At 36.2% G+C, this 137225-nt stretch overlaps 3 protein-coding genes across 5 annotated transcripts; 1 reads left to right on the top strand and 2 right to left on the bottom strand.

The window, feature by feature from the left end:
* Nucleotides 1-6478: 6478 nt before the first annotated feature.
* LOC100373877 (hydroxysteroid 11-beta-dehydrogenase 1-like protein) lies at nucleotides 6479-10516 on the bottom strand. The gene is made up of 4 exons (XM_002738336.3): nucleotides 10429-10516; nucleotides 9034-9164; nucleotides 8088-8382; nucleotides 6479-6977 (listed from the first exon to the last, which is right to left on the bottom strand). Exons 1-4 carry the CDS (start codon nucleotides 10514-10516, stop codon nucleotides 6607-6609), a joined length of 885 nt encoding a protein of 294 aa, XP_002738382.1. The 3' UTR covers nucleotides 6479-6606.
* A 5958-nt stretch (nucleotides 10517-16474) lies between these two features.
* LOC100373730 (serine--tRNA ligase, cytoplasmic) lies at nucleotides 16475-39309 on the top strand. 3 transcript variants are annotated; one of them, XM_085496839.1, is made up of 11 exons: nucleotides 16475-16575; nucleotides 28267-28337; nucleotides 32194-32280; nucleotides 32865-33023; nucleotides 33229-33369; nucleotides 33961-34116; nucleotides 34354-34575; nucleotides 35096-35225; nucleotides 36322-36479; nucleotides 37262-37391; nucleotides 37613-39309. In XM_085496839.1, the coding sequence occupies exons 2-11, from the start codon at nucleotides 28317-28319 to the stop codon at nucleotides 37777-37779; spliced, it is 1371 nt and encodes a 456-aa protein (XP_085352965.1). In that variant the 5' UTR covers nucleotides 16475-16575; nucleotides 28267-28316; the 3' UTR covers nucleotides 37780-39309. The 3 variants fall into 3 exon arrangements, with proteins under 3 accessions (XP_085352965.1, XP_006820952.2, XP_077868432.1); XM_006820889.3 differs by lacking the exon at nucleotides 16475-16575 and adding an exon at nucleotides 21661-21885; XM_078012306.2 differs by lacking the exon at nucleotides 16475-16575 and adding an exon at nucleotides 23757-23907.
* A 7109-nt stretch (nucleotides 39310-46418) lies between these two features.
* LOC144359138 (uncharacterized) lies at nucleotides 46419-110069 on the bottom strand. The gene is made up of 19 exons (XM_078012322.2): nucleotides 109821-110069; nucleotides 83896-84165; nucleotides 72170-72268; nucleotides 71822-71918; nucleotides 71111-71265; nucleotides 68551-68717; nucleotides 67100-67154; nucleotides 66776-66831; nucleotides 65817-65941; nucleotides 57303-57350; nucleotides 54974-55041; nucleotides 54004-54122; nucleotides 52013-52101; nucleotides 51538-51727; nucleotides 50286-50431; nucleotides 49963-50021; nucleotides 49552-49632; nucleotides 49112-49253; nucleotides 46419-48618 (listed from the first exon to the last, which is right to left on the bottom strand). The coding sequence occupies exons 1-19, from the start codon at nucleotides 109869-109871 to the stop codon at nucleotides 47189-47191; spliced, it is 3447 nt and encodes a 1148-aa protein (XP_077868448.2). The 5' UTR covers nucleotides 109872-110069; the 3' UTR covers nucleotides 46419-47188.
* Between the last annotated feature and the right edge of the window lie 27156 nt (nucleotides 110070-137225).

Raw genomic sequence — 137225 nt, 5'->3', positions numbered from 1 at the left:
ATTATATTCCGCTGAATTAAATTCAATTGAACATGCGAAATAACAAGTGAATTCGTTGTTTCCCTGGACAATTGTTGACCTTGAAACCCAGCGAATGTTCAAAATATCCAAATAGTAAAACTAAATTAATGTGAAAATAAATACAGTATTATGGAGTTATTCCTAGCAACAAGCACTATGATCTTTGTCATTCTTGTAAAGCTTACATGCAATTACTGCAAAACAGCTGTATTTTTAATAATGTTATTGACAGAACACTGGATTAGGATTTATTAAGATATTTTTGCGGCACACAAAATAGTATTCCTTTGATGAAAAATGGAAAACACCAACGCGTATGTGCACTAACTAATATTGTATATGTCAAAACAAGCAGTGCACATATGTAGCGAAAAATGTCATTTTTTTTTTCAGTTCAAAATAAATCACAATTCACGTTAATTATGAACTTGCCATGTCAAACAACAATATATCGACAAATATACAAGATATTTTTACTTGGCATCTCCAATGCTCCCATACTTAAAATTTGCTCGTTTCATTCACAAATATAAAGTAGGTAGATATAAATGGTTAGTTTCATGGAAATTGAAAACAATCGACTTACCTGCACCCGATGATACTACAACAATGCTACCATTAGACTTAGACAGCATGGGTAGTGCTTTGGTTGCTAGATTCACATAGGAAACAAAGTTGATATTCATTAGTGCCTGAAGTCTCTCGATATCGCCATCCCATAATTCCCAGTAGTAGAGGGCGTGGTTTAAAACGAGATAATCCAGTCCACCAAGTGTCTTCTCAGCTTCAGTTATCAATTTACCGGTCTCGTTAATGACTTGCATGTCCAAAGAAATGTAATGTGCGGATTGAGCACCCAAGTCTAAACATTTCTTTACAACCTGCATTTAAAATAAACCAAACCCGTCAGACAAGGCAGCTCTTCTGTCATTATTTTACGGGGAGCGGATAGAGAAGTCACTGCTCTGGAAGGAGAATTGTGGTGTAATTGTAGTGCATTTATTAACCTACATTAGGTAAAGTTAGGTTAGGTTAGGTTAGCGGAGGTTGGGTTAGGTTAGCGGAGGTTGGGTTAGATTAGTGGAGATGGGATTAGGATACTGGTTAGCAAACACACCAAATTACAAAATGATGAGTGTTAAATATCTTTGATGTGACTGTGTGTGGATGTATTGACACTATGTACCGGGGCATAGAAAGGTACATATGCAGGTGAACATGAACAGGTGTGTAGGTTTTTGTCAAAATTAAAAAAAAATCTACCCACCCCCAATTAAAAACGAAACTAATTAATCTTATTTCTGGGTATTATGCATTTAGTCAGATTGATATTTTCACGTAAAAACCACACCAAAATTCTTCATAAGCATTGCATTTTCTTGAAATCAGTTTGTGTCTGATAGTCAAATGTCATAAAATTATGTATCTATAGAGGGCGCTATTAAAAATTTACTCGGAACATTTTTATGCTGTATCTTAAAATCAGCTGATAACATGTTGAAACAAATGTATTCTTAACAATGGAGATGGTGTATAATAATGATAACACTCACCTGTTTGAGTAGGGTCTCTCTCCGAGCAGTGATTAATATATTGGCTCCCAGTTTTGCATATTGGTAGGCAACTTGTTCACCAATACCGGTACTTGCACCAGTCACAATCACTCGCTTCCCACGTATGCTTTCTGCAATAACAAATTTACTTCCAAGGCTTAACATATAAATGTCATGAAGCAGACGTTGTCAACAATTTTTTTTATTTGTTTGTCGTCTTTCCGTATATTGTAATGTACATTGCAGTTTGACCCCTAGACTTTGACATGGCCTTGACACAACCATCAAGCGTGGTGCTGGAGCATATCGAGAAAACCAATTTGTTGCTGTAGGAATAACAGGTTGTGTAAAACAAGGACAATAAGTCCAAAACTATATTTGTAGTCTTGCAGATTTGAATAAAGTAGTTGATGGAAACCAATGTCTTAGCGACCCATACCCTCCACGTGTTTAAATGGATAATCCCTTATAATCATTGCACATACAGTAAACGCACATATTCTATTTTAAATTAAACTACCTATAGCCTGGCAGGTCGGAAGAGGTGGGCACTCGGTTCAGCAGCCCCTAAAATTGTCAATCCCATGAAAGGGACGTCGTGGCCCAACCACGCACATAACAACTGACTAAAGTCATGATCATGCGCCGGCCATTGAGACATAATGTATGCACAGTCACTGAATAAAGTCGTGCCACTAGATCGCCATCAAACTGTAGCGTCCACATAATAGTGTTATCTCACCTGGATCAAATGTGTCTTTCGATGTGTATGCAATGTACATTGCAATGAACACGATTATCAGTCCTACTATCTTCCAAAACTTTGCCATGTTAATGTGTGTCCGCAGGGAAAAGGTCTGACTGGACGCAATGATCCCGGGACCCGCCGTAGGCGGCAGTATTTTCATGCGAGGTCAATTTTGGATAACCAGGTCATTCCTAAACGCGTAATTAGGACTGAGACGAGAATCAATTTTGGGTGCCAGAAATCAACCAAAGACGCTTATTTTGGTATAATTTGGGCTGTCAAGACAAAGTTCAGGTTAATAAAATAAGATTGACGACGTTTTCCCACACAGGGGCCTGACGATCTATTCGTCTCAATGCATGGACGTCTATGGGACCGAGCGACTATGACCCGGTACAGGACCTTGTCCTTGCTCAAAATAATAGAAATGATAGAATTAAAACAGTTTAGTAATGTAAAGCAAGCATATGTTATTAAATTTAATCATCACGCTCCGAAACCACGAAAATCACTAATACTTGTTTCCGGCCCATCAGCTTGCACTATATATAAGACAAGGGAGGAAACAAAATGTGCACACATTTTTCTAGCAGCCGAAAATCACACCTCAAAATACAAAATACCTTGTCCAAACCAGTTACGAGTGCTCATGAGACACTGAACTATCGCAAAATGTTGTCCGATGACATATAAATCATTTATTTTTCCAGATTTTACGCATTTATGACGAAATTTGACAATTTCTATTCTCTGTGATACCAGTCTTCAGGTTGTGTCAATCTGCGCATGAGTGCACGCCCTCAAACGCTAGGACTGCATTTCTTTTCTTTGCTGCCAGAGTTATCAACTATTCATAATCATTCGAGATAAATCTGAAGCATCCTGTTTGATATTTCAACTAAATTGAAATATCAGGTAAATTGAAATATCAGGTAAGACAATATAGAATTGTGTATACAGGACAATATAGAATTGTGTATATAAATGATTATGCATAGTTGAGAATTTCCAACTCTGGCATTTTACTCCTTATAGCATGTGTGTGGGCTGTCTTATGCAAACCAACAATGCTGTCTTTGCACATGGTAAATTTACTTCGATTATATGTCAGATGGCACATTGCCATTGCCATGCGATAAATTCATTATTTTTACGCACGGTAGTTCTTACTTTATTCTTACTCGAATGTTTTTTGTAAACTTGTTGTTTATTGTTATTTAAAATAAAAAATAAAAACTTTATTATTTCCTTGTTCATTACAGACGATTATTTTATTCACACTATTTTTACCTGGTTGTCTTCCAACTAGTCTGCTAGTGATGTCTAATAGCAACTGGCCAAATTACAATCAAGTGGTGGGTGGGTTACAGTCAAGTACAAATAAGCCATTCACTGCCAAAGAACAAATATAATCATTCTTTCCGATCAAGTACTTTAACCTCCCCCTCTTGATCCAAATGACATAACCAAAAGACTTAAAACATCACCTACTTCGTATAACACACAACACCATATTAACATAATTGTTCATACATGTATACATTGTCACAGCAAAATCAATTCCATAAATTTACCAATGGCTCAAGCAAATCATATGCCCATATTAACTATAGCCTCTTCTGTAAGCCATCTAATACTTGTGGCTTGTGTTTCAATTACATAACGTTAGTCCAAAAATGTCAGCTTCTACTATTTGAACACTCTGGAAAAACACAATCCCATTATCAAGGTCACGTTTATATTGCGCTGGTCCGGCTAACTCTGGTTTTCTCAGTGTTTGAACAATACACTCCACTATATCTAATCACACTCGACTATAAATGGGCCATGGTCACTTTTATTACAAAGGGTATAGACTGATCACGCCAATTGACCTTTCATCATAGCCTGACCCATGCAATCAATTAAGTCACGACGTACACCAACGTCGTACCATCCCAGCCCCTTTGCGGCACCAAAGTACGACAAGAAAGCCTGGGGTGTGGCGGCGAAAAACAGCCCCTATAATGTCTGCGTAATGTCTGCGTAAAACCTCTACAAACTATGTTTATTCATGAAGCTAAAAAAAGCCAGAACTCCCGTACTACGGTCAGGTGTGCATTACTATTAAAAGTTAAAGTTATAAATTCCGTATTTCATTTTGTGATATTCAGATTTGGAGACCAAATCACGCCCTCAATGGTCTTCTTCAAGTAACCTCTCATTGCGGAGAAAACAGCGTTCGTAATTTCACGCGATTTCTGGCCTGACGAAGAGTTAAGCACCCTAATATATATTTGGCAGAGTAATGAAATACTGCGATAGATTGATAACTCAAGGGGAAACAGAAAAATTGGCGTACGAAATTATGCAACAAAAACTTGAAAGAACGACTGAACAGATCCAATGAAAATTGAAGAAATTTTTTAAAGACACCGAAGTAAAAATCGTATAAGCGGTCACGATACGGTGACATGTTCCTAGTATGTTTGGATTGACAACTGTTACACATATCACAACAGATGGACAATTACAAAATGGTAATTTTGCATGAATAGGCTGCAACACATTTTAGCTGCCGTGTTTCCTATTTATTCAAGATACTGTAAAATGACTAATTTTCACTGGGTTTAAATTTCACTGATTTATCATTTCAGGCATATTCAGTGGGTTTTAAATTCACTGTTTTATCATTTAGATAATGTGTTCTATGCTCAATTTTACATATTCGCTGGGTTTTAGTAATTTAACGCATTTTCCAGTCAGCGAAATAAGCTAAATTAAAACCCAGTGAATAATTAACCCTTTACAGTACTTGTACCTCAGGCTAAATCGTAACACCAGTGCATTCTCTTTTCTACAACTCCATGCTCAGACTCGTGACAATTTCTTTTTTTTCACACACCTCAACAGCATCGTGCCAAGTAATGAAACACCAAAATCGTGTTCATCCATGTTTTGTTTTCATACTAATTATTTGAGGGCACGGTTCCGTTCGGCTCTAATCGAACTGAATAGAACCCTGGCAGATCTCGGCTTTCGTTCGGCCCGACAGTCTAAACGCATTGGAGATAATCTCCTGTTAATCAGTAGGAGGAGCAGTAGTGTTCAAATGTTGTTTTAGGTATATCATATATATTTCAGAAATTCTCACAAGTAGGAATGCAACTTTAAACGCAATTTTGTTCGACTTCTTCGTCCAAGACCTCCGTTCGGATGAAATATTGTTCCATACACCGGTACAGTACAATATTTTACTCCTTGCTGGTATGAGAGTTGAACTACTTTGCCTATCACGTCTATTTCCACAAGTGTAATAGATTAACGTATATTAAAGAAATTGCTTCAAAAGACAAGTGCAAATAATATTAGGATATTAGTAAAAAAGTAACATCATTGCTCAAATCTTCACGTATATACCGTACATTTACTTCGAGATTTGTAAATGTATAAATACTAAATAGATTGTCAATACATTATGTATAGACGAAATCATGGACTATACCAATATTAACTATTCAGTTTTAGGTTATGTTTTAACTGAAGTCCGTTTCGCCGGTATCGATATTTCATTAAAGAAAACACTTCTTGAAAACCGCTACTCAGATTGCTTTCTTGCTAATCTTTGCACGATTCTTACTGCATGCATGTAGAGTTGAAATTAATTATGCACGTGACGACAGTTCAATATGAACAGCGTTTGTTTTATTTCGTTATTTACAGAAACAATGATGTAAGCCTGTCAAGTGTAAAGCCGGTATAATATTGTATCAATAATGATCAGTAGTCAAACTGGTGACACATGTTTAACAACACCAGGCGATGACTACTGTGGCTTCATGCATTTGTGCACAGTAGAGTGACTGTGATTGGTGGTAATCCACGTAAACCATGTTTGCAATACTCGTCTGCTACATCGTTTTGAGTCAGTGTGTGTTATGTCGAGATACTACTTTATGTTGGCTCATCAAACCAGTGTCACTATCCGATTGTTGAACTGCGCTAATTTCCGCTGCAATGTATGAGAATAATCTTGTCCCTGTCATTTTCTTTTGACATTATTCTATGGACATGCACCTTTCTTATTGATTTGTTTAATGATAGAGGAAAACGGGTTGTTATATCCTATACGCTGTCCTTAATCATTGCTACAAACAATTTCAAAATTTCACAAACATTTATATTATAGTTAAACCATTTAATAACAATTCTGAAATCGTAAAAACAAGCACATGAGTTGTTATAATCTGAATAGTTCGACAGTGTCTTTGGAAATATGGCCAAGTGATATTTTATCTTTCAAAACTACATCTTCCGCCTTCGCAGAGCTGGAAACATCCATCTTGACATCATGAAATCACTCAGATCACGTGACATAGTATGTATTATTTCAGGTATCCTGACAATTGCCCAGGGGTAGTAAGCAACTGTCCTTTTAGAACTTGCCGCCTTCATGATGAATGAGGCAGCCTCAGCTGGCTCACCGAACTGTGCTAAGGTTTCACGACGTTGTACAATGTCAATCATGTGATCCGTGGACACCCCACCAATTAAAAGTAGCGTTATTGCTACATCAATTCCCATATACTCGAGTTCAAGTCTTAGTCCTTCAATGAATCCATTCAATGCGTGTTTTGAGGCAGAATATGGAATAACAGCAGGTACACTGACTAAACCTATAGAAAGAAAAACAATGTAATGATTATAATTAAATATAAGCATGCTGGTTAGGGTTGCGTTTATGTAGGGTCACATTTTCTGGACACTTCTGACATACAAGGCGTAAAATGCGTTGCTGCTGGGATCCACATGGTAATTATGAATCAAGAGTAAATCAATTAAGCTTCAATTGACATACCCGAGATAAATAATCATATGAAAAACTCGAATTGGTTATTTATAAAAAATATAATTGTTGTTTTATCACATCGAGAACATTATGTTTTAGTTTTAGTTGGTTATATATACTACTTGTTTGTAGTGTAATTGCTAAGGTTTTGTTATGTTGAGGATTGTTTTGTCAAATGTTGTCAGTAGTTTGCTTTGTGTTCTAAACTTGTAAATATTCATATAAATTTGCTCATCAGCAGCGCCTGTAATAAATGTAGCTGACGCAATCAATCAAATAAATGTAACAAAAAAATACTCAAATTCGATGCCCGTCCAACTTTTAGCACATCACTCCTACTATAGGAAATCATATTTATTAAAAGTTAGTGTTCATACATGTGTCGCTAAACACATTACATAGTTTGTAATTTCATTCAGCTTCGTTCAGTCATAATTCAAGACAAATAACAAGCAAAAATATAGAGAATATAGCAAATTTCTTTTTTTCGGTAGTATTCTTGTGTAATCGATAATTATTTATGGGTACATAGGGAATATATTTCGTTTTGAATTATTCTTGGTATAATTTTTTGAATTATCTTGTCAAAATCATTGTTATTAAAACATTTTCTCCCAAAAAACGAAAGAATTCATAATGTTGAAAACTGAAATTCTTTTTCGCAGTGTTGTGTGTACTTAGTAGGTTCTTGTCGGAATATCGAAGAGAACTGGTCGGTCTGATATAGCTTGGGTTTAGATTATTATAGAATGATTTTATATTTAATCCTGTAATGAACTGATAACTGTAGGAATGTCTTTATGACAGCAGTTTGGACAAGGCCCACAGTAATAGCGGGCACAAGTGTTTAAAATTCCCAATTGACTTTCAACCTAAATTCTTTTCATATATAAAAATACTTTATGTAGATAGATGTTTCCATAAAAAAAACATATACCTGAACTAGATGAGACCACAGCGATGCTACCATTAGACTTAGACAGCATGGGTAGTGCTTTGGTTGCTAGATTCACATAGGAAACAAAGTTGATATTCATTAGTGCCTGAAGTCTTTCTATATCGCCATCCCATAATTCCCAGTAGTAGAGGGCGTGGTTTAAAACGAGATAATCCAATCCACCGAGTGTCTTCTCAGCTTCAGTTATCAATTTACCAGTCTCGTTAATGACTTGCATGTCCAGAGAAATGTAATGTGCGGATTGAGCACCCAAGTCTAAACATTTCTTTACTACCTGCATTGAAAATAAACAAAATAAAGAAATTATCTTTTTCAGAAAATGTCATAGTATACATGTATATTTCTACCACTCATGGTTTTGAGAGACGAATATTCAGTTTGTACCTTTAAAATTACACTTGTCTCCTTGTCTCTATTTTATTGAAACTATTGTTGTATTCATATGGGGTATGTCACAGTATACAGTTTCATCCATCTTGAAATCTCACGGTGAATGTTCCGGCGAAGCACGAATGCTCGAACGGAGCAACACCGTGCAGGCGGACGATGAGTTTCATCCATATGAAGACTGCAATGTATTTGTAGTAAACCACTAAGGCTGTAACTCGCTATTGCTGGCAGTTGAGGATTTTGATGGGCAGAGGGGGCGAGCGCCCCTTCTCGGACCATGATGGTTATTAGTACAAACATGCTCCCTAATGTAATGTGGTCATGACGTCTATGTCAATGATATGTATGTAAATAACCAGCACGAGTTAGGCCAGTAGTGGTGTAGTGGAAACAAAAGTAGGCCTCGACTGAAGCGTGTATTACCCACTACACGGTGCGATAAACTGAACTACGCCACAGTATCAAACATCAAGGGAAATCATATACATGTTCGACGAATTACAGAACACTTGAATATGCTAATAATATCACTCGCCTCTTTTAGTCGGTTTTCTCTCCGTGCGGTGATTAATATATTGGCTCCCAGCTTTGCATATTGGTAGGCGACTTGTTCACCAATACCGGTACTTGCACCGGTCACAATCACTCGCTTTCCATGTATGCTTTCTGTAATAACAAATTATCACTTTATTTAAAGGCCACGAAACATAAGTTGTTTAATTTGTGTGCGGACTATGACTATGTCGCTGTTCTTTAGCTATATAAGTAGAGGACGTTGTTCAACCACATAAATAGAGGGCGCTGTTTGGCAACAACTTATTTTCGACTATTAAACGCTTTTCATCGGACTGTTCACCAACTCCTGAAATAGAGAACAATGTTCATCAATTACTTAAGTTGAGGGGGTGCTCCATCGATATCATCAATTTGCTAATTATTAACCTCAGTCTTGCCGATTTTCTAATCCAAAATAAGTAGGGTTTAGCACATTAAAGCGATTGGTCATAAAAATAAGCCTTTTCATTTGATTTTTATTTATTCCACGGAACTTTTTTCACTCAGCATAAACTTTATTCAATTTAGCCACGTCCAGTCTCCATATACTTCTTGGATAGAGGGCGCTGTCCCATAAAAGCCTATTGTGTATCCTCGCACTGTTTTACTATTCAGTAAAGGACTATATAAAGGAAACATTTGAAAACATTTGTTTGATATTTAAGATAACTAACTATGAATACAGTACACGTATTGCAACCTTGAAACTTTTGAAACGACTGGTGAAAATAATATCAATCATAACACTGATAATATTAAAGTGGACATTTTATGATGAACAAATAAAAGTAATAAATCGATAATTTTTTCCATGAAATAAACTGAATAGCATTAGTTTTGAAGAAACCAGGTGGCATGGCGAAGTCGATAATATCAACGTAGGCTGCAAAATGACGGAAACGGTCTGAAACACGGGCAAACAGACAGCCTTGATGTTGTTGCAGTAATACGGTACGTGCTACTGTGCTCTCGCTCACGCCCCTTGACAATGTCACCGTGCAAACACAGCTGGTATTACACTGCAACAACCTCACGAGCATATACTCAGTAGTTGTGTACTCTTAGCTGGACATCGGACTTTGACCTTAACAATTGTGCACAAATAAATGTACTCCGCGGCCGCGTTTCACCTTTAATTTTCTGACGCACATCAAATATGGCATGCAACGCGTTCAACTAACTCATGTCAGTTGAGTTGAAGCATCACCGGCCATTGGTACTACAATGGAACTAGAAACCGTGATACACAGCTCCGTAGTACAGACAAGTTGTGCAAAACTACTAAATGCACAGTGAAATGGTGTCACTGTATTGCGATCAAAATTTCGAGTCAAAGTAATAGTGCGGTTGTTTGTGGCGTCTTGTTTTACCTCACCTGGATCAAACGTGTCTCTCAGTGTGTATGCAATGTACATTGCAATAAAGACCGTGAGCACCGCTGCAATCTTCCAAATCTTTCCCATGTTGATGTGTGTCGGCGGAGAGGAGGTCTGATTTTACGCTGGTCGGTGTTCAAACACAATGACGCTTCACGATATCTAGAAACGCTTGAATGCAGTCAGGTCATTGTCACTTTATTACAAATGACAAAGAGAAAAACACCAACGCGTACCATATGCGTTGACATAGCTTGTGTGAAATAAGTAAAGAATTTAAAAAAATCGTTTTACGCATTCTATTTCTTTTGCGTTAGAAACCCAACGCTCAGGAACAACCATTGTATTGTATGCTCTGGCTAGGCTTTGTTTTCCCGATGTAACTGTCATAATGAATTAGATTTCGCGTATATGTTGTCCGACTTATTTAGTTGATTACTTGGTATTTGCAGTTATTAATATAGTGAACGATTAATCAAAAGATATGACGTGTCCAGTACTTAGTTTGATTGGCTATGTGCATGTGTGAAGGTTACGCCCGAGAGAGATTCTTTGTCAGTCCTGGGCAGAGTCTCCCACGAGGCAATTTGCCTGGGGGCGATCTCGATGTGGCTAAAGACCGGCTATTGATATGTATTTCGTTGTGTGCGTCTATTTTACTGTAAAGCTTAAGTGACTTTCTCGGTCCGGTACCTCAAGCAGACGAGATATAGAGACAGACGAACATCCCCTCTGACACGTGAAGGAGAACTTGAAACGCGGGCGGAAGAGAATTTCCCCCTGACATGCACAACCGAATAAAGATCAACAATTCATGTCACCCTACGTCCATATTCTTAATTTCACTGATTTTTGATGAGTTGAATGTAACATATAGGAAAAATGTATATTCGCTGGATTTTATTTGCACTGAATAATCCCTTCAGCGAAAATAGCGAAAATCAATTACAAACGAAAATTGAGTATTTTACAGTAACTTAAGGTAGCGGAATAGTTTTTTGGGCACTTTTCACATTTTTTTTTGAAAATCACAAGCATAGCTCCATAAGGCATGCCACATACATTAGTGTATTTATTTTATTGAAAAAATAATATCTTGTACAAGTAAACTGGTTTTTTCCTTGTGTGCAAACAAATACCCAAGTTTTTTGTTTATCCAGTGTACACCCCATGAGTGCTTCTCATTAATATTCATGGTTAACAAACATAACTGAACTGGGGCTAAGCTATTTACAAACAACTGATAAGATATCTGTTTGTAGTTTACACACAGCTGATAAGATGTGTGCACTGCTTGTTTCAAGAGGAGGAAGCTGTACAGCAAAAACAAAAAACACTTTCGAAACACAACAAATTTTGTATAAACAAAATAGTACATGAGTGTATCACATGTTACCGGATTTTGCCATAAATTCGCCCGGGCCGTTTAACGGCAGTTTGGTATTTTTTAAGATTTTTTTAAAAATATTTTGGGAAGACCAATTTATGTTCTAAATGTTATTTTAATAAATCTGTTGTCAAAATAAAAGTACAATGTCACAGTGAAATGACGTAGACGAGGGCGCAACAACTAACACCGTCCATGTCTGTGTAATATCCAGCATCATGATAATACCCCGAATAAACAAACAAAGAAGCCATTCAATTCTTAACCTTTCGATCAGTCTCGGAGCTCCATAGACATAATAGGAAATGCTTTCTCTTTCAGACTGCCTGTTCTTGGAACCAACCTCAAAACTACAAAAGGCTCATTAAAACCACCACAGATACCTACAAATACATTCAAACTATAACTTTTTGTATTGAAATACTTTATCAGAATTGTGAATACAGGACTAGGTTATACGTACTTTGTACGTAGAAATGTATGTAGAAGGATGAATGGGATATGATTTTAAAATGGCTAAGTCACTAAAATATTTTTGAATTTTATCCGATTAATTGTTTGTAAAAGTCCATTAACATATTAAATATTGCTTTTAATAGTTTATTTAACTGAAGATTATTATAAAAAGAGTCATTTTTGTTTTACTGCCGCGTTGAAATTGTAAATATGTTCATAACCCAATGTTGTAATTTTGTAAACATTGGACACTAAACGTGATCGAGTTCGTGGTCGAATCACGTGCTCTACTGATTTTACACACTAGTGTTTCCATAGAGACAGTACATACGCGTGTTTTAACACGATGTTATGAAATTATGTATGGTCTGGCCAACAACCTACTTATTTTACGGTGCATTAGCGGATAAAAAGAAATCTAAGACTTGTGTGGTTCGAGTTGGCAGTCTGGCAATATTGCTGTAGACTGGTCTACCGTGTGAGCATAACCTGCCGAGCGAATCGGGTGCACACACTTTTACGACTTACTTTTGGAACGCTAGAATGGTAGTAGCAATGAACTATATATATGCTGCAATAAAATACGTGCCACTTCATTCTAATTTCGCTGTAGAAACAGCGTTATTTTACGATTAAAAAATGTTTAACTCATAAGTAAACAAACTTATCAAACACCGGCCATGAATTTCTGATTGGTGAACGCTGGAAATCCTTATATACGCAGTGCATTCAAGTTGTCATTTGTCAACTACCATGTATTATACTAGCGCCACCACAGTCGGAATCACTGAAATTCAGAGAGAAACACATCTGAGCTGTAGTAACAATTGACATGTGTTACGTGATTCTCGGTTTTCCCATGCATCAAAGATAAGTTGTTGTTTATTTTTGTGTTTATAATAGTTTCCTACTACAAATGAACCAGTAACTGGTGTCGTATTTTGAATGCTTCTGTTCGCGCATATTAGTGAAGTTACCAGGCGTCTTTGACTCAGACTCTATATTTCACTTGACATTTGAGTTTACACTGGCGTGGAAACAATAAACTAATTGCAATTAGGGTAATGCCATATCATATCAGAAATAATATTGAAATGTTGATTTCTGTCAGTCGATAAATACTGTCTATTATCATCGATGCCTATTAACTTAAACGAGTTGTATTATATGTATTATTATATATTAAATACGCGCAAAAACGATCTGCCGGAAAAAAAAACGCTCACTGTGCACTTTCAATTTTCACAGATCGTGTTTGTTATAGGGAATTTCATCAAGGCGTGACGTTTTCTATAAACATATACCTTGAAATATATACGCTTTCGTTGGACATAGAAGTCATTTGATACACATGATTCTATGCGAGTTTTCTTCAATAATTTGCCCACCCGTTCATTGCCACACATTTGTTATCGCGTTGTGATTGGTTAAGTTGTGTTTATTCACCATTTGTAATTTATAAAGTATTTATAAAAAAATTATACAGAACCCCATTCAGAATACAAGCATTCGGGTAGCAATTAGCGATTTACGCTCAAACAGATACGCTTAGTGATCGTATACAATGGTTATTGTGGTCTAAATGCCACAATGCAGGTGAACTACAGCTTGCTTATCCAGGATGGGATTGGTTTATGTGAGTCATAATTCGGAACGGGTCAACTGAGCAAATATCTTGCATACTCGAAACGTGTTAGCCTTACACTGGGAGAGGGTGTCGCCGACATAACCGTGCCAGGTACAGAGGCGGTGGCACGAATTTTTGCATGACCAACCTTGCTCCGAAGGCGCAACCTTACTAGGGGGTCCGGGGCATGCTCCACCTTAAATGTTTGAAATCTATACCTTCTGAAACGCTATTTCCTGCATTTTGAGGGGCTAATTTTGCTGACACAAAGGTTTGATTTGGAGGAGCGACGCCCCCTCAACATTTTTTTCGGCGAGAGGCGACCTCAACACCCCCTGTGTCACCGGTTCCGTCACTGAGTTACCATTCACGGTCGCAATTATTGGTCGCCGTCCGTCTATCTATGAAATGACTGCTTGTATCTCGCATGTTCTGCAAGGCACCTTTTATAGCAGACACGGCCACTATTTGGGGTATACATAAAACGATAGTAAGTGTGGCGTGGAACAATAATGATAGACATCGCAAGGTCAAGTTGCTTAATTATACCTGTAACGGAGTAATAAATGTAGGTGTTCTTTTGTTAGGTATCTCTGAACTTGCTACAACAAGAATAACGTACAAGTTAACACCTGAGACGCCGTCGTGACTACTAGTACTTTATTTACCTTTACACATTGACAATCGTGTCATTGTTATAATGCATTGAATTAACGTATTTTAGCGGGTATTTTGAAATTGAATGGTTGAAAAAAGGAAAAAAGCGTATACCGGGCTTATTGTACAACACCTGAATCAATCATTGTGGGCATTCACCGCGACCAACAGTCGGCTCGATTCAGGTCACTGCGGCCTACAGGTAATTCTGTCGAGTTTTAAATATTAACGGATTTTGTTTTTGTTGTAAAACTTCAAACGAATTTTCATAACAAACACACCTTATTCCGCCTAGTACAGCGGTGGATCATTTTTAGCATGTATGAACTTGAACCTGACATATTGAAAATCAGTACATGTACGATATGAGAGTTTAACTGACTGTCAAAGTGCGCAGCACTGGTTCAAGAAATTCTGTAGTGCGGAACCATTGTTCGTCGCCAAATAAAGTAATTTACATTAGACCATGCGAAATGTACACCATTACAAGTAAACAAACAACACGTGTACAATATAGAATACAGCGTATATCACAGAGTTTTAATAATCATTACGCAATACTTATACACAACAATACATATACAAAAACAGACGATGTAGAAGTGTGTAAAACAGCAAAGTTTTTTTTTCTTCTATGATGGTAACAACAGAATACACAGCATTTGACTGGCTGACTGTTTGATTGACCGAGTATAAAATAAAACGAGAAAAGTTATCTACAAATTAGTAGTAAATACAAGAAGTAAACTAGACGGAATGTCTGTATAACTCATATGGCAGGCAACCACGGACGTCTCCGGGAAGTAATTTACGGGTCCATTTCTTCGTCTAACAAGTCTAACAAGGCGTCAAAGAAACGACTGTCTCGTAGCAGGTCTCTACCAGAAGCATACACTCGCACTGGTCCTACCGAACAGGTGGTGGCTTCGGCTTCAGGGTGAGTCGACGTACATGTCAGGTAGGCTCCGTTATCGCTGGCTTCTAACGCCCGGGTTACAGTGTTCGTAGTTTTCTTCGTTTTCGTGTTGGTCGTCGACTGTGAGTCTGGGCTGACGATTGTTCCGTCGTCTTTCGTCCATACGAGTGACGGCGGCGGACTCGCTCCTTTGGATTCGCACATCAGGGTCACTTCGTCTCCGACATCGTTTTTATTATGTGAATTGTCAGTCCACAGTCCGGCGGTCCAACACTTCGGGTATCCCTGTCGAGGTGCCTTCGACGATACCTCATGTGTGGATAGCACTGCCAGGCAAGCCAGCATCAACCATAGTGCATATGTAGCCATTACAACACGTTAAATCGTTATACCTGTCGGAGCTGCGCCACCTGTGTGCTTTCTTCTCTGAGATGTGAATGTTATATGAATCTCTGGCATCGCTACACCTTTAAATACCGCCCATTACAAGTTGGCGGTTAGTAATGCTTTCATTAACTGTCAAACTATTATGTTAATCAGCTACCCTTCAAGAACAACTAAATCCCCTTGGATCGTTTCATTCCAGTTTGCTGGGCCCTGGGCGGATGCTCCGCCCATTTACATTTGTCGTCGTATTCATAATCGCCATTTTCAAAAACAAAACAAAACAAGGCATACACAGTTTTAAAACTTCGTTAGCGTACATTATTTTCGTTTCACGTACTGTTATCGTGTATCACATTTCTAATGTGTTTATTGAGACAACATCTCGACTGTGAATCTATTTGTTGGTACATACAGTTGATCTTCCAACTATACAATGCGTCTTTTCAGTGACATACCATGGCCACATACCATGAACTTGCATATTTGATTGTATTCTGTCAGTAAAGATTACATAGGTCAGAATATGAACTTAAAACGGTTCGTTTGTTGATAGGCCCTGCTGCATGGCGCGATCACTGCGCAATACATTTCAAAACGAGAAAGGAAGTTTCCACAACATTAAAACGATGTGTTCATATGATTAACGAAATTAGGGAGGGGTAGCTTGTAACTGCTTGAAGTGAGGATGGCAGACAGTGCTTGACATGTCGTAACCGGTTAGTACTATTTACTTTCTCACGGTGAATAATGCGACGTTTGTTGTACCAAACCACAGTCCCTCTATCCTCGATAGAGGGATTGTGACTAAACACACAATATTTTACAGTTTTGACAGCAATGCAAAATTGCCATTCGTTCTAATTTCCAATCACCAACTGTGCGTATTTATTTATGGCGCAATCTCTGTAGAGTTAACTGAGAGTAAACTAAATGGAAAGCACCAGCCTAGTGTATTATAGTGTTTCACACGTGCTTCAAAACGAGGTGGGAAAGAGTGAATTGTAATAGTAGCTCGAGTTGTGTGTTGGTGCTTGCTCGTATGGCTTCACCTCTTATTACATTGGTGGTATAAACAAATTTGCGTCGTATTTGGTTGTGAAGAAAGCAATGAATGATTTCATATACTCCTCGTCGTGATTGCACAACTACGTTTCCCTCCGGAATTCACTGTTGTGACCTGTCATGAACGGTACACGCACAGTACTGAATGCTTTCAATGAGCCTCTACTACTGGCGATTAAATCAATATGTATATGACGTGCAGTGAAAGAGCGGTACTTCAGTACTGGTGTCCCGTTGAATCTTGTTTCTTAGCGTTCCCGGTGAATTCTAATCACGAACTCAGCTATTGCCAAAGATCATAACTAGACCACGATGGCGCACACAAAGGCTATGCATCACAACCATCATACAGACAATGTTTGTATGAAATGACGATTTGATTCTAATTTCTTGGAATGAGATTGAATTAATATTTTTTTTCTCTTATGGTGTAATTTTCTTCTCAAACTGAATAATTAGAATGAAATAAAACTGTAGTTTTTATACATGTACGATGTTATAAAGAATATTTTAAACATATTTTTTTTGCTGAATCACTATGTTTGAAATCGCCACATTTTTCAAAAACGTTAGTTTCAATAACCTCGATCATCCAGATAAGAACAACAAACGCGGTCGACTGATAATATCGTCTCCATCCAGCCATATACTTATACTGCTGTGCGAGCAACGAATTTGGAAGAAATGATAAAGTATATTTAATATTAGACGGCTACCATTTCTATGTATCTCTCTTCGATGTATATACGTACAAAAATGAAAGCGGTTTGTCCAAGGTATTGTTTCATATCACGCTGCGATTTGGAGGCTTCAATTATAAAAATAATTATAAAAACCAACAGATGATACAATCTGCCATTTCAACAAGACTTGCTAGGCAATATATAAAAGGGATTAAATGGAAAATATAATTGCAATGACTGTTTAACCAATTACATAAAAAACTGTTGATACCAGCTGTCAACAAGAACTGCCAGGCAATATGAAAAAGGAATTAGTACGCTACTTTCATATTCAAATGAATGACGTAATTCTAACGAGAAGTGTAGACCGGTAACGGTCATGCAATTGACATGTGTTATTCCCAGGGACCCATTTTAATGATTGTCACGTTATTTAAATAATCCAGAAACTGTAGAGGCTACAGTAACAAAAAGACTGACGGATTTTCATTGAATTGGGATCGTTCAGTAATGATCATCTAGTAAGACCCCATGTAGTCCACTGTTTCAAATTGGGTGTTTTTATTTAGTGGTAAATCCATTACTGTCGATGAGCGACGATCTCATGTGAAGACCTTCATTATTTTGATCGTTCAATACATTCGGGGTCAGAGATACCGTCTAGTTTTCAGATCAACACCCCGCGCTACACACTACTGGTATTACCAGTTGTAAGATGCACTACTCGTATTGTTGATTGACGAAGTCTGCAACCCCTTTTATTGACGACGGACAAACACACAAGAACACAGAGTTCATACCTACATTTGAAACAAACTATCGTCGAGGTGGGGTAATAGAACAAAGACTCGTACAATTAAAGAATTTCGAGCAGTCTATTGACTAAATTGAAATACTGTTATATTTGATGTGGCATAGATGTTTGCAAAATCATTGTACGTTGTTGCTAGAGGGCGCTCTAGCGTTGGAGCGTATCGTGGACCCGTAACGAGTGCAACCATGCAAGCTGATGTCATTGTAATCATCTAACTAACGTGAATGTTTCACGCAGCGTTTATATTGTGATTAGACAACCAGGAGAATTATACACTCGGAATTAATGTATTCGACGTAAACTGCCAATCATCATGACTGGCACCGTAATGAATTATCAAAAAAGTGCGGACACAACAATTGTAATTGTACAAAATATTTGGAACTATTTTTAATCATAACAGACACTGAGTACGCTGCGTTGTCCATGGGTGGTGTCTGCAACGAAGCCGGCACACAATGCGGTCATACGGTTATGAACATTATATCTGAATGGAACGCGCATATAATCAGCGCCTACTTTGATGTACATAACATAAAAAACTGAGATAGTGATACCAGCTTAAATAAATAGTACACGTACAGAACAGAATATAATAAAATTAGAATTCAAAAATTAAAATAAATATGGGTAAATAATATTTCATCAATAAGTAACTGAGAAAACACGGGGTGATGCATGTTCAAATGTAAATGATTGTGCAGTGAGATCTTCGGAGATAATCTGATATATATTCAATTCTAGGGGTATGTGCTACAATCATTTAACACGTGGAGTCTGTCACCCAATTAAAACAGGCTTTAGTTATAGCGATGGATGCTCAATACCTGTTAAGCCAAACAGTTTATGGCATTCCAATATGTTTATAACATATTTTATCAATCCGTATACCAAAGCAAGCAGCACATGACGGGCTCTGCTGAATAACACCGTACACATGGTGTCACTGGGCACAATCTTAATCGAGTAAATTGCGCTGCGTAGTCAGCGTCGTCAGTGCTGGATAATAGTTTCACAAATAACTCGTCTTTCAGAATAGTTCATAAATAAAGTAGCGAAAAAAAAAAAAAAAAAAAACTGTTCCTATTTCTGAAATAGCATTTTGGTCACAGTGAAAGTAGTTATGCACTTCATACCTGTTTATGCAACAGGTCGTCGTAATTGTATTGCGACACAAATACCTCAATGTTTTATAAGAAGCGTTCCATGGAGAATATTTTTACAATAATAAAACGAAAAGGAGAAATATTTTTACAATAATAAAACAAAAAAGAGAAAGCATCTTACTTGTTACGATATATATAGTTGTAGTGATAATGGTATGTAATAACAATTATGGGCCTACAAAAAAACGGGTACCGTCATTTATGTGTCAGTTTATTGGTGCATTTTACGATATTATTCTGAGGACGTTATTTTCTCGAGACACACTGCTGCACCATGATCCAGTAAATAATAATTCAGTTTAATCCGTCGCCACGTCACATCAAGAAACGATGCGACGATCGTAGATACAGCAACAACAATTCACAGGTAGACCTTTCTCATAAGTACAAATTTCACCGTGACTTTCAAGTGTCATAACAAATTAATGATGTTTCATAAGTACATGTAATGTTATGTGGTTGCACGAAGAAATTAAATCATACTTTTTTGTGATGACGATCTTTGTATTTGTGAATATCATCATTATTTGTAAGCGCCTCGCAAACTACAAAAGGTGAACAGAAACTCAAACAAAAAGTTCACATGTCGTTTACTATTTGTGCAATTGACTTCACTGGGTATGAAAACACGTCTAATGACACTGGCGGCAGGAGTACTAGATCGCCGTGGATATGTACATATCCTAATAAAACCTGCTATATTACATGTTAACGCCCACTGACGTGTGCAATAAAACATACTACAAGCTAACACATGTTCTGGATAGATTATGCGCCTTTTTCTTTTCGGTAATGTACGTATTTTGAAATTGCAGTGGCTATGATTAATTGGATAAGTGGAGTAATTGTTAGTGGGATGAAAGAAGAGAATAGAATAGCCGAGTGTCTACGACAGCTAACAGACGGATTGTCAAGTTTAATTCCAATCGGAATATAATCTGATATTTTACTCGCCCTAAGTGCTCCATTGCCTTAGAACAAAAGTTTCCAGACACTAGATAATATCCATCAATTAATTCAGTTTCTAACCCGAAGCTGTAACGCTTGGCAATTGAGTGAATGGGTCTCAGGCTGTTAAAGTTAAACCTTGAACGAGTTGCGTTTAATACGTCATGTGGTGATGCGGATCACGATAAAAACAAAAAAATCACCCACATACGCCCTAAGTCTTTTTTTTTTGCCTGTTTTGTTAATTTAAGTCTATGACTTTTGTCACGTGACCTTTCGTGGGTTAGCATGATGGCCTGCTTCTCAGTACTATGATAATATTCATGTTATCGGAGAAACCATACGACGAGTTACCTCCAGCTTCCCTCGTCTGTTTCTCCGCTTCGCTGACGGAGGAAGCAGTAATACAGTTTTTGTTAGAGGGCGCTATAACTTGTAGACCAAGAAGCGGCCGGTACGGGCGGCGCATCGCGCTTACTGACCTGACACCAGCCCCATTAGTACCCTGGATTTTTTCTTACTGAATATAAAAGCATTTTTCGAATTTCTTCCGTCTTTTTTCTAGCCTATAATTACTCATGCTAAAAGTAAAAATATCCGTATCGACTTTCCTTGTTTCTGTTTTTTTTTGCAGTCAGTCTTGAGAAGCAATCAATATACTGTATGCCGCGCAAAACGTTGTTTTCAGCTCTTGTTTGCTTTTGAATAAAATGAAAACACATTAAATTAAAGTACACATTCAAGTTGTCTAAATAGTTGTCTCTGCAATCAGTTCGTACCAATTTGTAACAGCATCTCTTTGTCAGTTCATTGTCACTGCATTGTATGTGCTCATGCATTGTATGTGTGTAACACAGCAGAAAGCGTAATTTTTTTCTCTCCATCGGTTGGATATTGTCTCGGAATACACCGATGTAATTGAAGTAACTGACTTGTAGTCTGATATATAGTAGATAATATTGTTGACCTGAGTAACTATTCAAAATATCTAGACGTTTCGAGCTATAACTCTTTATCGATGGCATAGAAGAAAGGGTATAGGTAGAACATAAGGACGTGACGACAGTTAGCTTTAGTCTGATGCAATCAGCTATCAATATGTATATACATATGCAAATTTTGTGGAATCACTCCTGCGCATGCTCTGTCTGTGTGTCGTATACAGCAGAACGCGTGAATTATATTTTATTGCCATACCGGTTGGATATTATCCCAAAATGGTGCTCGATTTGGAATTGTTCCGATCCGACAAGGGAGGAGACCCTGCAAAGATCAAGGAGAATCAAGCCAAACGCTACAAAGACGTTACGTTAGTGGACAGAGTCGTGGAAGCTGACACAGCATGGCGAAAGTGTAGGTAATCTAAACGTGCAGATGATTTGCACCATGTTTAGTCTATGTGTCTGTCTGTCATATAATGATATCGCCGAAATATCCCGTTGAATATAGATACACAGAGAGTGTTTTACTATCTATAAGTCAGCTCGGTCGCTACAAGGCTATCGATCATTACCCGACATTTGACACGTTGTATCATCCAGTTGAATGGGGTCATAGTTCAATGAAAAACATACACATGCTATCGCGTACGGTTGTACAGCAACATGTCCATATTGTCGTGTTTGATTTAGGACATAAACCTTCATTAACCTATACACGTAGGCATTAGTAAATATTCTACCTTCGTTGTTTGTCCATACCATCGTGGGGTTATTTTTTAATAATGCAGTCAAACTCAGTCAGATTCAAACTCTGCCAGGTCTTAACAGTCGAACTCGGCCAAATGTAATTATACCGTGGTGTAAAGTGGTGGAGAGTACATACTATTTGTAGATCTCGTACTACAACTAAATTAAATCCAATAATAGATGAGATCATTTACAGATGTAAAAAAAATCCCCCAAAAGAAAATGATTCAACTACACTGGTAATGGCTATATAAATGTTGACCCATCAGACTACTCACTCGAAATGTACATGCATTAGTCCGCCATTTCAAAATAATTTTTTGTGCTAAAATTCTACTCAATTAATCTTAGTCTTGTCTTTTTCTGCTATGATAAAACAGTTTGAAATACAATCAAGCCATCCATGGCATCCTATATGACTCTGTGCCTTGGTACATGTACATGTACATGTACAAATTATAATTGTGGTGTGAGACCTGTAACTAATTAACATTTTGTGTTATTAATCCCTGTTCAGACACAGTCTGAAAACGAGCATGCGTTCGTGTGTCCGTGCATGCGTCCAGACCTATAGCTTAGACATGCCTGGGCTGATTACATTCAAACATCAAACATACATCATACATGTACATAATATTATACATATGCACATTAATTCAATTCACGGTGTGATTCAAGATGTTCGAATGGCGGCCATTTTTGTGCTGAAAATCATCAAAATCAAACATTTATGGATGTACATAAAACATTATGGGTCCTGATGTACGTCATTTTATTTTTCAAATCGGATTCAAAATGGCTGACTGGTGGCCATTTTGTTTTAATGAGTGTGGTTCTTGAGTCGTATCTCTGACATGATTTGACTGATTATGTTTAAATTTTGTATATTCATTATACATCATGTTATAAATATACAGATGTATTTAAAATGGCCGACCTGTGGCCATTTTGTTTCAATTAATGTACTCTTGAAAATCAGATACAAGATGACTGAATGTCATATTACTATAAACAAATGTATCTTAAGTTTGATAACAAATGAGGACTGTGCCATGCATGGCTTTTACTTTATTGTGGGTTACACTTTAAAGTTAATAAAGTATAGGAGTGGTCTGATGCAATCAGCTCTCAAGATATAGAATTCTTTTGGCATTGGACCAACACATCCCTGATGTGTTGTATATAGCAGGACATGAAAATAAATTTCACCATACTCGTTTGGAAATTATCTCAGAATATACAAACAGAATAAGATGCAATATTCATGCCAAATTGAAACACTGATTTCAAATAATTCGTGTTAAAATGGCAGACTGTTGTTTACGGCTTTGTATTTCCACTCCATTTTTTTTGTTAATTGACTGAGACTATAGTTGTATGTTGCTGTCGTTAAATATTTTCTGTTGTTTACTTCAACTGGCACTGAAGGTAAATATAGTTTGAGTGGTGTGATGCAATCAGTTGTCATGATATGCAAATTTCGTGGCGTTATGACCTATAAAATTCAGCAGGACATGAGAATTGTATTCATTTTTGTTTGAGACACCCAGAATGGTGCTTGATTTGCAACTGTTTAGATCTGACGCGGGAGGAGATCCTGCTAAGATCACCGAGAATCAAGTCAAACGCTATAAAGATGTTACGTTGGTGGACAGAGTCGTGGAAGCTGACACAGCATGGCGAAATTGTAGGTAAACTAAGGTACTCTTGCATCAGTCAACTCTATATTGTTGACATACACAAGTTGGACCACTGCAAAACTATTTTAACATGTTTTGTTCAAACGATATACTAGTGATAATGTCATAATGGCATTCCTGTATATAATTCTCTATATTTTGGTGAATATTTTTGTCATCTCATGAGCTGGGATATTTTCAACATCTTGAAAACAAACAACTGGATTAGTTTGATTCGTAGGTACAGTACCTCTAATTTAAGTGGCTATTTTTAGTCGCTGTTGGACAAAGTCTATAACAGGGACTTATGTTTTTGATTCTATCCATACATGCATGCATGCATGTGTGTGTGCACGCATGTCCGTCTTGTCATTTCAATTTTGTTCAAAGTTGGTGCAAAGACAAGTCATAATGCATGTGTGTTTCAATCTGTTTTTTATTTGGGCGACTGTTGACCAACTGGCGGCGATTTTTCTCCCAAAATACCAAAAATCAGCATCAACTGGTTCACAAGCATGCTTTGACCGATTTTATTCAAACTGGTTAATGGTTAACTGGCGACCATGTTGGTTTAATTTCCAGGTGTCCTTAACCATTTCTCAGACATACTTTCACTGATTTTGTTTTGAACAACACACATGATATTTTGTTTTGTTATTTGATTCTTAATGTCAAACTGGTTTATGTTTGGATTATACAATTTTAAGGATAAGATATATGAATGATCCAATTCCTGCTAAAAAGTGCTGTTTAACATGATGAATACCCCTCCTCACCAACATTAGCACAATTCATGAAGATTTAGCTAAAAATTTTGTGTAACTAGAATTACTGGGGAATTAATAAATTAAGAACAATGTATCTACTGTTTGTCTCGTACAAATTTTATCACCAACTCAATGTAATTGTAAATCAATTGTAAACGTCTTAGTGGTCTATGCAATATAGTTGTCGAGTGCATGAGACTTTGGAATTTGGTTTTTGCTTAAAAATAATATGTTTACTTAAACATGCAGACTGATAAAAAGGATTTGAAGTAGAGAAAATCCAAATGATAACAATACCGTATTTGTTCTATTAGTATTGCATACACTTAATAGTTGTGTTCACGTTACACGAAGTACCGGCTATGATTTAGGCTGATTTAGGCTTATCTAGCATATTTGCATTTCGGCTAGATCCAATTGCGTCCACGCACAGGGAGGGCCAATCGTTAGCACGGGCTAAGGGGCGCCATCAGTTGATGACCTTTGGCAAGCCGCTATTTACGAATGAAAAATGGATGACACGCGTGAGGTTCTATTTCTGCTGCTGACATGTTTCGCTCTAATTTTGAAGCGACGTGCACAGGAACGTGAGAGAAGATGGACCCAACTTATTTGGATGCACAGAAACAGTATACAACGGCCTTACAGAATACAGAGTTTTATTAATGCATGTCGTAGACAGCGAACCAAATTTATTTTGTCTACGATTGGAGCTGCTGTACGCTCTACTACAGCGACCCGATTAGTGTGGAAGCGTGTACACTGAGCTCGGTTGCCTTTTTGGGAATGAAAAAGTTGGATATATTTGATCACACGTGCATAATGTTCACACCCAAAGGTCGCTGCAGAAGGCGCTTAGCCCTGGGCTAAGCGTTCGCGCACACTTTGTTAGCCCGTGCTAAGGGTCTAGACCGCTTCTTAAATTCGGATCAGATTTAACCCGTACTTAGCATTCCTTAGCCCGTGCTAAGCGTTCACGCACATTTGCTTAGCACACGGGCTAAGGAATTTGACCTCTTAGCCCATGCTAAGGAGCTGTGCGTGAACGCAACTAATAAGAGGTGTTTCTATGATCCAACTATTAAGTCATATTTTGATGAAATTCTTGGTGTGCTTCTACTGGTAATAGAGCAAATATAATACATGTATGAACATGTACTTGAAGACATGTACCCCTAAATATACTGTGTGAAAGTGTAGGTTATTGTGTTATTAGCTACATGTATAGTACTTCCATTACCAATTATTTGTGTTTTAGTGTTTCCACTAAATATGGTTTTTTACTCAATTTCTTGCGGCCTGTTTATATTGAAATTCTCAGATACATATGCATAACTAACATATAAACAGAAGGAAATGACCTTGGTTAGTTAAAAAGAAATTGTATTTCTTTCGCAAGACACGTTTTATCACCACTTCAATTAATTGGAACATATATTGAATTTATGTGTATACAATGTATATTGTAATTTGGATGATAGCCAGACTAGCTCTTAACAAACTCAGGTATTTGTACTTTGTATTTTTGATGTATATATTTTAATATTAGTTTTCTGTCATTGAAAATCACAGAATTAAGAGGATGTGTATCATGCTTATGTCTCGGTGATTGTCAATCAACAATTCTATTTGGTTGCTCTGTGTTGACAATGCAGTTGAAAAAAATGCCACAGACATACTTAAGATTGGCATACCCGGATACAGGAACTGGAACCGGAACCGGAACCGGAACTTGTATTTTGGCTTCATTTTGCTGTTGTTAAGACTCCTTATCACATGCATAAATTACTTATCACCACATTGTGATGAAGGACATGGCAGATCATTACCCCTATCACTGCAGTGTTATATTACTTACTAATGAACTTTTTTCATTGTATACGCTGCTTGAACATTGTTCGGAGCTTTCAGTCCAGTAACTACAGATTTTTGTAACGATGGTTAATTTTGACAAGCTGATGTGTGTATTTTCAGAATTGTATTCATTCCCACACAAAAATTGGTTGATATTTCCAAAAAAAATTCTAATGAATTTGAGCAAATAATCATGTAGAATCTCTATACAGTGTAGGCGTTCACGTGAAATAGAATACCCCCTGTGTTATTTCAGTAATAGTTCCACTGTCAACACATGTTATTTCACTATGTCATACTGTGGACATATGCAGATGATAAATACCGGTATATAATCCTATGATATTTTCGTCAGCATACACTTGAGATCATCGCCTGAAGCTCGAATTGATACAAAACTCTGGCTGTAATCACTCATGTCTGTTGACCTAAGATAAAATATAATTACCATTTTGTTGTTGTACACCTTTCAACCAATTTTACTCAAACTTGACACCAATATTTTGCCAATGGACACTTCGACACTAATTTGTTTTGGGTTTGAATGAAATTTTAATGGGTGCCTTCAAACATTTATCTTATTTGCCTGTGAATTTTATTGGTTTTGTGGTTTGATGCAGTATGACTGACTAATAACTGTCCTTTTCTATGGAATATCTAAATTCCCAACAGTAAATCATGAAACATTTTATTATATGCATTTGTATAACAGGGATTGAAATTAAGGCCTGTCAAAGACGGGCAGATTCCAGCTAGGAAAGGTGGATGTACAAATTGCCTGCACCTGTTGACAGATGACAAATTGGGGGTACTGGTAGTCAAAGTTGCTAATGTCCAGAAAGACTTCAAGATGATAAGCCGAAAATTAAAATTTTATTTTAAATAATGTGTTAATTTATCATGCTAAAAACAGATACATCATCAATTGTGACAGACACTTGTTCTCCAATCTATTCAATGGACAAGCAAGAGTTATTTTTAATTTCAATCTATATAATCTCAACAATATTTGGTTGATGTCAGCAGAGATGAGTCATATACATGTACCACCAAGTTTTGTATCAATCCAAGCTGTAGGTGAGGGATTGATGTTACTGTGGCGGTAGTCAAATGTTCCAAATTATGTTTAGTGTTCTCTGTAATATGTTTTCTATACATGCATTCAAGGTTGTTTCCTATTACAATTTTTTTTTGATCAAAGATATTGTTGTGAACTTACTAGTAAAGCTACATCTCTGTGTATTCATAATATAAACTACACTATCAATATTGTGGCCATAGTCTTCAACTATGACCTGTCTGATAGTAATTTTGGCCCCAAGGAATCCATAGAATGCTCCATTTTAACTTAGAATTATCAAAACCTCCACACCCTGGTAGGGAGAACCCTATCCCACTTGGTGGCGCCGCTGAATTGCAGTGCTCCCTCTAGCAGTTTTTTTTTTAGAAAAACTCCTGACATAGAAGTGTTATTTCTCTGTTTTCAATGACAGCTTTCTCGTGTTTTGTCAAAACTGCGGTTGTTTATACTTTAAATGCGCTTGTGGAATACTACCAAATTGAAATTTTCTGCGTTATCACTTTTTCTATACTGTGCATCTGATTGCTACAGCCTACCCATATCAAACAGCAGAGCTAGCCTGGGATTTAAGTTTTTGATTTCAAGACACTGCATTTCTTTCATTTGTTGTAACACTCTCTCCTTGTGTTTTAAATAATGCAGAATTTTTATTTATTCATTTCTAGTGAGGTACCAAGCTGACAATTTCAACAAATTAAAGAATGACTGTAGCAAGATGATTGGTGAAAAAATGAAAGTAAGTTTTTATCTGACAGCTAGACTGACACATACAAGGTGTCCAAACACTCTATACGTGTAAATTAAGGAAGAACATCAACTAATCTGTAAATATTATACATGTACTGTGGAATACTTTATTTTCGCTGGAATTAATTTTCGCTGAAAAGGCTTTTCGGGCATTTTGTATGGAATTTATTTTCACTGATTTTTGATGAGTTTAATGTAAAATATAGGAAAAAAAGTATATTCGCTGAATTTTATTTTCACGGAATCATCCCTTCAGCGAAAATAGCGAAAATAAATTCCAAGCGAAAATAAAGTATTCTACAGTACATAGAAGAATGATTACTATATGGGCATTATGGTTTCTGTATAATTTTAAAAATTAAATTCGAAACCTTTAACTAAAGCAACAATAGCTGTGATTTTGAACATTCTTTTGTCTAAATATACCCACATAAAAATGACCAAATCTCACCGAAATATTGTTTTAAAAACAATTTCTAAAGTGACCCTACACAAGGCTAATGTCACATAAATGGCGATTTGAAAACTAAGAATCGATTAGTTGCCATTTCATTTAAATAGGTGATGTTGTGGGGGACAATAACAAATTATGACACACAGCGCACACTATTGTGAGAAATGACACATAAAATCATCAGTGAGTGGCCCTCAGGGAGAGGCAGTCAGAGGTGGCTCAAGATGACAACGTTAAGTTGTCATCCTGTAATGTAATCCCTACGGCTCACTTGACACAACTTGATTTCAATAGATGGTGTCCTCTAGAGTCCTCGCCTCCACCCCTCGACCATCTTTTTTCACTTGCAAGTGATTTAATGCACAACATAAGTATATAGCTTACATGTACATGTACAGTCAAACCTCATTATAACGAAAAGCATTGGACCAACGTAAACAGTTCGTTATAACCGTAGTTCGTTATAACCAGTTAGCCTCTAGGGGGCGCTTTTAAAACAAACAAGATGGCTGCCGAACCCCCCCCCCCTCCCGATTTCAAAACGAAGTCAGCATAAAATAAATGCACATTAGACACATACTTTAACATAAGAATACAGTTTTATTACCATTGTATGTTCATTATTCTTCATGAAATACATAAAAATATGTTCCTTTGCCATATATGTAAATAATCAAAGTGTCAAAATTGAGGCTGACAATAAGTGTTCACATGCTTGTACAAGGTGGATTCACATTCATTTAAAACAGTTACACATGGATTACACAGAACGTGAAGTTCGAATAAAATTGAGCACGGCAGAACAAATTCTCACTGGTAACAAGAATTTTTCAGACAAGCTTGAAAAAGTCTGTGATTTTCGCCTGACGGTGGTTACACATTGTAGAAAACAACATGTCCTCAACGGCTGAAAGCTTACTAAACATTTCAATGTCAACGTTATCACGGGACTGGAGATAGTTTCTGAGCTTGAAAGGCAAGTTAGTGCTTGTGATGAAGTCGACACATCGTCTAAAACAGAAGCGGTATCGATGTTTTCGACATTTACTTCATCTTCATCCAACGGTTCCGCTATCACCGATGCAACAATGTCATCGTCTGTGGGAATTTCACAAACATCAATCTCTTCGTCGACAGCAACAAAATCAGAAAAAGAAAGCTGGTCTGGTAGATCTACCTGCTGTGAAAGATTTTCCCAAAGTGTGGATAGATTGTCGTCAACGTGTTCGCGATTGTCGTCAGCTGTTTCGATGTCACCACTTTCACCGTGGACAAACTCCACCTTACGGAAACAGTTTGCAATGGAAGTTGACTTGACTTTGATCCAAGACGAGTGTATCATGTCGATGGCATCTTTAATGTTGATAATCGGCAGATTTTCACCGGCATCAAGGGATACAAGCATTCTCTCGACTACCCGTCTTCTGTAATGACTTTTGAAATTTCTTATAACGCCCATATCCATCGGCTGCAATTTTGACGCTGTGTTTGGCGGCAAAAACACAAGTTTGATTGATGTCAGATTACTTACGACAGGATGGGCGGGACAGTTGTCGACAAACATCAACACTTTTTGTTTTTCAAAAGTGAATTTTCTGTCTTGTTTATGAAGCCAGTCTCGAAATAAATCACTGTTCATCCAGGCTTTTCTGTTTGCTGCGTAATCGACAGGAAGGGCATCCAAGTTCACATTTTTAAAACACCTAGGTTTCTTTGATTTACCAAGAACGAGCGGTTTCAACTTTTCTGAGCCATCCATGTTAGCGCATAACATCACTGTTATTCGCCCTCGAGTGTTCGACATGGTGAAGTCAAAACTGAGAGTGACTGCCTCTGTAAAGTCAAGCTTTATTTATCCCTCTCCAAACCCCCAATTTTCACACTGTCTGTCTACTCAGACTTTCCCGTGATTTGCGTGATTTCCGTCCGTCTCGTTGTTTACGTCAACCATTCTCAACCACATGAACGTGATATTTCAACACTTTGCGACTTTGTGTTCATTCATAAAAAATCACACCCATAATCTTGTGTGATTTTATAGTCAGACAAGCATTGTTTGAGATGTTAAAATTGACTGGACAGGTTAATTGTACGCAAACAGTCTTGTATGCATTGTTTATTATGCACCACACCGGATCTTGGCCACATGTTATGATTATAATTATCGAAGCCACTCGGGCATTTGTTCGTTATAAATGTAAACAACCCATTGTTCTCAGACGAAAAACAAGTCGCTGTAACCGGGTTTTCGTAATAAGCATTGTCGTTATAAACGATGCCCATTGCATAGGAAAGTAAGCATTTCAAACGGGACTTTTGTTGTTCGTTCGTTGTAACCGGTTTTTCGTTGTAACCGAGTTTGTACTAATGAGGTTTGACTGTATATGCTATGCTTTCAGTGTCCACATTTTGGCGACGGCTATTACTAATTGACACTTATTAAAAGTTGGTATACATGTAAAAGATTTATAGCTATTGCCACATTAATATCATTGCAGTGTCAAGTCCGCTAAAATCAAACCTTTCTACCATACTATATTGTACAATGTGCTATTTCATTTAATAGTATATATTTCTGCATTCACACTCAAGTATTGAGTATTGGTATAATTTCATCTTTTCGTTTTGAGTCCATTTTCTGAACTTCATTTGTCTGAATTTTTTCTGCCATGTATATGCTAAATTACAAAAAATGATTTCCTATATATTAACTAACCCAGTAGAAGTACACGTTTCTTTGCCTTAATTGCATCAACTCAAAGCAGTGGTTTAGTTGACGCAATACAGACATTCAAGTGAGTTGATGTCTTACCTGAACTCTGAATGAACCCCAAAGAGATAATAAAATAATCACTTTACTCTGAAGTGTGTTGTGATAACACCAGATGCAATGGTCAATTTGGTGCTATTTTCAGAAAAATCACTCTCTAGGAAAAAAGCAATACAATCACATCCATATCTGATCACAGGTTTGATAACTAATTCTACTTTTTAATTTGTTTTCAGAAGTAAGTGATTTTCAATTATCTGCTCTCTAGAAGGAAAAAAATTGGTTTAAAATGATGTATCTAATTTTCAGTAAATAATTAGGATTACCGAGGCAACACTGTATTAAGCATATTTATAAATTATTAGAAAATCAGTTCTGATAATAACTTTAATAACTTTTAATGCATTTAATATTCGGTTCACAACTATTGTCACATTATATCTCTCTGAAATATCCCTCTTACAATGTACCAAATTATGTTGTGCAAATTATGAAGTACATGTAGTTGTGTATAATTTTGAGCTTGACAAAATGTACATTTTGATACATACATACATACATGCATGTGACGAAATGTACCATAGACTCAAATTGAGGTACATGTATGTGTTTGGGTTGTAGAAAAAAGAACCTGTTGGAGATGCTGATGAAGCAGTACCAGAAGATGTTGTTGCCAAAATGGAAGCACTTACTGAAGATCTTTTAAAGGTAACAAATATTATAATATCTGCATTGGAATATGGAATACCAGCAGGCAACTAATGTTATTATGAATTGAATTATGTTGACCACTGTTGTGTTGAGCTTTCACAGTTTAGAAATAAGTGTCTAAATAACGTTTAATTAATTGACAAGTTTATGCATCAGAATCAGAATCAGGATGTGGTGCGTTATAAAACATATTAACTGGTTTATTGGTGCATTAGCATACTCCCATTTCTGATCAGCAAAATCAGTCTTTATTTTATTATTTTTGGAATTTCTCGGGGAGGACATGTATGCATGTTATTATTGAGTCAATATGTGTTCAGCATGCTACATTACTACCTGGAGATCAAAGTTATCTTTGGAATGCTCAACCAATACTGTTATTCATTGTCTTTATTTATGGTACAAATCATTGATGTTTTTTTTTCATATCTCGCTATCTTCTCCTCAGTTTCTCACATCTTCTTTTCCTAATATTCAAAATCATCACTGTTTATGTAATTTTGTAAGTACCTAGATTAGAAACTGTAATGTAATGTTTTATCAATAGATGCAAGTCTTTCTTTTTTGTTTTTCCACCACAGAATTTAACCGTGAATCAAATCAAGAAAATCCGAGTTTTAATTGACGAATGCATAGCGAAATGTAACAGTGAAAGGCTGGAATTTGAGAAAGTTCGTAATGAAAACTTGAAAGAAATCGGAAACATGCTTCATGAGTCTGTGCCTATTAGCAATGATGAAGTGAGTACTATATGCATCTTTGAACATATAATTGTATTAAACATTTCTGAATGCATTGACTGGCAATGATATCGTATGATATCGTACGTCTACATGTGCAGAGTTTTTTATATCACAACATACATTTTGTATCTCGGAAAGTGGGCTGGTTATCATGCATACATTTTAAAACATTAATTTAAAAAGTCATGTTCATCTGTTTTAGGATGAAAATGAAATTGTACGCACATTTGGCGAGTTGGATGTTCGTAAAAAATATTCTCATGTTGACTTGATACACATGATAGATGGTATGGAAGGAGAAAGAGGTGCTGTGGTATCTGGCAGTCGAGGATACTTTCTCAAGGTAAGGATTTTAAGGATTTCACTACTACTTGTACCAGACTGTATAAAATGGTGGCCACCTATAATTTTGCATAATGCAGTGTACTACTGCTATAAAAAAAGGTGGCATTGCAGGTCAGTTGATTTGCCTAGTGATCTGGGAAAGTGGCCACTTGGGGGCACTTAGTTCCTGTTTTCAGATGCAGGTCAGACCGATTCATCAAACCTAATTGGCAACTCATACAATCTACATATAGAAAATGATATACCATAGCTACATTTATGAACTATACTTAATTTTACATATTCACTGAGTTTTAATTTAGTGCATTTTTAGTGCAAACCCAGTGAATATTTTTACAGTACTATGAATTGTTATTAGACAAGACTTCTCATGCAATATTGGTCAACATACACAGCAGCAATAATTAGTTGCAAAATAAACTATAAAAAAAGTTATTTTTATTCTTGATCAAAATTATGTGGAGTTACTTTGTGAAATGTGAAACAAAGCTGCCTTTGGTGTTGATGGAGATGGTCAGGGAAAAATGGATGGTTGAGATTTATGTTTTTTTAAAATAATTCACACTGATCTTCATATTGCCTGTATTAGGGGGCTGTTATATTCTTAGAACAAGCATTGATTCAGCACGGGTTGCGAATACTGGCCGAGAAAGATTTCATTCCACTGTACACACCGTTTTTCATGAAAAAAGAAGTTATGCAGGAAGTGGCACAGCTGAGTCAGTTTGATGACGAACTTTACAAGGTGCGAGAAAAATATGTACATTTCACACATTAATAGTACTGATATTAATCATACTTTGTTGTATTCTCGTGATTACATTATTATTATGCTTCTTTCCTTGTTTGTAGTTATAATGCTTGTACTTGTAATAGTGTACAATAGCGAAAGTGTTCGAAAAGGTGAAAAACCTGGCAAATTGTGTAACTTGTAATGATTATTTTGAGAAATAAATTTGTTGCTATCACTCCATCTCTCTAGGTCATCGGTAAGGGTAGCGAGAAATCTGAAGACTCTGGCTATGAAGAAAAATATTTAATAGCAACCTCTGAACAGCCAATAGCGGCATATCATCGAGACGAGTGGATACCCACTGCAGACCTACCTATAAAGTATGCTGGGTATTCTACCTGCTTCAGACAAGAAGTTGGATCACATGGTAGGGACACAAGAGGAATTTTTAGAGTGCACCAATTTGAAAAGGTGAGATACATGTAGTTGTATGATTGACAATAGATGTTAGAATCAAATGGTGACCATGCAATCTCATTGAGAGTGAGATGTGACCGGTGTTTTTGCGAACACAAATGGTGCGGTAGATGTTACCACTGGCTACAGTGTACATTAATAGTTTCTTGGTTAGTTGTGTTTAGTGCTTACACAAAGTACAATCTGAAACTGCATTGCATGATGGGACTGCATGTATGTTGAGCTATGTCACATAATGTTTTATGTTGCTAAGATGTGCACCACTGTACCATGTATTTTTATTGGGACTGCAAAAGCTGCTGTAGAGCTCTGGTCAAAGAGCCGATGAAAAATTGATAACTGTTGCATATGTAGACTACAATAAATTATAGAAGACATTACAACTTTAATCTCCCATGGTAGTTTGTAGCATATTGATGACACAATTATATTGTGTATTGTATTGCATGTCCATTGGTGCTGTGATCAGCTAACCCACTCACCTACAATTCTTACATTTGCGTTGTATTTTCAGGTGGAACAGTTTTGTCTGACTTCTCCTCATGAAAATAAGTCATGGGAAATGTTTGATGAGATGATTGGCAATGCTGAAAATTTTTACAAGTCACTTGGTATCCCGTATAGAATAGTCAACATAGTGTCGGGTAAGTCATGTTGTTTACATCAGATTTCTGATGAGAATGAGACTCGATGCTCATCGTCATGGAAACAACATGCAGCTGCTCTATTTTTTCAGGACCTCTAAATAGACAGAGTGAACCTTCTTCACACACTGCTTTTCTGATGCAAACATTTCTTTGGTTTAAAGGGGCACTTCCAGTTAAGCCTAATCTCACAATAAATTTACTTTCTGGATTAAAATTACAATGGATAACAAAAGATAGATTAACTTTATAAACAACATAAACAATAGTGTCCCATGATTCTTTGGTACAATCCCTGGGCTTGGAAGGTTCTCCTTTAAGTACTTGGGCCCCTATACAGGGAGGTCTGACACCAACATACGTGGATATACTTCACTATGGCAACTATTTTAAAACCTAACAACAGTTGACTACATGTAATTATTCACACATTAAATAAAAATTGTTATTTTTTACACTTAATGAAGTCACTTAATTCGTGTGTAATAAATAAATTTTTGTTCATTTTGAACACAAATGTTGGTTCATAAAAGCAAATATATACTTTGTATTGCCCATCTTCGTAAATCTATTAAAAGCCAGATGAACAAGCCATGCAGTAATTTTCCATATCATGCCTAGCCTTGTTTGACAAGAAGACACGACTTGTTTTCCATATGTGGTATACACATACACTTGTTTTCCATATGTGGTATACACATACACATGTTTTCCATATGTGGTATACACATACACATGTTTTCCATATGTGGTATACACATACACATGTTTTCCATATGTGGTATACACATACACTTGTTTTCCATATGTGGTATACACATACATATGTTTTCCATATGTGGTATACACATACACTTGTTTTCCATATGTGGTATACACATACACATGTTTTCCATATGTGGTATACACATACACATGTTTTCCATATGTATATCTACACATAAACAACACAGGACTAATGTACACTAGTATGCTATTTCATATGTGCATACTTACCAGCTTATTTGCATGTCAGTCCTTCATGTGCATCCTGTTTTCACTGTACTTCACCAGCAGCAACCCTCTCCTAATGACTGAAATTTTTTGTCTTTCGCAGGTGAACTAAATAATGCAGCTGCAAAGAAGCTGGACCTGGAAGCCTGGTTTCCTGGTTCCGGTGCTTTCAGAGAGCTTGTCTCCTGTTCTAATTGTTTAGACTATCAAGCCAGAAGGTTGCTTGTCAGATATAGTCAAACTAAAAAAATGGGAGGACAGGTGAGTGTTTCCTCAACCGACCCTGGTATTTATATTGTAACCAAATTGTATCTTGTTTGATGCATTGCTAGTAGTTCTGTACAGCCCGCATGCCTGGATATAGGCACTTCTGTAGTGAAATGATGTTTGACTTTCTATAATTTGCAACTATAGTTTGAAACTGTGTCATACATGGGGTATATGGAATCCTGATTTGTACATCATAACTTGGGTACTATCTTGGTAATAAACAACTGGTTCCAGCACTCATCCACATAATAAATCACACAAGCATAGACTACAACCAACAACAGCTTTATTGAATTGAATGTATTATGTAGAAATTTCACCACTACCAGAGTGGCTTCCGCTAGGCACTAGATTGGCAAGATAGTTGGTTTGGACAAGACTATTGTATTTATATTACTTAGCAACAATCTCCTACTTTTGTAAGATTATCTTTTTTGAGGTCAAGTTAGACTTGCATGTAATATCTATTAGTTCCAAAACTCCCCGAAACCTGGTCAATGAACATGATTTTGTTTGTTATGTTACTTTTCTAAACAATAAAAATACAGCTTCTATGATGACTTATTGCAAATGGGGGTGTGAATGGGTCAACTCAATTTTGACAATTAGCTGTTAAATACTTCTGTCCCACTCTGTTAATAGTGGTGGTCTTGGGGGGGGGGGGCGGTACTGGATGATGCAATTAACAAAATCTGACATGTCTGTGAATCTTGTATAGTGTTGTGCTTCTGTCTTTGCTTACTTAAATTTCATTGCCTTTATTTACATCACAGGCTGAGTTTGTTCACATGTTGAATGCTACCATGTGCGCTACCACGCGTGTTATCTGTGTGATTTTAGAAAACTATCAAACGGAAGAAGGTATAATCATCCCGGATGTTCTTAAGCAATATATGCCACCAAGTAAGTGCATTATGGGTAATTTCAGTGTTAAGTTTTCTGACTCTAATAATAATTTACCAGAAACATATTTATGCATTATTTATAATCTGTTTATTTGAAGTCTGTCATTAAAGGATGATTGTGTAATTCTTGAAATTAAAATCTTTTAAATACTAATCAATATTATATCAGTCGCAACAGATCAGTCCTTTACACTCTTCTTTTTTCTTCAATTTAATCAGATTTACAAGATATAATAAAGTTTGTGAAACCAGCTCCGATTGATGAACAAGAAGCTAAGAAACAGAAGAAAAAGGAAGGAAAGAAGAAGAAAGCTAAGACTGAGGATGCCAGCGGTCCAGTTGAGAGCACCGCTGAGAAAGTGGACAAACTAAAATTGGATAAGTGAGGGGAAAATACCTAAGACAATCAATGAAACAGAAATATCAATGCAGTTCTTACCATTCAACATTTTCTATTGCCTTTTGCTTCTGTGGCAATCGTATTATTCATCAGAACAAGATTCTCCCTTGGCAGTCAAATAAATACAAATAACTACAATCACTCGTCAGGTCATATGACATTGAAACGTATATCTAATCTTTCCTAAGTCATGTGCATGTTTTTTCCATTATACAGCATAATCAATTTACTTCTGCTAAAGAACCTTTTTTTTTTACGAAAAAAACCATACTCAGATCCTTTGATTTCCTCAATGGACCATTATCATTATATCACAGTATCATGTACAATATGTGAGAGTTCAAAAGAAGCGGCTTCTTTTATAACATTTGAAAAGCAGGAGGGTCGTCAATTGCCCACATGTGGGAATTGAGTCTAAAGCGATGATAGCACATGCTAAGAACGCAAAGGTTCATGTGTAGACGCTTGTTTGTAAACAATGACGCGCTATGCTTCAAAATTAAAACATGAAATTATACGTGCGACTCTCTAAGAATTAAGGAATTCTTTCAGCAGGCAATGAGTTAAAGAGAAATTAAATGTGTACATTGCATTTCAATACTAAAGTAGTTTTCAATATAAACAGATCATTGCAGCATTGACTGTACCTCATAGATGTTGGGGTTGAACAGCGCCCTCAGTGTCAAATAGCTATAATTCTTTTGTTCATCTAATACTCTCGATATGGTTGTTTTCTCAATTAATATGTGTACTCCAGTGAGTTTCTAAATGGCAGCATTTTACAATAACCATGAATGTACTTGAAAATGTCTGATATTTAATGCGTTACCAAATGAACAATGTTAATGTTTGTTATAGATGCACAATTTTGCATTACTTGGCAATATGTCATCTTGCGCAATCTTACTTCACTGAAGCCTCTCACATAGAGTGAACTTTAATGAAAGCACTCACTTGGGGTGCCCTTACTTCACTGAAACCTTTCACTTGGGGTGTCCTTACTTCACTGAAACCACCTAGGTTGATCACAATTCACTGAAACCACTCACATTGAGTGATCTTAATTCACTGAAACCACTCACTTGGGATGATTGTATTTCACCACAACCACTCACTTGAGGTGTCCTTATTTCACTAAAATCACTTCACTGAAACCACTCCCTTAGTGTGATCTTACTTGCTGTAACTCATCACTTGGGGTGTCCTTACTCTGCTGTAACCACTCACACAAGGTATCTAACTTTGCTGAAATTACTGGTGGCCATGTTTCTTACAGAAAAACTAAATTTGACTTGGATAAAAAGTATTGTGAATCTGTCTTTTATTTTCCAGCTCTGAGCATTGTGTCCGATCACACAAATATATTACTAGTATCAAGAATATAAATTTCTTATACATGTGCAATGTCAGAATTGCGACAATTAAACCAGTGAATGAACTTTAAGCCTGTACAGTTTTGTGTAAAATGATCCTGTATTGAATTAAACCGCTGGCATAAATAAATCTAAAATACACATCTCTGTTTCTGTTTTCAATTTGTATGAACCAAATCTACATTGTCACTACTGCGATATTCAAAGGTTAGTGTGCTATCCAGTAATGGTCAGGGTCGCAGGTGGAGCGAACTTGCATTGATGGATGTGTTTGAAGAGTTCTGTTTACATAACTGTGGTTACCTACTTAAAACCATTCTGACAACTCTGGCTTATATCGCTGTGCTGTTCTGATTTGTAATTTTTGTCGTGTGTTATGAATATTTTATGTAAATTTTGCTGATGTTCATCCAATATCAGTTTTGAAGCTTAGAATTGAAATTGACAAGGGAAATGCAGCATGTAGGTCAAAGATACTAATAGCTGCATTGCCCCCTTTTAAAAGTACCATACTGTTCTTATGTACAGTTAATATCCATAAGGTATAATGAGATATAACATCCTCTCGTATTATGGAGTATATTTTGGCCTTGTCTGAATTAGCACCCTTGTTCTCCATTTGTAACCCAAACTTGATGAAAGTCTGGAACTATCTCTGCAATTTGGCCAACTGTACAAAAAATGTGTTTTTTCAAGCTATACGTTTTAAAAGAAAAAAACAAGTGCAAATTTGAGTTTTGGGTCATTTAATGCTTGTAAACACTAATAAAAAATGTGAATTAACTTCAGAAGTTTGTTTTTATATAAGGAATTTTGGAAATTGTTAATAATTGACCAAAGAACATGTAATGTGGTAATGGGCACTGTATGAGAAATGCCAAATCACATTTATGGTACACTGATGAGCACTACAAGATGTCCAATGTTGCATATGATTCACTGGGATGGGCACTGTATGATATAGTACACCATAGCAGAGACTATGATCAATGTTAAATGATAAACCATGTTTGGCACTTTGTAAGAAATACCATATCACATATGACACGCCATGATGGCCCCTATACATGAATCACGCCATATTATTTATTTTCACCCGGATGTGCACTGAATGCTTAGTGCCAACGTAGTGTTGAAAATATGAATATTATCTCTGAAATAAGAAAGAAATACTCTCAGAAACCACTTACCTTAAAATGCATATATACTATTTCTCGGCCGATCAGAATGCTCAGTTGACTATATATTCACATTAAATGTACTGTATTCGCGTCTGACTGTGTTCTCAGTTTGGCAACAACTTTGAATATTTCAACTTTCGTTGTTCTCATAAACTTCTAGGTTGTTATACCATACAAGTGATATAAACCGTTATACTTAACAGCGGCGAGAAAATTTACCGAACTATAGCTAAAACCAAGGCGATTTCTAAAGTCATACCCGCGGACCGGAGATACGAGCTTTGAGGTGGGTAGGATGTCCCATGAACTAACCGGAACTCGATTGGCTTTCATTGGCATTGGTTTTTGGGCTGCATCGTTTGCCAGATAACGGATATTATACAAGTTAGTCGAAATGCAACCCTTCCATGTCCAAGTTGTGTGAGAACGCTTCGTACCCCCTTGTGTTGCCTTCGCGCATGGTGCAATGCAATGTTCTCGCCTTGGCCTTTCATATCAGATTTATTTCACAATATTTTTGACTGGAAATTGTAAATCGAAATTGCAGACTTTATATCCCAGAAAAATCCTCATTTTTAGGACTTTATCCTATAAATAATTAGCTAAATTTATATTGTAAAATTATATATACTCTATGTGAAATTCTAAATACTAGTAAGCAAAAGATAACAATGTGATTATATGAAAATACTAATTATGATCCGGATCTCCGTATGTAGTACAATACATTGACGCGTATATCGAATACAATAGTGTTAGTTGTATCAAAATTCCGCAATAGCTATTTGATTAACCTTTAAAAAACGACCTGCCTTCTTTATTACGATGCAGATTTATAAGGTGCTTCGGTGTTATCTGTGGGTTGGATGTGCTCATTACTTGGATCACATGTGACCTGGCATATGTTTTTGTCTATAATTGGTAGGACCACCTTGTAACATATTAACTATTGGCAGGTGCTATTGCCGACGTCATAACATCCGGGACATGGCAATCAGCAGACGACAACAGTAAGTGTGACTCGGCGCCCATTCTTGTCTGCTCCAGAGGCCAATTTCGAAATACATTGTTATTATAACCCAAATGGGTAGTGTTTAGTCAACAAATGAAGAACTAGTACTACATGGAAAAGATACTGTGCGACGAGGAATAGTACACCACGCTATATAGCGGCGTCACTTTTGTGTCCGGAAAGTGAGGTGAGATTGTATAAACAATTATTCCAGAACTTACGCTAATACTTTAGTGCATTGCCCATTTCATTCGCCTTCGTACATACAATAAACGTGCCTATTTGATTGCTTAAATTACAGATGAGTGTCAATCAATATGCTCGTTTCTTTGAAATAGTATACTAGCACAAAATCCCGCGAGTCAGCCGTCAGCGGTTTTAATGGTGAACCGATCGAGCTGGTGGGGGATTATATAAACATTTGAGCGAGTATCCAGGCACGACAAAATAACATACAGGAAAAGGCATAAATACAAAGAGTATATCCGAGCACTAAACATGCTGATTAGACATACGCTTTCATAATAAACCGAGTGACGTCCCGAAAAATGTTAGGAATGTGCGCGCGATGTTCTTCTGACTCACTTGTCTGCCATAAGATGACGCACAACAAATGTTGCAAGTGTACAAATATAAATTTTTTTTCGATGTTCGTACATTAACCATGAGCTAGAATTTCATACAGTCTCTTGTTTACTTGTTAGTGGTTTTTTCAATAAAATCAAATATCATGTGACTGTGTAAAAGGCGACAGCCAGGTTACCGTGAAAGTCGGGTTACCGCGAAATAAACACGCGATATTTCGTGGTAATAGGTTTTCGCCATTTATACACTCCTATATTTTATTTTATTGAAAAGAAACACCAGAAAATAAGCAGCAGACTGTATGCAAGACTATGTGTTTGCCTTTCACAAAATAAACCTTGAACATTAATTTCCGTAAATTACAACCATTTTGATATAAATGTGTTGCTTGTGGAAAATTATTTATTTGGCCCAAAATTAAAGTTATAGAAAATAATATTTGTTGCCATCATAATGCTAGCATCTTGATGCAGGAAGCGTTCAACAGTTGGACTGTACTAATATTGTATACAGACATTGTTCTAACAATGTAGATAAAATATGTTCTAATTTGTAAACGTGACAACGACGTCCATTTCAATCTGATATATTATTTCGCGAAAACAAATTTGCCCGAAAATGTCAGTTCAACAGTATACTCAAATAAATAGAGAAATAGCAATCTGGCACTAGTATTAACAAGTGCGTGTTTGTAGCGCCCTATTTAAGGCTACTAAGTCAATCAGCACAAATTTGATTAGTTTGGAGGTTGGAAAGTGCAGTATGGTATGCCAACTGGTATGAACAAAAGGCCAATTCTACCAGCCGTAAGTCTATCTATGCAGTTTTAGTTGTACTCACTTTTTAACTCAAGGGATTGATCATATAATCTTTTCACATGATTCTTATATATAGACATTCCAGGGACAAGAGTTCAAAATTTACTGCCAGAATAAATAGATGTGCTTTTCAGATTGAATATTCAATAGCAACATGTTTTATGTCGGAGGTTTTATAATGATCTGCTTCAATCTACGCTATTGGTCAGAATGCTGTTCGAATGAGGCGTACGGAACTCCGTGGATGATGTAAATATTTAGAGGCATCCGGAACGTTACTATCTGTGTCATTATGAAGGACATATGCCCATCTTAATTCATATTCTAGAAATAACTTAAAAAAAGAAATGACATGCATAAACAATGCGGTATGTGGCGGTTGCACAAACCAACCACGTTTATTGCACAATCGTCCTTATAAAAGACCATTATCAAATAAAAGTAATACATGTATACAATTTGACTCCGTGGACACCGTGTATGTCACAATCTGACTGAAGGCAACGAAACACAAATATATATATATATATACATATATACATATCCCACCACCTGGTAAATTTTACTGTAACAATTGACCAATGACAAGCGTGGAAACCCAAGTGTGAAAATACATGACGAATAGTTAGCAGTCATATTCTAATTTGCAAAACGTATATGATGCTCCTTTCCAAATATGGTCAACTAATTTATTCAGTTGTGTATAACATGCACGTCTGCTTGGGATATGTAACCGACTTACATTATAACATAACGTAATTTCCAGGCAAACAAACAAAACGTGTAATCGGAGGGTACAAATATTAATGGCAGATATCACATTTATCGGTCAGCAAAACATCACAACGTTTGAATAATAATAATTGTACCAAACTGTCAATATATAACTAGAATAATTAAAAAATAACCATAATTTAATATTCTAATATGTCTTTCAGGCGAATCGAGTTTAAATAATATTAGCCGCAATTCCCTGACATACAGTACTCATACGTAGTACACTGAGTACTTTAACATATGGAGTGCAGCTTGGCGCAGTATCACAATCATTATTAGCAGAAACTTTAATATCCAAGTGCGCGTATTGGGAGAATTAACACGATTTCAACTACCCTTTACAGATGCTTCACCTGTGCGTAGTATCTGTGGTATGCTTTTACACGGGCGACTTGACAAGCTTGTACAAAGAAGGAAATTGAAAGCAAATTGTAAATAAATCAACAGTGATTGCATTCTGAGTTTTTGGAAGGTAAGAGCTTTTAGATAGGCACTTTTGATGATTATCTGTTGTTGAAATTCCGTGTTTTGATTATTCTTGACCAGGCTGAGAAGCTCGTTCATGTATTACATCGCATTAGACCAAACGGAATAAACATAAATGACAGACTTAGGTTTTGAACACCCTATTGTTTTTGCCAAAAACTCGGTGCAACATTTTACACATTTGTTTTCACTGTTAAAATTTGACCTAATGGACACAAGTCCCATTAGTCCCATTGGATAATGTCTTGATAAATGTTTTTGAAAAAATAGAAACATTTATGTAGGTCAACTTTGTTGAAAGTGGAAACAGCTGACAAAACGTTCAAAGAGCTAATATCCACATTCAGTGTGGAATTGCATATATATCGTGGGGCGAAAAAATACCATCCGGGTAAAAGCTAACCAGAGCTGACTATACTTCTAATATCAAGCAATGTGTAGTTACAAGATAGACCCAGAAAGCGTAATGTCTAGGATTAGATAATTAGTCAAATGATGCTCCCCTCTATATCAGCACATTTTTCGCAGATAACCCTATTTCTTAGAACTATTAGACAGTTTGAGAGCTACACTATGAAGTATCTTCTAGGCTATTTATAACCAGTAACTAATTTAGTTTAAACATGATATACATCGACCTTTCAAAATAGAGTGTGTTGTGTAATACATTTAATCAAGATTGTCTTGTTAAGGCTAATATTATCAAACTCTATACTACATGTACTCAAATAGGCTATCGAGAAAAAAAAAACAGTCCCACGAGTTGGTGAATTACGTCACATTTTAGTTAAAATGAGACTAATAACATCTTTAACCCTGACCGAGAAAAATCTAGGTTGAAACTTGGTATTGAAATGCTCAATCAACGTAGAACCCTTTAAAAATCAAGAAAGGATCGATACAGTGCAAATCATGATTTCAGAAAATAACTTTGTTTTGCAAATTTGGTACGAATGTCTATTGTAATCATGTCATGTTGTACTATAAACGTACCAGTCTTTTAATATTGTCCCGTGCTGAGACGACCGGTACTTAGTTCTAATACTACTGCTCGACTTATTTGACTTAATTGACCGATATGCACCGCGTCATTGTGGCTTTAGGTAATTTAGAACTGATCATATTCTACTGAAAAGACAAGATTCAAAATGTACCACGAAAACGTACGGTTTCCGTTCATTCAGCTACTATGCACATGGCTACTTTTTTGAATACAGATGTTTTAATAGAAGTTTGAAATTTTGTTTCTCTCCATCCCCAGACAGTTTGTAAAATGTGTCATTATATGAGAGTCATATAATAACTCGCCCTTGGGACACAGTGTCTAATAGATGGTTGTGTACTTGCATTTCGAACAGTTTTAACTATTATGTTAGCAGAATAAGCTAGTTTTCATATATATATATATATATATATATATATATATATATATGTGAGTGGAATTTAGCACTAGTTACTATTTGATTGTATAAACTAGATATCCCTCGTTTTTATTTTTGAACTGTTGGGTACCTAACTTATTAGCCTTATTACCTAACTTATAGCCATGTATTGAAAGTTGTTACATTGTTGTATTTTTAAATCGCACTGTGCGACCTATAAATGGTTCATTCTTCATACAGTGTTCTCAGGGCTAGTCGAAAATACATATCAATCATTTATGTTTCTGCGAGACATTTCATGCTACCTACGTATTATCAATAAAGAGTGGGGGAATTGAACCATCTACTCTACAATGCTGTGATAGTTTCCATATCAATATGGGACAAAATATAACAAAGAAGAGTTACATAAGCTTGTTTCCATGGTGATGAATAAATTGTGATTTTGAATAGGGGTCTTAATATTGGGAACGCAAATACTGTTTTTTCAGATTTTCAGTCAGTTGCGTTGACAGGCCAGTCCTGTTGTTGCGTTCAATTCTTCTTATATTTACAAACGAAGCAACATAATCGCGAAATATAACAAGACGACTTTCAATGTACGAGAGTATTGATAAGCTACACGAAAATAATCCATATACAATATTATATATCTTGTAATTATGTACGAGTAACATGATGTGATCAAATCATTATATATTATGGCAGATATAACATGCTACTTATCACCATCACAATGGGTGACACAATTTTCTTTTTTCATAAAAGGAGTTCAATTATTTATTTTACCATTACGTTTTAGAAAACTGCCCTTGCATTGCTAACTAGTTGACAGTTTCTCAAAGGGTGATACACAGTACACAATAAAACGTAATTTCGTTCACTGTTCTCCCCAGTGGATATTTACCAGTTATAGTAATGTTTGACAGGCATACTTCTACGTTGACAAACTGCGTCGATTACCACACACTTGGGCACGTCACTCATTCCAAAGAGTAAAAACACATCACGCTATGTATGACCAACCCTGTTTTACTCAACGGTTCTCGTTAGCTTTTTACAAGAAATACATGTTCAAATATAAAATAGAACCCAAAATACAATCATTTACAGGTACACATGTTAAGTTGACATGTAATCCACAACTCAATTAGTCAGCGGCATACGTTAATCCGCGCGACGCGCGTATGAGTTGAAATATGAAAGAAACAAAAACTTGTCACAATTTGTGCGGTAAATCGTTTGTTTGTTTTTAAAAACGATGCTTTATTTTAACAGATGCGGTGTTAATATATACAGCTACTCATTTAATAATAGTATCGGGCTTGAAATCATCGACTTTGAATCACAAAAAAAAATCACAATAAATTGAAGATGGGATATCTGCAGTGCCCCCGACATTATATATTACACTCTCCCGCCAAATGTATTGTCTGTACCAATATACATGAATATATACATATATGAAAGTCCACATTGTGCATGTACATTTAATATTATTTTAGACCATTTGATTCGTAGTAATAACAAGGACCGCAATACACAATTTTTATATATATTTACATTACATATCAACATGTAGCATATGCAATATTAGAACGTAAAGTTTTTAAAAAGTACTGTGGAACACATTGTAAATAAGTATGTGATATTCCTTCGTCAACACAGACGGATACAAAGTTAAGAATAAACCGTTCCAGTCACTGTTTTCAATTTGTTCCATTGTTTGACGCCATTGGTCAAGTTCGAAGAAGATTACGAAGAAGAAGAACATCACTTGTTTAGACATTAGACTCCGTTTCGTGAAACCTTGCAGTGTATCTACCTGTTCTCCTCAGTTCATCCAATTCTCTTTCCAGTTTCTCCCTTTTTGACTCTGATTCAAACAGTCGTCGTTTAGCTTCATCAGAGTCCCTCTTCGCTGCTTCCAGTTCATGTTTCGTCTTGGAGAGTTCTCTGTCATCTCGCGTGCCAATAGATAGTTTCCTGGCGAGTGGTGCAAACGCATCACTGAATGACCGCGATGGTTCGTCTCTGCTCTTCCGCCTTTCTTTAGTTTTCATAACCTCTGATAATTTCTGTTCAGCGAGCCGAAGCTTAGATTCTGCAAACTGTCGAGCATCCTCGGCACTTTTCGCTCTTATTTCGGCCTTTTCTACACGCTGCAAAACTATTTGTGAGAGTTCATCTATCTCTTTCAAACGTCTCTCTTCTTCTTCCCGAATAGTCTGTAGAAACATTTCTTGATCATCATCTGGGGTGTCTTCTTGAAATCTCACAGATCGAGCTGTCTCCAACGCTTCTAGAGCTCGATTAAGCTCGGCTAACAGTACACTCGATCTTCTTCGTTTATCCAAATTTCTCTCATCCGACGTGGCTGATTCGGTCGACGCCCGCCTGTCCTTGTTGTCAATGATAGAAAAAGATTCGCTATTCTCTGTACTCGTCGTTTCGCTGCTTATTGTCCGACGGGCATTTGTGTACCAAACTCCCCCAAACTCTTCAGGATCACTCTGACTATCTTCTGTCACCGTCCGTCTCAGAATGCCTCGCCGTGGTCTCGTCCGACATATTGACACATCAAGAGTCTCTGGCCTCCGCGAAATGTGTCCCCCATTACTACTGTCATCTTTCGTACTGCCATCTGAACCATCGCTGCGTATTCTCTCCTCGCTGTCGCTTTCCAAGCTTTTGTGCTCCATAATGGGTGCGCTTGTTTCATCCAAACTAAGCGAAATATGAGCAGCAAATAGTCCACTCCTGAGAGACCTTTTCTTTCGCCGATTCATTTTATTCACCTCCTCCTGTCGCGTTATTTCAGACAAATTTGGCAACGACCCAGTCGAAGATGTTGGAGTGCTAGACTCCTCGTCTGTGTCCACAAGTTCGTAAATTTTCCCCGGTACTTGAGAGCTACCTTTCGGGATATTCAGTAGTCCGCGCACAGGCTTTGAAACGTTTAAGTCAGACGATGCTTTGTTGAGTTTGGGTGATATTTTTCCATCTTCTGACGCAATAAGCGTTGGCAGATCGTTTACAGAGCTGCATCTTCTAACAGATATGCGGGGATGCTTTTCACAAGGTTTGCATGGCAGTTTAGTTTCGGTGCTGTTTTCGTCCTGTAGCGAAGACTGTCGCTTAAATGACCCCTGACCGTAATTCACCTTACTAAACCAACTTCGCCATTGTCTTCGGCGTTCTCGGATGAACTCTGCAAATTGAAATCAGAAAAATGTTTTTTTGTAATTAGACCCCTTATATTAGGGGCAATTTTGTCGTGCTCTTACATTAACATAGCGTTTCTAAAAACAACTTTGTCGCCCGTGGCTAATTGACCTATGTCCTATGAAAATAGTTGGAATTTACATGACGTATACGTAAATTGGATTTTATATCTCATTAATCGACCAGAATCGGCTTATCATGTGAGCAGAATATTAACACATCCAGTTTATGAGAGTCGAAAGGCGATCAACATTATTGAGACTTTTGATAAAACTGTAAGCAATGTCAAACTATAAACTATATACAGTCATATATATAATAAGTGCTAAAAATTACTATAAAATGTGAACATTTCGGCGGGAAAAGGCAAAGAGAACACGTGTACTAGTAATAGTAATAATAATAAAATATTTATAGTGCGCTTGCTTCCAGATGAGGTCTGGGTATATAACCACGGGGTCAGGGTCATTCTCACTTACCGGGAGTCCCTTGTTTGTTTTTCCGGACATCATCCTTTAGCGCAGTGTCCGGTATGAAATTACCATAGATAGTTTGTCGACCTTCCATCATAAACTCAAGATGACCAAGTAGACTTTTAAACGAAGGCCTATCTTTTGGTTCCTTTGAATAGAATGAAACATGTCATTATATTCTGGTCATACATACACTCAGCCAAACTTACAATTTTTGAATACAAACAATGCATTGTGTACATTCCCTCACATCATGCACAGTTATTATATCGACTTTAATTTATTTAAGGCGCTAACTTCGTGTACATCAAAAGCAGCGTTCGCACATTTGAAATATGTTCATTGTTTTTTACAAATGAATCTACCTAATAAATTTTAATTTGATTGATCTCCACACAGTCAACTGATATATTGTTGGATTGGGAATTAGTGGGTTAATCACTTACTTTCTTGAGACATGCGCAAATGACGTCTTTCATATACATTGACCGAACTTCTGGGAAGTCCCAGAACTCTCCATTAAGAATCTGAAAAGGAAAACAAGAAATGTTGATCCAAGTGTAATAGTCGGACCAATATTGTAAAATGCACAGTAGTCACGTAATGTGAAAATTGATGAAACCATTGCAGAGTACCCCCATACCGTTACGCACAAGCGCCCTCTATATACAGGTATTTAACAGTATCCGCCGCGAACTAAAGTTAGGGCCTCGTTCGCTCCCGAACTTATTGGGGTATTATACATGCCCGTGGGCGTGGTGGGCGAAAGCTTCGGTACTTATGTCGCTGAAATTTGTGATGCAGAATACGAAGTAATTGGTTTGTTGATGACACGCTACAATTACCGGTCGTCTTACCGTATCTCGCCCTGGAAGGTTGATGTTGTTTCTTGACAGTACGATCCATAGAAGGAGACCTATCAAAAATAATAAGATTGGCATTAATGTATTTGCACACGTCAGCGTTATACATAAGCCATATCGTTTCAGTGTTCTATTATGCAAAATAAGATAAATGCGATAAATGGTAAAAACAGGGTTAATAGCTGCGAACGACCTGGGGTGGCCTTCATTCAACTTAATCTTCCCTCAATAAAAATCAAGCATTTAAACGAGCAAGACATTTTGATGAGTCTGAGCACGGCTACCCAACCCTAGAAATAATAAGTGCCTGTTTTTACCGAATGCCCATACATCCGACTTCACACTGGTTCCGTTGAACCCTCCAGCGTTTGATTCACCGTCTTTCAAATTCCTGGCTTCCGGTGCGGCAATGGGAACTTTATGTACCACCGTCATCCGTAACATGTCCTTGTTCCACTCGTATCTACCGGTAAATAAAGCAACAGAAATAAAACAATATGTATTGTGTCCAACTTTTGTTTTAGATAATTTTTACCCATGCCTATTCACGTATATTAAGGCTAAGGCACCATGGCTAGCTTTGAGTAACGTAGAGGGCATGACACAGTGTTTACATGCTACATATCGCAACTAACGGCGTTTGTACTATTATACTCACTAATTTTGCAATTACTACCCCGTCTTGGTTTTTTAACCTTTATTTTCTTGCCAATAAAACAAATAGAAATTGCACTTAGCGATATTTATCATCATTAACGACATGCGAATGTGGAATGAGATGGAATTACTACTGGAAGTCACAGCGGAATATCAATCAGGGCCGTAGTTTTCTCACAATCACAATGAAATTCATGCTGACTGCAATCCAGAATAGATCGCTGCATGTATTCAACGTATAGATAACAAAATAAAGACTCAATATAAGAACTCACGATGCTATCCAACAATTTCAAACTACTGACTCAATATATGGGAGAACCAGAGCGGTATATAGTGGGATTCGCTATTAACAACTTTAGGATGATGTCATTTTATTCTACCTGCTTCACAATGAGCTCAAGTTGCTGATACGGGTATAGTTAACAATGACGCGTTGACCACCGATTTTAGATTACAAGTTTTGTAAAAAACAAAAATAGATTCAATGTTTATTGCATGTACAACAACGTCGTGAAATAAAGTCGTAGATGTGAACGCCCCGCGTTTCTCGTTCCATGTAAATATAGGTCCTTTATAAAATGTCGAGGTTTAAAATCTGTGAATGAACGTATCGTGCGGATGAAATTGATGTTACTCCCCCTTTACAAAATACTAAGTTAGTTGGACAGAATGTGTATCGTAACTGAAGTCAGTCCCGAGAGGGAACCTGACTTTCATATGGTATATTTGCAAGGCGCCATTCATGACACATTAATATACAGTTATATATTTGAAGTCGACAAGTCAACCACGCAAAAGTGACGCAGGCCATAAGCCATCCCTCGTGGGAGTGCAAAATAAATAATACACAGGTTGCCATGGCCCTTTTTTATTGTATTGATTATCTTTTTGTTTATTTAGTGTTGTTACCTGGCACTCTGAAACCCGGCCAGCTTCACCACTTTGTTGTCACTGACGATGCAGTTCTCGATGACTATCTCGTTATGAACGATTTTCTGGCTTTCCAGATATTCTAAGGCACGACATACATCCGTTGCCATGGCAACCAACTCTTCGTTCTCAATGATGATTTGCTGATTCAAATATTCGTCTAGGAACCCTGAGCAAAGCAAAGCAGACGATTACATATATTCAATAGCTTTCGACATTGTGTTCTGTGAAGCTCGTTAGCGAGTAATGGTGAGCGGATGTAACAGCGACAACGATTAGTCGGTGTAATCTCGGTCCTCCAAAATGAAAAGCGGTATTTCTGTTTAATACGTTCTGACGACACACACTGCACCGAATACCTTTTTGTCCGCTCTGACAATAATAACGTTTCAGGGTCGTTGCTTCGTGGTATGGATTGTTTGCTGACGAATGAATGAATGCATTGAGGACCTACCGTATATGCCGGCCTCGCTGACCGCGTAGTTGATCGGTTCGTTTATACTCATGCCGTAAATGCGAGCAATATTGTCGTGTTCTAGATTCCTAGAAAAATTAACACGAATACATATTATTAAATACGAGGTTTAAATGATGAAATATTATAGAAATAGCAGAACATGTATGAATATAATTGGCGAATGTTCTAATAGGCCACATTATTTGTAGTATGCGTGCACGCCGGGGTAGGGAGAAGGAAGAGGGGAGGGGGCTGTCGGGATTTAATATTTCACTGTGCGCGGCTACTCGTTGCGCAGTAATTGCACTTAGAGGTTGGTTACCAGCACAATATGGAATGTTTGTAACATATCATATTTAATGTCACAAGAGAAACATAAATCTACTATTATAAAGCTCGCTTTGCTAAATATAGATCAATGCGTGTTAGTGGATATTTCAATGCATCATTCCCAAAGACTATTCAATCAACACAGCGAGTGCCCAGTAGCCATACAAACTCGTTACTGTGCGAAAAAATAATCAAGTGCGAGATAGTGCCGGCCAAGTCAATATACAGCTACAGTGCTGGTTAAACCAATCAAATAACTATATTTCCTTCATTCAAAACACAAACAAACCCCAGATAGCATTATACTGTGGGTTACAAACATACGTGAAAAGTGTTTTTTTTTCTTGACAACTAACTCCCACGCTGAAATCAACCGATTTAATGCTGAGCAATATAATGCACTCTCACGAGACTTGCTGATTTCGGTTTCGATAATACTACATTTCTGAGAATGAATGGGCGCGGCCAGGCGTGGGCAATACATGTCTACCCATCAGTAGCAGTGATATTCATTTGGTGTTGAAATGTCGGGGTGTAATGTAATGTAATTTCAGGCATGGGATGTACGTTTTCCTTCAATTATCAAACCAAACCATCATGTTTATTTCTGGAATCTGAATAATTAACACACTCGTTTTCTGTTTATTTCGCTTATCACTTCAACATCAGCCGTGTAGAAATATAGGTGTAAAGACTGTCCAATGTCACACATCCTGGAATTATATGAGTTTTGGAAAGATTATTCAGAAAATTGTCATTAGATTCGTACCTTTAGTAAGTATCATGGTGTATAAGCTTTAAAGGTAAATCATTACTTCTATTTAAATTTGTATTTACTTGCTGTTCGTGGATTATGTGATATAATTTATCTCTTTACCCCGTAAAACAAGTATGTGACCCAGTATGTCGTGTCTCACCCCACGAACACGAAGTAGTTCTTGCATAGGCACACCAGTTTTAAATAGCATGTTATATTACACGGCTTACGGCAATAAATAATAACCGCATAACCTCCACGGTTCGTATTATAGTTTATCATACCGCCAATGGATACAATGTATTATAAATAACCGGGCAATGTGTTTCTCCAGCAGATATACGACAACAACAAAAACAACGCTAAATCATAATCGTATTATGTTTCAGCAATTTTATACTAAAATCGTCAAGCATCTTTCCCGACGGCTCCAGACATTTAGTATTTCAAATATTACTTCCAGCGATCGCCTCAATTCAATTTCAAGAAATTGCAATCACGGAGTTAGCGCTATGTAATCACTCTATCGGTTTGTGACCAGGTAAGCTGCACACTGTAAATTAAAAAAATGACGAAAAGCTGCCACATGAGCGCTGGGGCATTCGCAGTTTTTTGAAAGAAGCCAATAGCCAGCGCAAAAAGAAAATGTAATTTGTGAAAATTGGCTTGCAACGTATGACTGAAAGCGAGATCTACGTGTGGAAAGAGGAGGACAGTGCATATAGCGATTCGAAGATGATTACTGTAACGCAACTTCGCAGTTTACTGAATTTCCCTCACGTGGATTACAACTTTCGTCATTATTATCGTCATTACTACGCGCATAGAAGATAGTCTTTAGTTTGTGTTAAATTAATGCTGTGATAACGGTGTGTTGTAATGGAGGTTGCCCAGGACTTACATAAGTAACGCTGTATACTTTCTAAATGTGTCGTTCTGGGCGTTTTCTTTTCCTTGTATTTTCTTCATTTTCTTAAGTACAACATCGTCTTTCCGCAACCAGTGACCCAGCCACGCAACCTAAATATCAAAACCATCAAATATGAGAGGTATTCACCATTCATTGGCGAAACCAACAGCTATTTGTCGGGGGCATCAACTCAGAGTTAGAGGTTGAACAATTACCTTCGTTATTTTGGAAATAGGTCGTGTTTATTATTCCCACTTTGCAGCTATGGGAATTGACAATCCGACAACCTGCAGTTAATGTGAGAAGAAACAGATAATCGTCTCAAATCTTTCCCAAGGACATGTACGTCATGCTTATGTTGTCTGTTCTTCATCTTGAAAACTTGTAAATCGCCATTAAAATATGGGAGAATGCTGGGTATATACTTTAGTGTACCACCGTTTATACGCCTATTGGTTGAGGTATTTCTGTTAGTCTGCTAGTTTGGTGGCAACCACTGAGAAAAAAACGCGCATACGTTTCAAAGAAGACCATTTGAGTCACGGTGGGTGCTGTATGCTTGGTATTCTGTTCCACAAGCCAACAACGTACAGCCTCGTCCATGACTGGTTCATTGGTCATCGACCCGGCTGTGACAAGAACGAGCAGTCTCGTTGAAAGCTGGTTATAAAACGTTCACCGACTCGTCCATGTCAAGAACGCCCAGCCTCGTTCACTGTTCGTGTATACCTTCGCATCAATCGATACAATATTTTTGGCCAGATTTTGCTGCATTTCAAACCTTAAAATTTATACTATAAGATGTCATACGATAGATAGAAATTTGTATTTAAAAAATAAGAAAATGAAATGACGATCACAATTGTGACACTGGGGAATCCAAAGATTTTCATTAGCATAATTCGGAAACATATGATAAGCACATAGGAACTGTGGAAAATTACGGTAAGTGCATACGTACCCAGCACTTTGTTTTGCACAATTCGGCTTGAGGCAATTTGACATCGTCCAGATCGAACTGCCAGAATTCTACAGAAAAAAAACATAGTTAATGCACTCGGGCCTTGTACTTGTTGTGTCGTAAATAATAAACAACACATTTTCAATATTTCACAGTCTGATAACGTGTGCACGAAATGAAGTGTATGTAGCATGTACACTACGGTAGGGCATTATCATATATACGTAAAATACTTTTCGTAATTTGCGCTTCAGGAATGATTCAGTGAAAATAAAATCCTGCGAACGTATCTTTTCTCCTATATTTTGCATTCAATAAATTCCATACAAAACACCTAAAAAGTCGTTTCAGTGAAAATTAATTCCAGCTAAAATAAATATTTTACAGTATTTATTTCAGACATAATTGTATGAATGAGTGTTTTCGACCAATACAGGAAATACTTCTAACTAACCGGGCTATCGATGCGTTCCATTGTATTACATTTCATGTATTTGGTTTATATTGAAAATTACAGCATAGCCACCATACAGCGTCAGGTACTGTTATACAATTAAACAAATCTGTGGCTGTCACGGTGGTAGTAATGTAATACAATAAACAAAGCATACTCTTATACGGGTAACATATTTTCTTTTAGTGCGTGTCAACTTTAAAACTAGGATAGTTGAATGCGTTTTCTATTTGTTTTGGTCGCAAAGCCTGATCCTTATCATTCTGTCTCAAATGAAATAATTACGTGTTGTAAGCACGGTACATACAGTCAATGTAACTTCTAACATGAGCAATACAGTACAGCGGCAGTATCGACCGACGCGCAGCGGAGGTCGATGCGACAGCGTACTGTCTGAGTGCATACTTTGAGGTATCTTCGTAATAACCTTATTATTATACATCTTTCCCTACCAAGGATAAATCATGGGAATGCCGAAATCTAAAAAGTTTAGAACAGAATCAGCGAACTTCTTTGTATGGAGTTCGGTCAAACCCTGGTGGCAGCCATGTTTGTTTATATTATTAGAGGACGCCTACGCGCGTTATCATTCCATATATGGAATTCGCATTTCCTAATATGGTAGGATGAAAATACCCCGTAAAATACCGCAAAATTACTGCACGCTGTAACTTATGGCGTTACGGTGACAGATGTATAATACTGATTATATATTGCGAATTAACCCTTTATTGACTATGGCGAATTCACCCCGCCCTCTACATGATATATAAACACTAATGTATGGCAATAATGTAAGTTTGAAAAGTGAATATACACTGTACACTGCTGTAGATCATTATTATATGAGTACGACAAATTCGATAAATTATGTACACTACTTTAAACGTAGGAAACCCTGATTATGTATTGTGAATGTACTTATATATTGCCTGAGGGTATCTATAAGCCATCGACAAAATTGCACCAATTAGGCTAACGGGTCCCACCCAATGAGTAAGTAACCCAAATTACAGATTATTATATTTCATAACTTATCAGAATGATGAAGCGTACACTACTAATGAAAATGCAACTATAACAAAATCATTGGTAGTATACCCTTGATATAAATTAGCGGATACGCTTAAATACACAACATAATGGAAATTTTCAGGGGTGGTTTTGTCTTATATTGAGTGGGCAAACCAATATATTTTCGCCATGTGTACAAAATAACAAAAATAGATATTTTAAAAGGAAAGGGCAATTTATTGTGTAATATTACAAATGCACAAAGTTAAAAACACACGTTGAACAACGGTGATTTATAAAGAATATTATAATCAATCACCCAAATCAGAACTAACTAATGACATATATTATATTAAAATGGTGTGAATAAATTATCGAATTATTACAACCACAAGAAAGGTAGTAACGACTACGTCAGACAGAAGCACTATGACGTCATGTAATTACATTTTTGCCAACCAGCGTGGAATGTCTGAGCACGACTTGATCGCGATCAACGCTGACAAAGCTGTGGTAACACTGATCAAAAATTGTTTTATTAACAAGGTTAAGTATATGTATATCTTTGTAAGAACAGAAGCGAACATCACTGTTATTATATCTTTGGGTACACTGTGCATGCGACGGCCTATATACGTACGTATCGCTATCATTACATAAAAGGCAAAAATTTCAACAAATAACAAGAACGAGGCAATGACGTCACTACCGTCGAACACGCACGTGAATGAACCCCCCGTAAGGATCTTTTAGTATTTAAACCCACTATCAGTCTGAAATGTACACGTGAATACTAATATAATAGAGATTTGCATCTTTATTGAAAATTATCAGATGAAAGTACCAATTGTAGGATCTTACCTTGTAAGTTGGTTCTCGAGGGGAACGATTTCAAACAAGTTCCAAGTACTGTTGATAAATATATGAAATGAATGAGAAACGAAAACATATCACTCAAAATGTGTTCGTCGTCAAAATGCAAGTTAGGTCACCGAATAGTATATTGCACACCTAAGGCAAAGCACTAATTGGTTCATGGTTCCATGGCGGAATCCAATACGTGACTTGCCTGATATACCGGCGTTTAAGCAGATATTCAATTCAACTGAAGTGAGAGTATAATGTACATATATTGGCATTTCTCCTTCAGGGCGGGTGGAACGTGAATTTTTGAATTCGTTTCAAATATATTGCACGTCGTTTAATTGGGTTTCAAATACAGCACGGTGATAAGAGGGTGAGACCGAGTTGTCACGATTGTAATTTTAAGCTGAGTTGAAGTAAGATAGTTTAAATTTAATGAATGCCCGCGAGATCAGTATTTGTCGTATTGCCAAAGAAGAATTAGCCATTGGCGCATATAAGAAATGTAAACCATCAGCCCTGGGTGATCGTGCTTTAAAATAGAAGATGCTTGCGGACATGCGCAGTGATCAAGAATTCACGAATTGAAAATAAGTGGATCATACAAAAATAATTGAATATTTACAACTACCGATGAAAAAAATTGCTATGACATCAAAGGTCAGAAGAAAAGTTTGCTGGAATTGGTCGCTCAAACAGATTCCGGAACGCACTCATGAAAGTGCACGGGCAACTCTATTCATTGCATAGTATCACACCAGTTTTTAAAGTGAAGCATATACAAGTAAAAAAGTAGAATATATCTCTAATTGGAGCATAGTCACATAAAAGTGCACGAACAACATTATTCACCCCAACATATATCTCAATAAGGAGTGTAGAAATATAAAGGTGCACAAGATCAACTTTATTCATCACAACATATCTCGTTGGAGCGTAGAAATATAAAAGTGAATGAGCAACCTTTTACATTTCAATTCATTACAACATATCTCACAAATATACGAGTATACGAGTACCTGTAATGTTATACATTACAACACATCTGAACATACCTTACAACTATCTAGGGTTGTAGCGCCGATAACATAAAAAACATCAGAACAACCTTATTCTTGTCGACATATAATAACATATTGAAGGGCGGAGAACAACATATGAAGGAACAACCTTAATTTTACAACATATCTTAAAGTGAGCAAAGAAATACGACATAGTAAGAAGAACCCTAATCATTACCACATATCTCAAGATGGGCATAACAACGCGACTGAGCAAGAAGAACCCAAATCATTACAGCATATCTCAAGGTGGGCATAGGAATACAACAGAGCAAGTAGAATCCAAAACATTACAACATATCTCAAGGTGGGTATAGGAATACGACAAAGTTAGAAGAGCCCAAATCTTTATAACACATCTCAAGGTGTGCATGGAAATACTACATAGCAAGAAGAACCTTAATCATTACAACATATCTTAAGGTCAGCATCGAAACACGACAGTGCAAGAGGAAACCTAATCATTATAACACATCTCAATGTGGGCATAGGAATACGACAGAGCAAGAGGAAACTTAATCATTACAACATATCTCAAGGTGGGCATGGAAACACGACAGTGCAAGAGGAAACCTAGTTATTACAACATATCTCAAGGTGGGCATATGAATACGACAGTGCAAGAGGAAACTTAATCATTACAACATATCACAAGGTGGGCATGGAAACACGACAGTGCAAGAGGAAACCTAATCATTACAACATATCTCAAGGTGGGCATATGAATACGACAGTGCAAGAGGAAACTTAATCATTACAACATATCTCAAGGTGGGCATGAAAACACGACATAACAAAAAGTACCCAAATCATTACAACATATCTCAAGGTGGGCATGGAAACACGACAGAGCAAGAGGAAACCTAATCATTACAACATATCTCAAGGTGGGCATATGAATACGACAGTGCAAGAGAAAACTTAATCATTACAACATATCTCAAGGTGGGCATGGAAACACGACAGTGCAAGAGGAAACCTAATTATTACAACATATCTCAAGGTGGGCATAGGAATACGACAGTGCAAGAGGAAACTTAATCATTACAACATATCTAAAGGTGGGCATGGAAACACGACAGTGCAAGAGGAAACCTAATCATTACAACATATCTCAAGGTGGGCATAGGAATACGACATAATAAGAAGAGCTCAAATCATTCCACATATCTCAAGGTGGGTATAGGAATATGACAGAGCAAGAAGAACCCAAATCATTACAACATATCTCAAGGTGGGCATAGAAACACGACATAGGAAGAAGAGCCCAAATCATTATAACACATCTCAAGATGGGCATAGGAATACAACATAGTAAGAAGAGCTCAAATCATTCCACATATCTCAAGGTGGGTATAGGGATACGACATAGCAAAAAGAGCCCAAATCATTATAACATATCTCAAGGTGGGCATAGGAACACGACATAGCAAGAAGTGCCCAAATCATTATAACACATCTCAAGATGGGCATAGGAATACGACATAGCAAGAAGAACTCAAATCGTTACAACATATCTCAAGGTGGGCATAGAAATACGACATAGCAAGAAGAGCCCAAATCATTACAACATATCTCAAGGTGGGCATAGGAACACGACATAGCAAGAAGAGCCCAAATCATTATAACACATCTCAAGATGGGCATAGGAATAAGACATAGCAAGAAGAACTCAAATCATTACAACATATTTCAAGGTGGGCATAGAAATACGACATAGCAAGAAGAGCTCAAATCATTCCACATATCTCAAGATGGGCATAGAAATACGACAGAGCAAGAAGAACCCTAATCATTACAGCATATCTCAAGGTGGGCATAGGAATACAACAGAGCAAGTAGAATCCAAAACATTACAACATATCTCAAGGTGGGTATAGGAATACGACAAAGTTAGAAGAGCCCAAATCTTTATAACACATCTCAAGGTGTGCATGGAAATACGACATAGCAAGAAGAACCCTAATCATTACAACATATCTTAAGGTGAGAATCGAAACACGACAGTGCAAGAGGAAACCTAATCATTATAACATATCTCAAGGTGGGCATGGGAATACGACATAGCAAGAAGAACCCTAATCATTATAACATATCTTAAGGTGAGCATCGAAACACGACAGTGCAAGAGGAAACCTAATCATTACAACATATGTCAATGTGGGCATAGGAATACGACAGAGCAAGAAGAGCCCAAATCATTACAATATATCTCAAGGTGGGCATAGGAATACGACATAGCAAGAATAACCCAAATTATTACAACATATCTCAAGGTGGGCATAGGAATACCAAATAACAAGAAGTACCCAAATCATTACAACATATCTCAAGGTGGGCATAGGAATACCAAATAACAAGAAGTACCCAAATCATTACAGCATATCTCAAGGTGGGCATGGAAACACGACAGAGCAAGAGGAAACCTAATCATTACAACATATTTCAAGGTGGGCATAGGAATACGACAGAGCAAGAAGAGCCCAAATCATTATAACACATCTCAAGATGGGCATAGGAATACGACATAGCAAGAAGAACTCAAATCATTACAACATATCTCTAGGTGGGCATAGAAATACGACATAGCAAGAAGAGCCCAAATCATTACAACATATCTCAAGGTGGGCATAGGAATACGACATAGCAAGTAGAATCCAAAACATTACAACATATCTCAAGGTGAGTGTAGGAATACGACAAAGTTAGAAGAGCCCAAATCTTTTTAACACATCTCAAGGTGTGCATGGAAATACGACATAGCAAGAAGAACCCTAATCATTACAACATATCTTAAGGTGAGCATGGAAAAATGACAGTGCAAGAGGAAACCTAATCATTACAACATATCTCAAGGTGGGCATAGGAATACGACATAGCAAGAAGAACCCTAATCATTATAACATATCTCAAGATGGGCATAGAAATACGACAGAGCAAGAAGTAACTAATCATTACAACATATCTCAAGGTGGTCATAGGAATACAACAGAGCAAGTAGAATCCAAAACATTACAACATATCTCAAGGTGGGTATAGGAATACGACAAAGTTAGAAGAGCCCAAATCTTTATAACACATCTCAAGGTGTGCATGGAAATACGACATAGCAAGAAGAACCCTAATCATTACAACATATCTTAAGGTGAGCATCGAAACACGACAGTGCAAGAGGAAACCTAATCATTATAACATATCTCAAGATGGGCATAGGAATACGACATAGCAAGAAGAACCCAAATTATTACAACATATCTCAAGGTGGGCATAGGAACACGACATAGCAAGAAGAGCCCAAATCATTACAACATATCTCAAGGTGGGCATAGGAACACGACATAGCAAGAAGAGCCCAAATCATTATAACATATCTCAAGATGGGCATAGGAATACGACATAGCAAGAAGAGTCCAAATCATTACAACATATCTCAAGGTGGGCATGGAAACACGACAGAGCAAGAGGAAACCTAATCATTACAACACATCTCAAGATGGGCATAGGAATACGACATAGCAAGAAGAGCCCAAATCATTACAACATATCTCAAGGTGGGCATAGGAACACGACATAGCAAGAAGAGCCCAAATCATTATAACATATCTCAAGATGGGCATAGGAATACGACATAGCAAGAAGAGTCCAAATCATTACAACACATCTCAAGATGGGCATAGGAATACGACATAGCAAGAAGAGCCCAAATCACTACAACACATCTTAAGATGGGCATAGGAATACGACATAGCAAGAAGAGCCCAAACCATTACAACATATCTCAAGGTGGGCATAGAAACACGACATAGCAAGAAGAGCCCAAATCATTATAACACATCTCAAGATGGGCATTGGAATAAGACATAGCAAGAAGAACTCAAATCATTACAACATATCTCAAGGTGGGCATAGAAATACGACATAGCAAGAAGAGCTCAAATCATTTCACATATCTCAAGATGGGCATAGAAATACGACAGAGCAAGAAGTACCCTAATCATTACAGCATATCTCAAGGTGGGCATAGGAATACAACAGAGCAAGTAGAATCCAAAACATTACAACATATCTCAAGGTGGGTATAGGAATACGACAAAGTTAGAAGAGCCCAAATCTTTATAACACATCTCAAGGTGTGCATGGAAATACGACATAGCAAGAAGAACCCTAATCATTACAACATATCTTAAGGTGAGCATGGAAAAACGACAGTGCAAGAAGAAACCTAATCATTACAACATATCTCAATGTAGGAATACGACAGAGCAAGAAGAGCCCAAATCATTATAACATATCTAAAGGTGGGCATAGGAATACGACATAGCAAGAAGAACCCTAATCATTACAACATATCTTAAGGTGAGCATCGAAACACGACAGTGCAAGAGGAAACCTAATCATTACAACATATCTCAATGTGGGCATAGGAATACGACAGAGCAAGAAGAGCCCAAATCATTACAATATATCTCAAGGTGGGCATAGGAATACGAAATAACAAGAAGTACCCAAATCATTACAGCATATCTCAAGGTGGGCATGGAAACACGACAGAGCAAGAGGAAACCTAATCATTACAACATATCTCAAGGTGGGCATAGGAATACGACAGAGCAAGAAGAGCCCAAATCATTACAACATATCTCAAGGTGGGCATGGAAACACGACAGTGCAAGAGGACACCTAATCATTACAACATATCTCAAGGTGGGCATATGAATACGACAGTGCAAGAGGAAACTTAATCATTACAACATATCTCAAGGTGGGCATGGAAACACGACAGTGCAAGAGGAAACCTAATCATTACAACATATCTCAAAGTGGGCATAGGAATACGACATAGCAAGAAGAGCCCAAACCATTACAACATATCTCAAGGTGGGCATAGGAACACGACATAGCAAGAAGAGCCCAAATCATTATAACACATCTCAAGATGGGCATAGGAATAAGACATAGCAAGAAGAACTCAAATCATTACAACATATCTCAAGGTGGGCATAGAAATACGACATAGCAAGAAGAGCTCAAATCATTTCACATATCTCAAGATGGGCATAGAAATACGACAGAGCAAGAAGTACCCTAATCATTACAGCATATCTCAAGGTGGGCATAGGAATACAACAGAGCAAGTAAAATCCAAAACATTACAACATATCTCAAGGTGGGCATAGGAATACGACAGAGCAAGAAGAGCCCAAATCATTACAACATATCTCAAGGGGAGCATGGAAACACGATAGTGCAAGAGGAAACCTAATCATTACAACATATCTCAAAGTGGGCATAGGAATACGACAGTGCAAGAGGAAACCTAATCATTACAACATATCTCAAGGTGGGCATAGGAACACGACATAGCAAGAAGAGCCCAAATCATTATAACACATCTCAAGATGGGCATAGGAATACGACATAGCAAGAAGAACTCAAATCATTACAACATATCTCAAGATGGACATAGAAATCCGACATAGCAAGAAGTACCCAAATCGTACAGCATATCTCACGATGGGCATTGGAATACTACAGAGCAAGAAGAACTCTAATCATTACAATATATCTTAAAGTGGGCATTGAAACACGACAGTGCAAGAGGAAACCTAATCATTACAGCATAATCGAAATCGGATCACGGTAATACGACAGTTCAAGAAGAACTCTACATTACATATCTCAAAGTGGAATCCAGAAATAAGAAAACGAAAGAGCAACATTATCATTCAACATACCTCAAGATAAAATGTAGAAACTGAAGATTGAGCGAGTTCTACGACTGCACATGCAAATGTTTGAGATAATATTATTATTCTTATATATATGTAATTAGGCCGACAGCATACAAAGGTATACAGTACTCAAAATTATTACAATGGTTTCATGGAAATATTCTCCCAATCTATATATTTTACTTCGGACTACAAAATGTTGGGATTAACGTTTCAGTGATATAATAAAGTGCCGACCCATTTCCCGCAATACATCACAACCTCAAAGTAGGTTACTTATAATGAACAGTAATAAGAAATATTAATGTTAAAGTTCAACGAGTAAGATTTTGTGTGTATTTTAACTAGTATATGATACGTTTTGCGTCTGGAGTGTGCATAATAAGCCATAACACCCGTCATTCCCATGAATTTGATTAGTACTGCAAATACTATTTGCCTGGAAGCAGCTCTGATGTATACGTATCTATGATGGTATACATTTTCAGAAAAACCTATAATTTATATATTGCGCAGCATGTTCATTTTAATTTTTAAATACAGCGTTTAAGATCATGATACAAATGGACACTGGATTCATCGGTGTACAATACACAGGACAGTTCCTATATACAGACATACATATTTGCCGTTTGATAAAATGCGCATGCGCCCTGGGCGATACGTACTAAAAGTAGGTGCATGTAATCATAAGTACTATCACGATTATAATGGTTCTATGTGTCATGATATCAACATGCATATGCCGAGTAAAGATTACAAATTTTTGCACATTCGTATATTTAACAATTACCAGACACAACATTCCAAATAATCCCTGACAATAAAACGCATGTATGTACATCAATATTCTCGATGCATTTCTAGAATAACGCACTGCTTCTATGAACATCGTAATTCATGATTTTCATATGGATGGAATCGATAGTGGTACTCTTTGAAGCTATAATCTTAGAAGTCGTCAATGTTCCACACAACAAGCAATTAATGTAAGTACCATAATAAAATTTATACGACGTTCCTACTCTTTATGATGAAGACATTCGCATTTCACGTCGAAGCAAATAATCCAATGTCTCGGCGGATATTAAACGGCAGTTAAAATTGAAATGTTGGCAGCTCATGTGTGTAAGTAAATGAACCCCGAAAATATAATTGAAGGACTAATTGAAAATGATATATTGTTCTCAACTAGGCAACCCTCCCATGGTGCATCTCACTTATTATGCACACAACTTCCTGTCGTGAAAAATATAGTAATGTTGTACTGTTGTACCACAATTTCTTTGTCTTTTTCAGAAAAGAGTTAATCTTGGGAGTACCACAGTGTGTGTATTTCTTTATTTATGAGAGGAATGATATCTAGTGATTACTGTGACATTTTCTGGGAACAATGCCGTATACACATAGACGTGTTGGCTTTAACACACTATGAGATTTATTCCTGGCATTGTGTGATCCCTTCTAAATGCTGCTAGCCATCTCGATTTCAGGGAACACTTCCGCATAGTTTCAGAAGTTTACTAATTTCCCAGCGGTATACAAGCACTTGTAGTTGCCATGTCGACGTTTAAATAACACGCCATAATATTGCAAGAATTCGCCAGAGGATATACGACCAATAACACAGAAATCAAAGTTAATGCATTGTTATAATAGCGAACCACAAAACGCGTAAAACTGACAAATCACAGAATAAAACGGGACATTAATCTTACCGTCGTTCTTTTTGTAATAGTCTATGATATCTATTACGTCACAGAATCTGTGTTCTTTGTCAGCCACTAGCCAGTATTCTTCTATATCGTTTACGATGGGTATATGCATCATGTAGCGATCTGTCCTGTAATCAGTGATTGGTAATTGCATGTTACAATTAATTGTTATGGGAATTGTTTTTCTCTCTTTACGTCGGTAGTAAAGACGAAAAATTGATTCCATTTGTCCGGTGTAATCAACATTTTGTCTAGTCACACTATCAGAGAACGTATTTTGCGATGACCTATGCGGAGGTTGCCTGATAAATATGTCGTCTTGGGCATAGAGCCCTTAATTTATGAGCCCCTCAATGAAACAAACTAGGCAACAGGGAAATTACGCATTGAATTCAGCGAGTATATATTATATACGTTGTGATCATTCATGTATTTACTTTCAGTGCCAAGCGACTGTACAGTACAAATTACTAGTAAATCACATTGCCATACAAATACATATTAAAGAAGCGTTAGGAAAGTAACTTTTTTTTTAAAACGTTTGATGTTATCACAATCCAACAAGAGACGTTGAATACTTTTCTCGGCTCTAATCGAATATTCTCCGACGAGCAAACGAGGCGGCTCGGCTTATTTCCTTCATGCAGTTGAGCACATTTCCAATTTATCACTCTTAATACACGGAACGAATCAATACGATCACTACATACTACAACAAATCTAATATATTACATGCATACACTCAGGGCAACACAACATATCACCGAAAAAAACAGCTTTAAAATCAGAAAATAGTAATCCGAGAGTGTTAGTGCAATTGTTTCTATCTGATGCATGTACAATGATTTTTTTCCGTCTTACCATATGTGGCAATCGTTCGCAATTCATAGAGTTAACTGAACAATACAAAATCATACGGACAAAATTGGTTATAAATGGTCTAACGGTCACACCATACTTACAAAACAGAAAGGAACATGGATATTCCAAACTGGCGCACCAGAAAACAGCCAGGGTCCTGGAAGACATGCAAGTGTATGAATTAGTACAGGTTAGTCGTTTAGTAATTTGTCCGTGCAAGCAAACGAACATACGATTATAGTGTGCATATATTGAAACAGTTATGTGACTACTATACAAGACATGACATCTTATAATTCATAAATATGAATCTACAATCCGGGATAATACTCGAATAAATCCAAATCAAATCAAGTTCAAATGTATTATTCGAGAATAACTTTACGTTGTTAATCTTAAATTGAAAAGAATTACTACATACTCACGTGTACTCGAAGTAAAGATTCTGCCACGCCTTGTTGCATATCACTGTAAAACCATCTGGTCAGTGTAAGACAAATATAATGCGTTATTTTCACAAAACATTAAAACGCGCAAAAACACAACAAAACATAATACAACAATTCTTGCATAATTATGTTGAAGAACACTTGCAAATAGATAGAAGACGAAATACATTTCGACATATCTTGCGAGAATGAAGTTTTCGAAAAAAATACCAATAGTTAAAAAAATGTATACACATATGTAGTGTGGGTCGACGCGATGTGGAGCACATTTTGATAAACAACTTGAGCAGCGTACTATTTGTGAATACACATACACGTACGGTCTAAGGAACAAGAATATGTCCTTCATACACTAAAAGTGAGCCCCAATTCATAATATGTCACGCATGATGCATACGTTCTATTTCTGTGTGATGCGCTACTGTGCAAATGTCAAGGAGTTCCATATCTTTTCATCTGAAAACATGCTGCGTTTCATCTCTATCAGCAGCGGTGGTTATATTGTGCAAACTACTAGAATCACCAAATGACATTTTGTTGGGCACAGATAAGGTGACGTCATCCCATGGACAAATGATATACTGATTAAGTATGTGCCATATACGGTTCACATTTTAGATGAGCACTTAGTAGTACGTTGTATTTTTACCGGTCACATCTAGTTCTTGGACGGACATCGAACGATAATTGAACCGCAAATAGTATACCTTTGGTATAAACCATAATTTCTCCAGCCTAGGTTCATTTGCAATTGATAAAACAAACAGAATATGTTTAGTTGCTGGAAAACCTACACCCGATTCAAGATAGGAACTTATAAACCATGGGATCTATAGGGTAGATGTTAGTACGATTAACATCCTGAATAAATATTCATGGTCAAAATATGCAACTGGATACTGGGTAAATACTGTCAGTGAACTTGATAATTGAGTAACAAGCAATATTGACAATTTGCTGTAAATGATTATAATAATTATTACTTATCCATTTAAGATAATAACATTTTGATCTTTATAAAATGTGAGTAATACGGACAGAAATGTTCTTCACGAAGTGTCCGCATTTGAAATGCATTTTCATAATAACAAACTGCAGTGAGCGTGGCCTTCGGGCAATGATGGGAATTAGCGTATAATCCGTGTCATTGAGCAGATGTTGGAGAGTATACATACATACAGATTATACAGAATATCATTGTTAATATCCACATGTGTTATTTTTTGTCAGGGCCATGTATTATCAGTGACTTAGCACGTACGAGTATCAGCGCAGACACTACTTTTTTAGGGCGACGCGACTTTGTATTCTTAATTACCGTGGAATACGCCTAAGATTACCACTCAGAGGTCTAGGCTTTGGTGAATTCCGCTGTTTCAGTAATTTATTTGCTAGCATGTTCATTCAATATACTTGTAGCGACTTACGATTGTTCCCTGAAATTCTTGATCTCCACATGGCCGATGTTCTTAATGTTTTGCCTTGAAAGATTTCGCTCCTTTGAGAATGGGCCTCCATTGACTTGGTGAATATTGCTATCTGCTGAGATACGACCACCGGATTCGACGTTTTTCAACTTGGATGCCGGTGAAAACTACAATCGGGAAAAACAAGGAAGTTGAAATATCATACTTATCAGAAAATTACTAAACCGGTAAATTTCAGCAGGGATAACAGCATTTATTATTATAAGCCTTAAAGGAAAGGAAGTAAACATCATATTTATTCACGAAGCTATTCATCAATAGCGAATTTCTAGTAAATCATGTGACATTTCACCTGTCATTTGCAACACGAATTCACTCAACTCGACAAGAATACGTTTTGATTAGATGGCAAAACACTGATTTATCATTTAAATGACATGTTGTTTGTGTTAGATGCAGGCAGCCATGTGGAAGTGTATCACAGTAAGGTGCTTCCCATAGTAAGTTTCGATGCCCTTTGTGGGTTTTGTTTTTTTTGTCTTCAATTTGGATTTTAAAATAGCAAAATTGGTCAATATTCACTATATTTTCAAAACATTTTCACAATTGAATATATATATTCTTGAGTTCTAGTTATTTGAACACGTATAGACGGTAGATTTTAAGACAAAAATGTCAAATATATTACTTTGTTCCGGATTCATGCAATATGTTTTGTCATAACTAACATAATTAATGGCGGTGTTGTCATCAATCATGATTTTAGAAGTGACAGATTTTATATAATAATTGGTTTAAATTCACAAAATATATCATTTTAGGTATTCAAAACATACAACATTTATGTTAACATTTATTTATTTAACGCTGCATTTTTTTAAAGCAGGCATTATGTGAAATCATATCACATGGAGGGGATACCTTTTGTAATTACGCTTTTTAAGTTCACTATTTTTCCCCTATTCTTGTCAGCCCCATTTATTGACTTGACCATATAAAGCTTGAATGGGGAAATTGGACAAAATTTACCGAATGATATTAATATTTGGTTCCAGTTCCAGGCGACATCAGCACTTATCAATGCGATATAATATTTCTTTCAGACTTTGTCATTTTTGAGTATATAGTTTTTTAAATTGCTCACAATTCACCAAATTTGGCATTTTAGTAAATATTACATTTTGCCGCTGCGTTAACTGTAGTGATGGGTTAAAATCACAAAATAATTTTGTAATTTTCAGTATTTACCGGAAACGTGTTTCTCTGTCAGTATCTATAATGATATAGTTCAAATATATATAGTTCAACTATTTTTTCCGTCACTCTCTCTTAAAATAAGCCTTGATAAGTACTTTAAAGCTGCATTTACACTTTACGAATATGCAAAGTATCACTATCAGAATCTGCCGTTGCACCAAAACAAAAGGATATATTAGAAACAGATCGTTTTCCCCACTTTGCCGCTAATTTATTTTTTAATACTGGATGGTCATATCAAACATATCTAACCGTATCCTGCCTTCAAGGACAAACAAATCTTTCTAACTCAATGAGTGTGTATTTTTTAAAAAATCTTGCCTAATTTAGGGCGCCCAAATAAATTCATATTCTTTAGCTACGTTTTCAGATTAACAACATTTGATGATGTATGTATTGTCCAGGAAAAGATACCCGTCAAATTTACAAAGTGGAAATGCTACTCGTACAATACATTACAGAAACTACAACTATAATATCAGGTTATGAATACCTGGTACCTTCAGTGTTGCTGAAATGATATTTTAAATATTTTTATATTATCTGCATAATAAAGTCAGTATTTAGTTTTAATAACCTGTGAAAAAATATTGAACGAGGCACTTTTTTATCTTTTTATCTTAAAAATAACAAATTTGGTAAATTTTGACTAATTTCAACTTTGAAAGGTCATGATAAAAGTGACATGAACTAATGTACTGAAACGTGTTCTATAGGTGACATAATAATTAGAACCTAATACAAACATTGGAAAATCACATAAATATCCACGTCTACAGTAGAAATGCCATACAACGTTTTAAAAGGCGCATATTTAAATTTGGCTGGCTGACTACAGCGAATATATTTGTAAACGCGTCAGTGTGAGACAAAGTCTCCCACGCTAGCTGTCACCAGAGGTACATCACAACGCTGAATAGCTTTATACATTTTGTAATACGATAGATTACATCAGAGAAAAAACAAGATAGCGATAAGTAAATGAAAGGATGTGCGTAAATATTCATCGTCAAATAACACGAACATTTTATTCGATTTGAACTGTAGCAAATACGTGCACTGTGTTTTGAACACTCGAACACGTTTTTTTTTATTTCGCTATCATGTCGGCTTTTAACTGTCAATACAATACCGCGGTTTATACCTAACGCTGCCAAATGCCAAGTCTTGGTGACTAGGTTTTCATACAATTTACTGCAAATTAAATCAATGAGGCAGCACGTACATTCCAACTTCTTTTAAAAAAAAGAAAGGACAGTCACATCTCCCATGGATTGGAACGGTTCAATCGTGCAGAACTCACCACAAGATTTTCCCGTTTTATACACGGATGACCTATAAGAGTAACTTTCTGACATCCCGGGTGTGTCTTGGAATGCTGATGGCAGCATGTCCACATCCCATGGTGATAGATCCCACTGTGGTAGTTCGTTAGCCAGTAACAATTGTGAGAACAAACTGTGTACATAAAGAAAGAGAGAGAGAGTTGGGGGATTTGACTACGTGTTGTTAACAAACTATTCCCAGGCCTCGGCGTGATGAGCTGCAGAATTGTTTCTCATAAACTAAACTTCAAGATAAGGAAACACGATCTTTTGAAATTAGTCACTGGGTATTTGCAGATGAATTCAGACGTGCGGAATAATTATCTCATATTGTATTTTTTTATTATAATGCTCCACTTTTACAGTTTATTTTAATAAAACACTGGAACGAGAACGTCAGAGGTTGTTGTGGGCTATTACTGGGATGATTACATTAGACGCCAACTACAATTCTCTTGGGATGACACGGAAATGAATAAAAACAGACCCGGGTAATGTAGCTTATGTTGTTGATCTCGTTCAGAGAGTAGCGCATCTTACTGCATCGTTTTGTGCACCTACACCATTTTTTCAGACATATACGTAAGATGCAGTCACACAATACAAGCATCTGCCAACTTCTAGGTAACCCTGTTACAAGTGGTCATGCGTGTGTATGCTACGTACAGAAATGGAAATCACGATTTTACCTCTTCTTATTGCTGTTAGCCATTCCTGTCTGTCTACCAATTTTCTTGAAGAGAAATATAAAATTTTCAAAGTTCCAACATCGCTACAATAGGTTACCTAAAACGACAAACACATGAATTAGCGGTAAACATGTTCAGCATTTCTTAAATGTATTGTTAAACAAGCTAATATTGCGAGAATAAGCGGCACTAATTAACAGTTTTGGATTGAACCATGAAACTGACGTGCATTATGTATCTGTATTAAGGGAAGGAATAAGAATGGCCCTACGTAAGTTTGTCTTTGAAATTAACCTCATTTTATAATATAATGCCACTGTTTGTGAACATGCTTTTATTTTCTCTTACCTGGAAGACATTTGGTTCGTTGAATGCATCGGAATCCACGCTTTGAACCCCCTGTATACTACTAACTGCTATACTGAATTTCGGAGCGTCATCCTTTGCCTATAGAAGTAAATATAAAAATACATTTATTATATTTTGGAGCTACAATTAACACACTTTCAGCCATGATAAGTTCTCTTTTATCATGTCCCACATGTGAGTGTTTCATTGGATTGGATTCCACGGGCAGGGATTAGATTTTAAGATGACATATAATGTCACGTTTCCTTGTCAATTAGTTAAATTTCTACATCAACCAAAAGGTGTCTATCTGGATCACCTTCTCATCTTGGCTTCTTCGGGTATGTTTATTATTCTTTAGGGATATAGCTTTCACAGTTCTTATTTTCTCTGCAAAACAATTTGCTATCGTTTCTCAAAATATCCCAAACCCCGCAATAGACATGAGCAAAGCAGTCAAAGGGACCATTGCGTTTAACAATGTCTGTATCATGGTTGACCATTACCGTTGATGTGTCAAGTGAATAATACCAAATAGATACTTTCCCCGAAGCACTTAGCATTAGAAAACGAAAAAACGGCGAGATAATGTTGCAAACAAGCCGACAGTATATTCTATCACGCAATATTACTTGAAAGAGATATTCCTTTTCTTCCAAGCACGCAGCATAAACAATAACGACAATAGTATTTCTTAGAATACACGTACATAGTCAGTTGTAAATCTCAATAGCACAAATCACATTTAAACTATTGGTATTTACATCACGTCTTTGTTAATCACCAGATTACATCTAGATGTGATTGCATTGTTTCGCTATCTACACTATAGTTATACGTACTAATAATCCGCAACCAGACTCTGTCAGCTTAAGATGTGCAGTCTCTCTGCAGTTTGTTCTTCCTCGGATAATTTGATATTTATTTTTCCTCGTGCTCTTTTATTTTTTTATTTGCAATTGCATGGGTGAAACCATAGACCCTCTAAAAGAGGGTCTATGGTGAAACGGGAGCTGTGATCTTGGCTTTTGAATAGCTAGTACAAACAAATACTCATTTCGCACGCGCACTCATTTACTTAGCATGTTACATTAGCTAACAATAAATAGAAGAAGGAACTAATTGTTTCATGAAATATTCACTGAATTGATAATACGTTGTTTTGAGATATTTTGATATTAGAATTTGTGTCAGCGAGCATAAACCAACGTTATATTGTAATTCGGACTTTTATTTCTCGAAAATATGTTTGATGACGTCATCCTTTTTCTCTGTCATAATGGCATCACGGACCTGAAGACAATGACATGTAATTTTCAATTCAGTTCAAACCTCCTCAAACAGGAAGCATACTTATTCGGAAGCCCGTGTTGCCATGGTGACTACTTCCATCGCAAGTATTAATGTTGAAAATATAACAAAGAGACATAAATCGCGGATAAGATATTGAATATGAAAACATCATGCCCCTGTCAGTAAATTCATTGATACAATCCTCACCTCCTTTTATCGTGCATGTATCAGCCTACCGTGAAATGAATTGCATTTGTATGTGCCGTGAGACAAACGTGCATACCATTTGATCGCCATTACACATCGGCATGCTATAAAGTGAGTGTTTCAAAACATGCATTAACGGAGAGGTAGCTGAAAACAAAATAAAATATAGGTTGTATCCTGATTGTATGTTGAGAGTTATGCGGCTATACAATTTGCTTAAATCTATTTCCTGGTTTCTGAAATAGTTTTTGGTTCTACTCAAATAATTATCACGAACATGACTCATATGAGACTCTTGACCAATAGACCAACAACATATTACCGACAATGTTGATAACAATAATCGATTTTCTGAACTTTTTGACACATGTCATAGATATGTCAAAACATTGCGTAAATATGTGTTGGTTAATTTCACATTTAATAATTTGCTATAGACATTTGATGATGGCCAAGTCATAACGCTATGTTTCTCTATGATATACCGAAAGTTCAACGTGGAAGTATATACAAAACGATATACTCAAGTTCAAAATTATATTATCCGATTTTTGCGGCAAATGTTCGGTCCGGTTCGTAGATGACAAAAAAATCAACTATTTTTGCTGCTCAAAATGCGTTAGGTGTAGCGCGCACAGTTTAGCATTACATGGATTACTTGCACTTCCTTCTAAGATAATCGTGTCCCCAATGTTGACAGCATCACTATTAAATTCCAATCCGATATGTTAGTAGTCACGAGCACATATTGATGACATGTACGTGTCCAGAACGTATATCCACATTCCTAGTCCAAAGCACACGACTGACATAGACATACGTCGAGTTGAAGACACGTGTGCAGAATATTCATGTGATGTTTGCAGTTTAATATATACTAATCGAGCAATTGGGTAACTAATGTAGCGGGTAAGAGACGGCGTTTTATTATAATTATGACCTATTGCATTGAGTAGGAAATATTATCCTTTAGTTTATCTGAACTGAAGCATTCCTCAAACCGGGCGTAATTAAACAAGATATTGCATTATTGATCGTTGATACATGTAGAAGCTTGTTTCAGCAAAGTCATGTTAGTTTAATCATGCCTTGATTAATATGGGCTAACGTCTTTTGGATATCAAACAATACAAATGTGTTTTAAATGTCATGGACTATTTGTATTTTTGCACTGGTTTCTGTGGTGAAATAATTTCTTCATATTTCGAAATATCGCACGGTAACATAGGATGAAAAAGTATTGTGAATTCTAATACTGTGTATATATACTGTGTTCTGAGAGTGTGTTATTATGTGATCATTTGAGGACAAATTGTTTAGATTTCGTTGTAGAAATGGACATTGCGGTTATATGTGTGTGACACGGAAATGGCGACGTTAGCTAAGTGATGACGCTGGCTGTTATTATTAAAACATGCTTCTGATCACGACACTGGTCAATATGCATTCAATTACTTAGTCTAGCTGTCCGATTAGTGTGGCGATTCTGACAAATATTCCGTGACGTTTATGCTAATAATATTCCATATTAACAATGTTCTATATTAATACTTTGTACTTTCTCAATGCGGCATATCAAGGACGTTTGATATATCTCCAATCTTAATTTCGCTATTGTCTTTGCTGTTATATCTCTTTCTACACAGCTGTTGGTGCGTTCGTCACCTATCAGCACAGATAATCTTTTCGTCCCACACCTTCATGTGGGTAGATATTTTCTTCCCATATCCTCTAACACCATTATATCTTACTGCATTGATACGCTATTGACAACTGAATCGTAAGATGCCTATTAAATTGTTCTATATACACACACATATGTAGGTTGCGACCTTGAGCAACAGCGCAGGAAATGAGGCAAGAGTGCTTCTGTGGATAAAGTGATGTATTGAAGCATAGATCTTATCTATATCTAGAGCAAACAATTTTAATCTAGCGTCGCACACATTGCTTACTGTTCATCATCGTATGTTAGATATTTGGTGTACACAGTAGGATTCGAGTGATTTCAAAGTGATTTCAGAGAAGAAGGAGCACTTTTAGTGTTTGACGTAACATTGTTTATTATACTTTCATACTCCCATTACTGAACAATCTTCACTTTTTTGGGAGGGGTCTGTCTGTTCGTCCGTATGCACGTGTTTGTATGTCAAATCTTGTTCCATCGATATATCAAAAGTAATACATTATATTATGAACACCACGCATACCTACAAGTGTTGCATGCTGCTACGTGTTATTTATCATAATCAATTTTAACATGTTTCTTGCGTGTCTTTGCAGATATATGATAATACTTTTGAATTAATATACAATATGCATAATAATTAGCAAATTTATATGCTAATTAACTGTTTATTTTTTTTTCATTTTTGGTCAAATAACTAATTTGTCCTAATGAAATAAAACTTGGTACATGCATACTACGTGTTAAGTTGAATGTCTAACACTGGTTTGCAATTATTTGATAATACATAGTTAATTTGCATGCTATTTAACTACCTTCAGCATACTTTCTTGTTATTGTAATTTTCTCAAATAAATACGATCTTGGTACACGTGTACTACTGTACTTTGTTGTTAAATGAATGATAATAGAATGTTTAAAAGGAATTAGCATGTTTCTTGTACATCTTTGCACAGTGTGGATGAATATTACTAACCAATCTATGCATATTAATTATTTAATTTGCGTTCCAAGTAACTAGTTCAGCTTGTTAGAGCAAGTCTTCGAACTTTTATGGTTGAGCATGTTATTTGTAATGCCTATCTCTGCACCCACAGCTGTATCCTAGACATTGCTGGTCCGATCACGTTCAAATTCGTACGTGGAAATAATTAACTGAACCTCGGTACATATTGTACATGTTGATAATCGTCATTCGGTTTTACATATGGTATCCAAAATTGTCGACTAGTTCCCTTTTTGTTTCAAAGAATGTAGTTTCACGGCCGTAACTTTGATGTATGATTGCAATTAAACTCAACGCGTATATTATACCTAATGTCACATATATTGACATGCAGTCATTACCAGTTGGCTGACTAGTTTCAATTGTGTTCACTATTGCACGTCTTTGTTATGCTAATAAATTGTTCTGTATCATAACAATGTTTATTATCGAATGAATTGAAACTTTCTATATATATATATATATATATACTATTTGTTGAGTTGATTGTCTGATAGCTTCTAAATAATTTCATTATTAGGTAATTTGCATGTTGTACCCTTAGATAAATTGAATTAATTATAATTAATACTAATTATGTATGTTCTATTGATATCTTAACAAGTTCATAAAATAGATTGAAAACTTCACACACTCGTGGCTGTGTACGTTCATCCTGTGCACGTCCATGTTTCAATCCAGGAAAGAATATATTCGTATACGTCTGTGAGTTGACCGATCTAGAGGCACGTGTCAGCGAGCGCAACATACAACAACGAATATGTACGGAGCTACCTATAATTATCAGTAGTATGGCGAGTTAATAGGATGAATCAGAAACAACCAAACCTCGTCAAGCATTTATATATTTTAACAACCTAACTGACGCTCCCGTGATGTGAACAACAGTTTTATCAGTTCTTGAAATCTAAGGCACATTAACTGAAAATGAGAGCAACGTTGACTCACTAAATGGTAATCTCGGGGAGCTGATTACAGATGGTTTCAGCGTAGCGAGGAAATGCATCCTCGTCAGCAGTCTCCCCTTTCTCGTGTTGGAATGCATTAGCTGCAGGTGCACAAACTGTAACACCAATTACGAGTATCTATCATCAAATAAGTTGAACTAATTCCAAGAAATGACCAGACTGAGGTTTATTAGATCTATTCTGCCAATCGTAATTGGTGTATTCCCATTGGATACACACTATAACGCTAGGGATAAACATCCTTCATTTGAAATCATCATAATCCTATCAGCATTCACGATTGCGGGATTGCTTTCACTTTGTATAACCATGACAACAATTATAAGCATCATTTGCATCTTCCGTCCCATCGTAAGTACATTAAAGTTTAGGATTACAATCAAAATTCACGACAAATAAGACGATACCGTTTCACTGGGGCTATTACTGCAGGGTATATTGATTCAGACATAAAATACCACGAGGTTATAAAAATTATTAAGGCAATGTAATACTGATTATGTGATTACTACCCTGGCACAGATAGTAAGTATGATATTTGACAATATTACGATGACAAATCACTACTAAGAAGTAATATTCAGTTATATTTTATTCGTAGATATTGCACGCAACTAAAAAGTTCCATGGTTGATATTTTTTATATAAAGGCTAGCATATTACCACGCTCGAAAATATCTTGTTGGACCAATCTTTTACAAAACAATGGTTTAAAACCAAAATGAAGATCTTACCCTTGGAGCGTTATTTTTGTATTTACTTTGTATGAACTTTTCAAGAGATTGTGAGTAATGTTGTAATGGAGACGGACACTACCACATTATGTTAGATTGAAATAAATACCCAGTCGAAGGCTGATTTTATTTCGTCATCTAATCTAATTTGTCTAGCTAGTTTGATAATAAACATAATCATTTAATTTGTTTAAAGAATTGTGACAAATTGTTTAAGAGGCAAACAAGAATCACTGATGCTGGAAGGCAACTGATAGTACTGATTGCATCCATTGCCTAGTAGCATAATTTGCAGTTGTCAGCAATGCAAAACTAATTATACCGTTGTGTATTTTATATAGAAGCATACACTAAATTCATTTCCATCGTGTTTGATTTTCCGATCGACAAATTGTGTGTTGATCTTGCTAACAAATTCACTGTGTACTCCATCGATGTTTATGTAAATATACAATCAAGTTTCTGCTTTATTCATTGAATTACGTATGATCAAGTATTCTGTATTAACACGCATCAGTGTGACGTTTACACAACTACTCATATTTGAGTGACGTTTACACAAGTAATCATATTTGAGTGACGTTTACACAGGTAATCATATTTGAGTGACTTTTACACAAGTACTCATATCTGAGTGACGTTTACACAAGTACTCATATTTGAGTGACGTTTACACAAGTAATCATATTTGAGTAGATTTTGTGACAACTAAGCTATATATATAAAACATAAAGTATTGACACATTGTCAGTATAGATATAATCTCTGAAAAGCAGTTTGTACCTGCGCATATTCACCATTCTCGGTGCCATTATATCCTTGGCGTTTGTTGTAACGCAATTATTAGTTTTAAACCGGCAGTCATGTTTTTAAAAAAGATAACATTGTTGAAAACGTTTTTGATGAAAGCCACGATTAAGTCGATCTGATTGACAGTCTATTTAACACAGTGCTGAGACTGCAATCTCTCATCTCCCCTGAGCGGCGTAAATGCGTTCATGCTAGATGATACCTTCGCGTGTTAGTTCTTCCATTTTGTTCAAATATTATACTATAAGTTGGTTTCAGCTAGTCACGGAATCGTTCCTAATGTAGTTGAGGGGAATAGAGATGAATCTCTAGAGGGTTCGACGCTGCTGTTGCAATGAAAAAGTGCTCTTATATATTGATACAAAACTGGCAGCAATGACCTATAGCAATGACATCTATTAAACGTGTACGTACTTGGCGGGTGAATTATGGGGAAATTAAAACCATTATTTTAATGTTTTATTTCTGTGTTTATAGTTTTGATCAGTTTATCTCTTTATAAAAAGTACATCCAAGCTGCAGGTTTAATAACTCAATTAAAACTGACACAGTCGTAAATAAACAAATAAATAGAACACACACACATAACTCGTCACAATTCAGCGGAATCCTCAATGAGCACGAACAATTATTTTCACGATGAAGATTGTCGCGGTGATACGAATGTAACTAAACATGAGATATCAACATTTCCAAAAAAATCTGAAATAACGACCTCGTAGCGTATATGATGAGTGCTATATAGCAAATGTATGATGTAGCTCGCGGAACACTGATTTATGATTGTAGTCTTTGCTGTATTTTTTTTAATAAACTGCTGACTACTCAATAAATTCATGCGATTAATCTTGATATATATTTGTTACACTGTCAATGCTATATTGATGTGTACATATATATGAGACTTGAGAAGGGACAACTGCGATATAATGAACTTGTGGGCGTGCCTGCTTCTTTACGCTTTTTTAAGGAACGTTTATTTGAATTTTCCAGTAATAAAATGATTTTATTGAAACGTCGAGTAGTTTAACAACACGCAACAACAAAGAAGCAGATAACAATACATATTAATTCGAATAACTGAACATTGTGTGCAGGTATGTGGAGTGCCTCTAACGATCAAAAGTATTCGTAGCCATGCCTAATAACACGCTTCATTTGAGAATGAAATTACCACCGAAGAAAACCATTTAAAAACAATTGTCACCAAGAATAGCGCAATAAGACCACGTCAAGCGCTGCTCCTGACAAGAGAAAACATTATTGACCTCATGGTAACTCGATGCAAGATTAATATTTTGACAGAGGAGGCAGTTGACAGATGACGATTATGCAATGCTGGCCTTCAAGTATTTATTACCCATCATGTCAAACAACATCAACATTTTATATTGCATTGCTTAGCACCGTACACAATTGAGAGATTACATTTGACAGTTCGGTTGTTAAAACGCTAAACGTCATGAATAAATCAACATCGAAATGGAATAGTGTGTGGTGAAGTGGAGAAAACACGGGAATGTGTTAATTATGCAACCCGATATTACTGTTGTAAATGTCATGTTTGCGAGGCGGAGGGAATAACTAGCGTATCGCCGAAAGTGTTATTCTGGGAAAGGGTTTGATAGTATGTGTTGATATCTGTTTATAATCCTTTATTGAGGGTTATACCATACATGTGAACATGGTGGTGAATATAACCTTTTAAGAGTTGTTTTGCTGATTGTACAGTTATTAGCCATTAATTACAAAACAATCGGCACTGTCATCTAAAATACAGTAGTAAGGCGCGAGCACAATAAACACAATCACTTGAAATTGCGTAAAATTATACAAATTTAAGTGAGTCGGTTTGGAATTCAATGATGTTCATGCTTTAGTCTGTAGTATATTCTCACATTCTCACATATAAAGTTGATCTAGGGGCACAATAAAAAAAGAGTGGTACACTGGGATTGCTCAAAGTTCAAATGAAAGCACATTAACATTTACAGAATGATGGCGCAATTATTTATTCACAAAATTACATTTCATGGGCGATACATGATGATTTGAAAGTTCGTGAACGGTAGTTCGCCCGATTCTATTTTTGCGCTATTGAGCATGCCGCTGTGCAATGCATTATGGGGGGAAAACTTTCCATCGTATACAATGGAAACCAGATTATCACGTTGGAATCCAACCAATTTAATTGAACATATATAGTTTCTGAAATGTTTTAACAATATTAGGATTGATATGAACAATAATATACGTTTTTTTTTATCCCGTGTAAGCAGGCAACATTGTGAGATATGAAACTATATTTCACCGTGGAAACCAGAGAAAACATTCTGAACTTTTGTTTCTTGAAAAAATTTCCGGTGATGAAAACATTCGGCTAGGAGCTCCTCGTGCACGGTGACCATAAGAAAACCCATTTGAAAGTATTAATCAGGGGATATAATATGTATTGAAAATAATGTTCACGCTATACTATTGAACCTGGTAGTTTTCTTTCACCCAAAATAGTAGGTAAGTTGTCCTAGAAAAAAAACAACAATGCATTTTGTTTGCTGACGTCAATAAGCCTTTCTTGTGTGAGTGTGTAGGTATGGCCTGCGAGAATAAATGCATTGATAAGAACTGTTTGAAATCCCACATCAATTTAAAATCTGTCTTCGACTTGAAAGACCGAAACATGGAATTGTACCAAAAAAACATGCCATAGAGTATCCGTATTTAGAGTATGAATGATCGACGTATTTATCCCCTGGGCGCTGGGCATAGTACAATTAAGTCCCTTGCTAATACAGGCTTAGCAAATGCGGCTATTACTTGCATACCCTTGCTGTTTATTGCACTCTTGTTCAACAAAGATCTCAATAGCTCTTACCCATTAATGTTAATTAATGCTTGAATTGACATGCCTATCCTATATATATGCCAATAATAATTAAAACGAAGCAACAACAAAAAGCATTTCAACCAATAAATAAACTCATAGCAGCTCATTGTATTTGGGTGTAGTAAAATCCAATTTCGTAGAAGGATTTTTTTTAAAAACAAGCTGCATGGAATATCTGAGCATGCGCAAAAGGAACATTTTTTCCAATGTTAGTTGAAACCATTTGATGCGCCAGTGAAGAGAGATTAAGTAGGAGTAGGTGACTTCATAATAAGTCCAAGCAAGCCAAATCGGGAATCGTTGATGATTTCGCACTCGGCTTCTAACACCTCAACATACTCCACGAAAGGAATGTATAGGTTACTGAATATTACATAGACAATGCATTTATAGAAGATTTGCACATCAGTCTCAGGAAAAAACATGCTATCCAAATATATATGCCTCTATACACAAACTTGCACTAATTGTGTTGTGCCTGTGTGGTTAGTGGATATATTGATTGAATTGCATTTGTACTCCGGCTATAGTGGTTCTGTTACACACAGTAGCTGTATATCCCGGCCATTGCTCTCACTATCTCTCCCTCTGCTGGTAAACCCATAGGGCTCGGACCCCGCATTCAGAATACTCAACGAGTCATCGGTATTTCGCTCACGTATACAAAAAGTTACGTCATCAAGCAAAAGCATTTTAATCATCTTTCATTCCACAGCGTGGATACCTGCATACACCGCGTGTGCAACGTTAGTTGTAACGTAAAAATAAAACATTATAGATATGAAATATTATGTATATTGTACTTCATGTGTACCTGTGCTGTCATCGGATCTAAATATGCCACGCTACGCAAGGGCGTGTATACGTGATGACTGTCACGAGGAATCAGACAGAGACGTATAAAGAATATTGATATTACTCTACAAAGCAATACATTTTTCAATTGGAGTAACAAATTGTTTTTTCCTGTGTCTTGTTACGTCTGAATGAACAAACCTAAAAAAATACGTAAGAAGACGACGGAAATTATTGCGATAATAAGGCGTCGTTACAGTGCGGGATAGTCACGACTCTGTGTCATATTGTATATGCACCAGTTCTATTTGTACGACGACAAGCTTTAGAATTGCTTTAATTTTAAACGATTCAGAAATCACACTTTCTTTAAATCTGACTTTCATGTCACGGACGCAGGCTGTTATCCATTTGTTTACATACTATTAAAGTTAATGTTGAGAATTGTGAGACGCGTCACGCTAGCGCAGCCGACGGGAAATTGATTTTGGCAGCTCACAAGGTCTGTGCAGATTTTTACATTCGGGGCGTTCTACAATTCTCAGGGGTTGTCATAGTGATTACTGTACATATGTAAACTGTAATAACGACTGTCATAAGGATAATTTAATCTTCACGGTTATAATCAGCGGGAATACCGGGGTAAAGAGTTCTCCGTTGTATTGAAGAGTTCGATATTAAAAAATCGTGAATATTTTGACGCTAGCTTACGTACGTGTACGACTATAAATATCCTGATATATTGGCTATACGGGTTCGTACATGGCTTTAGAAAGTGCTAGGTTCTTTTTATTTTAGTCTTTTATAATATCCATATCTGTAACTATTTTCATACAGTTGAGTGGCCAATAGATATTGTTCAAATTTTTGCTTTGGCGTCTCATGCTATGAAAATGCATTTGCAAAATTATACTAAATATATATATATATATTATTTTTTTAATTAATTTATATTGTGATCGGTTCCACAATATTGTAATAAACTAGCCTCTTCGCTTTCGAATAATTATAGATAAAAATATTTATGTATAAACATTTATATTACAAGTAATATTTCATATTGACGTAGAAATGTCAGTTTCAAATAAGAAAGAACTGCTCTATTTACGCAGCAGAGACACCACAGCTCCCAATGCCAAGTGAGTTTTACGCAATTCTATTTTCGCTATATTGGTGAACTGATTCTTCAGCGCTATGTATTTTCCGGAAATGAAATGATTTTTCAGAAGCAAACGACCAAACACAATAATGATGTGGTCTGAAATTTGTCAAGTAATTGCGTTTTGGCGGGAAATATATCAGCGGGATAACATGAACATAGATTACGCCGAAGACTTACCCAATTAACAGGAGAATCGTAGTATGATAAACACTGTGAGGTAATGATGACAAACTGCTCGGTAAAATCCCATTTTGTCGAGAGCCCTTTCTTAGTTTTGATCCGTACTCCTAGTAATCCTGAATACACAGTCCTTTTCACTGTCGTGCCTTTGCTCGTGCGTCTAGTCGAGTTATGTACGGCTGGTTTTGTACTCCCTTGCTCGTTCACGTGCTGTTGTCCTATAAACGTGATGTTATCTCGCGAGCGGGTCTTACTTCGATACGACATCTGGAATTGCAAAATATAAATAAAACGCACGTTAAAACACGCACTGAACGGTAAATGTAGAGGCGAAATCAACTTTTTGCAGCGCACGTAAATTTTTCACAGAAGTGCATGGTAAGGCGGAAATGAGGAAAGTATTTCTAGCTCGCGGATTCACCCTACTATATTTCAAACTATACATTATTAGCTAGTCAGAACCGGTGACCCTCTGCTGACGTAGCATTATACTAGAAAAATGAAGGAGACAGAAATGAAAACAGAGTGAAAAATATCGTTAAGACGTTGCCATGGCGACATAAACCTTCGACTAGAGAATTCTTTCAAAATTGATCGCAGCATTGGACAAAGTTGCGATTTGTGTGCATTGCATATATTATTAGATTCGATCAAATATGAACACACTATGCAATGCTACGTGGCATGCCGTGGGCACAACCGTAAACTGTGGGGGCGGTATTACAAATTATATCGATGTTCACTCATCACATGTGAACTTTCCCGCTTGAAATTTGATTGACAAATGAGTCTAGAGTTGGCGAAGCACTACCTAAACAAAATTATTTTCCCACACGGGTTCGATGTACTTGTAAGACATCGCAATGCATAAACAATGCAATGTTTATAAATTATTCGTTATATATGATCCCATATATAATAGAGGTCAAAGGTGTGTGATACGTAATATGTTGATTTCACCATACTATGTAATACAAATGCAGTTCGAACGCTTGACGTCATCAGCTAATGATCACCAAAAGAATTGTTTACAATTTCACTTAATCTCGGCCTAATTGCGTTCCGTGTTGTCCTCGTATTTACACACTCCACTATTTTTGTTTCTCTCATTCTTTTGTTTTTGTTTTGTTTAAATATAACAACATAAAGATGATCAAATCTCACCGAATTATTGTTTAGATACAATTGCATGCATGGTTAAAGTGATCCTACACATGGCTAACTTCACATGAAATGCGATGTGAACCGTAGACAATTGTGATGCACGACACACACTATTATACACGCTACACACTGGGAAATAACACATGAAACCTTCAGTGAGAGGCTGTCAAAGGGAAGTTGAGGCAGTCAAAATGGCGACGAATTCTACATTTCGACCAGGAGCCTCGGTAAAGTTGTCATATTGTACCGTAATCCCCGAGGTTCGTTGACAAAACTGAATTTAGATGGCCAATAGATGGCGCTCTCTGGAGACCCGGACGCAACCTCTCGGCCATCTTTTTTTATTTGCAAGTGATTTAATGCACATCAGTATTTACTAGCGTATATGCTAGGTTTTCACTGTCCATATTTTGGCAATGGCCGTTACAAATGTTTTAAAAAATAAAAATCGAAGAAAAAAATCAATCGTTACAACCGTTACCGCTTTAAATTGAAAGGGCACCGACGATCCTGTCGCATATGTACCCGTGGCACATAATATCCCTATTCTTATGTTCTATTTGTGATTTCCTGTGAAATAAACATGTTTACAAGGTTCATTTATGCATAGTTCCAAAAATAAATATTTTATAGAAAAGCAGCAGGTTAATATATTAGTCAAACGTGCTCACAGAGCGGTGATCCCGTAAAGCTTCGAAACCAAAAGCTTCGAAACTTATACAGAGATATCAGGATATATGTAAAATTCTAGACCCCGTATTATTGTATATATTACAGTTGTGTAATAATTTGTTTTTGCCCCTCGCTAAATGATCAAATATACATTGCATGGTATACTATGCCAGTAGTTCGAGACACTAATTACGACAATATGACCTAGATCGAAATACTTTGACTGAGATTGAACTGGAAGTAATTAAAAGTGAATTCAGGTTTCGTACATCATGTTACTGAGCGAATAAATGCATGTAGTCTCGATCTGGGTGTAAAGCACATCACAAATAGTTTTAAAAATTAGCCTACTAACTATCGTAATTATAGCATGTATAGCATGGTCAATCGTGACGGAATGGTTTCCGTACAAACTTCGGGCAAATAAACAGTAAATAAAATAACATCGAATGCTTTAAATAAATCTACATTACGAAACACGTTATGTTTATACATCATCACCTGTACGTACTATACGGTTTAGTTGTTCTGTGTTGCTCTCATAAGAGTTGGGAAGCCAAGTGACTAGCCACGCGCGACAATAATAATTAATATATAATTACCTCGAATTTAACATTATTGAGACTTCTCATCGCCTAACGTTTAGAAGGTCGATTTTCCTTCAATCACTTTAGCTCTTAAAAAAATCCCAATTTACGCTTTTGTTTATTAACGAAACGACTGTATTAACAAGGTGTTATGAAACGAGAAAGCCAGACACTACTGGATGACCCTCATGGCCCTTTCATGGAGATGTCATGTTTGACATGTGTGGAATGAACCATTATTTTCGGTGGACGCTAGGCTGCAATGTTCGAGGAAACCATTTTCACTGTGTCACGTGCTTCCTATTCTAGTGATTCAGTGATACTTTCAATGCCGAAGGTTTTGTCAAATAATATTCCAGGACTCCTAATCTACGATACAAAAAACGGTTACGAGTACAAAAACCTGCACAAGTATAATTGATAATTACACACTTTTTATCCCGGTCCGCCTCCGCACGGGTGAGCTATTCTGTAAATAACATGAATATTCAGTACTTTAAATTTCACAGTACATATTTGAATATGCTGCCAATAGTTGACTTAGTCCTCCGCAAAACAATCCATCACACACCATATTAGCCTCGGATATAATATTGAAAAAAAAATCTCCAACAAGCAAATTTCCTGTTTTCTCCAACAGTCAATAAAAACCATAACTGGCTTCCCTTTGCATATTATATAAATAGAGACACTTCATAGAAGTGAGGCATCATTAAAACCTGTCTACGTGACTAAGAGCAAAGACATTTACGAGTATATAGGGATATAGTGTAAGCGCAAATGTCTATAGTAATAGTACAGGTAACAAGGGGCAATGGAGTAGGCAGAGTTATCTCCTTAGGTGGTATGTTATGCTGTATAACCGTATGTAAATGTATGGGCAATCTTTATAGCCAATCATTAGCTTTATAAATCAATAATCTTCTTGTCTAAGGCGCACCGCCATCAGTTGTGATTTGTTACGCTTGCCTCAAGACACACGCAACTAATACTAAGTGCACAAACAAGGTTTGTCAGAATACAGGTCATCATTCCATCCATTGTGAGATAGCGGGCGCAATATTTGATACATATATAATTATGTTGCGACATACATGTTCTTCACATTTCACGTGTGTTTGTTGTCACCGGGCGCCCTCACGTCATATCATGACATAGAGAGTAATTATGTGTATTTCCCACATTGTGTGAAACAGTATTCCTAATTATGGCGTCTTTATACAGGTCACTATACGAGGCAGTATTCCTAATTATGGCGTCTCTATATGACCCAATATACGAGGCAGTATTATTATTATTATTATGGCCTCTCTATATAAGCAATATAAGGAGTAGAATTCATAATTATGGCGTTTCTATATAGGACAATATACGAGACAGTATTCCTAATTATGACTTCTCTATATAGGACAATATACGAGACAGTATTCCTAATTATGACTTCTCTATATAGGACAATATACGAGACAGTATTCCTAATTATGACTTCTCTATATAGGACAATATACGAAGCAGTATTTCTAATTATGGCGTTTCTATGTAGGACAATAAACGAGACTGTATTCCTGATTATGACATTTCTGTATAGGACAATATACGGGGTAGTATTTCTAATTATGGCGTCTCTATATAGGACAATATACGAGACAGTATTCCTAAATATATCATCTCTATATGGGCCAATATACAAGGCAGTATTTCTAATTGTTGCCTCTCTATATAGTACAATGTATGAGTCAGTATTCTTAATTATAGCGTCTCTATATAGAGCTATGTACGAGACAATATTCTTAATTATAGCGTCTCTATATAGAGCTATGTACGAGACAGTATTCTTAATTATGGCGTCTCCGTAGAGGATATTTCATGAATTATCAATATCACATACATATTTTTTAACTAGTACGGGCGTATGCAGAATATTCTCACTCATTCGGGACATCTGTTGCCATCGATGATGCGTCAGTGGTTCATAATGTGTCTTTATGTTTTTATACACTTATGTCTATCTCATCCCTAGGAACCTAGCAATTGCTGCTGTGTTTGGAAAAGACAAACCTTTATTTTTGTGTTGCCTTTATTTGTATCTATTAACTGTACAAATATTTGCATGATAGAGTTGTTTCACGTTTCTATTATATGCGTCCATTCAACGCATTTACACAACAGCTCGGGATATTGTGCAATTTGAAAATAAACGGCTTTAAAGCTATGTTATATACGTTGCGTAAAGTGAAAAGAAACAAACAAGAAATTTGTGTCGGAAGCGTCGTAGAATCTTTTCTAAAAACAGTGTATTATCGTTTTGTCAAAAGTTGGGTGTTGAAATATGTCTAGTATATGAATACCATTAAGAAATTTTAAAGGAATTCCGTATGAAAGGCAATCAAAAAGGTATCTTGATTATGGAAACTCGTTTTTATAGAAAAAAAATCAAACATGAGTATTTTTTTTAAGGTTTGTTATGCAATATCAGGTAATGACAGTAAACCTTTCAAAGCTATAATAATACCATAAATGCAATAAATTAGGTTGTATGAAGTCAATTCAAACAGTTTTAAGTACATGTTTTTTACCATATAATGTGAAGTAATGTCTGTACATTGTTGGAAGAGCAGCGCAACTATAAATTCGTAATGGACAACAAAGCGCTCCATGTTAATGTGTTAAAACGTAATAGTTACACGCCACTTCGGGAAGAGCAGTGTTTTATTGGGTTTGTCGCGTTAGAAAAGTAAGATTCGACAATTGTCGCGTGTGGAGATTAAAAGCATTATTGTAAAGACGCATATTTGGTTTGCCTTATATAGACATTAACCTCCCCGTGTTGTCTGTGTATCAGTGTATTCGCAGCTCAGTAAACACATGCAAACATATGCCATTTCCTAATCATATGCTACACATGTCGCAAGTATTCGCAATCAAAATAATAATATTCCTCTGCTTCTGTATCAACGGAGTCTCTCGGTTGAGATAAGACAACAATAATTACAACCAGCTCGTAATTATGACAACATGACAACACGTGACACATCCCCGACAATGGTAGTGCCTGGGATATTTCCAATTTTAATACTTCAACCTTTAGGATTGCAACGTGGCGGCAACGTCGACTAAACTCGTGATCAATATCAGTTTGAGGACGAGGCGATGTGTGCGATGTTCTTGAAAAACACGAACTAACTGCAATCTAAACATTGCTATTTTAGCACATTCACTAACAAATAGAGCGGCGAGTACATACACCGGAAACAGTGTTCGTGTATTTAGAAATTTAAATATTAATTTGGTTTATTTTCCGCATTAACCGAGTCCGATATAATACTCTCATATATATATATATCAATGAAACCCTTGGTGATTTTTTACTGGAAATTGCTTAAAAAGATGGCGACAAGACGGTTGGAATATAATCGAATTTCGTGTTAACGCGATAATAGCAAAGGTAATACCACGTATGGCGTCAGACCTCTGACCCGCCTAACCATGTGTGAGTGAATATATAAATATAGAATTCTCTTATTCTAATCATTGGTGTAGTGGGTTTAGAGATTAGTTGCATAGTGGCAAATATACATCGTATTACGGGGTAATTTCAATATAGCGCCTTGCAATTATGTAATTATAAAATAAAACATTAAAACAGCCCAGTGCATTATTTCTGTGTCTGGATAATGTGGAGATAAATTATAGAAAATGTTTCTAAGCAGGTAGAAACTGTAAATATACGCCCAAAACTTGTATCTACTGGTGGGGCACAATTTAGATTCCAATTGCCAAAATGAACCGCCCCTATCTTAGTTCATAGCACTGTGCCGCAGACTAAAGTAATTGCAATTAATAAAGTATTGACATGATTTAATCGTACAGCACAGTGTCGATACTAGCGGGCAACACATTGGAAAGACCCCCCCCCCTCTCAAGAAGAAAACATTACGACAAATTTTGATATATTAAAGGGCGGCAGTCGTCGCGCTGCGTCCTGTTCGATATGGGACTCATAGCTACGTATCGACGCGTGTAAAATACATTGTTTATTCACATGAAATTCGAACACGCGCTGCGCGACGACCACCGCGTTTTAATATGCCGATGTGTGCGTTCTTGTCGATTTGAAACGCGGTTATTGACATCATCACTGAACTGGTCGCAGAATACCGCGTAAATCCTGCAATATTTAATTATAATGCATTCTCGAAACCACCAGTTGCCTCTAGGACACATTGTTACCATGGTTATTGGATTGGTAGACTATCTTCATAGCCTAAGTCCCGCGATATAATGGGAATAAAATGCCATTGTTGCACACTTAACGTACGAAGTAGCCCATGCTTATTGCGCCAATATAGAAATATACTTTAGCAACGCGTTTCATTATATATTCAGACTATAGAAATAGGACGTGGACAGGTAAAATAAATACAAAATGTAGCAATAAGATATCGCACGATTCAATTATTCAGTTGCATGATAAAAAACAGAAAAAAAAACTCCTTTACAGATGAATGTGAGAGTTGTCAAAACAATTGCGCTCATTTTTATTTTAAATATGTTTAATAAAGCTCCATCCAAATAAAACTCAGATATTCAATTTATGTTGGCATTGGGGAGAAATGTATGATAATATATGGATACAATGGGGAATAAATAACATATGGTAGGTAGAATATCATAGTATTGTGTCAGTCTTTACTGTATATGAACACAACATACTGTATGAGAAACATGTCAAGCGATGTTCAATCGTGGAATGCAATTTATCCGATTGCGCTATGTAAACGTGAATTTGAATACGTACACCGCGATTACGGAACTGAGCTTCGTCATTTATCAAAGTAGCGATATCTCGGATTTTCCTTTACATCAACTGAATTAGAAGGCTTAACGCGTATACACAACAGGTAGCGCTGACTCCCCTTAATCCTTTTTGTGCAGAGATGTTTGTATATAATATACTTCATCTTTAAATGTAACTGTGGGGTTTTAACGAAATTGCACATTATCAACCCTAATTTGATGTTGTTATTTCCTTCAATAAAGAAAAAAAACCTATTGAAAATGTGGTTTATGAACATGGAGCCTTAAATTTATCTCAAGTTGTGTAAAAAAAACACACTCGGCAATGTGATATTTATAACCATTGGTGATCCAGTGCAAGGTGAATTGAACTTTTTCTTTCAGGTATTTGATATTTAAAATAGCATTGTTTAGACACCAATAATTAATAGTATTTTTAATGGACACAAATGAACGATTATTTCACATGCGTTTATTTAGGAAGAATCTATTAGACTGTATGTGTATGTGTAAGACTGCTTTTTACAATCCCCGTAACGTAAAACGTTTTCCATATTTTGTTGACACAATTCAAATCCTTTAAATGATTAACCTGTAATTGACAGGTCTGCTAACCCACAATCCTTATAAACAACTGTGAGTAATTGCATCATGAAAATAAAAAAAATGATTTCCCTGGCGAGTGGAACCACAACCACAACCATCATAGAATTTGTAAGAAAATTGTAACTCCCCTGAAATAAGTAATGCTGTAACTACATAAAGTGAAACTGAATGAAACAATCTGCAATTTGAAACTATAGCAAGTATTCTAGTAAAAAGATATACAATATGCCACTAATATTATCTCTTAAAAACAACCTAACGAAGAAGCAATCGACATGACAGTAGTTCTTCATTAACCCTTCCATGCGGTTTCATGATTTTATATCATTATACCTAGTATTTTTCATGAATTCGCTATTTTCATTCATAATAAATACACAGAGTCATTGGGAAGTTCTTTGTCACCGAGTGTACCCTAATATATCCTGGGGCTCAATAAACGTATCCGGTGTCACTATGACGTATATGTCGAACTCACTATCATGTTGATATTGATGCGCTAGGTCATGTAGCATTCGTATGTTGAGGATACACGTGCAATTAAACAAAATGCAATACAACACAACACAGCGCCGCGACACAAATCAACTCAACACACTTTCCATGCTTAATTCGCAATATGAACTGTTCTTATAATGGCATATTCCAATTGCATTACCAAGAGAATCGGAATATGATCATGACACTTCTACCACTATAGTGCAAGATACTGTCATAAACCCATTATCTCGAGTTCAGCAAATGTGCGCTTCGAGTTTATCTTCATCATGAGCAGGGTTTCAACTAACACGCAAAGACAAGTAATGTGCCTGTCAATTACGGGGGTCACTGTACGGTGTGTAGTATGGTACTGAACATACAAATTGAGTAAATGCACACCATATCAAATGTCAAGCCCCGTGGATAAACAACTCAACGAAAACAATACTAACAATTCATGCATACAAACACAAGATCCCAAAGCACCTGGCCTCACATCTTTAGAGAAGTTAAGAAAGCTATGCCCAAAAACACATTTATTTAGTGGTGTTTTGAGATATCAGAAGAAATAAAAATAACAAAACAGTAGTCAGAGTGAGGAATAAAATACCAGTTCCTATAGACTATGATCATTATACACAAAGCCCGGTTGACCGTCGCACGTACGAAATCTGACACCTGTAATGCTCTCTCGATACGACGCTCCTGGCAAATCTCAGTGAGAATCATACGTCAAGCCCGGATGTAATCTGCATCGCTGATCAAAGCGATTGGGCCCTTATCTGTCACGATATACCGTAGAGACGCAGATGTTCCCGTCGACTATACACAGGTTAAATCAGGTACCATCAATGGGACTCTTTCAGATGATGACGCACCAAACCAAACAATTTAAATGAAATCTATTGAAAAAAACTCGACGCGTTATTTATAGTAGCCTGAAGTTCATTAAAAGCATTTTTTTATCATCCCCTAAAGCGGGAAGAACTGAATATGCATCGCGTTATAGGTTTCAAAAATATACCATCGTAGGCCACCCACGCACCGACCAATATATTTCTGATTATTGTACGAAGCAATTCTCCCCCAGGAAGCAATTCAAAACTATTGTATATATATATTTTTAAAGATAACTTATCAGTATATTTCGAAGCGTGTGATTTTATTAACACCAAACTGGCAACTTCAAAAATGAAGTAGTCACGATGTATTTTCAGAAGACGCGACAATCAATATTTCTCAATTGTGGTCTTCTGGTGATACTAGTCAACGTGCCGCAATCTCGGAAATATCATGTCACCAAGACACCAGGAAGCACTTTGGATAATCTCTGAACTCTCATTCGCGGAATGACTAATTCCAGACGACACGAGGTCAGATTAAATTATAGTGACAGCTGATGACGTATATCTATAGTATAAATGCGCTTACATAACAACAGAGAATGAGGTAGTGTACATGTACTTTATTGGAACAAACACATTGCATTGGTATGCAGGGGAATTAATGGAGTACATGCTATATGTGTAGGAATTCATGAGAGTTTACGTATAGGCTACTATTCCCTTTGCCACTTACACGTGCTGTATATTTGAGAATATCCATAATAAGTTTAAAAAAAAATAAGTACAGATTCGTGAATTTGAATGAATGACAAAAGTAAAGTAAAAATACAGATCTGTGCAACAGTATGTGGAATGTATAACAAATGAGATCGGAATCCATACATCTCCAACATGCGTGTCTCTGTCATATAATCAGAAGAGAATCTACGACACGTCGGCCAATTCAAGTTAGTTACTTGTATACGCACGCATGTGACTGACAAACAAACAAGTTGTTACGGTTTCAAGGCAATCCACTATTCGTTCAGTAAAATATGAAGGTAAACCCAAAACTGTACTAACATGTAATCTACAAGACGCACGTGCGTTCTACTGAATATAAACAAGATCTAACGTACTGTGTTCGCGTAACGTCTTATAAATAGAACACGGTAAGTTTCGATCCAAAATCAGGCTGTTTAAAGCAAACCTAAATGCGGCCTTAATTTATAGTTGTGTATATTCTAAACTGTATTCGAAATAATATTGCAGTGGTTTAATTTTGTTTTAATTATAACTGTAGCTTGGATAGGCATTTGAAGTGCTTGCAATTAAACAAGAATAAATAACGAACGAACATATTTAACATCCGGGTACTTTTCAAAGCTATGACGTTTTAGTATCTGATCACATTCGTATACGCCATTGTACATAGCCGTTCATGCTGCCAAGCATTGTGTACTACTAGTATAAACTCAACTTTTATATGCACAATGTGCTTTTTAAAACTTGGGTTAGAGCCTTATGCATTTGGACCACAGTGTTCTGAGAGTGAAAGCCCAATTGCGTTAAAGTACCCGATCGTAAGTCTCTCTCGAGTATGAAGCCCATCCCTATATTTTTACTTGGTATTTATCGAGTTGAGAGCATTCACGATTATAATATGCGTGTAAAAGGTGTGTTTCATTTCATAATAATCGTGAATGGCATGGTAGTTTGGTTCATGCTTTTAGTTTTATGAGAAAACTCGCATTAATCTCGGAGTGCATGGCGAACGTACACAACGTGGTTCGCATGCTTTCTATTCTGTCATTTACTCAGGATGAACCCCGATGTTGCAATTCTGGAGTAATCCCTATTTCTTTGAGTAGTAGCTTTCGAAAAGCCAAAAATGTGATCATTAAGTCGTGTACCTGGTTATTGGGCATGGATTACTTTGAGACTATCATGAAAGGCCTAGGGTTTGAACGATGAGACATGTTGGCGACCGAGAAAGGTGTTTAAATTCTTCCTCCACACTCAGTTTACCCACGGTTACTATTAACCGTCATTTATATTTCGGAAATTGCGAATCGACAGTTTTTAGGGAAAAAAATCATCGTTTTTTCGTTGTAATCAGTGCTACAGATCGCATTTTAACATTGCGGTAATTCACTTCCGCATTGCGTTAAAAAATCATCGTCAATAACCGGAAAATTTCATCATTACGACACATCATTTTGATTGGTTAATGAAAGACATGACCTGTTATGTTGAAGGAAGTTGTTCCAGGTCAAATCGTGCTGAAAAACCTCATGGTGGAAAATTGCTTTGCGTCGAGAGTTTGCGTACGATCGAAAACATACCAAAACGAAGATAATAATAAATGCCTTCGTCCACTGTTTCCTCACAGACCCTACCCATTATTTCACCGTAAATTCAGACGGTATGTAAATCGTATTGTAATAAAATGTGTGTTTTTTATGAACATGTTTGTTTCTTCATTGTAAGTGTCGTTCAAATCAATGACGCATTTTTTTTCAAAAATAAGTATTATTTTCCCGAGCCCGGCGTGGTGAAAGAATAACTTTTTTGGATAATTTGTCGTTGTTTGCAAGATGGTTACAGTGTTATCCCCAAAACAAAATCATTTTTTCTGAGTTGGTCCTCGAGTACAAGCTCATCCCTTACTTTTCCATTACGTGTTCATGCCTCCGGGCTTATGATCAGAGAAGTACGGTACACTGTGAAGATTCAGATCAGTCCAGTGTGAGTGATGAGAGTATATCGTCGACGATGATAGTTTTATTTCAAATTACATGGAAGTCTGTGAACAATCTGCTTGGTGTTCCTGTGACACTTGTTCCATGATTTGCCAGTGCAGCCCCGTGAATACATGGACGAAAATGTTTCCACCACCACCCTACGAACTCAAGATTGCATACTCCAGCATCTATACTAAATTGAATAATTTGCACGCCGCACAGTGCAGTACTGGAAACAGCATTTATTAGACAGTTAGACAAAAAACAAAACAAAAAACCTGTCTCGATCAATCGCACATTCATAATGTTTGTATGTTGATACGCTTCTAAATAACATTAACGTAAAAGTCGAAACAACCTAGACTAGAAGTCAATTCACCAGTCCAGCCAACTATGGCTCCCTAAGTTGCTTATATTTAATCAGATACTATTTCGTCATCATGCTTTGTTACCTTACCTGTTTATACCTCATGAGGGCGTGTTTTGATGGCAAGATGGCGCAAACGGAAGTCCTTCGCAGGTTTATGGTTTCTCATATTTAAATCATCATAACTCTGAAGATAATTATTTTTTTTTTATTTTTTTTTTTCAAATTTATAATCAATATACATAACTTGATAAATACAAACACCAACATAGGCTCTATTTAGTTCCCCTTTAACTTAGCTTGTGTGAATACTGACTGTTTTCAGACACTCCATTACTGTTTGTTTAAACACTGTCAGCCTTTACCAATGGTGGCATTATTTACGGAACGAATTTATACAAACATACACCGACTAAAAAAATCAAGATTTGTTTAATCGCAGTCCCTCAACAATTTGGCGGAGTATATGAAACATTTTTTGAGGGACTGTGGTTAAATAATATCGCCGCTCTAACCTCACAGTCTGAGATCAATGTAAAAGAAAAATAATAAGGGACGTTGTTTATGCTATAGAAACGTTTTTTTTTTGTTTATTGTAGCTTCAATTATTCTGCTTCTCACAGTTCTCCTATTTTGATCCGCAGGGCAATATTTTCACGCTAAGCTAGTTGTAAATAGAGCCATCAAATTGGGGGCAAGGCACCATTTGTTGTTACGCAAGAAGCACTTAACAGTAAGTGCCATCAAATTACGGAGGCTTTCTGTGTTCAATCAGCCCCTGGTCTTGATCACCCGAAATAGACGCAGATAGTACGTCACGGTTTTTATATCTGTGTTGTACCCGTTTTGATGTCATGTTTAGTTCTACAAGACACATGGTACATATCTATATCATTGTTTTCTTGTTATGTCCTCCTTCTTATGTTTGCTAAACATACGATTAGTGTACAACGACAGAACTACTAGTATTACATATTTAATTTCTATATGGATTTTACACGAAAGTCGCACGAACCGTATACATGAGCGGCGTAAGGAATATTCAACAGCGCCGTCATCGACGAAGAACGATTGCGCAAATTCTTGTTCGCGAATTTTACCCGTTATTTCGCGATGAAATTATTTTCTTTTCAAACTTATATCTATTTCACTCTTTTCTATCACGAAGGCACCGTATATACGTTTACTTATTATTCATCTCTGGCAATGCACTGTCCCAAGCACGCTTGCCTGCCGCCCTTAGTTTGGCGCGGTCCACATGCGACATACAACGCATGCGTGATCAATTCATTCAAGTTGGAACGCGTCTTGTACGAGTGTAACGACTGTGACCGTACGCTTTAATCTATTGAGCAAACCATTATTCATATTACTCTACATCGCGGCTTTGAGAAATATGATACGTTGCTATGGTTATATCCTGTAAGCTGACTCCCCGTGTCAGCATTATCTGAGAGAGTACTTAATACCACAGAAAGAACAAGCCATAACGTCGCTGGAATCCAAACTACGAAGTATTGCTCTCTCAACACTCAGCGCGCAATGAAATGAACCACGCCCACGCAGCGTACTTAGCGAAGTTCACGCTGCCAATTACACTACAAGGTTGATTTCAAGTTTGTTGTTTGCCTCATTACGTTTTACCACATTCATAGCAGAGCGAAATTGAAGCTAATGAATACAGTGAGCAAATTTACGTAGCGTGTCCTTATCTTTGGAGGCCGTGAGAGGGACGTTGCGTTGACGTCACCCTTTCTATAACGATACGGCTATATACGGTAGTCTGTATAATCAACGAATGTGACGCCAAATGAATTTATTTCTCGTTAAAAATATACAGCGCGCGTCGCACAAGGTCAATCCTTCCTAGCATTTCACGTGCAGTGTAGTTAGACATCCCATTTACGCGCGCGCTTACAAACGCTGGCGGCGAATAGTGCAATAGCAGACCCAGAGTACGATTTATGTTTAAAAAAAAAACGATGACCGGGTAGACACCCAGCGACCTGTGTGACACTGTAATCAGGTTTCTAAAAGCAGACATTGCATGCATAGAAACGATTGATGAACATTGCATTGTATAGAGACATGCCGAGGTCATTAAATTGATTGTACTTCATAGCTAAAAAGTATGATAATAAATCACAGGGAGTACATCACTTACAATTAATGTTAATAATTCTATCTTGCAGTTTTAAAATCCAGCCAATTCCAGTAAATCACTTAATACATTTATAAACACACATGGAATATACTTACATATATATTACGTGTTGAGATGTATTGAGTTTATTGCTTTATGCGTAATAGTAATTTTCAGTGGATTTTTTTTTTCATTTCAATAACGAAACATATATATATATATTTCTGATATTAATTTGTTCTGCTTCACTAGTACTCCAAAACCACACAAATTGCCATGGCGATGAGCTGCAGCGAATTGTAAATGGCCTGCTATTTGGGGCAATAGTTGATTAGATGCCAGACCTCTGGCCTTCCCGGTAATTAAAGCGCGACTCACAATATTCTGCTGATAAACAAAACAGCGTTGTTAATATTGCACGACGTACACACTCGTACTGTTGATAAATACGTACATAACGTAATGGATCGCACGCCTATACGCTAGTGAATATACTTAATAAGTAAGCTGTATACGTATATATAGTTATTCTTGTACTCATTTAACTAAATTAAACGGTGAAATGTAAATAGTATTCCATTTCCAACGCCATATCGCTGCTGTCTTCAGTATATTCTAGCCAACAGCTGCTAATGCAGTAATACACGGGTCACAACTGTGAGTGATGATTTGCTACAGGCCAGATATTCATGTTCAAACAAGCACCGCATCATATTTCTTAAATTTGTGTAATTACGTACGTTTCACCGCAATTTCGTGATTATAAAGCAGGCGTTGTAGAGAACTGTGATCACTCGAAGCTGCCGGCATGATTCGATTTAGCTCCAGCTTTGAATCCTGTACACGAGGGACACAGTTGTTAAAAATTAGGTTTGCCTTCTTATCGCATGACATGAAATGGCACCCGTACAATTAGCGAGCCGCGTTTACTTGGTTTTTCCTTTCACTATACGCCTGTTTACACACATTGGTCTACGCTTGTGGCATGAAACTATGTACCGACGTGTATTAACACAATGACAAATATTTACCTGTTTAGAAAGTTTTATACACATCACAACAGTAGGGTTCCAACTCCCTATCGGGTATATTGTCCACTATGTTTCATTTCATCGACGTCTTAGCGTTATTTTACAACAGAGTCCCATTTATCACAAGCTGTGGCAATCGATTTTGTGTGACTAAATTAAATTTACCAAAAAAACAACGAGAAAATAGGGCGACTTGTGTGAGGAAGTAATCGGGCGTAAATTATCCACACCGCTTTCAAATTAAGTGCTAATTCATTGGATTGGTCATGTTTAATAAAATCTCCAAAAGTGTACAGATCGTACATGTATAGTTCTGTAGTTTATGCGTTTTTTTTATGTTAGACGCGAGAAACACATCGCGCCGCGGAGCATTGATATTCAGAACTAAATGTTATTCTGATTTGATCTATCATTTGAGACTCTTAACACTGAATACATAATTGTTACTGGTTGTCAGCATACATAGGTATGTATGTATGTGTAGAATGAAGTAGAAAATGGAAAGCGTCTTCTAATTCGAGTCAGCGAGTGATTTACGTGTTAACTAATCTGAATGTAATGCACGCATGCGTAATGCATGGGTCTTTACCAACTGTGACAAATGTTGTTAAATTATATAACCATTAAAAAAAACGAGGAAAATAACCCATTCACTTCTTTCTATGTAGTATTGATTGTACAATGACAATGGCAGACAAAGATTCGCGCAATTTTCAGGATACATTGCTGGTATGTTCAGTCAACAACAAAAAATATCTATCGACTTTTACGTCTTCGCAGTTATTGTCGACATTATTACCACTTTGAATTGCATATTACTAGATCGATTGGGTTACTACGGTGTTCATATCAACTGTCTTACTATCTACGCAAACCACTGTGCATATACTTGTGTTCCACAGAAATACTTCTCGTAATTTGTGTCGCATGATTATATAACATAATTGCATTAACAAAAATCACGGGATGTCATCACGTTAAAATTTTTTCTCACAATTACGTAACCATGCACTGTTTAATTTAATTGTTAACCTCTAAATTAACCAATTCAATCGGGAAATCTTGCTCAAACACACAGACATAGATTGGGTGCCTACGTAATCTACCACAGCTGGGTTCGAATCGTTCCAATTTATTTGTGTGCTCAGTAAAGTGTATTAGGTGTAATTTATAACAACCGTTCACCATTGGGATTATTCGGGATATTCGACAGTTTGGGTTTATATTGGGCCTTTTGATATCCAAGCGGCTGCTGTGGATAACACTTAAGTGTGTGATTAAAATCCTGATAATACAAATACAATATTTGTGTATAATTTATTATATGATGTCATTAAATAAATCCAATTATGAACGTTCTTAATAACAAGGTGAAATGAAGTATATTCATATAGTTTGCATAATTTGTATTATGATTATCCTCGGGAAACATGGTTGGTTACTCTGCAAATCACTGCCAGGTATGTCTGTTGTAATAGAATCGATGCTCTACTTCTAGTTTCGTGGCCATTTAAGTCTATGCTGCCAAAGTAGGTGTTTACGCTTCAAGAGAGCCTACCATTAATGTGAGCTGAAATTACTCCACTTAGGCGAGAGTTAGTTATATACTAGGCAGGCGGTCGCAGTATATGGGGTTTCTTTGATTTGACACATGCGCAGTGATATGTGTTTAAAAATCGTACACGAAAAATGCACACACAACTCGAGTTCGACAAAGTTTTTTGTTTTCGATTCAAATTTCACGGTAATATATATTTTTCGCCTGATTTAAAGTAGCGGGACTATTATTTGCATACTTGTTTTCATCTTCTAATTGTGACTAAATGACTACAAATAGACCCGGGAAAATATATATTTTTAGAATCGCCAGACTTCAAGCTTTTCACAAGTGTATTTTGCATGCCCGTATCTGCATTCTACGACGCGTTACTCAATCAAAGGTGAAAAATTACTTTTTCTGTAAAACAAATAATTACGCATTTATGCTGGCGATAAGAAGTATTTTTTTTCACTTTTCCTAGTTGTTCAATAGTCTGGTAAATTGAATGTGTCTGGTCAGTTTTATTCAAGCAACGCGTTTTAAAAAAATAGTGTCCTGAATTTCAATTACTGTTTTAGTCGCATTGCCCCCAACTCAAACCACAACTCGTTGGTAAATAATCGATGAAATAGTTTGTCTGGACACATTCAAGTTCCTCTCATTGTCACCTTAAAGCTGTGAACATTTTGTGTTAATCCGACGACAATAAGTATACGTTATTTTTTTTAAAGACCTTGTATTTTGAAAAACATAAACTCCTACAAAACGTCCATGAAGTAACAGCAAAGATTTTCGAGCTTGTTTATCGGCACAATCAATTTGTTTTCCCATCAAGGTCTGTTTTACCATGTGTAGGGACATCCAAATGTGTAAGGCTATTGGAAACCAAAAAAATAAAGGAATGAGATAGCTATAATTGGATAAATTCGGCATATGAAAACACCAAAATCAATGATTTTTTTCAGTGGCTGTGTGACCTTGCGTCTGACACATTCATATGCAAATGACTAATCTGTGAAACAAACAGGGACGGAGACAAACCACTCAAATGTTTGGAAACACTCATTGTGTGTCAGATAGCTACTGATAACACATCCTAACATTGCTTTGTCTTGAATTTATCTTTGAAACTTATAGGCACACAGATTAAACCTGTGTTGTTGATTTTGGAAAACACTACTGAGGCTGCCTTGCTTCCCTTCAGAAAATCTACATTTTAACCAACTTACATGACATTCTATGTTATATTGACTTTATCATATGAAAGCTTATGGTGCATTTCATCAATTAATAAATAAATGTGAAAATCGTAATTTTCAACACAAATAATAGTCTCGCTACCTTAACCTAAACTAAAATAACCATATCACAATTATAGTTTACTTAAAATGTAAGTTTATCGAGCTATTACTCCAGAATGCTGTACATTTATGTGATAATCAGTTATGATAGCGCAATTAACATAATTGTCGAGGTACTACATCGGCAATGACCCCAGTCTCCACTGAGACAACTATATACATCTACGCAACTATGAGATTCAGTGATGATGAAACATTCTGGCAGATAGCGTGTCGCCGATTAGGATTTGGTTACACGTGTTAGACTAATCTCCTCGAAAACGATGACAATAGAGCGTCTGGACAGGATCAATTCAAAGTGAGTTTCTTTTTTGATACGTTATTAGAACATACATACTAAAAAACCAACAGAAGTGTATCCAAATATTACAAGTCCCCGGTCCAAACATGTAAAATGCGCAGACACTGTATGTGTAAAGAGTTTGATAATAACTTGTGGTTTACCTGCAATAAGGCGACACATGTATCAAATGTTTGATGTGTAAGCCCATGATTTTGGAAAAGAGGTCAAATATATTAAACATAGAGTAAAGAAGCGAATTCACATGTTTGTCATCTTGATACTATATTACTTAACCGTCTACAAACTTTCACCCTCCAGCAATGTACGCATGTATACACTGTCAACTTACACACACATATTTCAGATAAACACTTTTTTAAATACGGATAAATGCACAATTTTAAGGGAACATGGTATCGCTATTTAGAATAATTTCACAGAAGTTGTAACATTCTCTTCGTAAACTAAAACTCTTTGACGTTAGAATACCAACAAAAAATTATACAGGAGGAAATATGTCAAACTGTTGCAGGGTAAAAATGCACCTGGTCCAGTAAATTTGTTCTAGTTCGAACCAATAATAACGGAGAAAAAAAGAAAACACTGCCAAAAATGCATAAGAAGGATTTCGAACCAACGCATATGGTTATAATGCCTCACGATATCCGATTGTTCCAGTATATAGCTTTAAAAAAAATATTTCACAAGATTTAATTTCGTCGGATCTTTTAAAAGACCACGCTTCTGGATTCAGAGAGATTGACTTTCCATTTACTGGATTATTTGCTAAGCGCTGTAAGGCCTTTCGACGTGCAACTGAATAGACAGCCAGTTCGCCAGCTTATACAGGCTACAGCAACGGATGGTGTTGACATACGCAAACCAGACAAAAGTTGCAGATTTGCTGTTTATAGTTTAGCAATAGACTGGAAGTCTGTAACCTTTGTCTAGTTTCGCGTATGTTAGATTTTCAAGCAAAACAAGGATATTGTAAATATTGAGAAAAGATTATCCCAAATACTTTATGGATTGTGTTCAAATTAATAAATAGCTGTTCTTTGTGGATTTGTTTTACTGAAATTAATTAAAGTAAATAACTATTAGTGTTTATTCATCTCGGGATTTTCTAAGTTTTGAAATCTTGAGATGTTAAGTTAGTATGGTGTACGAAAAACATCTGTGAAAAATAAACGGCTGCTGTGGCAACTGCAAATCCATATTAAATAACAGAATAACAGAGTTAAAAATAAAGAAAAAAATAATGTAGAAAATCGGAAATTTGCATGAAAGTCATTTCAGTCCTTGCTTATGATTAAAAACCAGACTGGAAATCTTTACTTTGTTTGCAGTAGTTACTTTAGTAATCTTATTACAGTTATAGTGTAAGCTTATTAACATAATTCTGAAGATCACTACAACAGTTATATATAACACAATCACGCATAGTTACACTTCAAGATGATGAAATTATTTCTATTTTTGAATATTTACCGAATTTCTAACACGCCTCTAGATTTGATATTATTGTAGATCTGACATCACGTTTACATGAACATGACCCATTCTTAACCCTTTCCATACAAATTATCTTGTGTAAGCAATCCTGATTGATTGCTATGCGTAACGCCTCGCGGCACCATATGTGAATTAAGTAAGCTTTAGTGAGGTTATACATGATGAACCACTTAAAGCATTCGGCCCAGAGATTCTCTGTCAATATACTGTCACATCCACGACGACCAATAACCCTAATATTTTCTACGTGGTTACGAAATCTTCAGAAGGCAAGTACATGATATTAAAAGCCAAATTTAACGAAAGAACCCAGGCGACGGAAGTGATGTCACGTTATTTACATGTTAGAACATAGTTGCGCCTATGCTGTCGAAAATGTGACTTTTTCTGCATCACTCTGATATATATGAATGGTTTCGTTCCAGCTTTAGTGGGTTAAGCCTTTGGCAATACGTTATTTAAGAAAAAAAACGTTGCCGATCCATGTGGGGCTTTTATCGCCTGGTTAATCCACGTCAACCCCTTGTGCGTATACAATCGTGTCTCATGAAGTCTGTCAAATCAAGCTAATCTGATGTTGCTTCCTTCAAATTCACATTGAACTTTTTAATAGACGGTAGGATTGACTATAGCGACAATAACATCATTATAATTAATAAGTTTAGGAATTTAAAGATTGCAAGGTCATGCAGTTGGACATAGTCAATAAAACAGTATTAAATACAAAACTATTGGCTTCGCCACCACGTGTCAATCAAATATAAATGATCACACATCGATCGCCTCATTACTTCTAATTTGCGCACAAATTTTGTTTTTTTACTTTTCATTTTACTCTATAGAGTCTGAAACGTGATGAGGCGTAAATTTCACTGATTTTGTTGAATTTTCTAGTCAGTTTATCCAGCATCTGAATATCGGGTCGTGGGTAGCGTCACAATTACGTATGAATACAATAAACTGCTCGAACGCTGATACATTTTTATTTTTAACTACCGCTCATTTGTGTTATCGACACGACTCCGTGATATTTCAATTGAACAGCTGACTACGCACTCGTTAATCAAATTAATCATAGCCAACACACGTTTCATTTTTTTTTCTAGATTTATTTGTGCATAACAGTTTAAACGGGCTGTCACAAGATGGCTGCAGTAGGTAGAACTATGTTGGTATTTTAATAATTCACACTTAATGGAGTTTATGGACGTAGTATGCAGTTTCAAAATTCACCAAATCATGGCTGTAAAATCAAATATATGAAACCATAGTGTCTGGCGGTGTCCTATCAAAAATTACTTGCGTCGTTGGAATAGTCATGGCGTGAGTGGGAAATATTTTTGAAAAGAGACAAAAAAGGGTACTAAAGGGTTCATAATCAGCGGCAGGCCAGCCAATCGCAAGTCAGCCATTACCGATGAATTCGACGTTAATGAACCAGATGTGCACGAAAATCATACAATCTTACCTCCATTGCATTTTTATTTATTCCTATTTCCTCTTGAAAATGAAATGTGTTATTTAAATGAGTTACTTATATAGTATTTCCTGTTTTTGATTGATAAGAACTTGAGCCGAAGTGGCTACACCTTTATAGAACAAAAAATGTATATTTCGCGGATTCTCGCGTATCACTTGAAATACATTTCGTGCCGGCACCACAATACACGACTTAAAGGAATGTACATTCTGATTGAAAAAGGCTCGTAGAACAAACTCCTTTGACTGATTCAATCTATTTGCAGAATAGAAAGAAATACCAATCACCTCGCGCAGTCGGCGTTGAAAAAGATGGAACTTCTAAGGATGACGTCATAGAAATTATACCTGAGAAGGGGTCATTGACCAGGAATCAATTACAGGTTCGTTAGCGGACATTCAGGATTTAGCATGCTCAGTCGATTTACTCGCTTATCTTGTGAACATGCAAAAATACTGGTCAAATTCATCGTTGAACAAAGAATTAATTTAACTTACAAAAACATCGAACACGACCCCAATTAGTTACTATCGTCGATGTACAGTATTAGTGAACCGAACGTTTTTAGAGTGAACGAAATGATTTTTTCCCTACTCGAAAAAAAAATCTCTTAGTGCGACGCAAAGGAAATTAAATTTTCCCTTTTCGACGTATTAGCGCTACTTCAAGAGAAAACATGATTTATCCGATGTCAAGTCATTGAGGTGGAAGATGCCATAAATAGTCGCCTTCTATATAGTACGTGAGAGGTCGGTCAGTATTTATAACGACTATGTTTCACTCGTCTACCATCATATACATACAGAGAAAAAATATGCTCACAAGGACGAAGACTACAAATATGTTGTTACAGCATTAACCGTATTAAACAATTCAAAAACGCACGGAACTTTTCGCCATATCCGACCATGAACCTTACGTTCTAACATGGATGCAAATATCAAATCGCTGTGCCAACGGCGATATAGACGGAATGATATTGCTTGAAACAGATGATACTAATTACCTTTGATGGTAGCAATGGCATGGCAACCGAAGTCATGCGAAAAAAAAGAAAAAAATAGTAAACACATAACATAATTTACAAAGTAATTAATGATGAAGAGATACGGTAGTGCTCGATGTTGTTTCGGTAGTGATGTAGTCTAAATGAGGGCGGCTCGTATGTCATAAATTACGTTCTTTTGACGATATATAGATAATGAATTGTAGCATGGGAAACTTAAAACATTCGCGCGTCGTAAAGTCGAATGCTACGTTAGTTTCTACTGATCAGAAGTCTGTTTCAACTGGCACCATGGTTACCTACTGCCTTTGCAAATTCTAATACATCGAGTCGAATCGGTTTTGATAACGATAAATTGTATGGACGCCTTATAGCGAATTACTGAATATCGCCTCCGCCTTGTTTATTGACTAGCATATGTACGATGTGCTTCTAGCCATTAAGTTGAACACGCGACCAGGCTATATTGAAACAAGTGGACTTTCGAAGTGGCTGTATCTTCTCAACAACAGTGTTAATTAAAAAAAAGTGTATTGGTTAATGATTATATGTCTAATTTCCGAACAACATTTCAGATGTTCAGTGAACTACCATTTTGTTTGAAACATGTCTTCTTTCGTTTGTAACTGTGAAAAAAGCCGTAGTGGTTTCCAATTCACCGACGAGATGTGCGACAAGGTGCGCGTAAATCACCTACGCGCGTCGCGTAAAATCACAAATCCCTCACACACACGACAGCGGTCATCGGAAACACACCACAGCGAATTGTTTACAGACACTGAAATCAACATGTCGCTAATTAAAATCAGTACTATACATTCCCATGTGACAATTACGTCGAAACAAAGTCACATGACGTCCGTAAACGTCAACTAATTTGAATTTTGTCAAACCTGAAGAGATTCAGGCACGTCGCCGACATCGCACTCAATAGTTAAAATACAAGGTGTTATTCCAACTAGTTCAAATTAAATCCTATCTTCATAACATTATGAAACAGCCTTCGCAAGGACGCTTTCTATATAAGTTCTTTCTTCTGTGAATCAGAGCAGTAAATTAAAAGAGCGGCTTCGGAAAAAAAATACTGCATATATCTTGACCACTTGGCCTATGTGCCGTATTAATGAAAGTTAACATCATTCTGGTATATTATTAATTAATTAATATTCATAATTGATCTGTTCAATAAACATTATAACCATTTGCATTTGATTGCAGTGTGGAGCGCAAAGTACGATTTAGGCTAGATATTGATTGTGAACAGCGTAATGTATTTAAATCTAAATTAATAATATAATCGTCACGATTTCATGTTTTGTCTGCATTACCAGTTATCTTAAATCTGCTGAAGGTTGTAACGCTAATCGTAATGTCATGTTCTACGCATCGTATTAGATTTAAAGGTCCGTATTCAATATGAAACTAAAATAGGATTGGTGCACGACAAGCTGTGATCCACGGATTAGCCGGATATACGGTTTACACGAGGAAGAATAGAATGTGAGATCATGTTTCTTTAATGCGGAAAATCTCAATTTTGCGTCAATGCGGAAATATAGAGTATATATATTTATAGTTTTTTTTTGTCGTGTTATATCCCCGGCATCCATAATATATGAACCATGTATTTTAACCGTCATTTGCATTAAGTGGACAAGGTGAGATGACCTACTAGTATGTCGATTTCTGTACCCCCAGTACAGTACAGTGTTATTACGCAGATTGATTGCAGATTGACAGGGCAAATGCAGCGACAAATATGCCGTGCATCAGATGCACTGTTAAATAGTGTCCACTCTCCTGTGCATTGTGATAATCATGTACACGACTTTTAGTTGCTCCTTTGCCCATCTTCAGTGACAGTAGAAATGTACCAATTTACTGGACAACAACACAAATCTTATGTGCGTCCTTTTCAATACGGTCCACAATAAACGGGAACAGGCGTACACGTCGCTTTTGAAATAGATCTATGCTAGGCAGTTGAGAGGCAATTTAAACTCCATTTTACACGTTGATTTCTATCTTTGGCTGACGTCACGGTGTACATTCATCACCTTGGAGTGCTTGTGATATGGTGGATTGTATGCCTAGCGTGCTTCGATGTTTAAGTGATTGAAATTCAGCTAATGAGACAAAATCAATCAGGGACAAATACAACCCCCCATCATATTGTTCCGCCTGACCTTTGTAATCCTTTTGTTATACCCGATGTGTATATATATATATATTAGTATCTTTGACTTCCATATTGCAATATAAATTACTGTTAAATATGATTGCGAAACCAAAACCCTCGGCTCATTAAAACACGGGTGATATGACGAATAGCAATTTTTCGGTTCGATTATTTCCATAATAGAGAAAGGAGAATATAATTAACTACCAATGCATCAATTTTATCAAATCATAATAGGTATGGCCGGGATGGGAAAAGGGATAAAGGGAATTGAGGGAAAAATATGGTGTCATTGTTAATACAATGAACAGCAAGAAATGTCATTTATAATACGCAGATACACCGTCGGCCAGGAATAGAACATATAGCTATACAAAAATACATAGTTCAGCATATTATGTATTTTAAGTATTAAAACATACCATATTGTGAAAATCATTGACATTTTCTTATAGACAGGTCCCCCAGGCTGCCATGGTCTTGTTAATAATAATGTGTCAAATGGGAGAAAAATGCAAACACTGAATCGAAAATGTTAACATACGCTACTGCGATTGCAATACAAAAATGCCTATGGCGGATTTAGAGGTGAAAGCCATATAATAACGTGGTTGTTTCGCCGCTTACATTGATAGTTAGACAGAGTCAAATGATCATCCAATCATTAGATAAAACCTCTCATCACAAACCATCTCAGATTACGTAACCATTGGCGCTGATATTAGACCATGATACATGGGACAATTATTTATTCCAGCAAGCCAATTTGTTAAACGCGGATTTGTGCGTGTTTTATCAACTAGCGATAATGACTGAATATCATAAAGTGCATACGACGAGGAATCGGGAGTGAGGAAAATCCTCGCGTCTAAGACTTGCACCACCCCGTATGGACATTTGAAAAGCACTTAACATGAAGCGCAGTTAAAAAAATAAATGACCTCGTTCACTACCCATTCGCCAGACGTAAGCGAGATTTGTTCCTTATATATATATAGTTCTGTGTTGAACATAGTATGTGAGATGGTAACAGCGCGAAGAGATGAACATACTCACAGTCACGCGACGGCTTAACAAAAAAACACAAACTGAAATTCACAAACCCCACAACAATTATATTAATGCTCAAGTTACTGTACTCACCCGAGGTGATCCGATAGGTGATCGTGGGCAGGATAGCTTAGGACTCGCCATTTTCCCCGTAATACAGGCAATCCCCTTGTTAATTTAAAACGTCGTATTTTGGGGCTAAAGTTCTCTTTTGTATGGATTGCACGAGCACGCTAAATGTGAGAGGTGGCGTTACAACCATCGCCGCCCGCGACCAACTCCGTTTAGCTCCAGCAGGTACCGGACGAGAAACAGAATAATGACAGCGCGTTATATCTCTAACCGACGTGCTAGTACAAAGATGCATTCACTGCATTAAAACACAACAACACGGCGGATGACGAGCTTTCTGTGATTGGTTGAGTTCCGCCGGGAGCACACACACACGCTGTACAACGTTTTCCCTCCAATTACATTTTGTCGCACGCCCTCTGTCATCGCTTAAATCGGTACATGGCAAAGAGTCACTGATATATACGAGTATAACGTGCATCTGTAGCTATTTATCAATCGTTGGTGACGACTGTAACAAACGCCATGCAATAGGTGTATGATGCATCGCATAACACCGTCCTTAACATGGCCGTCCGTGTACCTGGGTCACTGGATACTAATAAACATACATGTTGCAAGCTTTCGATACCTTCAGTTATTACCAATTAACTCCATTCATTTTTTTCATGACTTACATTAACGTTTCACACAGCGCCATATAACTATTTTTTTAACATGAATGTGCGTTTAAAGAACCTGGCTGTTTTGACGTCCCTTTTTTCGAATATCATTACCGTGGCGGGTGGTGGAGAATAAATTGCGAAGAAGCAAATCACGTGGTACACATTGCATCGACTATACCTAGTTTGAACACATTAACGCTGATGACATCATACCAGTCTAGGTTATATACATAACGATGTGGCGGGAACTTGGTCATGTGACCAAGGCCGATTAGACAATAACAGTCGAGCAAACTGAATTGAACACTGTAATCCCGAGTGTTTTCAATAATATGATGTATACAATGTGAAATTCTAACGACAAGACATATGCTGAATGCATTTGAATGGCTGATGGGTACTCGAAAAATACACATCTGCTCAGGCGAAAGAGGTATTATCATTGAATGGAGAAAAAAATATCTTGGATACTTTGGCGTTGTAGGACAACAAATCCGCTTTGCGTTAAAGGTGTAATTAATGTAGACGCAAATCCAAACACAGTTATATAATTTATTCAAGTACACGTTACGGGTCAACGCCATTTTGACGGATATATTCCTAGGCCGCTCGTCTTTTGTATCGAATATTGGCAGCTGTATCGTACAACGAAAACAAAATACCTAAACAAAAGAACCTCTTAATCTCAAGCGATGACTGAGATTGATCATTGTTATCTTTCAATGATCCAGTGCGCGTTTGTGCAATAATTAAATGTCTCGTTAAAAACAAATGCGTATGCGTATCCGGGTACTAAGGTGCCATCCCGACCTGATACGAATAACACCAAATTAACGCTATAACATTCAATTATACCACGAAGTAGGGCGAGGAACGCTTAATAACATCAATTAATTTACAGGCCCTAATTCGATTACACCATAGCAAACATTACTGGTAATTATAAAAGACCGAGGTCCTCTCTTTATTCTTTAAAATTTACCTTCGTGTTCAACGTAATGTTCTACGATGTGATACTTATCACAATTTGATCAAAAGAGGGAGAGAGGGAGAATTTCTTCGGTTCACATTATAAATAGCTTTCCGAATTAATTAAGGCTTGGATGTACTAGTGATGGTTACATGTAATTTCATTGCCAATTGTGAATCAGATTTTAATATATGAGGAGTTTATATCATCGTTAAATAAAGATATATGATTGGCTTGGCTTTATAAATTTACCCGTTTAGCTAACTGAGAACATAGGCATCTCGACACTGAATTTGTAAATCATCAATTTGGATATTCGACAATATTCTTTTTCACAAATCGTACGTTATAAACTGTTATAAACTATGTTGTCGTACCTCGTGGCCACCGAATGAAATGCATCCACGTGCCAGGATGATATAATGGACCAGAATGTACGACGCAAACCAACATCAATAGTTCACACTGATGACGTCAGGGGATTGCGTCCCAGCGATCCTAGATTAACGCTCCGGTATCATGGCAACGGTTGGTAACCGCCCGAACATAAATTTTAATTATTACGTGTGTTATATATACCTGAATGTACATCAGCGGGAGAATGACCTCGAAACTTTTTATATCGTTTTGTGTATATTGGTTATTATTTGTTATAATTATAACTTTCTGTTCCAATGTCATTTTTGTCCTTGAGTTAATTGTTTTGAATGAACCAGCGAGACCTTGTACAGCGCACTCTGTCACAGAGCTACGCTAATATTTTATATTCTGATGATCAACGGGGAGATTTCACTTCCTTCAACAACAATAAACGGCTGATCAAGATAAATAAAACGTGTACGATCACAACACGTGTGAGTTCTCTATTTGCAAGTCTTCTTGCAGCATTTGTGAACATATTTGAATAGTTTTGATAATTTAGTTAAAAACATTAGGATAGAATCCAAGAATTAAAATAACATTTTGTCTTCAAACATTTTCTCGTTAATATATTGATACAAGGAGTTTACAATTACCAGTACCTTTAAATATTGGACATTTATGCATTAGAGTGAATAATGCCAAGTTAGTTTTAACAACAGTTTTACTACAATTCTTTCTAATATGATTTATTTTTATTATTGGTATTGTGGGACAAGAACGTCGGATTTTGGAGGAGAATTAAACCCTTTGACCAATGATCCCGTGGTAATGTCCGTGTGTATATTTCGAACTTTGATCATGATCATTTTTTATTTATGGGCAACAATCAACGCGTCAATATCATCAATCAACGACTGCATTACAGCCTGAAATCGTTGTTTCGCGATAGCCAACTGATTTAGACTGCTGAGGTGCAATCGCGTCAGCGAACTAAATATAATATCCGATTTCATATATCGTGACGAGATGCGGTGCGGAGACGGAATTACATATTGGAATAGAATAGAATAATGCTTTATTAATACCGTAAAGAAAGAGTTAACATTTCCTTTTAGGTTTTCAGATTAATAAAGTAAATAATAAAAGTACATGAGATGTAAAAATTGATTTAAAAAAGAACTCAAAATTGATGAACGACAAAAATACTACTGACTATTATTAATAATAATAAAATAAATATTAAAATACTGTGATATGTGAGTATATCTCTATGCAGCACAGAATATGTATAAAATATAAAAGAACATAATAAAATAAAAGAATTAGTCTTGTTTATATTTAACTAAATATTTACAGAGAGTGATAAGATGGTTTGTATTTGGTGACTGTGGTACAAGTTTAAATTGTTCTTTTTTGTTTAAGTTTTGGTAATCACTGTCAATTTCTTTAAGAATATTATATATGTCATCTCTGTGTTCTGTGTACAGTTTACATTCTAGTAAATGATATAATTCATCCTCTATCTCTTTACAGTGGGTGCATAATCTGTCTTTTATCAGTGTTTTAGGTTTTGTGCACCTTCCTGTTTCTATAGCTAGTTTGTGACTACTTGTTCTAAATCATGCTAGTATGTTGATTTAATGTCTGTTATATATATATGTGTTTTATGTAATGTTCCATGTCTAGTGTGGTTTTGTATGTACTGTAAGTGCGCAGTTTTGTGTCATCTCTTTTATTGTCATTGTTCCATGCGTTAGTGTAATATTCTCTGATTGAAATTATCAGTTCTTGTCTTGTTATATTATCTATATTACATTTAGTGCATATTTCTAAGTTGTCTTCTAATGACTTCAACCATGACGCCGGGTAATTATTTTTCTTCATTTCTTTCAGTGCATAGTATGCCAAGCTGTTGCAGTCAAGAGTTATTAGGTGTTTATAATACTTAACTGCTTGGCAGTATATTTTGTAGATAAAGGGTTCCCGTCCAATTTCCATCCTACAGGGCTGGCTATTTTGTTTGTCTTATTACTACGTGAAGTGAAAGACAAGTTTAAAATGCAAAGAAAAAACGACAGATACTAACACGTGAAGTAAAATACAAGGCAATAAATAAAAATAAAACCAAGAACAGACAAACAATAACACGTTAAGTAAAAAAAACAATAATACGTGAAGTGAAATATAGTACGATTCACGATAGAAATATACAAGAAAAGACGTTAATCCTCTGGCGGAGCTACGTCACAGACGTTCCACGTTGATAAGACGCGCACCACTGTACCACGCATTTATATGGGCTCTGTGCGCGCTGCTGTGGAACGCCGGTCGAGCCGGTGAAAATTCGAGAAAACAACACAAACTCAACTTTGAAGTAATCCTGAACAACCGAATTTATATATGTTACACACGTATGGCTACTTTTGTTACACTGTTTCAGTGGAGTCTCAACAACCATCCCAAAGTACCTTTTTCTGCGCGTTTTTGGTCTTTGTTTTCACCGTGAGGGTTGCCAAGCGGTGAAAATGCCCGGATGTCCGCCCCCGAGGACACGTGAAATGAAATAAAAGTCCGAGAACAATCGTGATAGATCGTGATGACTGCTAATAAACCCGCTACTTATTAGACCTAGTCGCTCTATAGAAATACCTCGATCTAGAAGAAAGAAAACAATGTCTCTCTATAAAGTACAATTCTTGGTATAAATATTGAGCCCTACAATATATATCCCTATTCCATATAATATGGAAAATATAATATTTCTGTAATTGTTTTCTTCTAAATGAGCATGTGGCATACGTATTCAAGTCACAAACAACAAAAGCTTATTAACCGATATTGTTTCGGACAAATAACGAACTATTAAACCGCCACGCATAATACTGCTATTTTATTTTATTGAAGGTTTGAACAATTGTATTACAATTGCGTGAGCGATAATAATAGTAATTGCAACGGTTGTATATTTCACATTGCTGTACTTATTTCCTATCACCTCCGCTCACAATTCAGGAATTGAATACATTAATATGACATGAAAGTGGAATCCACGAGAGAGAACCCGATATACAACCAGTATAGTGTGCGCTTGCAAGCTACCCAGACTTAAGAATCAGTCACACACAGATATATTGTAAATATTAGGTGATTAGGTGATTTTTTTCTTTTGCCTCCTAACTTCTGTTGCCAAATGTCCCCTATGAACCAAGGGTTTAATTCATGAAAACAATTATTTTGCGACTAAAAATACCACAACTAATCTGTTTTCAATTTATATTATATGATAGGATATATGCCATGCTTGGTCGCAATATGTGAAGGTTGTGCACAAAATGAGTTGCACGCATGAGCAAATAATCGAGATCACCAGCAGCAGATGTGCAGGGCAGGTGTCACCTGGTTATTGAAGGCTCCCGTTGAAACACGTGTAAATTGCCTATAAAAATAAATGCAAACACTTAGACATATCGTGTTAATAACACTTTCTGATGCCTCATTAGAATGATAGTCTAGAGTTGTTAATTTCATCATCAGACAGGGTGAATATCCCAGCTGGTTTTACGGCAACAAATGCCTGTAGCGCTCGGACGCCATTAATCGAGGCTCAAAAGTCAACCCATCAGCCCATCCGTCTTTCGATAATTTCAACTTTGGTTATCCCTTCTGTATGTTTTTGAATACAACGAAACAATACGTATTGCTAAGAAATACGGTGATATATTCGTAAGTGATTGTTTTAACGTGGTCAGATAAACTAGTATTTACACGTGTGAAACCTTCGTAGCCGTAGTATTGCTTGAACATAATTGCCTTATTGTCTCTTGACAAACAATATAATATAACTATTTAACGTGAAATAAAAAATGGTGTTTTGGTAGCAAACATAACAGTAATTGTTCGAAAGAATACTGAACTACTCTAATGCGCATACATCCCACATTTACGGACGCGAACGGTAATTAAATATTCGTGCTTGGTTCCAGTATTTAATCGAAGAAAAACTGCTATTTTTGCATCCGATACATTATTTATATTTTACGATAAATCATAACAATTTATTAAAAGGTAATAATTTCAAACACAATTCTTTGTATATGTTCAAGAATATTTAGTTATCCACATCGCGTTTGAAGTTTGGGGTTGGTTAGTGGTTAATATATTACATTAGACAAATACATCTCTCTAACAAGACAATATCATCTTTGTTGACATCTTTGGTGTCATGAAGTGTAATTACAATCATATGTCAAAACATACTACTACAATAGTTACAACCCTATACTTATTTAACAGTGGCTGTTAGTAATATATTTGAAATAAAACATATATAACCATAATATTTACCATAGCTGGCTCAACAGAACAAACAAGGGGATATTTATGTTGTTCATTCGCAAGGCATTTACACTGACAAGAGCAAGAAGTCATTTAGTTGCTGTTATTGGAAACATGGAAACACCGACAGTTGTTCAATTTCAGACAACTTGTCAATATGATTTTAACCAAACTTGTATTGTATTTTCAGTAAGCCCGTTTCATGGTCATAATTAAAAAACACAGATGTGTAATAATATTACAAGTTGAGAGCCATACATCGCACACGCATATTAAAAAGCAATCAGAATGTAAAAGCATTTAATGTATATTCCTATATATATAAACCGCGTTTACTGCAAACGATCTGCTTGTCTCGCCCACGGTGTCAGATGAGATAATAATTTATTTATTCCATGTGTTTAATTCACCGCACATATCTATAGATAACAGCATCCATTTCAATATTGTAATGTTCTTCGATAACAGTCTGAGTGAAATCAGAGCAGTGTAACCCGATTAATGTTTGCATGTTAAAACCGTCGATTACTGAGCAAGAGAAGGCCCTGGATACACGGACAAGAGAAAAATTGCAGAATTACTTTCATTTACCGTGGTACTGCAGTTGATTTTATTGTATCTAGGTGTAGCAGATGACACATCACTTATTGTTATTATTATAATCCTCAATAATTTATACATACATTCAAATAAATAACGTGGTTTGCATTTGCATAAATATAGCATATACCTGGGTGTGGACTCTATAAGTAATCGCAAAAACGTGCAATGCGATGTGATCCAGTATCGACTAGAACTTGGAAGAATATGTCTTGTCATAAATCAATTTAAAATCTCCGCAATAAGCAGTCAATAATACGCTCGTCCTTACGCCATGGAAATCATCTGAGCGTATCAGACTTTGAAAACGGTGCTAATCTTACCATTTGTGAAATGTGTTGAATGCTTCACATCATCAGTTAGCTTTGACTTATATTATAATTGATTTGGTGAAAACGACATTCTTGTTATAAAAACTAAAAACAGACATACAAGTCAGGAACACTAAATTTTTTATAAATTGCACGGATTGAATAACTTGTTAGATATTCAACGAGAAAAATGCAACCACTATACAATTTACGGGCATTATTTGGTTAATAGAAACCTAATGCACCATAATTTCACCATGACATAGATACGACGATTATTGCCCAACTACACCAAAAATAACAAAATCGTTCCATTTCTTACAGCGCACCATTTACCATAATCAAGTTGTATTTGTTTCGGAAATGTCACGTGCTAGCAGTTGAAAGCTACACCACCTCGTAGAACAGGCCTAGGAAGTCCATTAGTCAGATCCGCCATAATCGCTAATGAAGCATATATAAATTCCTATTATTTTCCGCAAGACTTGTTGTGATCATAGTAGTTGTTATGGGCTGATAGAAATTCAATTTCGATATATATATATATAAATAACTACGTGTAGAGTTTATATTAGGTGACACAGACACATGAACACGTCATCATAGTTTATGCGAAAACTTGTTAACGCGTGGTGACATTTAACTGGTACAAATGAAGTATAGTGTGCTCCGGATTATCGATCATTTTAACGTAATCATCTTCTCTCAGAGATATTTCCCTATAATAGCTGACTAAAAGCAGCGAGGTGAACAGGATGTAATCATCAAACATCACTGGCGGTATCAATAACATGATATTCGACGAACAGTTTTCTTCTTATATTTCGAGGAAATCGAAGCTTATCAAAGATAATTGTTTAAAAGATGTGTACACAAACACCGCATACCAGTGAGAATCACGTTAAAATATAAATATGTTCATCATTATTTGACCTTGCCTTTAATGAAGTGGAAGACTCATACTGTAGTTGAAATAATTATAGTAATGTCTTTGATCATCTTTGATTTGCATGTGGTCTCAATAACTGAAACGAGTGTTAACCGAACTTATTTGATACATAGATTTATGCAAGTACAGAATGCACCTTGGTGTTGGTCAAAAATATCCAGCAAATAAAATAGATACCAGCCACAGGCAATAAATTTGACTGTTGTGTTTCTGTATTTGTTATGAAATTACTTGGCAACGTCTACTGAACGTAAACACGTATATATGTACGCATATTGAGTACACTTTAGTGATTTGCTATACTATCTATGTTGTGTTTAAAATGAAATGTTCAATAACGCAATAATCAAATGCTTTCTTCACTAGACAATACGCGAAAAGTGTACAAGGTGGGTGTCAAAATGTCAGTGGTATATTCATTATCACGTTTGCAATTATATTTATTTAGGTTTTAGTGATTTGATCAACCTAATAGACATTTTTGTTATTGTAAACAAGTTTCATTGATCATTCTATAGAGAGCTTCAAATATTTTAAATTTAATATCCATTGACTGAACAACATACTTCTAACTGTTTGTAGTATTTTCGAATAAATAGTTGAAATTGATTAAATAGCTGTTAAGACATTAAATGTTTCAGTCAATAGATTTGATTAAGTGTCATAATTTCCCCCCAAATTAGTATTTATTTATTATTATTGGTTAATGTGAGTACATGATAGGAACTACAAATATCAATTGCCACTATCAAATATAATACAAAAAATCTATCTTATAAATAGAACGATAAAAGCTATTTAAACATAGTTCAGGTCTGTTGCAATGAAGCGCTTTTGCAGAGGATTATACTAAATGTGAATCGGGCCACAAAAAAGTGATTACTAAATTACATATTGGTTCACAAACCATAGCATTTAACTGTGAATGAATAGATTGATTTTCCGCACACAGATGACAGGATGTGACGACATATGTGACACATATGGGTACTAAGCTGTGGCATAAACAGCGATTATAAAAAAAACAATTAGGACGCCAGACTGTTACTGTACATTAATAATCAATATACATTCTCATATTAACATCATTCAAATACTCTTTTATATATATATCAATTATTGATCCATTCCACCACTTCCATCATATGTGATGACGGGTTTTTATTCATTCACTCATTCATTCATTCCGTTTTTTTAAATGTATTAAAATACATAAAGTGGATATAATTGAAGCATAAAAGAACAATGGTTACATTTTAGTCGTGTTCAGGGTCAGGGCCAGTTCCGCTCTGATTAATAATTATGGTAAATTTGCTCATAAATCATCGTAATCATGTATGTTAATTGAGCGGAAATGTAATAAGCGGTATTTTGAATTAGGTAATCGCCCGCTCACATAGATGTATAACGACTATTAAGCCTAGAATTGAAATATATATGATAAATGCATTTCATATTTTCTCATCCTATAAGGGGGTAATCTGCACATAACCAGTCACTCAACTGTGTCAGCTACTATCACTGACTGTAATGTATATTTAACTGTAATTATATTGATATTCCGATATACATTGATCACATATAGCAGCGATAGATTAGACTCAACGAGTTGACTCACTGAAATAAAATGTACAAGTGAACTTAATTACACCTTAAATTTGATCACCGAGTCATAGAAGGAAATCCTTTCGATTTAGTCATCACCACACAGGGCGGTATGACGCACTTGTTTATGCCTCTCGGCGACGAGCGATTCGTTTGTCAACAGTCCTCGACATTATAGTGTCAATTTACAAATCCAGCGTGGAAAGCGTGTTTGCGCTGACTCGTTGATAAATATCCGGACAATTAGGAAAAGAAGACACGTTTTTTTTCGGAAAACAACAAATTACCCGAGGTTTTTATGTAGTATATATTTAATAAATCACTTGACTGATACAAAAGTCCTAGTACAGGTGTTACCATTTAATTCTGTATTGGAATGAAAGTGGGTAAATACAATTAAAATTCAACAAATATCATCAAAGCACTTTATATATATATTTTTTACAATAAAAATTTAGTCTGAACTGTAATCAACAACATATAACTATCACTCATACATAGAGACTTTGTTTCATTTCATGTTTTTTTATATTTATCGAGATCTCCTTTCCCGAAATTGCATCAATGACCTTAGTGTTGGCCATTGTAGACGTAGTTTTACAATATCGCTTGTTCAAACAGTCTGCATATGTTAATGCTAGCTCTACGCTTCCCATTTGAAAGAAGTAAAAATACATAATGATCGTCATCTGGCTGTGATATTTCATGAATGCTTTCATAATTCCTTTCTCATTTTAGTTGTCACGGTGTTCTGGTTCCGATGCGCTGCACTCAGCAAGTGAAATTGGTGAATTGGCAAATCATTGCCAGGGAGGTTCCGTTATTACTATATAAATACATTCTCAGGCGTGCCTTTTTTTTCTGACATAATTTCACAATTTTTTGAAAAATGAGTTAATGATTACAAACACGCACATAGGCGTGTTATTCCACTTATCTTTTACACAGATGGTCATCGAATGATAAATTATCATGTCTGGGTGACATCACTAATTGTATCACTCAGATATTGCATATATGTCTATCATTTGGTAATTGTCTATGTATTTTTTGACTTTGAATTTCGTTACAAGGAGTATAATTGATGAAATTTGATTGAGTACTTCTCGTTCTGCTTTATAAAATATATATAATAACAAGTGGCTAAACAGTGTGACACGTCGAGGCAGACATATCATCATTTGTGTTACTAACAAAGAATTGTGAATACCAATTTCCGTTGACGCCAACGCTTTTCTCGCACATATGGTGATTTGTGTCCAACAGATTGGGTTTCTATGTTGTTGAATTGCTGGATTGTGTGTGTGCCACAAAAGAGACTCTATGGCATATAAAGGAGAAAAAAATCGTGTTATTTGTTTCCTATTCATATCATTTGAAACACCTCTTTGTTCTTGCAGCTCAATATACCTTTTGATACCTTTAAATGTATTTTTTGTTCAAACTGTTACGTAAGACTTATAGATCAATAATTCGATGCGTATATTATTAACACGGTAATACTAGATTGTCTGTTATTTGGGTATTTATTTTCGTTAGCCCACTTCAATTTAAATTAAAAAGAGTAATTGTGTGTTTTCGTAAGATTATAACTAATTACTTGAAAGAAATTATACTTGGACATATTGTTGCGTGATACAATAAAAAAACGATAATTAAAATAAACCCAAAACAGGAGTTAATGTACATTGAATGCATTGTTTTTCAAATCTAATATAGATGTTTTCGTACATTGTTCCAAAACTTATATATGTACCACATGACACAAAAGAGAAAATTACAACCAAGTTTTTATGTTCTAAGAGCTCAAACAAGATAGGCCATGATGGATACGATGTCCATTACGCTATCTGAAACGGGATGTCATCACATGGCTTGTGGGTTGTATGTTGTTTCGAGTTAGATCACGAATATCCATAAGCCGTTTAGTATGCAGCTCAAAAGTTTAAAGATCCAACTGCCAAAATTTGAGAATGTAAATGGTACAATGACGCTAAGCGCTCGTTCACACGATACACGGGACCTTTATAGCTCTTTCGTTAGCCATTTAAACATTATAGAAACACGTTCTTTCTTTTACCAAGTGGGCCGAGTTGTTGACAAGACTCGCTGAATGGCTTCAAAACTATAAGATTGAACCAAACATATAGTTGGTTTCAAGCGGTAGATTTCAGAACTTTTTGTGGATATAAAGTCCTCCTAATCATGAAATGTCGGGACTGTGTATTCCAGACGGTATTTATCTAATACTAAAACAATTAATGAGCGCCGTCAATGTACACTAACGTCGTCACCTCGTTTATTGGTCAAACGAGGGCGCTCGTTTCTAGGACCATGATTTGTACACAATAACAAAATAACGATTATGAAGTACAGTGTTGTTTTAAATAGAACTGAGCATGTTCATATGCATTTATGGGGTATGATTGACCTTGCAGCTGATTTATGTCAGCGTTGACTATTTAAGGTTTTATCTAGGTGTATGTACTAATCAAAACGTCACAGTAGTTTAGAACAGCGTGCTATCGCGATTAACAAGGCATTATAAACTTTATTGCTTCATTAGCCATGATAAATCGATCTTTGCCCGAAGGTAATTTTGGTAAACATCGTAACAAATGAAAAAGTACCGATTCCAGCCTGTACGCGTTTACGCATAATCTGTCTATATTACTGTGTGAGATGAGACAGAAAGAGACATATATTTTGAGTAGTGTGTTCTCGAGAAGAGACCGTACATAGGTGCCAACACCTGTTGTATTTTTCCCATCCGTGCTCCATCGTATTGTCATTTAGAACACGCATAAATTGTCAAGGTTGTAGGTCTAAATGGGTAAATAAATAAATAAATAAATAAATAAATAAATAAATAAATAAATAAATAAATAAATAAATAAATAAATAAATAAATAAATAAATAAATAAATAAATAAATAAATAAATAAATAAATAAATAAATAAATAAATAAATAAATAAATAAATAAATAAATAAATAAATAAATAAGTACGCCTTTGATGACACAACCTGGAGCTAACCTGCTAATACGTGACTTTAGAAAACAGTGTCATCAACATAGCTAGAGGAGTGTGGCAATGCTACCGTTCACATCGGTCAGATAATTGTAAATGTATTATGTAACAATGACCAATTGAGCTTGTCTCAATTGAGCAAATGTATACATTGTATATTTCTGGCAATATTAGCCGGACTAAACTGATCAGTAATACATATTCTAATAAAAAAACATACGATGTTTATATATTTGTATATATTATTTCTTATTATTTTGCTTAAGACAGGGTATTCGGCAATTAAATGTGAAAAGAGAAAATGTTTGTAAAATTGACAATAACTATATTGCAAGACAATGTTATACATATGTATTTTAATTGACGAAGATTATAATGCATTATAATGATCAAAAACTTTCTTTTTGACTGAGGTAAGCTACAAAAAAACTTCGGTTCCGTTTTTGTCCGTATTGTGCTTAATGTATGCCCTTGTATCATACGGCAGTCGTGGTTAATATTAACACATTGCAAAGCCTCTGAGAATTTACTTGGACTGGGGGGGGGGCAAGGCGGGTAGCTGGTACGGGTTACAGGAAATAAAAAGGCATTTACGTTTTTACAGGAAATAAAATAAAAGTTCCATTTACAGTAAAATATAGGTTTTTACACTTTACAGATAAAGCAAATTCCAAATTACATTTTACATTTTTATAATATATTTGATAATATGTATTTAAGAATCAAAATAGGAAATTGTGTACGGATTGCGACATTTTATGTGGAAAATGCTTTATACGCTTACAAAAAATACGATCTTTGTACAAATTACGGACGAATAAAATAGCTGGTTACATTTTACACCTTGCCCAGGTGTACAAAATTACCTTTCTTATCTATTTAAATTACATTATTACAAAAATAAAAACAATTGATTACAGCTTACGAAAATACCCCTTGCCCACCTTCTTGAATTATTACAAACCAACGCAAAGGATAAGGAGAACTACACACGCAGACCCATTATCGCCAATAGGCTCGCATAAAAATACTATATTGTGTTTTGAATCATAGAAGTTAGTACGGGCTACCGTCCATGATTGAAAGAAGCACGAGCCAAGAAAGCGCCAACTAACACAAAAACACACTCATCCCCCTCCCACACACACACACATAGTGACATAATTAGCATGCACGGGAGCGAATATTGAAATCCAATCCAAATCTCCACGAAATTCACTTTTACCTCTTTGCCATAAACATTTAGTTGCGAATAATCCTCGCTTATACGGCGCATGTGACGCTACACGCCATACATTAAAACGTTAATTACAGCGAACGTTCTAACTATAATCCCCAGCATTTACAAATGTATAAGAAAGTGATTGTATGTGGGATATGGTGTCACTAAACAGTGTCACTTATTCATTGTATAGTTTGTGCTTACAGCTTATCCTTACGTGTCTTGAATACAGAAATCGTAGCGAGCTTTACACACGCCTCCTCTGAGATATGTGTATGTCATCCGACGCAATACGCCTAAGAAATGTTATACGACGGGTGTATTTTTTTCAATCGAACCCGACAACGACGGATATTTCATCATATCCCTTATCTGGGTGCGCTCAGACATAGCCAGGTATTACAACAAATGTGATGTAAACAAAAAACTTACCTAGGTGTATGTTCTTTTCCGCCAAATACAGTAGCTCAGCTAGGAAACAGTTAACAAATTTACCTTTAGTCTAAAACAAGCCTTAACAGCATCGTGTGCAAAGCATTCTGGGAGTAATTCATGTGGTGAGGAAGTGCTATTAAATGAAATTAGAACTTTAAATACGTTGGATACGCATCCTACTTGAATTCAGTGAAAGATTGGTGTAATTAGAAAAAGAAAAAGTGGATAATGTTTTGCTCGTGACTAACATTTGCAATAGTTTCTTTTGTATCCGGTTGTAATGTATGCCACATGACCAAAATATCAAAAATCTGTTTTCGACCGTGTTCGATTTAATATTATTTACTAATGCGCCTTGATCTGTGACAATGATAGCAAAGAGACATTCAAAATAATGAGGATGAATACACGACGAACAGTCAATGGCGGTGAAAGAAAGAGAGAGGAACAGAAAGGAAGTTGGCGCTTCAATGGATCCGTTGAGGGGAAATTAACTCCGAAATCCATTGTAAAGATGAATAAGGAATATTTTTTTTCAAAAAAAATAAATATGAAACGTGTTGAGAACTGTCGCGACATGATAATTTGGCTAAATAACGGGGCTTCAAGCACGTATGTTAGTTCGGATTATGAGTACCTCCAATGCTTAAAAGCATGTTACAATAGTAATGCAGCGAAATAGTGTTAACAGAAGTAAGCCTCGGCACACTGCTCTTGTTTTTAATAAACCGAAACCTCGCAATAGCCACCAAAATGTCAAATAAAAAATATACGTTCATGGATTTTTTGAGGCTTCACTAATTTCAGTAAAATTCCAATAAGACTGAACAAGTCGTATAATGCAAGTGGTGATACTTGTCTAAAAAGTCGGACATCGATTTTTTTTTTAAACGAGATCTCGGCAATGAACCCACAGCCCTGCAGCCCAAATCACTGGGACACTGGTTGACGTCAATACAGAATCACAGTCTCCACGGACTCATCGCATTTGCATCGTTTAATTTAAAATCTACGGTTAGACGAGGACATGCAATCGTTTATAGTTAACGTTGCCGTCTATGCTAATCACAGTGATTGAACGTTGTTTGGTAAAGACGGGAGCGAGGGTCAAGCTGCAATGAAGAAACATCACTGCTGGATCCACCCAGCATCATTGAGTACGAGTTAATCATTAATTACTATACATTTAAACATATTTCATCAGTTTCTGTACTTTCGAGATCGGATCCAAGGTTACACACTGCACGTACATCAACTAGTAGAATTACAGCATTGCAGGGTTATTTCAGGTTATATTCTTGTCCTAAAATACTTTTCAGATATTTGTCAAAGCAGCATGTCACAGTAACATATTATTGAAGCTGTTAATCACGGCGACCCAACGTACCCCGATGGAGTTTATTAAGATCGACAGGACAGTAAATCCATCGATCGATCGACGCTGTGCCGCTGTTCTACTGCGTCGATCGAACAACACGTGTAAAGTTAATCATGGCAAAAAACTCGACAATACTATTTCGTTCTTTGCCACCGATCTTGTCATACACTGTTATATGTTCACAGCGTATATCCAATGGAGAACCCGTATCACTAAGCGAATAACCAGGATAATTTACAATTGTAGACGACGGATCAATATTCGGGAATCCTACATTTGTTACCTCGTCCGACAAATTAGTGTGATTCAGCTTATATCATATCATGAAGCTGAAATCAACTCACAATGTTAAGGCTGCATATACATAAAATTCCAATCTGCACTGTCTTTCACAAACACTAACTTGAATGGCCCGCACCTCATATTAAAAGTATTTTGGATATAGCCTTCAACTACACGCTTTGAAAAAGAATACAACACTGTTTTCAATGAATATTATACAATGTAACGTGAACGTATTTACATACGCTCATACAGCTTGATAACGGCTATAGACGATTTCTGAAAATCGCATTGATTTAACTCTCCCTGCTATGCGCCTAACTTTTATTTTTTCAGTAATTTCTGTAATCCGCATAACATGAAATAGGCGGATATATTTTATTCGGCGTGGTGTAGAATGGTAACTGTTTTTTTTTCAATGATTGTATTACCGAGAACTGAGTGGATTCCATCAACATTTTTGTAACATTTCCATTAACAACTCAAGCTTTTTGAACTCAACATCCCGAGAAATGAGCAATTGCGGCGGATGCCGGTTTCCACCGAGGGTCGATTGATCTATCTGCCTGTGCAGGTGGCTGAGTAGAGTGATCGGAATAGACTACAATCGAATGAAAAAAACAGACACCTGCGAGTAGCATCATTGTGACAGTCGTCTAATGTATAACCACACCTTTGTGCGGCGAGAAAAAAAGAGCAATACTGTTTAATTGACAACTATTACAGCTTCCCAGGAACGTCGGCGTCGCCTCAACATGGACATTCACTCCACTTCAAACTAGAAGATCGCTTACAGCTGTCACTTCATTGTGCAGACTCATGCCTAGACTGTTAGAAGTACGCGCCCTACTGGAAAAGGGAAATTCAAACAGTATCAATCACATCAGTAAACATGTGAATTTTCACAGAAGCAAGGGACCAACTTGCTGCTACATTCATGACACGTAGTCTTTGCATTTTTAAAACACGCAGCGAGGCCGGGGTACAGATCAAACACAGGTTTTTTTTCCCGAGTCGAGCGTGATGCGAATACATAAATCTCTGACATTCTGCTGACTTGACTACAAACTTTGCAACATATCACAATCCGCGAGCTGCATTGTAACATTTGTTGTTCTTCGTTGATTGATCGATTAACTGTTCTCACCGGGTCACGTTGGGCCGCAATCATTAGTAACATCACTAAGTGATAATAATGGGTTAGCTATTATGTACAGGACTAAAACTCTTGCAAGGTAAATCGCTCGACATGAACACAAACCAATAAAATGTATGATAGATTGAAACTCCGACGATCTGTTTTTATTTATTTCGTAACACAGCTCTCTGTTCGCCAATAAATTCCGGTGAAAGATTTCGATAAGTGTCCCGAATAAAGCGAAAACAGCACAAAGACTTGGAAAACTAGAGAGTGGTTACGCTGTTCTCGGACGACATTTATTTATCTAATTCGTATTTGACGATGATCGATGGTTAAATGACGCGCACGGAGATCAATTCTACCATATAATGACAACGGCAATTTATCAAGCGACGAGGTGAGATGAAAAGATCTGCTTTGCGTTAAATTACATGGCTCGTAATACGCTGGGGAGGAAACTACTCGTGCAACGAGCTGTGATATTCTGTGCAGGATCCACAGTCGGGTGCAGGTGATTTCATCCAAATTACCCAATTATTGGAGTATATAGTTGGTTACTAATCATGAATAGCAGGACCAATTCGTCTAGGCTAGACATCGGATACAATATTCAAATCGACAATGCTCACGCCCCAGGCAAAAATATGGCATTTCAACCGATCTCACAGTGTGCCTTTAATTTGCACCTTATAAGCTTAAATCTTTACGTGTTTAATTGTCCAATCTATACCAAGTGATGTGCAAGAATACACACCGAAATCACACATATAGTTCATGAATATACCAGTATGTATAACCTATGACTTGTTTTTTGTGTCGAAGTTAAAACTGCAAAACTGTTAAAACTTTTTATTATTTTAATAAATATGTTATTAAGAAATATTTCTAACCCTGAAGTATGCTATACCGGCACCCCGGAGTCGAGTCGTGTTGCTGCTAGTCACTTTTTTCAAGAGATAATGAGCAGGTGTTTTCTGGGAGAACGAGTGGCTCATGATGATGATAATGATGATATATATATATATATATTTGTTTATAGACATATCATAAAATAAATAAAAATCCAATGTATGCAAATCTATATATTAACATACCATAATATTCGTATATATGCAAATAATTTTGTATAATTTGATGAATCGTAATGAATTTAAACCTCTATAATTTCAAAAAATCGTGTAATAGGTGCTTGATCTATATATATATATATATATATATATATATATATATATATATATATATATATATATATATATATATATATATATATATATAATGACGTCATGGTCAATGCATCAGCATGTTAGGAGCAATTTGATCGTTGTAATGGTGTGCGACATACACTATAGTACTCGCCTCGATGTTATATGTGCTGTGTATATATCTTATTCTCCCCCAAGTCAATGCGTTCCCTGTTCTATCGTTTCACATCGTTACATAACATCGTTTCGCTGAGTGCAATTGATTTTATTGTCAATAACAGTCAAAAGTCAAAAATGTAATTCAAAAATCACCCAAATATTAATTCTATCGCCGAATATATTCAAATGGTACACATCGAATCTTATCGTAGAATATAATCTGAAACATTGATATTTCTTTTACATATATACCGCTTTATATTTCTTGAAGTGATTTAAAGTAACATGGCTTTGCTCATAAATCTATGGTGGGTATGTTATTTCTACTTTTGTATTTAGAAAACTTCGAATCGAGGGATGAACTGCCGTAAATAGTATATAAACACGCTGTTTATAACAAATATGACTGATTTTGTTAGTGTAGATCTATTGAGGTAACTTGATAATAAGATCTGTTTTTGTTGTTACAGAAATGCGAGAAGGCGTAAGACCATATTTGGAAATAAAACGAATAAAACGAAAAAGACACAGACATCGCATTTTGTTGTGCTGAACCAGCTCAGTGAGACAATTTATTGTGTATGCACGTGTCAATAAGCCAGTGGGATATTAAAATGATGGATTTGCATCTTGGTATTCTATGGTACACGTGTCGGTGTACCGTTGGGGATAGTGTGTTCAGAATGAAGTGGATATCACGGAAACACCTGTTGATAGATCATGCAGTGTCGTCGGACGAGCGCTTGCGTAGGTTGATGAATGTGTATCATGAATAACATTTTCTTTGATTAATTGGTTATCATGCAATAAACTTGTTGTTTTGTTATGCTTGGTGTTTTTATAATCTATGGGGCTTTATATCATTGATTAACTTCATGACATTGCCGACAGTTGGCGCGTCGACACTTTGATCACCGATTTATTAGGGTGATAATTCTTTGTGAAATAATAACGTGCATGACGTTTGGTTGAGAATACGGCACTCATTTGTACCTACCATGTTATGACATAAAATCATTTTTTGTAAGATAATAATAATATTGGCATACGCAAACCAACGTCATTAGTCAGCTGTGTGAATTCTCGACTTGAAGATATCATATAAAAAAGTACGCATGTCGACGTATATCTTGCCGCCGTACAGTGACAATGATCAAGTCTGACTCTCCACAAAACAAGAAACAATATATCTGCTATGGCACACGATATTTCATCTATTAGAAAACCTCAAAGTTCTATTAACCATATAAACTGTAATTAATGGGTGAGTGTGTTCTTATTTTTCAAAGGTTTGTACTTAAGCGAACAAATATGGAAAATTGGTAATATTCAACGTATTTGTATTAGCCTGTGAAACTGTGTTTATGTTGTGGATTAGATTGTTTTTCTCCCAAAACATGCAAATTTAAGGTTTTATTCAGGGTATCGTATTACCATTAATATTTTCATAAAAGTAAATACTATCAGAAATCCCCCTTGCGGTAAACATTTTTACTTGTTCTTGTAAAACAGCTAATACAAAAATATATTTTCATTTTTTTTCTTAAAAAATGCCAGCTCGATTGCTTTGACACTTAATAGGTGGACCGCTGTCATATTTAATGAGGTAATTCTCTATTTTTAGCGCATATTTTTGTCATTTATGTATCTTAGACTTCATCGTGAAAACTAGTAGCCGATTTAGTTGATACTTGATATGTTTTTATAGGTCGGCGGAGATCTTTTGCTATCAAGTCGCTTGTCTACATACATTTGTATGCATAAGGATTTTACATTGGTTATTCCATGGAACAAAGAAAATACAGTGTTGTCGCTGAATTACATGCATCATATAAAAATGTATTGTCTATTAAGAACATTATAAGACATCATATTTTTTATCTGTTATTTGTTATTTGTCTTCGTGACGTCACGCATGCGCGAGATGTGGGTCTCATATGAACAATGATGGCGACTTTGACTGTTGCACAGATCAACGAGTACAAATTGATACGTTACCAAGCTTTGGTTAGGTATTTTTTTAGGTCATTGAAAGGTATCGAAGGAATCACCGGCGGTAATTGGTGCACGTCATGCCCAGGTCAAAACTCATACTTGATATTCCCATTACCGCACATGCGCGGTGCAACGACCACTATCTTTAATGTACACATAGCATATATGAGCAAAATGTATATCTCTTCGTGCATAAATGTATTCTACCAGATAATCAATATTAATAACAGGAAAGAGGTGGGAACACTAAGAGCAGCAGCATTTTGGGTGAACAATATTTCTCTATACTGAATACATTTTAAGCAGCAGTTCATTATCAGATATTTTCCAACGTTTTTGTACAAGACAGTTCATACTATGAAAAGACATTCATCTTGTGTTCAGTTTGTTGGTGAGCGTGTCCCCTAGCAACAGCTGACATCTTTATAGCGACGTGGGTTCAATGGTATATTAACCAAAGCTGATCATTCACGATGATACTGTCATGTTATTAATTACTTTTGCTAGATCAATCATTTTTCATCTGAACATTTTAAAAATTTGATATATTATTGATATGTATTCGACATATTCGATGTTGTAATAGTATGTGGAAATTTCATTTATAACTCAGAATGACAAACGGTGTATGTGAATAAGGGACCCATTCCAAAAAGTTATTTGATTTTATTTGTACGTATTGGTTCATTTGCATCCATGTGACGTAGCTGTTGCATATTACTGATACCAGTGATTACAACCATTGATGTTAAATTATGTCAAAAGTAGACTGCCACCAACGAGCTGCCATTTTGATGCATTGTCAAGACAACAATTTGGAATTGGTCCAATTTCTGAGTTGCAGTTGTCCTATTTACACCAAACGATGTAAGTAGCAATTATTTTGTGTGAGAACTATATTTGGTGAAACTGGTTATACGCTCAGTTCTGGAATGAATGTTCATCGACATGGGATACATAATTGCTTAGAATACAATCCGAGGCGGCAGCATGGAATTTTGCATGAGAGGGTGAGATCTGAAATCTAGACTGTCTGAAACGCCATTTCCTACATGTTCAAGGGCAGATATTGCTGACACGATGTGTTTCAACTTGGTTTGAGGGGCAACGCCCTCCGCCCTCTCTGCCCCCCCCCCCGGTGCCGCCGCCACTGACTAGGCCTTACAGGTGTAATGACACCATACCTGACATCGGAAATCTGTCTAGTCGTGGATGTAGTGAGGTTATCATGATGGGAGAGATAACTACTCTGTTCGGAGTAAACGATGTCACGAACATACCATCTGCCTCAGCTGGTGCCAAATCTACATATTCAAACTGATTCAAGATCGTGTTTTATTTTAACCGTGTGTTATTATTTTATGAAAGAATCTTCATCTCAGGCGAACTATGTGCTCTTCCAAAGTGTCACACTTTAGAGATTGTGTATTTGGATTATCAGAAATTAATTTCAAAACAGCGAAATACAAAATTATTAGTATTGTTACTATCATTTCACCCAGAGCCTTTTACAAATGAGCATCGTCAATTTAAGCAACTGCTTATTGCAAACAAAGTGGCTGATAATATCAATAAACTTCATAATAAGAAGATATATCTGAAAGACTTCTTATTTTAATAACTAGTTAGCTCCATTCCGTTTTACAAATAAAAATAGTATTATACTTCTGTCACCGTAAAGCCATAAGTTACTGCGTGACGTAATTTTGCGGTATTGCACTGGGTATTTTCATTCTACCATATTAGGAAACGCAAATTCCAAATATGGAACTATTACGCGCGTAAGCGTCCTTTAATAATAAAAACAATCATGGCTGCCCCGAGGGTTTTCCGGATTCCTCATAATTTGAAGTCCGCTAAATCTGTTCTAAACTTTTTGTATTTCGGCATTCCCATGATGTATCCTTGGGAGGGAAAGATGTATAATAGTAAGGTTATTATTACTACATCATAGTATTTTTCCATCATAATCCAACTACCCTTGATTACTCTGCTTTGTTATTCAAATATGTCCTTGTTGGTCATGTTATTACTTGTGATCTGGGAATACTTTGACATGACACGCTTCGAAAGATTATATCATGTTTGGAGAAGCTCAATAAATTAACTTGAGTTACAATTCAAAATATAGAAATAAGGACACAGATGGAGACTATGGCAGGCTAGGCAATGTGCTGAAATGAGGAGGTAGAACAGAATACATTGTCAGAGGCACGCGTCAACAAACGACTAACGTCGGTAACAAAGATCCCCATTTTGCCCTATAATATATATTTTGTTGTTCCTGCCTCTGACAACATAGTGTTTAGTTATAAGAAATATTTTCATGAGTAATTTATTAAACAACTTTAACTTAATGACAGGTATAGATAATCGTATCAGCATATTGAATAAACGACACGAGGACGTCACAAACTATGAAATTTACAGTTGTAAACGCATGACAACAAGATGCAAATAACGACTTATACCACGACAAAAATTATAAAATTGAAAGACTTGGCAATCACTAGCTTGTCAGTGTACAGCGCTGAACGTATGCTAATTTACATTAACACAAAAACTGTATTTTATGCTTGGTCATTTGCTCATAAGTAATTTAAAACATGACATTTGACATAAGTATGACCTTTATAATACCCATTTTTTCAGAAACCTTTATATGTAATCCAATAACTCAGAGGCTCTACCTGATGTGGTTGATGTTTCGGGTGCGAACCCCTTAGATGGCCATCTTTCTCAATAATTGAGAACGAAGTATATCTCCTCGTCAACTCTAGACGTTTGACTTCAGCTGCTCATTCTTAGCAAGGGTGCAATGTTTGATTTACAATGCTGGTTTACACAATATGCTACAGTTATGTAGCTAAGACAACGCCGATTAAAATATGCCACTATAATATTTTTAGCAATTACACTTAACATAAGAATGTAGAAATTACACTCTGCATATAAATACAGGTTGGCCAGTTTACAATTAGCATGCAGACAAATGTGTGAATTTACAAAAAATAAACCAACGGCCAGAACAATTGGTGGCATAATTACAATATTTCGGCTTACAAACCAATAACCTTTATCAAAAATAAAATTCTCTATATTACATTACTGGATGATCTAAATATTCGAAGAAAGGGTTGTCATAAATATTAAAATTCTATATATAATCAAAACCCTATATTTTAATAAGTTGCATACAAGTTGAACTTATGAGTTCGCATAGACAACTAATTAGATCCTAGCACTATACCATATTAAGCTCGAAAGGACAAACTCACAATTGAGGAGATAGTCCTAACTTGTATGCACAGTATGCACAGTCAATACATTAACGATATCACAGACGAGAGCGACGCAATTAACGTATATACAGATGCCATACATCACCATAGAGCACTCTATTAACTAACGCCAGTGCATTAGCGTTAGTGCCTGAAATTCCATGCAATGTAGTTACAATTTAGCATAATTCTTTACGTACATTAACGCCATAGTGTTGGAATTACTCGTAAAATAAACGTGCCATGCATCGGTATTTGCGAAAACACATAACAGTGGACAGTTTAGCTAACGATTATATCGATGACGTTTGCTTAGGGAGTAAGCGATTTTTTTTTCTCATCCGTATAAGCCGGTCGTCATTCTAGAATATATAAAGTAGCAGAAACAAGGGACTGCATTTTTAATTATATTTATATGTTATTATAATTAATCAAGACCATTATCTATACTATGTGTCAGATAGCAATGACGTTCTTTCTCCTGATATTGACAAAAATGAAATTACCCGGATTAGTGTATTCCACCTTGTCAAAACTGTACGTATAATTCAAACCGAAAGCTCGCATTATTTCATTATCGGTACTGAACCATATTGTAATTTGAAACAACATCTGCCGAGAGCCTCGCGACCATTAAGAATGTTATTTATTATCACCAAACGCCCGGCCCAGTCTGATTCGTGTATTTAGTATGGCAGCACCGGGGATCGAGTCGAGTGTCATGGGTTTCACAGCATATGATATAAATAAATAAAGGATATTATATATAAGGTGCAGCTCTATTTACAGAGGCGATGCACTTTGCGGTTTTTGGTGTTTATGTTGCTGCGGTTTCCCAGTTGCAATTGTAAGAGTCGTACTGACCACGAAAACCAATATCTTTATATGTATATTATTTTATTCGACGTCAGACATTCGTTTAACGTATGTCCATGTATACGTAGTCATTTTGGGTCCGCATTCATTCCACGTGATATTTTGAGTCGTTTTTTGGAGGGAGACGATTACTGTGGCGTGTGTTGTAGCGTACATGGGCAAGTATTTACAGGGGAACTGAGTTCAAATCCTGAGTATATACATATAGAATTACATATTTATCTTACATATTTTATACATCATATGATAAAAAGGAGAAAAAATATATTAGGTTTAATATTTTGGTTTAATATTTAAACTTGGTTTGTTTCCAATACACATACAGATTATTACTATTTGATTTACTTATATCATGTCGTTACACTCACTATATAATGTGTATAGTTTGAATATACATAAATAAACCAAAACCAGAAAGTCAGTGACTCGTACACATGTGTACGGTATTTACGCATAGTACAACCTTATGGAATTTATAAAAAAAATGTAATATAATAATATATATTTTGAAGAAAAAAGCATATAGATTTTTTCTCTCAACCACATTCACGCAGAGTTGTTGATAGGATCCCTGAGTGCGTAGGATTCAAAATTACAAAATGCATTTGTAATTTCACAAATGAAGTTATATTTTCGTTAGTATTTGTGTGTTGGTTGGTTCTCATAATATTTCTAGGAGGGTTGCCGCTAATACAAGCATTTAACATTTTGTTACAGTTATGGGTGTGGGTACCATGGAAACAACTGAAATGCTTTTCCTATCCATAACTCAAACGGTTATTGAATTCTCATGAAATTATTATTCGGCGTACCATGATGACTTGAAGCAATCGATTAGATTTCGGCACAGACGTTGCCATGGTCACATCAATTTTGGGAATGATTATTTACTTATAACAGACAAAAGTAAGAATGAATTCACACCTTTGATACGGCGATTTAAATAGGGCTGCCATGGATACAACTTGTTTAAGAATAATTTTCAATTATAATTTGAACTAGTATGAACACATTTTCATAATTTTTTTTCAGAAGAGGTTGCCCCTGGTGCAATGTCAAATTCATTAATAAATATTGATAAGATTGTCTGATAGGGCCGCTTCCTATGGTGAATAAATCTATTCAAGACTTGAATTTGATCATCCCTCTCAAACGAAATTAGAGCTTAAGTGAGTATGATAAACGTATATTATAGGGCGTAGTGCCTTCTAGTCAAATATGGTTTTGATGACACATTTTAAGTACATGTGTGTTTTCCCAGGTTAACACGGACTACTGAATAAGGTATGATGACATTATACAGTGAAGCATTCTATTGGTCTGAAATATTCCGTCGTAGTTCCATTTCCCTTGTACTTAGACACGAACACAGCATTATTCGAAAGCAATCGAATCGTTAGAGCCTAGTATGAGGTTAACGTACTATGGCACGATTAACTTTCTAATTACATAATCAATCTTACCATACAAATAAATAAACTACAAAAGGTCTATTACGGTTGTTATTCCGTTCGCTGGGGAGGGTCCGTCTGTGATGAACTCAGAGAAATGTGTGAAGTAAAATATGCGTAATATAGCTTCCAGAGAACTGCATACAGACGTCGTTATTGCGACTTCAGAGTGCGTATTATTACATTACCCCGGGAAATGTAATTACATGAAGATTACTTGAAACGTTTTAGGTAATCACCTTTTTACTACACGGCGTTAAAATGTATTCATGGGCGCGGAGTGGTATCTGTTTTATGCAGAGCCGCCCCAGGCGCACTGTTGTATGGAATCTTGTTGTTTTCAAATTATCAGCAAATGCTGTGCATAACGCCACCACCGGTATAACTTAGTAAACACAGTCATGATTGGTTATCATAGTGAGAGGGGAATATTCTTATAGATTACTATAATATTGTCCTGTCCAATAATTTAATAAATGTTCAATTACCAGAAATATTTCTTATTGTCAAAACATGAGATCTCAATTCATGGCTATCTTATCGTGTTTTTAGAAATATTCTGAAATTCTTAAAATACCTAAAAAGGTTAAATATGTTTAAAAACAATATGTTTAAAAAATGTCACAATGTCAACAAGTTTGAATATTTATACTGAGATCGGCACAGCACTAACTGGGTGTCAAAGCTAAAATTTGGCATTTAAATTTTGTCAATGTATGCAGTACTGTTATTCTACTTGATTTACAAGCTAGCCAATCAGCGTGTCACAAGGAAAAACATTGAATACGAATGTATTTTAATGAATATTGTGCAATCAGTTGTCTGCCAAGCAACACACGGTTTTAAAAACACCCAATCGACGTGGTTGATACATTTCTTGAAGACACAATATTTGTTAATTAAAATGTATATTGCTTTAAAATGTTGCATTTCGACGTAATGGTATACTAAGACTTGCCAATAACAGGAAAACATTGATTGATTCTGAAGTTACTACATACTTATAGTTTTCAACTTTATTATAAATCAAATTGGCATAGTGCCCATCGTCCTGTTTTTGCAACCGTTTTTCATCATAATCATAAGTTACACTACGATATCATAGTTTAAGTATGTTTGTCTTGAATTAGAACGCCTTTTTTATATTAAGATAAATAAACTAATACAATAATTTA

Source organism: Saccoglossus kowalevskii, chromosome 3, assembly GCF_978046115.1.
Source record: "Saccoglossus kowalevskii chromosome 3, keSacKowa6.1, whole genome shotgun sequence".
NCBI classification, from domain to species: Eukaryota; Metazoa; Hemichordata; class Enteropneusta; family Harrimaniidae; genus Saccoglossus; species Saccoglossus kowalevskii.
The sequence above is the reverse complement of the archived record's forward strand: the minus strand, read 5'-3'. Positions and strand labels throughout refer to the sequence as shown.

What these genes read in the sequence shown, in the direction of transcription:
- LOC100373877 (XM_002738336.3), bottom strand. Translation starts at nt 10,516, where the DNA reads ATGGGAAAGATTTGGAAGATTGCAGCGGTGCTCACGGTCTTTATTGCA. An exon ending in GAGAGACACGTTTGATCCAG is followed by an intron (nt 9,165 to 10,428) that starts GTGAGGTAAAAC and finishes TTGTTATTACAG; the next exon opens with AAAGCATACATGGAAAGCGA. An exon ending in TGTGGTCTCATCTAGTTCAG is followed by an intron (nt 6,978 to 8,087) that starts GTATATGTTTTT and finishes TTCTTTCTATAG; the next exon opens with GTTTAGTCAGTGTACCTGCT.
- LOC100373730 (XM_006820889.3), top strand. Translation starts at nt 21,672, where the DNA reads ATGCTCTGTCTGTGTGTCGTATACAGCAGAACGCGTGAATTATATTTT. An exon ending in TTACTGAAGATCTTTTAAAG is followed by an intron (nt 32,281 to 32,864) that starts GTAACAAATATT and finishes TTTCCACCACAG; the next exon opens with AATTTAACCGTGAATCAAAT. An exon ending in CTAAAAAAATGGGAGGACAG is followed by an intron (nt 36,480 to 37,261) that starts GTGAGTGTTTCC and finishes TTTACATCACAG; the next exon opens with GCTGAGTTTGTTCACATGTT.
- LOC144359138 (XM_078012322.2), bottom strand. Translation starts at nt 109,871, where the DNA reads ATGGCGAGTCCTAAGCTATCCTGCCCACGATCACCTATCGGATCACCT. An exon ending in GTCGGATGTATGGGCATTCG is followed by an intron (nt 50,022 to 50,285) that starts GTAAAAACAGGC and finishes TATTTTTGATAG; the next exon opens with GTCTCCTTCTATGGATCGTA. An exon ending in AAACAAACAAGGGACTCCCG is followed by an intron (nt 48,619 to 49,111) that starts GTAAGTGAGAAT and finishes TTCAATTTGCAG; the next exon opens with AGTTCATCCGAGAACGCCGA.